At 34.3% G+C, this 144,179-nt stretch overlaps 11 protein-coding genes and 1 long non-coding RNA gene across 13 annotated transcripts; 7 read left to right on the plus strand and 5 right to left on the minus strand.

The window, feature by feature from the left end:
- The first annotated feature begins 3,039 nt into the window (after positions 1 to 3,039).
- On the plus strand, positions 3,040 to 3,883 carry LOC132902163 (uncharacterized). The gene is made up of 2 exons (XR_009657037.1): positions 3,040 to 3,210; positions 3,453 to 3,883. It is a non-coding gene; the product is annotated as an uncharacterized LOC132902163 (long non-coding RNA).
- Positions 3,884 to 4,561: 678 nt separating this feature from the next.
- On the plus strand, positions 4,562 to 8,630 carry LOC132902175 (uncharacterized). Its single transcript, XM_060946261.1, has 4 exons — positions 4,562 to 5,741; positions 5,806 to 6,299; positions 6,596 to 6,599; positions 7,267 to 8,630. The coding sequence occupies exons 1-4, from the start codon at positions 4,562 to 4,564 to the stop codon at positions 8,628 to 8,630; spliced, it is 3,042 nt and encodes a 1,013-aa protein (XP_060802244.1).
- A 34,158-nt stretch (positions 8,631 to 42,788) lies between these two features.
- LOC106136365 (uncharacterized) lies at positions 42,789 to 48,637 on the plus strand. Its single transcript, XM_060946262.1, has 6 exons — positions 42,789 to 42,834; positions 42,943 to 42,981; positions 46,653 to 46,858; positions 47,368 to 47,503; positions 47,927 to 48,060; positions 48,470 to 48,637. The coding sequence occupies exons 1-6, from the start codon at positions 42,789 to 42,791 to the stop codon at positions 48,635 to 48,637; spliced, it is 729 nt and encodes a 242-aa protein (XP_060802245.1).
- A 917-nt stretch (positions 48,638 to 49,554) lies between these two features.
- LOC106136414 (vacuolar protein sorting-associated protein 4) lies at positions 49,555 to 52,852 on the minus strand. Its single transcript, XM_013336962.2, has 2 exons — positions 52,700 to 52,852; positions 49,555 to 52,196 (listed from the first exon to the last, which is right to left on the minus strand). Exon 2 carries the CDS (start codon positions 52,169 to 52,171, stop codon positions 50,846 to 50,848), a length of 1,326 nt encoding a protein of 441 aa, XP_013192416.1. The 5' UTR covers positions 52,172 to 52,196; positions 52,700 to 52,852; the 3' UTR covers positions 49,555 to 50,845.
- A 546-nt stretch (positions 52,853 to 53,398) lies between these two features.
- On the minus strand, positions 53,399 to 57,023 carry LOC106136392 (saccharopine dehydrogenase-like oxidoreductase). Its single transcript, XM_013336924.2, has 7 exons — positions 56,774 to 57,023; positions 55,242 to 55,426; positions 55,034 to 55,163; positions 54,753 to 54,954; positions 54,287 to 54,656; positions 54,076 to 54,167; positions 53,399 to 53,710 (listed from the first exon to the last, which is right to left on the minus strand). Exons 1-7 carry the CDS (start codon positions 56,943 to 56,945, stop codon positions 53,611 to 53,613), a joined length of 1,251 nt encoding a protein of 416 aa, XP_013192378.1. The 5' UTR covers positions 56,946 to 57,023; the 3' UTR covers positions 53,399 to 53,610.
- A 1,702-nt stretch (positions 57,024 to 58,725) lies between these two features.
- Positions 58,726 to 59,670, plus strand: LOC106136385 (putative peptidyl-tRNA hydrolase PTRHD1). Its single transcript, XM_013336917.2, has 2 exons — positions 58,726 to 59,232; positions 59,432 to 59,670. The coding sequence occupies exons 1-2, from the start codon at positions 59,044 to 59,046 to the stop codon at positions 59,633 to 59,635; spliced, it is 393 nt and encodes a 130-aa protein (XP_013192371.2). The 5' UTR covers positions 58,726 to 59,043; the 3' UTR covers positions 59,636 to 59,670.
- Positions 59,671 to 59,955: 285 nt separating this feature from the next.
- LOC106136394 (U6 snRNA-associated Sm-like protein LSm8) lies at positions 59,956 to 60,432 on the minus strand. Its single transcript, XM_013336926.2, has one exon. The coding sequence runs from the start codon at positions 60,292 to 60,294 to the stop codon at positions 60,004 to 60,006; it is 291 nt and encodes a 96-aa protein (XP_013192380.1). The 5' UTR covers positions 60,295 to 60,432; the 3' UTR covers positions 59,956 to 60,003.
- A 939-nt stretch (positions 60,433 to 61,371) lies between these two features.
- On the minus strand, positions 61,372 to 73,565 carry LOC106136379 (probable mitochondrial glutathione transporter SLC25A40). Its single transcript, XM_013336908.2, has 9 exons — positions 73,380 to 73,565; positions 73,129 to 73,286; positions 72,535 to 72,697; positions 70,808 to 70,930; positions 70,318 to 70,416; positions 69,562 to 69,668; positions 69,171 to 69,252; positions 68,724 to 68,931; positions 61,372 to 62,326 (listed from the first exon to the last, which is right to left on the minus strand). The coding sequence occupies exons 1-9, from the start codon at positions 73,468 to 73,470 to the stop codon at positions 62,275 to 62,277; spliced, it is 1,083 nt and encodes a 360-aa protein (XP_013192362.1). The 5' UTR covers positions 73,471 to 73,565; the 3' UTR covers positions 61,372 to 62,274.
- On the minus strand, positions 62,657 to 67,870 carry LOC132902121 (uncharacterized). 2 transcript variants are annotated; one of them, XM_060945997.1, is made up of 3 exons: positions 67,560 to 67,870; positions 66,922 to 67,273; positions 62,657 to 66,100 (listed from the first exon to the last, which is right to left on the minus strand). In XM_060945997.1, the coding sequence occupies exons 2-3, from the start codon at positions 67,265 to 67,267 to the stop codon at positions 63,993 to 63,995; spliced, it is 2,454 nt and encodes an 817-aa protein (XP_060801980.1). In that variant the 5' UTR covers positions 67,268 to 67,273; positions 67,560 to 67,870; the 3' UTR covers positions 62,657 to 63,992. The 2 variants fall into 2 exon arrangements, with proteins under 2 accessions (XP_060801980.1, XP_060801979.1); XM_060945996.1 differs by having other exon boundaries at positions 66,922 to 67,870.
- A 201-nt stretch (positions 73,566 to 73,766) lies between the features above and the next one.
- Positions 73,767 to 92,503, plus strand: LOC106136404 (NADP-dependent malic enzyme). Its single transcript, XM_013336947.2, has 12 exons — positions 73,767 to 74,044; positions 78,229 to 78,403; positions 78,601 to 78,759; positions 80,822 to 81,003; positions 81,706 to 81,886; positions 82,799 to 82,927; positions 83,324 to 83,506; positions 84,967 to 85,189; positions 88,087 to 88,229; positions 88,921 to 89,091; positions 89,408 to 89,531; positions 90,463 to 92,503. The coding sequence occupies exons 1-12, from the start codon at positions 74,016 to 74,018 to the stop codon at positions 90,621 to 90,623; spliced, it is 1,860 nt and encodes a 619-aa protein (XP_013192401.1). The 5' UTR covers positions 73,767 to 74,015; the 3' UTR covers positions 90,624 to 92,503.
- Positions 92,504 to 94,055: 1,552 nt separating this feature from the next.
- Positions 94,056 to 100,955, plus strand: LOC106136380 (NADP-dependent malic enzyme). The gene is made up of 12 exons (XM_060946263.1): positions 94,056 to 94,139; positions 94,572 to 94,730; positions 94,919 to 95,100; positions 96,363 to 96,543; positions 97,016 to 97,144; positions 97,655 to 97,837; positions 98,179 to 98,401; positions 98,663 to 98,805; positions 99,113 to 99,283; positions 100,073 to 100,222; positions 100,471 to 100,697; positions 100,922 to 100,955. The coding sequence occupies exons 1-12, from the start codon at positions 94,056 to 94,058 to the stop codon at positions 100,953 to 100,955; spliced, it is 1,866 nt and encodes a 621-aa protein (XP_060802246.1).
- Positions 100,956 to 140,757: 39,802 nt separating this feature from the next.
- On the plus strand, positions 140,758 to 144,119 carry LOC132902176 (uncharacterized). The gene is made up of 2 exons (XM_060946264.1): positions 140,758 to 142,180; positions 144,004 to 144,119. The coding sequence occupies exons 1-2, from the start codon at positions 140,758 to 140,760 to the stop codon at positions 144,117 to 144,119; spliced, it is 1,539 nt and encodes a 512-aa protein (XP_060802247.1).
- The last annotated feature ends 60 nt before the right edge of the window (positions 144,120 to 144,179 follow it).

Below are 144,179 nucleotides of genomic sequence, written 5' to 3' on the forward strand. Positions count from 1 at the left end.
TCTCTGAACTTCTCTAACTTGGCCTTGGAATCTTGAAGGTATTGAATCTGTCTACTCCGTTATGAAAAAAGACGTGTATATATGACGCCTGCAATTGGCGTGTCGCGTTTGATACGATCGCTGGCGTGGTAACACACCTTCGTACATTAACCGATACCATTTATATGATAAACACAGTTTTCTGTGACAAAATCGCGTGACTTTACAAGGGATTAGTTATTTTTAGACGACGCGAGGTATTTCCAGCATTTAAACGTAGTTCATTTAGACACGGTTTTAAAATTTAAAATCAATTGACATGCAATGTTAGCTTTAATTTCTTTTATAGTATCGTAATTTTGGTAGGGAAACATACATAACTACCTAATTTCCATAACATTGTTCAGGTGCATTTTGTAGAAAAATAATTTTGAAATAAAAAAAATATCAACAAAAACTTTGAACAATCAGGGATCTGGGGATGTTATAAAAAAAATGACAATTTCCCTACATCGATATATCAAATGTTCGTTTTATGTCAACAGCGAAATACACACGAGGCAATGATGCAAAGGCTTTAGGAGATATCGTGGTTCACGCTCCATAAAGCAAACGTATCCACACATATACATCATGTTATAAAATAAACAGAAAGTTGCGTTAAACGGAACGCCAGCGTACATTGTTATGCAGATGCAAAGCTGTGTGAGAGATAAGATTTTTTTGTATTATTTTCTGTTACATTGTTGAAAATTTGGGTATTTATTTTTTTACAGTATTTTAATGTTAATATATTTTTTCTTTGTCAGATTAATCATAATCTTCTTGACGTTGGTCTCGATTGCATCCTTCTTGGGTTTTTTTCATTATCAGTTTTAATTGTATATTGTTATTGGAATTTGGTGGACGTAATAAGCATCTTTGCAGCAAAACGTCTGATTTTCATTTTCTCTTTTTTTGAACTAATAAATAGTTTCTATGGTATAATGTTATCTGAATATCATCAGCATGCCATCAAGCAGAACGTGCCCTTACAGTTTTTGGAAACTATTAGCTCTTTCTACCCAATAGTGATAATTATATGTAGATTTTGTATACATTTAACCCAATAACCGCAGAATAATTACTTTAATATATTGAGTTCGTTGTTATAAAATGTCAGCGCAATTAGGAGCTTGCCCAAGTAATCGTCTCAAGCGCACTTATACAAACAGACATTCAATTGCACAGAAGTGAGGTAATTCAAACAAAATCAGGAAGCATCACTGAATGTTTGGTTTACAAACGACTGGCTCTATTTGTGTTACAAATGTAAGCTGCGTCGCTCTTCGTTACTTCCTCTTAGTAGTTAATGGACTTGATTTAGATACAGAAGATCAAATGGTTTAACATAGGAAGGTATTTGTAATAGCTAACGCTGCCCCAGAATAATGTACCTTGTGTCATTGTCCTAATAACGTCCTAATCCTTGTTGCACTTCTTTCTACTACTATCTATTTAACGGCCTCTGTGGCGCAGCGGTAGTGCGCTTGTCTGTGACACCGGGGGTCCCAGGTTCGAATCCCGGCCAGGGCATGATGAGAAACGAACTTTCTCCGATTGGCCTTGGTCTTGGATGTTTATCTATATAAGTATTTATTATAAAAATATAGTATCGTGGAGTTAGTATCTCGTAATACAAGTCTCGAACTTACTTCGAGGCTAACTCAATCTGCATAATTTGTCCCGTATATATTTATATTTATTTATTATAGCTAAAGAGGAGCCCTTGGTCCTTTTTCAACCACAATCCAAGAGTACTTAGGTAGGTAGGCCCAAAATTAGGCATGTAACAATACCAAGCGATACTTGAAATGTAACCTACTAACTGGTACTTGCCCTGCTGAGTCTACGTACTAAAAATCTCAGTTAAACCTGTTAGAAATAAGTACATTTATATTGGCAACACTGAAGTCTATGATTGACTATTTCTAAGTTATTGTTTGTCTTTGGTCTTTCTTTTCTCAACAAAACCAATTTTCCAATTCGTCGAAATCAAAGTAAATTCCGAGACTCAGTGTATTTTTATTATAAGAAATTTATTCTCGAGTGCAAACCGTTGAAGTTTCCGCACCAAAGCCACCGGAACCTATTACATTCGCGTCTCATTCCACAATTGGCTTCGTCTGAACTTAGTGTCAAGGAGAATCAGAACGCTAAACGGCTAAAGTTTTTCCTAGCAAAAGCGGATAAATCGGCCGAGAATTTCTAGCATTGTGTCCGTATTAGTGAGAATAGACGTTCCCGGCGACAAAAGCTGTTTGTGGCCGGTGGTACAATGATATAGGAGGGATGGATAGCGCCTGAATAGACAAAGGTTGAAAGGAGAGCAATTACTGGAGAGCACTTGATGTGAGAGGCATTGTTGAACTGCCTACTTTTGTTATTGCTAAACTAGGAAATTGTATTAAAGTTTCTTGATATTTTTAAATAAGACACATCCATGGGATCCAAAGATGAATATATCCATACAGCTGAACTTGGCCTTTCAGTCTTTTCAAGACTGCTGGCTCTGTCTACCCCACAAGAGATATAGACGTGATGATATATATATATGAATTCGACGTCGACGCCTTGACAGTTAAGATAATATTGGTGTAACTTTCTGTGTCTAAATTGAAGTGTTAATACAAAAAATAAATTATAATACCTATGTGAGCTCCGATTTGTGATCGGTACGGAAAAAAGCAAACGAACGAACATCTACTTATCAAATACTTGTTATTATAATAGGTCTGTGGAATATTCCTGAATGCAATAACGAAATATGAAGATTCGATCATCGTGCTTAATCGAGCTCTTATGAAGCTATATGGTTTCCAGCAGAGTAATTTAAAACCATTTCAACTCCTCCTGCGATCAATCAAAAATTCATCATTTCCTCAACAGCTGATAATTGACTAAATTGTACTGATTGAGAATATGCTAAAGGAAACCTGTCCGAAAACCTCTCACATATTAAAAAGCGTAGGGGAACGTGGGGTAATGGGAGCGGTCGGGCAATGGGAGCTATGGTGTTTGAGCGGAATGCAGACACATTTGCGCGATCGTTGGTACTCGGCTACTTCCGTCGACAATAGGCAAACTTCGCCTGACGCGCTTGAACCGTTAGTGCCATTCGTTTAGTCACAAGGGACAGTTGTGTGTTTTTCGCTCCACGCTTACAAGAAATTGCCGATTGCCATTATCAAGGTAAGCATGAAAATATAATCTTATTTTAATGTAGTTATGCTTATTATATCGCTAGATTCGTTAACTAACAAGTACAAATAGTTGAATTGTGATTGAGAATACAATTACATAGTTATGTCAATACTTTTCAAAATGGTGGTCAGCGGGTAATGGTAGCCTAGTAAGGCTCTCATTACTCGACATCGATCCCATTGCCCCATTTAGTCAGTTCAGAGATATAAAATGCTTATTTTTTCTTTTAGATGCCACGTACAAGAACTCGGACAACAACAAAAGCTTCTTGGACAGTGGATTCATTAGAAAATGCGGTATTTGTTCGACAGTAGCTACAAAAACTCACCTAAGCTGGGAAGACGTACTGTATTTGCCCAAGAAGAAAAGCCAAACCAAGCGTTTTATTATATTGATAATTGTAATAACTAAATCTCATGCATAGTATACGTTTTGTTATTTTTTTCTTTAATAGTAATTATAATGGCTCCCATTTTCCCTATGAGCGTTAAATGGGCTCTCATTACCCGCATCTGTCGGGTAATAGGAGCGACTGACTTTTTTTAGTAAAACGCTAATTGTACCTTATTTCATGTCTGTACTTGATTATAACTATGATTAAAATGTTCTCTAATAATGAAGGTAAGAGTTTATAATAAAAAAATACAAATATTTCGACTAACGTGATTTTTATTAAAACTTTCCCTTAATAGGCTCCCATTACCCTATTCTCCCCTACAGTATAATTAAATTTTGTTCAAAACAATAGTCCAATTATTTAGGACTATTCTAGTTGTCCTATGCCTCCTCTCCCTAAGGATTTGAGCTAATGCACGTTGGAGTACACGAGACAAAATCACCCGTTTGCAGGCTGCACTGGTCTAATACCTTTATGTGCCGTTTCTAAGGCCTCGTTTACATAGAAATGCATAAATGTTTAAACTCCTTCATACTCGGGTTTTCCAATATATGTATACTCAAACTTTGTTTATTTTGCCTTAGCAAAAAGTATTTTTGTGTATTGTGATAACATAATATCATGAAGTTACATAAATTGACAATGTTATGTGTTACTTAGCTTGATTTTTAAGTAAATTAATAGAAAAATACTCCTCATTTTTCACTGAAGAAATAAGAATGAAGTAGGTAATCAAATATCTTTAACATTATGAAATAACTTCAAGAAAAATAGAAAGAACCTAAATACAACCGAAAAATGCCGCAAAACAACTAGCTTTTTTTGCAACGTCGTGTTCTACCTTCACTATCACTTTAGCGCATTTTCAGTCTCGTCGCGCGCGCGGTTACGCTAACTACTTGTGTACGTGCGATCTCCAGTCTTCCGTGGAAAGAATTCGTGATGGCTAATAAGCTTTTGAAATGTTCAACGTGTAATATTGTAATTAACGAGGTGTTAGCTTTCGTTAGTAATAAAATCGATGTGATGGACGAAGATAGTATCGCTCACATATGTGTCAGTGCTTTTTCCGAAAACGATATTCTAGATGCTAAAAACTTGTTGTTTGAGTCTGTGCCGACGACCAAGAAGAAAAAGCAAAGAAAACGTAACGGAAAAACACTTCGCAATATAGATGATATCATCTGTTTGCTTAAGGAAACGGACCCCGAAGAAATCCCAATCTTTGTAGCTCGTGAGTTGCAAAAGCTGCCCCCTGTACTTTTCGATCACGTAGACGTAACTCGTATTTTAAAAGACCTTCTCAAGATACAACAAGATGTTAACTTAATAAAAAGTAATTATGTCACGTCTGAACAGTTATCTATAGTAAAGGATGATATACAGTATTTGAAACATACACCTTTAATCGAGAACAATAACTGTAACATAAATAATCGTCGAGGTGCTTGTTTAATCGACAGTTTTTCCTATAACAGCGGGCCGATGGGCTTACATCCGCTATGCGAAAACACAATTGTAGATATCAACGACCACCAACACTCAACATCCTCACCTAAATTGGTATACCGAGATATGCAATGTCCCCAAAATCATTCAACAGATCAGGGTAATATTTTAAAACAAACTCAAGTCCGAGATATCCAAGAGGCGGGTAGTCAGCGAGTGCAAATCTGCGACGGAGCGGCCGCTGTGACTCATGCGCGGGCAGAGCCGGTCCCCGCTACTGCGCACAGTATCGAAGCGTGCGATAAGACATCTACCATCGGACTGCGACACACGGTCGGCCAGCCTGACAAAACATTGGTTGAGGATCGTAATGATGATCGTCGGAGACCCATTTTGAGTAATGAGGAATGGACTCTGGTTCAAAAGAAAAGAAGGAGATATAAGTTTGCAGGTATGAGAGGCAAGGCCATGCTCGAACCAGAGGAAAAATTTAAAGCTGCAGATGTGAAAACACCCATATACATATACAATGTGGGCAAGGAAGTTACGGAAAATGATATTTGTGACTACATCAAGAAACGGGCTAACATCAATGTGACAGTGGAGAAAGTAGTTATGAAAGTCTCAAAGGATTATCAATCTTACAAAATATTTGTACCCAAACATCATCTGGGTTCAATTCTAAAAGATGATTTTTGGCCTGAGGGAATAGCATATAGAGAATATATACATTTTAGGCCCAGAAACCGTGATCAGAAATCCTTCAATAATGGGAACAACAAAGCTCGTTAGTTTTAACTGCAAGTGTGTCAGACGGTCACTGGAATGTATACGTCGGCTGTGTAGCACCGCGGACGTTATTGCGTTGCAAGAGACATGGTTGCTGCCTGAGGATATTGCTTTCCTTGATACCATAGATGAGGCATTTTCTTTCACCGGAAAGTCAGCTGTAGACATGTCTGCAGGGATATTAAAGGGAAGACCATACGGGGGTGTCGCCCTGCTCTGGAGAAAAGCAGCTTTTCCGTCGGTTTCGGTTGTGCAGTGTAGAAGTGATCGTATAAGTGCGATAAAAATAATGAATAACAATCGGTCAATATTGATATTTTCAGTTTATATGCCTACGGATTCAAAGGATAATCTTCCGGAATTTACAGACTGTTTGGGTGAAATTTATTCTATTATTGAAAGTTATAACATAGAATCCGCTTATGTACTTGGTGACTTTAACGCGCACCCCAGTGAACTATTTAGTAAAGAATTGCTTAATTTTTGTAATGATCAATCATGGTCGTGTATCGATATGGAGATATTGGGTGAGGATACGTTTACGTTCGTGAGCGACGCGCACGGGTGTCGTCGCTGGCTTGACCACTGTGTAGTCACGAGCGCGGCGCGACCATCCGTGCGGGCCGTCTCTGTACTGTATGGCGTATACCACTCAGATCACCACCCATTGCTTATTGAGTGTAACTTAGATCAAATATGTCAAAAAAGTTTATTCGAAAATAATATGACTAATCGTAGTGGTGTTATATGGGGTGAGCGCAATGATAAACAGATTGAAATGTTTATGAATTTGTGTAACACTAAATTAACTGACATTGATTTTCCCGAGGAATTACGTGTATGTGCGGACAAGGTGTGCAACGATGACAGCCATAAAGTATTATTGAACACATGCTGTTGTTGAACATATTTAAATATAATAAAAATATTATCTGAAGCTGCACTTTGTACACACTTAAATAAGCAAAATAAGCAGAAAGTGGTACCTGGATGGAATAGATATGTAAGTGAGGCCCACAGGAAAGCTCGACTTTGTTTTGAAATGTGGTTATTGAACGGTAAACCAACAACAGGTCAATATTATGTTCAAATGTGTGAATCGCGTAAGATATTCAAAGCTAAATTAAAGTATTGTCAAAATAATGCACAACAGATTAAAATGAACATTATAGCCGAGCATCATAAAAATAAACAATTTGGTAAATTTTGGAAATGTACTAATAAGCTTAGTCCAAAAATGGGTCTTCCTGTGAGTGTAGATGGCTTATGTGATCCGTGTGAAATAGCAAACGCCTTTCGACAACATTTTATGGTTCCGCCATCTTCTGTACCGACCCTGGCGTCCAGGTCGCTCGATGCTGAGACTTGTGATAATAACATTAAATTAAGATTTTCTGCTAAAGAAATAGCTGATGTTATTCGTAAGATGACTAGGGGAAAGTCTCCGGGTCACGATGGTCTCAGCATTGAGCACCTAAAATATGCCGGAGTTCATCTGCCAAGGGTGCTTGCCTTATTTTTTAACTTTTGTCTTTCACATAGTTACCTGCCCGAGGATCTCATGCGTACACTGGTTGTCCCAATAGTCAAAAACAAAACTGGCGATGTTTCGGACCTGTCAAATTACAGGCCTATTTCTCTGGCCACCATTGTGGCTAAAGTACTGGACAGTTTGCTTGATAAACAGCTGGAGAAAAATATTAAATTACACGATGCACAGTTCGGCTTTAGGCCGAAGTTATCAACAGAGAGTGCTATCCTTTGTCTCAAGCAGACTGTCCACTATTATACGGCTAGGAACACGCCAGTGTATGCATGTTATCTAGATTTCTCAAAGGCGTTCGACCTGGTGAATTATGAGGTGCTGTGGGGAAAACTTGATGGGCTTCCTTCAGAAGTAACCTGTTTGCTTAAATACTGGTACAGTAATCAGCAGAATACTGTAAGATGGGCAGGCACTTTTTCTGATGAGTACAGGTTGCAGTGCGGTGTGAGACAGGGCGGACTAAGCTCTCCGCGGCTCTTCAACCTGTACATTAATAGTTTGATTGGGGAACTCACCAGCACCGGTCTCGGTTGCTCCATAGATGGCACTTGCATCAATAATATAAGTTATGCTGATGACATGGTGCTGCTGAGTCCCTCGGTTGGTGCCTTGAGACGCATGTTGTCTATTTGTGAGCGATACGCGTTGACCCATGGACTCAGATATAACGCCAAAAAGAGTGAGTTTATGGTGTTCAAAGCCGGTTCTAAACAGTACAAAGCTCCAGCTGTCACTCTTTGCGGCACTCCACTTCATCAAGTGAGCAGTTTTAAGTATCTGGGTCACTGGATCACCGAGACCATGTCAGACGATGTGGACATCGAGAGGGAACGGAGGGCGCTGTCCGTTCGCTGCAATATGCTTGCTCGTAGATTCGCACGTTGTACTAGTGACGTGAAAATAACACTATTCAAGTCGTATTGCCAGTCGCTGTACACGTGCGGCCTATGGGTGAGGTATGCGCGGAGGGCGTATGGCGCGCTCCGTGTCCAGTACAACAACGGGTTCAGGGCGATGTTGGGGTTGCCGCGGTGGTGCAGCGCATCCGCCATGTTCGCGGAGGCACACACGCAGGACTTTTTCGCTGTGATACGCGCGCGCTGCGCCTCGCTACTCAACCGCCTCCGCCGCTCCACCAACACCATCCTGATCACGTTGTCTGAGCGTTGGGACTCACCTTTTCTGCAGACATGGACGATGTATCACACACTTCGGAATAAGAGGTGAGTGGTGCATCATCTATGTCTATGCTTTCATTTTTAATTTTAATTTAATTTCTACTAACACTAGTTATAAGATAATTTGTATTTACTAACAAAATGGAATACGATTTCTGAGAATAAAAAATGATTTATGATTTATTTATTAATAGTTTTTGGTAGATTTTCTCCTTATTATCGTTTAAAATGTATGATTTTAGTTTCACTTTTTTTTTATGTAGACCATGTACTTTTAGCCACAATTTAGATTTAAGAGATGCTGTAAATCATTTTGTATGTCCGCCGTTTCTTCAACACATTCGCTTCGGAAGCGGTAGTAGATGTAATTACATTTAAGTGTCGTCAATTTATTATACCTTTTATCCAATATTGAAAATAAACCTATAAATAAAATTATAAATTTACAATGACAACACCTAGTGAACGATCATTGGTACCGACTTTTCCATAAACTATATACGAAAATGCTGGCAGGAGCCCGCCTGATGGATTATCGAGATCCTTGGATGGGTGCTTTCAACGTAGGATGATTTTTGGTGCGCTGTGTGGATTGGACCAAATGGATGAGGATTTCGTAAAAGCCGTACCCATTATTCCCAGTTTCACACGCCGAATGGATATTACTCTTGTAATTGAGGATTGTTCCCCTTTTCCGAATAGTGGCGCAGGTGTAGACTTTGGCAACTATTGGGAAGTGCATGCGTATGTTTATACTCTTTTCTGGTAGAGTAGGCACATGTCGATGAGAATAATCCACACTAATAATAGTTTTTTTTTTTTTGTATAATTGTATCGAATTCCTCTTTTAGGAGATGGAGTAGCAATCTGTCACTATTTGAATAGCCTAACGTATCCTTTCAGTCTTGTTAAGACTGCTGCCTTTGTCTACCCCGCAAGGGATATTAACGTAACTATATGGTTTTTTGTAACGTAAAAAACTGCTAGAGAGAGTTAACTCTCACAAAATGTGGCACAGATAGAATAGACCATCGGGAGTAATTTTTTCTGAAATAGCCCACGGGAGCGAATCCTCGCGCAAAAGCAAAAGCTAGTACAGAATAAGGACTGAGCTCAAGTTAAATATTTTTCTCCTTACAAAATACAGAATCTGAATAGTTATTTAAAATAATCTTCAACATAAACATTCCTTACCAATTCTATAAAATGTGCGTAAATCAATTGTCTTAAGTATAATTTGGGGTTCCTTAAACCCCTAATTATTTAATGTCGAATTGGAATTAGAATCTAACTATACAGCGTTGTAAATAATCCCATCAAAATGTACTAAAGGGGAAGAAGACTCGAGCTCGGCCCGTCTCCTTCATTTTATGTTTTTACGCCAATTTGAGAAACAATCCAATTTTAAGGGGTTCTGGAGTATATCCGAATTCACTTTTTTCCACAATAAATTGCGGTTAATGAATTAAATACCACTGTAACTTGAGAAAAAGAAGATCCGCTTTTTAGTTAAAAATACTGAGTGGTGATATGTTTTTCTGTTATATAAGACTTTATCTCTTAACTATACATAAGTATTAAGTTCACCTATTATAATACCTTGAGGGTTAATGATCCGTAAGTTAGGAGCAAAAAAATAATAAGTAATAAATAATAAAGTGCATTAAACGTTTTAAACAAAATAAGACAAATACCATTGATAGGCCAATTTCAGCTATATGACTTTTTATAAAGTCATACACCTGAAATTGGCCTTTCAGTCTTTTCAAGACTGTTAGATTTGTCTACCTCGCAAGGGTTATATACTTTTTGTAGGCAGAGACTCATGACCTAATATGTCATCAGAACGCCTTCGACTATATTAAGACATATTCTCAATGGCCTGCATATTAAATTATCATCATGTAATAAATGACGAGTGAGGGAATAACCACTTTCACTTGTGTAACGTGACCTTCACGGAGGTTCTGCCTTACCCTCTCTTGGATCGTAATAGAGGGAAAACCCCGGGCTCCTTCCAAAACAGGATGCAACGCCTAACGCCTTGAGGATGATGATACAACTGAAAACGCCGAATTGAATGTGACATCCGACATTTTTCGCAAATTGGACGCCGTCGTAATCCAATGACTATAATTACCTATATTCAGGAAATTCTTGTTACAATTCGATAACAGTCCAATTACAGTCCAGTCTGCGTTCGTCCGACATACTATCCAATAAATAATTGGATTAAATTCAGAAGGACGTTATAAAGGAATGTGTCGATAAGAGTTAATATTTTGGTGGCATTATTCCATTAATATTATACTGTCGTTATATTAACAGGTTAAATTTGAACTCATATACATATAAACTTATTATATACAAGATATGTTAAAACAAATAGACTTAAATTGAAATCAAATAATATAGAAATAGGAAATTAGCTTTTTTTAAAAAAAATTATAGTATCTGTTGCAGCATAGATATACGTTAAATATTTAAAAAATTGCACTCGTTATCGCTGATATAAATGCTTATAATACGTAAACAAAGCGTAAAATATCTTAGTCATATTATTGCAATTTTTTATGAACAAAAATATAATATTAAGATTATATTTTTGTTCATAAATACTACATTTATAATGAAATAGGAATTTTGATATAAATTTTTTTCTAGCCAGGCCCCGGAAAAATGACTCGTTAAAAAATATAAATTTCTACATAGTATTAGATAAAATCAGAAACTTTAAGAGAAATATTTAGTTTATTGCTAATTCTGTAACATTAGATCAGTACTCTCCTTTAAGTACAAATGATACCGAACACCACATTCCGTTTTGTTGTCAAATTGACTAACAGTCCAATTTACCCGCGGCGCAGAAACTGAATACTAATTGGGTCCGATGTTCGAGAAATTTCCAAACGAATATAGTTTTATAAAGAGATTTTGTAATTACAAAAAGTAGCAGTCCTTTTATATTTTCCATCTGATCAATTGTATTTTTCAAGGCACATTCTGCAGCCAATATGAACCTGGTATTTCTCTTTTTAGATAAAAATGGCGAATTAAAACCGAAAATTAATTCAATTAACCAACCAGACTTTGAAAATGTTATTGAAATGTCAGGTGTGGAATTAATATATGATACCTATTCAGTTCAATTCAAATCTTTATTGGATATCATATGCTCGTAATGACACACTCGTATGACTCTAGTACTTCCTGGAAATTCCATATATTTGCAGTTACTTTGATACAAATATGCAAATAGCGTTTTCGTGCACCTTACAGTTGCATTGAGCCTTCTTTGCACCAATCGTCAAAGCGAAGCCTTTTTCTCTCATTAACATTTTCCCTCGTTATCCGTGTAGTGATTTGATTCAAAAGAAAGATAGTATAAAGGTTATCTGTTTGTAAATTAAAGTATTATTAATTCTGTGCTAATTTACCCTAACAACAGGACCCCAATTATTTTCGTGTAAGTTGTCGTAGTTAAATTGCGTACATTTTCATAACGACACCAATTTCCGTAATTGTTCATGTGGGCTATTCAGAAGTTTCGAATTTCCCCTAATAACTGCGTTTATTTAGTTGTTAGGGATAATAATCTTGTACACATTATATTTTGTCATTGAAAATTAGGTGTTTTAATTTCAAAAGTAAATCAATGATTATGATTAACTTAATCATAATTATAGAAGCATCGCTCAAAGAACTTATATAACTGTATAATACTCGTATTTTAATATGTTAACATGAAAATTACATGTGCTTGATGATCACATAGCGTGTAGACTTGAATATTAAATGAAAACCTACTTGCTTGATTTCATAAGACGTAATAATACAGTTCAATGCAAATATTGCAACCTTATTCCAGGTGAACGGGTAACTTTACAAAATTCAGTTAGGAAACTTTATCTTCACGTCATAAAAATGGTAAAATATTGCGTTATAATGAGGTTGCAAGAAGTTTCCTCTTAACTTCATCTTGGTAGTGTCTTAAGTTACTTTTGAGTTTTACTGTCTGCTCGACTAACATGATGGACTGTGAAAGATGTTTTGATACTTAGAGATGCTTTCTGATAATGATCTTAGATAGTTAATCAGGATATGTTTTGTTCCGAAAGTGTCATAATAAGAGTATAATCACTATAGCGATTTATGGTTATAAAATAGAGCTTTAAGACTACAGTTTGTCGCGTTAATATTTTATGCGCTTCCAGTCTTACGACCCGCAGTATTATAGGGACTCACGTTCTTGTTTGGGGCCACTATAAAGCAAGCGTGTTATAAGAACATATAAGTATTTTTTTTAATAATTCAGCTGTTACTTCCAGCATGTACAATTATAACATTCTTCTTATACAAATTTCAACCTTCGCCGTTATCAAAAACCATCTTTGATATGTTTCCTCCTAAGACACGCGTGAATAGAAACGTGCGTTCAGAATACCTTTTCAAGACGGTGTAACATTGAATAGGAATTCACGCTGAATGGTGAGGCCTGTTAGAACGAATGGGGAGATAAAAAACATATTCTGTTGCTACAAATAAGGGTGAGAGAGAAAGAAAAGCTGCATGTTCTAAAGCTCGTAGCAGGAAGCTCGCCGTCCGCTACATCCGCCCTGTCTGCTTTTGAAAGCCTTTTAGTTCAATTTAGCGTAAAAAAGAGACCAACCGCCCCATTCCTGTGTTTTATGCCACTTGGGAAATTGCTTTCATCACGACTGTATTGGCAGTAATTTGTGACGATTTATTTGTAAAACATTTTTGCGAGATAATTTATTGGTAGGTACCTTTTTAGGAACACGTTTTTATCTGCCCTGCGGAGATACTATGGGACCGTTTTACTAACTGTATGAGTGAGCTATATCTGATATTCTATAATTTTTTTAAACTTTTTTTTTAATGACGTAATTTGAACTTACATAAGTGATAATTATGAGCATTTAGTAAATTGTATTATTTTCAGTCTTTTTAATGCTTTTGTTGTAAAATTTGGAAAATATGAATAAATTTTATTAAAACATTTAGTTTTCCGTAAAGATCGATTTAGAAAAAGGGGCTTAAAGTTGGGCTTAAAGTATTATTTTCAGTTCACCAGGCTTTATATCCGAATATTACACTTATATTCATTTCACATGTTTCTAACGAAGTTGAATAACCATCCAGAAATTTATTGACCAGCATTGTCACATTCACTTTGGTAATCACATGATTACGTTTGACAAGAAAATGGGACTAGGCGTTCGTAAAGAGCTAATGCGTAGGCCTAATCCCGTAAAATTGGCTAGAGTTTCATAGGATTACGTGCCGGTCAGCGCCCACACAAATACCTTCACATTTGCTACACACAACCCTCGGTATTTTCATAATTTTTGAGTTGTCATCTCAATTTCAGGTGAAATGATTTTAAAAAGTTTTAAATTGTATTGGTTTCCTACAAAGTACGAGAGATTGTAGTAAGTATAAAGAGATAGTCTCTGCCAATCCCTCTGGTAATAACTTGATCTCAGATAATAGAAAATAAAAAAATTACTTAGTTAGTATCTCTATGGTAAAGGCTTTCCGGACGTGTGTGACTTTTAAAATGAAGACTTCAAACGGACTTTCCGTTTGAAGTCTTCATTTTAATTCAAGACGTAAACGACTCATTAATTCATTAATCATGAAAGAAGTATGCAGAGATGGTGGCAAGTGAAAAGATGTGGTTTCTGCCTACTTCTCCGGGAACAAGGATTGATTTTATGTATGAATGTAGTTCATAATTTGTATTGTCCAAAAAGTTGCCACCTTGTATCTTCTTGTGAGCAAGATGTTGGCCAATTACGTCAAGGTCCAATGTGAACAGAAAAAATCTACAAAATAAAAATCTCACACTATGAAAGTTTTGACATGTATAAAGCACATACAAAAGACAATCTAGTCTTAGTACCTACTGTACACCCAAGGCCATGAAAGCAATAAGCACGAAATTTGGCGAATGTGTCCTATATAACAAAGACTACCAATTTACTATGCGAGTCTTTGAAATAAATTTACCGCTTGTTCAAATCTCATATACGAGTAATAATAAGGATATTCTAGCTTACTAGAAATGGCACGTGTATGGAGCCTATATTACCTTTTTTACGCACATTTCTTTTTAACCTGCTTCTATAACTTTTATATGGCGTAAGCGAAATTATATTTCTTTGTAATTGCGTATACATACGCATACACTTACCACTTAATACTTAGAGGATAAACAGAGCCAAAATCACAAGATGTAAGACCACGTTTAGTTCAATGGCTTATTAATGGAATTGAAATTCAGATATAGACAGGATACAATTATGGCGCCGTAGAGTAAAATCCGATACATCACCTTTGTTATTACAACGACAAAATAAAATAAACAAGTGAATCGCAATAGTTATTGAACCATTACGAGTTCAAATTACCTTCTTTTAAAAACAGAACATTTGAATTGGAAATAAGAAAATAATGGGTGCCGTTAGAAATAAAATCAACCGTCGCCCCATTATTCCAGTTGTTTGTGATGTGAACGTGATTGGAGTGAACGAACAAAAGAATATTGTTCAGGGCTAAAGGCGCTTATCCATTAATGTTCAAAGACTTGCGATTTACCAGAAAAACTTGTCATACAAATGTCCCTGTTTCCGCGAAGATCTATGGATTTTTATTTGATACCGAAAATTAATATGAGTGTCTGCTTATTCCCAGAATTTGTAAATTTCCATCAAAATATTCAAAACAGTACTTAATAATAATGTCTTAATGACTATGGACACGCCTAAACTTATGACTAAAGAAAGCTGAATAAGTAAGTAATTAGAGGTAACTCTTATATTTTTGGGTCATACGTCGGTTGTAGAAGAACCTTCATACAGAAATTTCGAAAATATATACTGAAACAAAGAGTAAAATTTAAAATTTGACGCACTCTGAAAATTAACAAATTTTTACCAAAAAAATTCAGTTACAAAAGCTAAACAGGCATCCAATGTTGTTGTGGAGTGATGGCCTTATGAAAATCTGCCCTTGATGAGATTTCTACGAGTATTATTATGATAATAATCGTTACTGTACGGTATTTGCGGATAATAGTTTCCGTGTTCCCTTTATTAAACACAAAGACATGAGGGAAAATTCGGGATAGTGGGTACAGTCGGCGGCAAAAGCTGTCGATCGTCTTCTTTAAGATCGGAACAGTATGATGTAAAGTTCTACATAGTTGCATGCCCAATTTTGTCGTTAACTGTACAAGGAAAATATCAAATATTGGTTTTGTGTCGTGTTGTGAAGTCGTGATGGATGGGAAAGGCAGTCAATTTTCTCCGCCTCATTTATCTGCAGGGCTTCAATTACTATATGTATATTTAGATACTTCTACTGTGTTTTATTTCCCACATGTATTAGACTAAAATAAAACATAGTAAGTTACATAAGTTACATATGGCTTTTTGTATGTAACCTTATTACAACCAAAATATATGATTTATGATGAAAAATTTGAGTAAATATATTGAAATTTTTTGAGTAATGAAAAAATCATCATGCAAACACTGAAGTAAAATTTAGGATATAATGAAGTCATTAACACTGGATACAAATAACAAAATGGGCTATGGTGATATCAGCAATAGCTGTGAAATGATATTTAAGTACTTGAGGCGTAGTTCCATAATGTTTTTGATATGATAAGTCTACAAAAATGTCGGCAAAACTCAAATTTTTAATCCTAACAATAATACTCGAAAAGGCAATTCTGATCAGAATAGTCAGATAAAACGTAGAAAACTTGAAAACAGCATTTGTTTAGACACAAAGACGCTATCTGTAATAGCATCGTTGTTGGCAAAGCTTTAAAATATAAAAAGAATAGAAGCTACTTTAAAAAATTTGGGATATAAGAAGATATAATAAGGAATAGAAAAGGGAATTCTCAGATGGTTTGGTCAAATGGCGAGGTTAAGTTGACTGAGCTAACATGCAAGGCTAGTATGGAAACGTAAAAGAAGACCAAGACGAGCGCGCTTTGAGTCAATTAGAGAGGCCCTACGCTGACGCCAATGGGCAAAAGTCAGGTCAAGAGGACCCAAAACTTACATGAAATGAATTATGAATGAAGAGAAAACAAGAGTATTATGCATTTTAAGATCGTTATAAGCAAAAATATGTAGTCTATGTCTGAAAAACGTAGTAGATATAAAATATATTAACAAACATAAATAAAATTTGTCTTTATCGTTTAGGTTACTCATCTTCTTGAATGAATAGAATGCAAAAAGTTGTCTAAAATGAAACATGGAACATTAAATTATCAAATCGATTTGTGTGATATAATTTAAATTTATTATTCACGTCTTCAAGTTGCAACTTTATTCACACTTTATTTTGGACAAGCTTGGATAACATAAATGTAGTTGTTTTCTATTTCTCTTATCATTGTTATCGGGAAAATGTGAAAATGTTTTCAAACCTGGAAACCTGGCTTATCGGGTTACACCTCGAGAGCAATATACTGAGCACATATGTTTCGTTAGTGTTTCTTATTTTAATTTGTATGTATAGCCTTTATATAATAAACAAAGGGCTATAAGCCCGCTCTTTGTACTGTACTATTGTTTTATATTTGTTTATTATTAAACTATTAAGCATTTACTGACTTTCTTATTATAAAAGAAAATATTGTTATAAAATGTGTCGCAAAATTTAGATTTGATAGGAGAAAGAAAACCATAATAGAATTCAAGGAATGTTGAAGTATTTTTAACCTAAAAAAATATTACTACTTGGTAAACATTATTGATATGCCTTAATTTTTTTAACCAGTATAACCTACTTTTATCTAACGTAATTTAAGTGATAATCGTATTTTCGTCTGTACTTCTGTAGACATATCGTATCTTAAAATTACGTATGCGAAAAACATTTTGAGTGTTTTCAGAAATTAAACCCTAGTAGTAGTTGGCATAATAATCATAATAACTATAAGCTATTAATAGTAAAGTTTAATTGATACTGGGACTTCCAAAGCATCGACGGTCATAATGCTTTTTGTAGTTAACGTTCAAAGTTTAGTTATAAATCTCGCAAGATGTTGCCTTAAGTTTTTGCTAACGGCCCTCTGTACCTTGACCAAACTTCCTCCTACTTCAGAATTCTATTACTTTGGTACGATAAGTTTTTATAAGAAACTATATTATTTACAGTCCTTGATACGTATCGATCAATTATTTACTAGCTTGGCTTATTTTAATGTATTTTCGAATATATGTTCTTACGTAATAAATACTCGTAGATGTCCATATAAATCCATATTATATCCATATAACACTAATTATTATAATTTTTATGATGGATTCTAAGTTCGTCTGCAGAAATTCAGTTAGTCCAATAATTGAGTTTTACTATCTGCGTGAGATGAGAAACAACAGTTACAAATTATGTTTACAACATATCACCAGGTATAAATACTTTTATTTCCTTAGTCTCATTTTACGACATACATGGAAAACCGTTCAATAAATGACTGCGATAATTCACCTTTTTCCACAGCAATCCAGAGCCACGCGATGCATTAAAGTTTGTTTGACAAAATACCCAAAGTACTACCTTTGCTCACGTTTCGTACATGTGCGCTCAGTTTGAGCGGTAAGCAAACTCTCCGTGCAAGTGGTTTGTCAATACAACTGGAGGCTTTTGGTTACACAGCCTTGCAAAATACACGCCTTTGTGGCACTAAGTATCGGTACAGGAGTCAATACAAACATAGAGAGTATTTTTGTATTGGTCTATACGTACGCTATATCACGATGCATTTTACACAAAGTACACATTTTGCACAAATTTTATTCATGGTTATTTGCTTTTGAAAAGCTTTTGCCTGTCAGAACCTTAACGGAACTTCCAACTTTATGTTTTCTTAGTACAAAATCTCACACCCACGCTTCAAACATAATGCACTTGCTTATCAGAACCTCATTTTGTTGACTCGGCTAACTTTATGTTTCCTTTTGATTTTATTAAGCTTTATTAAAGTTTTGCAATGGAAGAAGAGAAAAATCTTTTATTAAGAAATATAATTTATTTGGAACTTTCCATTAAATATAAATTAATGTCAATTTTGTGTTTTTGGTTCGTTTGTAAAGACTTTATTGCATATAAAAAAAATACAATATAATTAATGGACTTAAAAAATTGAAAAATAATCCATATTATTAAACCACTATCTTTATTCTGTATGTGGACTACGACGAAATAAATCACATCTGTTATTGCCCTTTCTATGCAATATAACAACCATCATAAATATGCTATCCCTATAAAACCGTCTGTTTGAATATATTTTTGCTCATGTGGCACTGAGATGAGGGAATTGAATGTCTATTGATACAGATATCAGGTGTTTATTCAGCTTTCTAAGTCCACGCTGAAATACTTAACTCATATGCTTTTGCGAAGTGCTTGCTTTGGATACAGAAAATCAGAGAATTTCTAAGTTTATTTAAGCCCTAAGTTATAAAAACATTTATTTCATCCCCACTTACTCTCTTTATATGACCTGTTAATTTATAAAATTGAAATAGCCATAAGTAAGCCTATATTAAGCATAGCATAGTATTTGGCTTGGCATGTAAACTGAAAAGATCACGAAAAAAAGTTCTAGAACACTTCAAATGATTTCGAAAAAAAATTGCTATAGAATTTTTACATTTTACAGTGGCTATACCTAATAAAAAAATATATAACTGGAATTGTATCTATTCTGCCAGGGAGTGCAATATTTTACAATCACTTTATAAATTTTCTCGGCGATCCCAGACGTACCTCGCAATATCATGGTTAGAAAAAGCAGGCGTCTAGCAGTCGGTCTGTTGGCTTGTTACACGCTGCAATAACTTTAGATGAATAAAACTAAACTTTTCTGGATCCAAGATCTTCGTCGGGAGCCTCTAGAGATTTCGATTTCGATTCAATAGTTTATATCACTCAAAGATAGAGTTGGAACTCTTAAAATGAAATGTATTCGTGATGTATACCAGTATTTGAACTTAAACTTTTTAAACTATTTCGAAACTTGTTTGAGAGCATCAGTTTGTATCAATTTCAGACGAGACATTTGCTTGGTAATCTGGCCCGGGGGTTCAGAATTTGGGCGATGGGCTAGCATCCTGTCACTATCTTAATCTCAATTCTATCATAACAGCTAAACGTGGTCTTTCAGTTTTTTCGGAACAATTGTCGCTGATCTTTATCGCTGAATTAAATGAAAATTCTTCGCCTGAGCTAATGACGTGGTGTATATATTGATTTGGCCACGAATAGCAAACATTTAGTATTTCCACTCAATTAAATTACTCGCTGGGACCGAAACGGCGGGCAGTAGATTTAATCACAAGACATTTGGTTTGGCATCGTGTGTAATTTCCCACGGGCTGCGGCCAACCGCGATTATTTCCTCTCCGAAACAGATGTTGTTTTATTTCGATTATGTTCCATTTTTTACCGTGTCCCTGGAGCAAACAAACTTCGGTGGTTTGTCCTGAAACTGGATTTTCATCATTTTTGCTCAGTAACATAAAAAATAACTTGAAGCAAATTGACTGTACTTTAAAAATAATAATAAGTAGCCATTTTAGGAATTAACATAAATAGGTACATCACGTCTTTATCCTATACGGCGATCATCTAGTCTCCTACGACGTCCAGAAGAATACTTAGTTGTATGGTCCTATACACTTAGAATTATAATACGTACCTACATACATTTCCCTTGCGTGGTAGTCTGCTACCCCGCAAGGCAAATCCCAACAGTCTAGAAAAGGCTGAAAGGCCACGTTCAGCTGTATGATTTTTTATTTAATTCAAAAACTAACATTATATTTTCAAAAACATTAGTACTATTTTCTACTCAACTACGTTGCTCGGGATTAAGCGAGACCTTTTTTATGCTTAAGCATGGTATTATTCTAGGTAACAAATATTATGATAAGAGATATTTTTCTCGACCCAGCTTATGTAAAGCGGGGATCGTAATCGCCTCGGCTTGAGCTCACTTTTTCATAGCAAAGATCAAGTAAATATTGAGTGAGAGCAAAGTGTAGGACTTATTTTTAAACCGAAAGATACCTTTCCTTCTAAAAATAAGTACCTTTACAAAAATATCTTGAATAAGGAGAGCATTGATCGACCCTTCGAGCGTCTCTGTATGAAAGGCAGATAATAACGGTAAGTATATATTGCATATATATAAAACTTGAAAGAAGTACAAGACTGATAATAATGGCAAATACGAGATGTATTTTTATTATTATCAGTCTTATATAGAGTGTTTATTTTTGTATGCAATAAAAACCATGAAAACTCATAGAACCAATGTTACTTGATTTGTTTACCCTTGCAGTCTTTAACTCGTTATACGATATCAATTACCCTGTATACAAAGATAAGTTGATAAACATGAAATATAATGCAGCAGTGATGATAATTACTTACCTACTTGTTGAATAAATTAATAATGCGCAATGCTTGTCAAATATTCTGGTGATTAATATATTCATTTTTTACCTTTATGTTTCAACAATAGCGTAATTTTACTGATCCCCATTAAATTCCAGCTATATATTTCCCATTTGAAGGTTTTATAGGTGTTAATTATTAAAATTTTACCAAATTAGCTATTCCCTGTATAAATGTACGAGATTATGCTTACGTGGAAAATTCTGCTAATTTCCGTTCCCGTAGGAATTTCAGGAAATCCTCTCTTAGTGCAACGCACCACATAAGGAAACTATAAACTAAATTACGAATCATAACCAGCGGTTTGGTATCGCGCTGATGTATCAGTCGATCAATGTCCTCTATAAATAGATTGTAATCGATATAGTTATATATACTACACACTGATATGGATAACAAAAACAGCAGTATCATTATGGAGCAATTCGTTATAATTAACGAAGGAATATACTGACAAAATAGCTTGTTTATCCAACCCCATACGAACGTGATACGAGGTAATCGAATTTCTGCCTACAACAACAAATTATGATTTGCTCAATTATAGCCCACTAATTGAGCCAAACGTGTTGGGAATATTATATGCCATTAATTGTTTGGTTTTAATATGGAAACACGATATTAGAATGTTAATTCGTATCGTTTTTATATAAATATCTCAGTATTAATAATATTTACTTTGTTAACTCGAATTTTATTTGATTTGTGTAGCTTTTTTAACTACATTAACTTGAATATTGATTTGTTTCTCAAATGGACATGCAACATGACACATATCATTTAGTTGTCAGGGCTCTTGAATTGACTCTTTCAGAATAGGAAAAAACACTTTTTTTGTCTAATATCTCTTAGATATATCTTTCAAAAAAGGAATATACAAAAAAGACGTCGAAAAGTCAAACATTTTTAACAACTGCGATTAAGGAAAACATTAGTCAAGGATACATTGTTTACAAGTGAAGAGAAACCCTAACAGAACAATGTATGAGCGGATGTCTGCATGTATGTGTCTACCAGTGTCCCGCTCAATCCCCGTTTCCTGTACTGCTGTAGAATCTCAAAGAAACAAAACGGTCCATAGCCGGATGTGCCTTGATAAGGAAACCGGAAGATCCCGGCTAACGAACATAACAACCAACGACCAGTAAAGGCAGACCCCTCATGCCAAAACATGGAAACCTAGTGAGCCTATAAATGCTCGTGTTCAAAAGGACGGGGAAGGTCGAGTTAAATTAGTTGCTACACATGCTAATGTTCGAGTGTAGGTAATCCTTGTAAGTGAAGTGGAGAAAAACTGCCTTTGATACTTTTTTCAAGTGTACTTGTTAAACATGAAGTTACTTATATGTTAATATATTTTACTTATCGTAATATTATAATTTAGTATTTAATTTAGAACAATTGATTCTTTTGTTTCTAATTTAGGAAAAAAAAATACTCGTATACATCATCAATCATTGCTCAATTTTGTGATGTCCGTTTAAGCTTGCCAATTGCTTGTTTTCATCTGTTACTCTCGTGGCTCGTTGTATGTCTCGGATATAACCCGACAACTATAAAAGTAAAAATAGTAAGTTATTTATTTCGATTTATGTAAGTATAACCCATAACGTTAACACTACTCAGTAACATTTTCATTGCCCAAGCATAAGGGCAAAAAGATTATTTTTCTCCACCAATATGTATGTTGTAAGTGTGCCAAAATAAATCTCTCGAGGTTTTTGCATCTGCGTCGTTTCCACTCCATCTCTTCTGCGACTTTTAGATAAATCATTTAATTTAGTTAACTGATCAGTATCTGACAGATAATATATTAGTCAATTAACCTAGTATCAACCACGAAAATCCAAAGTCTAGACAACAGCGGCGAAATGGAACATAGCTCACACAATGAGCTATCGACGCGAAGCCACTAGAGGCCTACAACTGGCTTTTAGTGGTATAAAAGCGCGGAGAAATTGCTCTTATTGTTTTCCTACATTTCTCGAGCTTCAAATTGTGTTTGAGATAAAAGTTACATTCATATTAGTAGTAAAAATGGACCTTATTATTTACTGTTAATACCCGCTTGTATTCTAAGGTGAGGTGAACATTCAAGCAACTGGGTGTGTTACCAAGAATCAATAATGGCTCAGGTTCCCCTGCAAATGGTGCAGTCAGGTGGGAGTCCCCCAATCTAGGATATATGGTCCAGCACGTACCCCGGGTCTCGGGCCAGTTAATATTTTTTGACATTAACCGGATATTGCGAAAGGGGTTATAAACCTTAGAAATTTCATGTACAAGATACCATCGTAAATAGTGATTTTAACGTAGGCGAGGAAGAACCTAGGTATGCTATTTTTAATTCCGTTTCACTCAAGCGTGGAGAGTATTTTATTTCTACCCACCCACGCCAGGTCGTAGGTCAATGACTCGAGTCTTTGACTCGAATGCTCTTCAAGACGATTCAATAAGTAACCAGCCACCTTTTAAGTTTTTTAATTTTCACTTTATCCCAACTAATATTATAAATGCGTAAGATATTTATTTGTCTGTTTGTTAGCTTCTCACGGGTTATTTACTGAATTAAGGACAAAGGTTACCTTTCATCCCGATAAAGCTATATTTCCCGTGGGATTAGCGACAAACCTGTACTTTTTGTAGGTGGCTATAAATTCGTCGCTTATTGTAGATGGCGCTAAATTTATGCGGGCGAATCTGCGAGTTAAACATAGTTATCGCTAATAGCACGAAAGTATAGTACGTATATAGTTTTAAAAAAGCGACTCTCGTGTATCCTTTAAAAGTGCGGATATAAAAATATCAGAATTTTTAAAATGACAAAAATATATTCTGGTACAAAAAAATCACAATGCAGTACAAAAAAGCTAAAGCATCGGTCACGAGACGAGTGCTACCAACGTGAAGCGACCGACTTCCACCGGCTTTACAAATGTTAAAAGCGCAGAAACCACTCTCCTTGCTTGCTTACAGCGCGCCAGTCTTATTTGAACAGCTGTGTTTTAAGAATGAGTTCCATTGTTAGATACCTACTATATTTTGTTATACGCTGTTGATATTGTAAAGCTTCGAAAAGTCAATAGATTGTTTTACTTTTTGTCAGGTGTAGCATCACCAAGTAGGTCTGACCAACGCGCTAACAACGTAGAGGTCATATATAACCTTAGCATTTAGTAAAAAATATTTATATTTTTTCGATATTTGAGACTGAAATGAGTCCAAATAAGACCTAATCAAGAGAACAGTGGCATACATTTTCTACAATAACAGAAAATGTATGTATTCCAAGTAACATGAATGCAAAAATCCTCATAAAGAAATCCAGTAAGAACGTAATAAACGAAGGTAATGTCTATATCCCTTGCAAAGTAGGCAGAATAGAAAGGCAACGCTCATAGCTTAATGAAAAAATTGAGATTCAAATAGTGTCAGCGTTGTAGACCTACAAGAAAAATTCCAAATTTATTAGCCTTTTATTAAATCACCTTTTTTGTGGGACAATTAATCTTGTCAAATATAAGTATAATACATAATACCCGTTCTTTGTTTATTCCTCTTGCAGATCATATCCCTTGCAGTCACGTCACGGTCGGAGATGCGACAATTTATAAGCTGCGAGTTATTGTCTGCGTTGGCTTCAACGGAACCGTGCCGTGGGGTAATAACGGAATGCATGGGAAACATCAGAACATCATCTTTATATAAATCTCAGAATAAAACATACATATGATCAGATCACACCTTGAGTGTCAGTGGCCGTACCATTAAGGTATAAAAAGACGTGATGCGTAAAGAGCCATAGTTTAGATTTGAACCGAAGTCATGTACCACTTAAAGCTGAAATTCCTCATGAAATATTCCTTAAATGTAACATGGGACAAATCTTGTTAAATATGCATCTTAACACACTTTGTTTATTCCTCTTGCAGATCATATCCCTTGCAGCGCCAACACGGTCGGAGATGTGACAATTTATAAGCTGCGAGTTATTGTCTGCGTTGGCTTCAAAAAAACCGTGGCATGGGATACTAAGGGAATGCATGCGGAATATCAGATAATCATCTTTAAAAAATCTCACAATTAAACATACGTCTAAAGCGTCAGTGGTCGAACCATACCCTTCACTACTGGGAAGATATACTTTCAATTCTTAAGTGTCGGTAACTACACGGTCTTCTTCCGTAACTGTATTATTAACTTTCTGGTACTATTATTTGCTATGGGAAAAGAGATGGTGCATATCATATCAGACGAGCACTGCAACTGACTTTGTATTTCACGATATTAAAATACACAATAATCTCATTTGAAAAATTCCGGTTCATATGTGAATATTATGTTTGTTATGAAAACTCAAATGTAATATTGTTATTTGCCTCTCATGTGCAAGACCATGTTTCATTTTAAGGCAAAGAATATTGAAAGGATGAACCTATGTTGGAATTTTATACACGAACTAATTAGTAATATTGTTAGTACATTTATTTAACAGAAAACGAGATAGATAGATAGAATATCCTTTATTGCACATAAAAATTATAACAATAAATTAATACTAAGCTTATTTTAAGTTAATGTACAAAAGTAAGGTAAATAGTATAAATAAAGAAATTTTATGTTTGGGGTCACGATTCTACACTTCTTCGCCCCTCAGTCTAAGGTGTTTACTAACTTCATTCTATTCATTTTTCGCTATTTATTTTACGCATATTTAAAGGTATTTCAAATTTCGATAGAAACTTCTACGAACATTTCTATTTTATGTGTCCACATTCTCTCAAATCGGATCATAAGAAAGGACCGTGCAGATAATCCTCAGATACCAGCAGGCTTTGAAGACTCTGAGATCTTTCTGTGTTACAGCTAGTCTTAAACTATAAATGTTTCTGATCCTTTTTTGACTTAATCATTAATAAATGCTTTATGGTTCCCTGCAGTTTATAATAGGAGAATATTCAAATCTTTTTCACGGATGTTAAAAATGGCAACTGAGGGTACAAGTAACATGATGTATACCAGCTGCTTTCTTCTCGCGTAGATTGTTATATATGTATATAGACAAAATGATAAAGAAAAAAAAAACCCTCTAGATGTCGGTTTATAATTTGCGTAATAAATGACACAGACAACATTGCAGCATCATTCAAACAACTGTCATATCCACCCTAAAGTTCACTCAAAATGATGATAAGAAACAAACAAGATTCGTAATGAAATATGAACGTTATATGATATGTTTGTGTGCCTATTGTTCCCATTATCTAAGTTCCTCTGTGGCATTATCTCGAAGATGTCTCAAGCCTCAAAATATCACACGGAAATGGGTGTATAATGTGTCCTGGCACATCCATTAGCATGACAACACCACAAATCCTACAGTACTCTAAACGAGCACAAATTATAATACTAACACATGTATAGTTACTCACTTGTATCACTGAATTGAAGGGTGTAAGAACTCAATTTTAGAAAAATCTTGAATCATCTGCACAATGCTTTCCTTAAATATAGTGTGTGTTTAAATTTAGATGCGTCACAGGCAATTTATCTCCAAATTATTTTTTTGTAAACGGCTAGCTATGTCTGGGCTTTTTTTTACCAGTCAACCAAGTGAATGATGTAAAGATAGTACGGAGAAATGTAAAAATTAAAAAAATATATATTTATAGTGAAATTACAAACTTACATAAGTGTCAATTTCTGTCTATATTTTACTGTTTTCTTACTAAATACTTATAATAAAAGCAGTACGAAATTTACACATCTGTAAACTACATATTCTGTGTCACGAGCCTTAATTATTTACCATCTGCCAAGTGCCTGCCTTTGCTAGACAGATGAATGACGCACCCCAGGGTACATTAACTTGATTCCGTATTTTGGTTTTGTTTTAAAACCCCGTGTACACACGTGACAGGAATTAATTGTAAACTGAACGTACGTTCGTATTAACGCAAAATATAACACATTTTCACAGAAGCAAACGATGTGTAATCGAAACGGCGCCGTCATATTATTGTTCTGTACAAATTAAATGATTATAAACGTCAGACATGGTTAGATATGGAGAACATTACCTTTCAATGTGAATCAAGAATTTAAAACCAAGTAAGCTAAGTATTTATTTTTCTTTGAATTAAAATTCGTGTAGACTTTGAAACTGTTTTTGTGTTTATAAAACTATTAAAATAAATCATGATTATTTTAACTTTCACAATGTAGAACTGATCAAGCCACCAACTACACTAATAATAATTGATTCACAACCGAAAGGAACAGCTTAACACGTCCCATAATTACAATGCTAATTGGTATCTTTTACTACTCAATTAAGCTTGAGGTTCTATTCGACCACGCTTCATACATTAGCCAGTACTACTTCTGATTAAATTCCTAGCTCAACTAAAACAAAAACGAGTCCTAGCTTTCAAGGCACTAAAGCCCGTAGACTCGTTTATAGAATTTTGTTCAATCAAGATAAAACATCATAAATTTCGATTAGGCCGTAGACCTTTACAAGCATTTCTCTTTCCTACATCGTAAAGATACTGACATGCGACCGGTCGTTTTCCGTAGAAAAAACAAAACGTTACAAGAAACTTCCAATCATAATACTTTTTGCATTATCTCGTAAAATGCGTACCATTTCGGGGAAGTATAGTTTTGGAAGTGGTAAAACTTTTTCGATAAGTGCCCTGGAATAGCTAAAGTACTATTGCCATTGTTCTAGCCGACCCGATCGCCGACATTATGAGAATGTACGATTTGTCTTGAACATGTATTTCAGTGTTTAATATTGTACGGACATTTTCTTTTGTTATCGGAAAATTCTTCGCTGCGCGGAATTCTTTCGTGGATTTCTGCGATATTTCCTGTACTGGCTGGGATTTTTAATACGTTGGTCTTTGCAAGAACGTCTTACGAAATATCTGAATGTGTGTTATACTTCAGGTGGTAAATATATATTTGTATATTTATTCATATTCTTATGACATCTGTTTACTTACAAAATATTATATCTAACGGTAACGTCTGTGGCCTCGTAATTTTTAATATTACTTATTACTAGCTTATCTTTGCACGGAGACACCTTAAATTTTCAGTATTTTCAGATGAATAAACACATTGCAATAGTGCTGGGATGTAGATAGGGACATTTCAACAAATACGGGCTCATTTGAATGCAACTGCAGACCATATCGTGACAGCCACAGTGAGAGAAACACTACATGGAAACGACACTGGAACATTTGAAGTCTGCAAGCTCTTGTAATACGACACGACGCGACACAATACGAATACATCTCAGGAATATCAAATAGGATGATGAGGAAAGAAATTCCATGATAATCTCTGCGGCCTTGTAGTCATTTTGCCAGATTATCATACAGAAGTTGTGGAGAAAATGGAGATGATTCAGTATCAGGTCAAAATGAAAATGATCTTCTGAAATCATATGTTTTGGAGCTCAATTTCTGTGAATTCATGATATACCTACATTTCATGCAAAATTTGTTATTATACCTGTGTCAAATTATATTGTAGCCAGAAGTCACGCAATGCAAGTATGTTGTAGCATTAGTATGGGATAAATCCAGTGACAATTATTCTGAAGAGTGCTCTGAGGTTGGAAGTAAGTGAAACCTCTTATATATACTTTTTAAATAAAATCACATAGTTAAATAATTTAGCACTTTGTATTCCTAATCAAATCCTCCATAGTGATTTCGAAATTAGTGATCCTTAACATGGTTTTTATATCAATTCAGTGTTTACAAAACTTTCCGGTTAACCGCCGCCTGAGTGACATCAACCCGTCTTGGAGATTTCAATTTTATTTGAATGACGCTTCCTTCGACATCCATATAAACATAGGGAGAGGTGCTATTCTATCGTTCCGGAAATTACATGGCTGGTCTACCATAGTGAAATAAAAAAGTGTTCGGCACTACAAAAGCTTTCTCTATTTTTCTAAAGGAAAAAAATACCAATTATTTTTCCGAGTTGCATGACAGTCAGTTTTATACAATTTTTTGGTTCTAGTGTTTTTTATAGGTAGAATATTTTACAGTGGGTAACATTGTGGTAACTTTATCTAGGTGAGTGAGTGAGAGTACATGAGTTTTTAACGATTTCCCTTTTTGTCGAGAAGTTACATAACTTATGTCTGAGGACTCCGAAACTAGTGTTTGCACCATCATATTGATCAAGTGCACCAGTTTAAATTTTCCCGTGATCTTTAACATACCAACATAAAGGTACTTGCAATTATCACTATACATCTACTTTTAATTTTATTTTATTTTAGATTAATTATTCTATTTTTCTTCATTTTTATTTTTCTTTATTTTCTTAATGCATCAAAAGCCCTACCTTTTCGCTTGAACTAAATGAATTTGCACTTCTCACTTCTAGTTACTCGCATTAGCTTTTAAACAAGAAATAACTATTTGAGTGTTCCAAGCATTTCAGTTAAAATGTACAAAATCTACAATACAAAACAAGACGCTTGTTTCACTAAAATGCAATGCAAAACACGAAGTCGACGGTTGCATTGCAAGTTACAAACTCCAGATAAACCGATCGACGGTGGCGAGCCAATTAACGATGTTGACTTGAACTACGATGTCCGAATCCAATTGTTCCATCAATTTATATTAAGAACTAGCATTCGGGTATACGATACTATATAAAGAAACTATCTTGCGTCTTGTTAGTTATGTAGAACGCTTTGTTAGAAAGAACGAACGCTAGAAAATTTTATAAAAACAAAATATAGGTATTTGCGAATGTATAGAGCAAATTCTTAATTCTACAAAAAAGGAACAACATAAAAACAGCACAAAGGCGGGCTTTCCTTAAATAAGATTTCTTTCCAACCCTTAAATTCCGAGGACAATTTTTAAATTAAGTAGACGAGTAAATTTTTTCTTATATTTATGTTAGATATGTAAAATTTCATGAAAATAAAATACATTTTGAAGTTTTTTCTTCTCAATGTACTCGACTACATGGACAGCTGAATTATGTAATTGAAATTCATAGTAGCATAGTTGTCATAGCTTTTATAAGCTGACAACCTTTGCAACTAAGTATGAACAATCTGGTTTTTGGAATAAAACAAAGGCATTTGAGTAAAATTCTAGTACATACTCGTATACTATGTTAATTCAGCGATATGGGCATTTAGTCAGAAATCTAGAGTAAATAGTGTACAAAATCATATAAGAAAACCGTGCAAAATATTTGTATAAAAATCATTAAAAAAAATTGTAGTTTAAAAATAAAATTTAAAAAAATCTGTAGCGGGAGACAAATGATCCTTGATTTTACATTGACGACGATCAGTAATACTCAGAATTATATAAAGAACAATGAGACGATGTCACAAAGGCTCGAAAAATAATGGTGAAATTGTTACGAGTACCGCAACACTTGAACTCGGAAAAGTCGGACAATACAAAGAGAAAATTTTATTTTTAATTTGTTGGTACCGTAAAAACAGAGAAGAGGACATGTTTATTTAATTAAAATACTTGTGTAAAACTTTATTGTTAAGATTTTTGCTACAAGCCGAATCTTATGCTAAATTTTTGACAAACTCATTTAAAAAATTATATTTATTCGTGCAATCATCTACCTAGTTGATCTTTAGTTACTTTTAACAAGTAACAAATATATTTCGCTTTTTTATTTTTATTTATCTAGCCTCGAACATCAAAAGTCAAATGGAATAAGTGAAGTTATTTTACATTCCTCTGCAGCAAAATAGCTACATAAATATTTCTATGGAAAAAATACGAAACATCTCTTTATTACTATTATCTTCGTATACTTACCGTGACCTCCTCAAACGCCGAAAACGCTAAGAGCCTTTGAGACTGTTTTTATAATATTTTTCCTTTGTCCTCCTCGCCAGTGCCGTCTGTTAAAATATTCCGCCCGTAAAATAATTACCACCATAATTTTTATTCCTCATTTAGCATCGTTTCAATGTGGAAGATAAAAAACGCCAAGTTTAACTCTGTTCGGAGCGGAGGGTTCGGAAACTACGTAATTTAATTATGACTTGGCAGTTTTTACTCGCGTTTTAGGTGGCGTCGTATTGTAGCGCCAACTTGTCATGCGCTTGAATGCAAAAGTGTTGAAATTTGTGGGGTTGAGAATGATTTGTGTTTTAACACTTTTACTAAAATTCACTATCACGTTTTGCATTTAAATATAAACACCTATGCTTACATATTAACACGTCTATATCCCTTACGGGGTAGACAGATCCAACAGGAAAAGCAGTATGTCATAATGATAAGATTGAGATTCAAATAGTGAGAGGTTGTTAGCCCATCGCCTAAAAGAAGAATCCTAAGTTTTTTCGCCTACCCCTTAGCCGCCTAAAAATCAGAAATATGCAAAACCGGCTGATTGTTGGAATTTGATCTTTTAATCTCTTTACTTGGATGTAGAATGCTATTACGCGATTTAAGACTTTCACTCATCTGTAATTATTTTTACAAAATTTGAATAGTGCTAGCTACTCTCTTAAGCGGGCTTCGAACATAAAGGCTAGTAGCTGATGCTGTCGAAAACTGCATATGAAAGAGACAAAAAATAAATAAAATGATAATGAAATAAGCTAAATGGCCTAATGCGGACTTTTAAATGAATCTACCAGCTTCCTCCGACAATAGGGTACCGGACAACTTTTCAGATTGTGTTTAAAAATAATCTTTATTTATTTATATATCCATAAAAAATATTATTTTAAATAAATAAATCATTTGGAGTATTAAAAAACGTCAAAAACATAATTTATTTAAAATTGCCGCGAAAACAGCACTTTACGTCAATTCAGATCGCGTGACGTCATATGTTTAGAAAACAAGCCTTATTACAAGTGATCAGTGCTTGGATAATTTAAGTATTTTCTCGCAGATCTAGAAACATGCAAAACCCATAATAATGTAACCTTTAAAATCATAAAAAAAAACATATGTGAAAATAACTTTGTAAGCAATGAAACTAGTTTTAGGTTATGTTTTCGTTTGTTATTTTTTCAATAATTTCTGTTGTTAAGATAAACAAAAAGAGGTTGAAATACTTACACAAATGTTTTCACATTGCGAAATTCAGCAAAATAAAAGTCGGTATTAGTGGCAAAGAAACTGCCGACCATGAAAATATCAATCTTTTGAGAGATTTCTATTGTCGGCTTTATTAACCTTGTTCCATGATAAAAGCTTGATATAGGCGGCTTCAAGCACTTGCGACAACTTCTGTTATGAGTAAAGTCCTTCAATTCTTAACTAATTACAATTAAATATTTTTAGAAAAATGCTAATAAATCGTAGAATAACTCGAAATAACATACAAAGCAGTGTTGTTTACTTATCACTTCTGAGGTATGACGTCACCCACTGTGATTGGTGTTTGGGTTCTTACGCTGCACAGATAAAAAATATTGGATTTTTGCAACTTTATTTATTGATTTAAAATTATAAATCATTGTTATTTCTTAAAAATCTTTACTAAGTGATGTTCTTGTATAAAAAACTTTATTTTAAAACACAACTTAGATTTTTTTTCGATTACTGTCCGGTACCCTATTGTTTCTCTTATAGACTGATGCTCTACAGGAAGATTCGCTTTTGGAAAATATAAGAGACTTCATTGTCACATCTAGGTATATCTTTAATCGCATATGTAAAGTCTAAGGTCGTTATGCAAGCCTTTATGACTTGTTTAACTTTTAATCGAATTGTGAATTGAAATAGGCAGAATTTGTGTAAGTAAACAATCTGATGAAGACATGGTCTTACTTAAATTTTCGTTTAACAAAATTGAACATAGATAATGGCTTCTCGTAAATTTTGTACAGAACCCCGAAAATTCTTGTTAATTTGAGATAATAATAATTTTGTCTGAATATTTCTGGAACAGGGCTTGGGCATCAGAAATTATTTTATTCCGAATAATTTGCCAAGAGTTCTACTGTTATTTTCCTGTAATTGTTTATTCAAATAGGTACCTACATAGTCTTTTTATTTTAGCATTTTGATAATTTTAACTTCTTACTAACGTTCGACCGCGGCTCCGCCCGTACACGTCAAATCCTAAATTTCTAGACTCAACTTGGGCTGTTCGTTGTCAGTCACTTAGTGATGAAGGACTTTTATAAATATAGAATAGAATATTTCTCATATGCCCCTTCGATCCTCAGAACCTCTTTTATTATGCTCTTTTATTTTTTTTTTCAATAAGACCAATTAAACCGATGCACTGCAAAATGCAACATTACTAAATAATTAGGTTTTATAAACAGACATCTGTCCAGCACTTGTAGAAGTTTTACGTGGAAATGCAAAAAGCATACAGTATCCTGCACCGATGTTTGCTCATTTTGTGCACCCTCTCCTAGATGGCGTTGACTTAAAATACGGAAAATGGTGAAAACTTAAGCAACTTTGGAAAGCAAACGAGAAACAAAATGGTTTACTGTCGTCATTTGTGTCTCTTGCTTGTTTTCAGCTATCACTAGATGGCAACTTAGTTTGAACCTTCTTTCATAAAAAGCGCCTATAAGTTAATGATTCATATATAACGTTGATAACACATATTACACAAAAAATCACGTGATTGTGTTTACCTCAAAATCAAAATAATAGGATAAAATACCTACTAAGTATAAATGTTCATTTTCCACCATGTCCTGGTCGGGATTCGAACGGGGCAAGGGCACTTCCACAGTAACTGCGCCACAAAAATTCAAAGACAAAAATCGAGTCTGATAATTACTAGCAGCAATAAAAAAAAAAACAAACAATATAATTGTGTTATAGTAAACACCATTTGCATACAGTTGTAAGCGTCATAGACAGTCGCAGCCGCAACATTGTTCTTGAATGCAACTTTGATCGAGTTTCAGATTGCTTTGCGACTGCTACTAAGTTTTCTAGGACACTATCTGTTCCGTGAAGCACTTATAAGTTTTATGATTTAATGCCAATTCATCTGTGAATAGCAATTTTACAAATAAATAGAGATTTTTCCATATTGTACCTAATCCCCTGCATGAAATACAAATCACTTTTTGCCCGTCCTACTTATCTAATTTTAAAAAGCCTTAATTATTTTATAAGGATACCTATACCTCACAATTTGAGGTTACATATTAATCTTCGCCATTTCAATGCCTAATTTTTAAAAGGTATTTAAGTATTAACTAGAAGGAAAATCCGACATCAACCTATAGAATTCAAACTTGACTCCGAACGGCTATTCGGTGAACATGTAGTTAAGTAGTACCGCCAAAAACTAAGATCGCGCCACAAGATACCCGAACCTCACTCCATTTGCCGCCTAAAATAACATCATCGCCAGCATACATTCAGTCCTGAGCAAACATGTACACGACGAAGTGCCTAGAGGTAGCTCCCGAAGATTTTCGTCAATCGCCGAAGACAAAACGAGGGGAGGATATAAAAGGGCCGGGCGACACTCGAGCGGTTTTTCATCAGACACACGGCTTTCAGGCCCTCTTTTGAGATCCCGCGCAAGATTAGGCACTAGTTCTCATGGTGTCTCGTTTTAGGGATGCAGTTCAGGTGTGTGATTGTAACGATGAAATAGTAATCTTACGAATTAAAAAGTTTTCTAATGAAAATCAATTGAGGATAGGTATTTTAGGCCTTAAATTGCAGTCAATGAATTTTTAATAGGCCGAGACAAAAAAGAGACGTCTATAATAGAACCTATGTAGACTACAATTACACTTGAAATTACAACTTGACCTATCTAACTACATAGTTAAGGATGCAAAATTAATCACGAAAGCTTTACCAGCCTCGCCTCACGTAGGCTTTGTTTCGGAATTCAAAATAATATATCTAATTATCCCGATTTCTACGAATACACAATTATTTGCGAATTGCATCGAAAATCATCGACTTTTACCATCTCCCACCCCTACCTCGTTATTGCACGTCATCAGTACGTCGGCCCTCGACTCGACACCGCGATGATTCAGCGTTCTCAATCCAAAAGCCTTTTACGATTCCTCTTTCACGAGTCGCGTGAATTCGAGTTCATACTCACGCAGTTTAAACGTGACGTACCTGTGACACTATTCGCGTTTATTCAAAGGCTGGGAGATTTTAAACTCTTTTTGTGCCGTGATTTAGCAGCACGATTTGGCATTCAGTGCGAATTTAGTGTTCGAGTTAACAATTGGTTTTGCTACTACCCATAATGACCCTCGTTACATCACTCACATTGCGTTAACTTGCAGAATATATACCTGGGCTAATCCAAGTTATTCTTCTTAGTTCTTATATTTATAATCCGGGCTATTTTGATGGTAAAAATAATCTATTTAATGATGCCTATTTTAAATGATGACTCTTTTAGATGATATTGCTAAAATATATCAAATTGTTAAAAACCTTAATAAAAATGAACATCAATCAAGAAACACAGAAAATATGAACAATGAAGCACAAAATGATATCAGAGGATTCCAACACGCCACAAAGCGCAACCACGCCATTTAATACATCAATCTTAAAGAACAAAAATCCTTTCATAAAAAGTCAGCTAGTCGAATTTTGAAGTTGTTTTAACGTAAATATATTTTACAAAAGGAAATAACAAATAATCATACTTTTCATTTACTTATTCACGTCCTGAACGACATTTAAAATTAACATGATATTCATCATTTTCTGAATATCACTTAAAATTAACTCGATATTCGTTTTTAACTATGTATTCCCAATCACATGCATCAATGGCCATACGGCTGAATACTCAGATATCTGGTGGGCACCCATTCAATTGAGAACCCGCAAACAAAGAGCGGCGAGTACCGGCGGCATTCTTTTCAAATAGTGTGAGACTTACAGGCTGCCAGTTTAAAAAACGGAGTCGGTCATTAGAACGGGTACTTCACTTGGCTCTTTTAAACTCCGAGTCAAAACGTGATAGAGACTGTCGAGTCTCGAGAAAATAAGTCAATTGTCCTGACGATGAACACTCCAGTGGCCAGTAAGTTATAGGAAAACGGTTGTGGTTTCGCAAAATTATTTTTCGGTCCTGTAACGCATTTATTTATTTTATGTATATGTATGTATGTTATGTATTTTCTCTTATCTTATTTATACACGGCTTTTTTACTTTCGTTATTTAATGTTGTATCTAGCTACAGCTACTATCCCTTAGCTTAAAATGATCCTTTCATAGCTACCTGGTAGACTGGATAAAATCCTTCCTAGGAATAAGTCCGTTGTGCATTATTGTTTTTGTCATACTATGTTTTCTGTAACTCTGTTATGAACAACAAAGTATTTACAAACCAACAACGGATTTTTGAAAGATCGGCCAGGGCATGATGAGAAACGAACTTTCTCTGATTGGCCTGGGTCTTGGATGTTTAACTGTTAATAAAATATAGTATCTTTGAGTTAGTATCTCATAACACAGGTATCGAACTTACTTCGAGGCTAACTCAATCTGTATAATTTGTCCCGTATATTTATTTTTGTAAGCCTTGGTCTACCTTCAGTATTTCAAAAATTTCAAAGTCACCATCGTCCGAACTGTGAGTCACGTAGCCGTCCGGAGCGGGCGGCCGCCGACACCGCCAATTTGTTACGACACCTCACAAAGCACCTCTTTTAATATTATTCCTCTGTGCAGACATGCTCAAATTAAACGCCTCGTATAATTTTCTTCCCATTATGAAAACTTTGAATAATTTGTTGTAGTTGCAAACAAGGGAATATTGTTAATGCTCTTCAAAAATCATTGTAATAGTTATTACACCTACACATTTAGGCAAATGATTTCGTAACCATGATCCGATAATTGCTAGATAACTTTGAAATGTTTGGCAAACCAATAGTTTTAACTACAAAAGCATACACTAATAAAAAGAAAATGATTGTGCTGATCTGAATTTTCTGAATAACAGGTTTCTGTAACCTATTTCAGGCACTCTATCACAATTTTCAAAAAAAATTGTTTGCTATTGTGATCAATAATGAATAAATTATGCATCAGCACAATAATTGTGAGGAGAAAATAAACTGTTATTTTTTTAGTACCGCAAGCAACTTTGGACTAATGCTATCAAAAAAAGATGTGAATTTAAGATTACTTATTAGCTTCTCGTGTAGCACGTACTAGTTGTTATTATGTCCTCGGCTCTACAATTTCACAACGAGCCCTATTTTCTTACTTAAGTACCTAACTAGGTGCACAGCTCTTTGTTTTTTCCACACTTTTCCTCTCAAAACGTAAATTATGTTCTTTATGTGAAGCGAGCACTAGAGTGTTACGAACTCCTTAGAGTGTTCCGAACGCCTTTGTAAAGGACAAACATTTTGTAATCCTACTACTATTATAAAGGCGAAAGTTTGTATGGATGTTTGTTACTCTTTCACGCAAAAACTACTGAACCGATTACCATGAAATTTGGTATGTAGGTAGCTGAAGACCCAGAATAACACATAGGCTACTTTTTATCCCAGAGTTCCCGCGGGATTGATAGGGTTTCCATGCGGACGAAGTCGCGGGCGGCCTCTAGTTTAAAATAAGAAAAATAAATGACGGTCTTTTTTGAGCGTGCATCATCTTTTCTTTACCAGTGCAAATATTTTATTATTTTCAGCTTATTTCCTATAATATTGGCCTAAAAGGAATATAATTGCAATAACAATTATATTCCTTTCCTTTCCTCCAAGTTAGATTATGTCTCTTGCTTGCTTCACCTGGGTATTTAATTACCATAATAATTAATACGGAATATTAATAACAAAAATAATTTGGATTTTATATTTATGAAAACTAAACTATACTTACTATAAAGCGGATAAAAGTTTGAATAGGTATTGGCATTATCTTATTTTTAGGAGAAATATAGGGTTCTTTTATACCAGGAAATTTCAATTTTTTCAGGCAATGCCACAAAGGCAAGAATTTAGTACTTTTATGAGTGCCATGTATGTATCTACTAGAGGTCGCCCACGAATTATTCCCGAGAGAACTCCGGGATAAAGAGTAGCCTATATGTTATTCTGGGTCTTCAGCTACCTACATACAAAATTTCATCGTAATAGGTTCAGTGGTTTTTACGTGAAAGGGTAACAAACATCCATACTAACATCCTGACATACTCACAAACTTTCGCATTTATAATATTAGTAGGATGAACTGATTGCAATTTCATTTCAAATATAGATATACAAATAGTTTTATATAATTTTGTCCAGGTGTAATTGTTATGATCCAAACGCAACTTTCGTTAATTTCGCTACAACTGCGGGTAGGTGTAATATCTGGCTTCCATAACACATGCACCATTAACTCCTGCGCTCACAATACACATCGGATGGAAGTTTGGCAACACTGTTTTACAACCAAATATAAACCGTAACAACCGAGAACACAGCACAAAATTGACATTCCCCTTATGCAACTTTCGAAGTCTTTCGTAATCTAAAAAGTTGTAATTCTCAAAAGTCTAACACATAAAAATCAATTCTAATGATTAAGGAAAAGGCTTGACTTTCATGTAACTAAATTGAGAGCCGATTTATTCTATTTTATGTTGGTCCAAATTGCCGACAGTTAGTTTAACTGTTGCTCGCGGCTTTCTATCTGTGCTATTGTGCTGCCCCCTGATATATTGCTAAGCAGATTAAGGCAAAAAGCTCTTTGTAACAAATTTACGCGATATTACTCTAGCAACATCAACGTAAATATAATTTAGCATTATGAGTTGAGCCCATATATCTTCCCCGTCAGTGCCTTAACCGGGCTCTAAATTCTATGGTTTATACGTAAACTTACGATGGAATGGTCCTATTCTTTTTTGTATTGATGCCGGTAACCAAACGGCACTAGTAAGTATTATACCCTAATGGCAAATACGATTTGGGTTGAAATATATAACCTGCAGTTAAAGTGAGCGGCGCATCAGTTTGCTGTGGTATCTATTCAAGTATTTTGTATGCAACGTTTCATTTATTTGAGGTCCGGTACTCTATATGTTTTTGTGAAGTCAGCCGCGGGAAGCATTAATTTACTAGCTTATACCTGCGGTAAACTCACGTTCTCATTATTTTCAGTCACCTACTTGGAAATTTTCAAAAAAGTTTTCTATATTTGTGCTCGGAAAATTAACATACATACATATAGTCACGTCTACCCTTGTGGGGTAGACAGAGACAGTCTGAAAAAGACAAATAGACCGCATTCAGCTGTGTGGCTTAATAATAGAATTGAGATTCAAAAAGTGACAGATTGCTAGCCAATGGCCTAATAGAAGAATCCCAAGTTTATTAGCCTATCCCTTAGTCACCTTTTACGAAATCCATGGGAAAGAGATGTAGTGGTTCTATTCTTTTTTCGATTGGTGCCGGGAACCAAACAGCACTACCTAATTTCCGGGAACTTTGTTATAATATTGAATTTAGGGTATCAATTTTCATAAATTTACAATGCATTTTATAGCATTGCTATGGATCAAGTTCCAATAAAACGTCTAGTTTTATGTTAAAGTTTACGCGCCATATTTTATAGAATGAAGCACCTGCGGAAAGGATATACAATTTTATATGCCTTTAAAAGGGTATGTTTGTTTTACGAGGTGTAAATGTGCAGATCTATTTTGTTTAATGGTTCTATTAATATTGTCAGTTTATTACAATGAATTACACGAGTTCAATGTATTTTTATGACATCGGTAATGTGTGTGCAATCAGTGTAATAAAAATGGTATTTATATACTAGTAGAGGTCTGCGTACACTTATAACGAGTATAAAAGAGTAATAATACAAGTCCTATATGGCCTAGCGGTTAAGGTATCAAATTTTGGAAAACGCTATTTGCACAAGTTCGAGTCCTACCGCAGCCATTACCAATGGCTCTTCTCGCCACTGCTGCTGCTACTACTGCTATCCGATGGTCCGAGAAAATATATTAAGAGGAAACCTGCACATTGCAACTGGATGTGCAAACATGATCCAAATAAGAAACGTTTTCCTGCATAGGTATTTGTTTACCTTGAGGGAAGCCGAAATGTCACATTTAACCGAGCATCTGGAGTAGGTAAGTAAGGTTTTAACATGAAGTGACTTACCTTTCTGAAACACCAAACCTACATAGAAACATTGTATGATTTAATTTTATTAATAAAAAATATATATAAAGTTAAAAAATAGCTAAATATTAAGGTTAATATCTAGGTATTCTTTAACTTTATATATATTTCTGGTGCGTAGGTACGCACCAGGTAAGTATCCCTTTCACAACTAGTTAAAAAGTAATGTTGCGTGCCCCGACACGTGACGTGTACGTAAACCACAGATTATATAAAACTTTAGTGCCAAACGGCACAAGTTTAATTGAAGGCTTGTTGTTATGGCCCTAGGTCGGCTTTGCGGGTCTTCGTCCCACATGAAGTGGTGATAAATAGTTCATTACTTGTTACTAGATATATCTTGGGTGTAGTTAAATGTACTTACCTAGTTTATAATTGAAAAATACGTTTTACAGGATACATATTTCATCGTTAATTTTCACTAGGTATTATTCGTCAAGTTGAAACAGGTAGTGTATAATATAGTACATTTCTACAGGCATAATTCATCGTAATTATTCGTATTTGCATTTTCACCTTTTAATAAATAAGTCTCTCTGTCTTATACCAATTATAAAAAAAAAGTCTATTTAACACTAACAAAAATACATTAATTAAATATAACAATATAAATTGTTATCCTGTAATATTTTATTATGTACATATATAATGAAATGAATATGTACATAAATAAAATGAAATTACATTAATGGGTCCTGTCGGGCTTTACTTTTTTTAGGGGAAGTAACCTTATTAGTGGTAGGTTACGTAGTCATTATAATAATGATATTTATTTTATACAACAAGACAAAAGTTGTGGTTCATATTTTGTCAAATGGTAACAAAAGTTATTCAACAACTAGTTAGTTCAAAAGGTTACAGCTAATTAAAACAAATTAAAGCAATTAGTTAATGTCACAAAATTGTAGTCAATGATTACAACGAAAATCAGTGTAACCGCATCATTGGCGGTTGTTTTTATGTAAATACATTTCGCGGTGAATGTATAATGCAATCAGTGATGGCACAACAAACATTAAAACTTATGGCGGAATAAAATATACTGATGTAACTAATTTGTACACAACCACATTTTACAGAAACGAGAATAATTATTTATAACTTTAGTATTATTGTCATCCATAAAAGGCGACTAAGGAAACATGCACATTCAACTATGTAAGTGTGTGTGTGTGTAGTGTGACTTTTAAAAAATACTTATTGTAGTGCAAAGTATGTTTAAAGTTTTTCGTTATGCTTGAACTGACCGGATCAAATTCAAAATGTTTATTCATTCATATGGGTCGTTTCAAACATCGCTTAATAATTGTCATATTTTTTGGTTTCAGAACATTGGTTGTTGTCAAATAAATTACTTAAACTAAGTTTACAGCCGCTACCGAAGCGTTAGTGCAAGAGAAGTAGTAACAAACCGCACTGCAGTATTTCCTTTAATAACGTCATTAACGTTAACAAACATGATTTGCTATATAAAGTCGAATATAATACGAAGTCGCTGATAAACAAACTAAGGATATAATTTTTAATAATAAATAGGGAAAATACACGGCAAAATTTCTACGAACATAGTATTAACGGATAATGAAAATTAACTGGCAGTTAAAGTCTGCCTTAATTATATTGGTTAATTATAATTCAGGATAAAAACGAGGTCACTCGATAATTTGTTGATATTACCATATTCTCATTACATCTTACACGAATGGATTTTATTTTGCACTAACTTTTACACACAGCTTTGCCCGCGCGAGTTTAACGCCACCTACAAAACAATACAAGTGTTTCGCAATTCTCACGGGAATTGTAGTTTTTACCAAGATAAAGTCTTTCTCCAGTCTCTTAAATATATATACAACGAAACGCTATAGTAGATAACGCGTGAGAGAGAGGCAACTAATGAACAAACTTACTTTCGAATTTGCAATATTGTTAGAGATTCGATTTTAGTAAAGGCACTCAATATGTTATTAATTAATTGTTATTTATCTTGCTCTGCGCCAACGCCAATCTCCTGTTTGGTTTCCTTCCACCCAAAAGTTGACTGGAAGAGATTGCATTAGCGATGAGTCCGCCTTTGTACCATCGCTATTTAAAGTAAAGTGTTTTATCTATCTATGTTTACCTGTATTCGCCATGTGTTTCCCGTCCCTTTCGAAAAGCACTACTTTATCCCTTACTCGTGGAATTCTTAAAGGGTAACTAAGGTAACAAATAACTAGGGCACTTAACATGAATAAAGCTGAGTTATATATTCTTGGTAAGGTTATGAGAGTAAAATGAGAGTCGGTTGGTATAATTACCGGATTTACCACACCTGTATCACGGACATATGTAGACAGTAGCTGATGTAAGTCCCGTTCGTTCTCACCTGTAGGAAGAGGCCAGGGCGCGCATGTGACGAAGATCCTGGATCCTGGGAAGAGTAGTCAGGTTCTTTTATGAAGCGAGACCCGAAGGTTAAAGAATTGAAATCTGGATAAGGGTCTTGGTTACACATCTATTTGCCTGAATGAGCAGGTTTCCTCACGATGTTTTCCTTCAACTTAAGGACACATGAGTACATTGAAATGAGACGTAGGTTTAATCAGAGAGGCAAACAAAACCACGGGCAGTTATCAATATAATAAGATAAAAATGAAATCGCAAAATTTTTAACACCGTAATATAATAAGTATTCTTAAGCAAAGAAAAAAGTATCTTTCTTCTGGACTTACTTAAAATGTGCAGATATCCGCCGGGATTATGAAGTTCAAAGGAAATTCTCACCAATAAATGGATAGAAAGTTCCAACTAATGCAGCACTTTTCCATTACGAACGCAGCAAAAGACTAATACACTTCTTTTAATTTTTTCTTTAGAAACTTTTTCTTTGAAGATTAAAATATTGTTTTAATTTTTAGTCTTAAAGCTACGAGTATCAAATGACTAGGAATTGGATTTAATATTTTTTAAAAATGTATGTGAGATAGACCAAGAAACACAGCCAAGGCATTATTATTTAATTATTATAAAAATAGGTTTAAATTACGAATATTCCCTTAAAACTTAAATTCAGCTTGATTAAAATTGAGATTCAAATAGTGACAGGTTGCTAGCTCATCACCTAAAAGAAGAGTCTCAAGTTTATAAGCCTTATAAACTTGAGACTTTTCTCTATCCCTTAGTCGCCTTTTACGACATTCATGGAAACGAGAAGGAGTGGTCCTATTATTTTTTAATAGAGCCGGGAACCACACGGCACCAATAAAAAAATTCTATCATCCAACCATCCATCCAGCTGAACGTAGCCTTTCAGTCCTTTCGAGAGTGCTTGATCTCTCTACCCCTTAAGGGATTTTCTGAAGGAAAGTCTGTATTACATACATACATGCATACATATAATCACGTTTATATCCCTTGCGGGGTAGACAGAGCCTACAGTCTTGTAAAGACTGATAGGCCACGTTCAGCTATTTGGCTTTAAGATAGGATTGAGATTAAAATAGTGACATGTTGCTAGCCCATCGCCTAAAAGAATCCCATGTTTATAAGCCTATCCCTTAGTCGCCTTTTACGACATCCATGGGAAAGAGATGGAGTGGTCCTATTCTTTTTTGTATTGGTGCCGGGAACCACACGGCACAAAGTCTGTATGTATTAATTAAAATACAAGACATATATGTCTGTTAGTAGAAAGGTTCTGTCGTCAATTCGCTTATGAATAAATCGTTCTGTCGGCGACTCGTTCGTAGTAGAAAGGTTTTGTCGTTGAACAACTCATAAACCAACCATTCTGTCGGCTGCTCATCCGGCACAGAAACATTTGTCGAAGTTAAGTTTCAGACTCACAAGTATGTACAAAATACTACTATTCGTAACCAGATGGCGGGCACACGTCGCGGTCTCTTGACATAGTTAAGAAAAAGAGGTTAGCTTCTTGAAGTTATTAGACTTTTGTGGCATTCCACACAGCGCGCTGGGTATAATTATTTATGGTTTTAATTGGGAACAGAACAGAACGTTTCACATAATATTTCGCAGTTATTTTTAATATCTGATGTTTCTTAGCTTATAATTTAAATGCTTGAACTAGCTGAATGCATAAGTATATATAACATGTGTTATGTTGGTACCTAATTAAAATACTTATTCATACATAACACTTGACTTTACATGATAATTAATCTGATTTGTGTACCAAATAAATAAATTTCTTTATATCGTAATTGGCTGATTGAAACCTTAGGTGTTTTTATTACATACAAACTTATTATCACTTCTATATCCCTTACAGGGTAGACAGAGCCACCAGTCTTGAAAAAACTGATAGGCCACGTTCAGCTGTTTGGCTTAATGATAGCATTGAGATTCAAATATTGACAGGTGGCTAGCCCATCGCCTAAAAGAAGAATCCCAAGTTTATAAGCCTATCCCTTAGTCGCCTTTTACGAAATCCATGGGAACGAGATGGTCCTATTCTTTTTTTATTGGTGCCGGAAACACACGGTTTTTTTATAATATCGTCCAAAATAACAAAAGACGAAAGACTATCTATTTACCTGTAACACTTTCACGGCTGGGAGAAACGAAAAAAATAGCAACTATTCTATGCAAAATATTCTACAAAGGCAGATACTACAAAATATTTATGATTGTTCCCTAACCATTCATAAATATGGTTTACCTAAAGCCTCTCGCCCCTCCTTCAGACATCTCTATCAATTGTCTTTTCTATCTATGTAGGTATGTACGAATTAAATAAAATAAAAATAAATACAATAAAGTAAATTGACCAAGCTATTACAAAAAAATTATGTTTATCTGCCCAGTCTAAAGATATTACTTACAATCCGTTTCAATTTAAATTATAACATATCAGTAAAATGGACAATCACATTAATAAAAGCGTAGTAAAAATTAAGAAGTTCACGAACTCGTTGCATCGTCTACACAGTATTCGTAGACCCGCTACGAGTCTCGTAGCGGTTTGCGGACGTCGTAGCAACAGTTGCATTCCGATAGCGATACGCTTCGCCCGCACGCTTTATAAGCTACGATAACCTACGTAAAGTTACTTATGAATGGTGATTAATATTCTTTAGATTATTAGTTGTGATCTTAAAAGTGAATGTGAAAATAAGTTTAAAGCTTCAGACACGTTTCTTAGTGATAATTATAAAGGCTTAAATTATGCTTATTACTTTTAATATTTATGTGGTTTAATAATTATTAAATTTACCAATTGTACAATGAGTACAAATTTAATTAAAAAACAATCAATGTAACATGTATTAATTTTAAAAAATATGAAAGCTGCCGTAATTATTTACTACGTCCTCGTATTTACGAAAGGTAATTAAAAATGTTTAATTAATTTTTGCTGAAAGTCCAATACATGCAAATCGGTAACGAGATATCGCTCAAACATGCACAAACTCATTAAACGATTGATTACTTTACATTAAACTAGCTGCGCCCGCGGTTTCGTGTGCATGAGACGTATCGACATTCTGGAAATCCACTCTTAAGGTCCAAAACAAATACTTACTCAACTTTATTACCCCAATTCCGTATTGTTATTATAAAGAAATAAATTTTGTTACTTTGATTGTTTGTATTATCAAATAAGGACTAATCTTCGAAAATAATAAACCGATCATGAAAATCTTTCTCCGTTAAAAAGGTACATAATCTGCGTATGCTCGTAATGTTAGTATGGATATGAATTACGTAATAAAGTTTATTGAAGCCTTTAATACCCACGTTTAAACTGGAATTTCATAACGCTATTATTTGTTTGGTAACTTAAACCACCCACATTACAATTAGTTATAAATAAATCAGTGTATACTATACCTGTGATGGAACAAAGGTCCATAAATCAGTAATTAAGTACTTTGATATTCAGTAATTATTCTATAGAGGTAGACAGCTACCTCTATAGAAAAGAGGTCTGTATATTAGACTTTTATTTCTGTTCATTTTTTTCTTTATTTTTATAATTAACAAACTCTACTAATAATAACTTTATAATGAATGAACTAAAATTATCACATTAACATACTTTGATACCTACCTTTTCACAAAAGCAAAAAAGATCCGCATTACATCCACGGAAAGAGATCTAGTGGTCCTATACTAATCTGCCGTGAACCATACGGCAATTATTAAATTTACTTATTTATTTAAACTTTATTGTACAAATTACAAATTGTCGGACTTAATGCTAGAAGCATTATCTACCAGTCAACCACTGGCTCTAACAGAGAACATGAGGTCAAACTAAATAAATATATTTATACTTACAGAAAATTATACATTCATAAAAACTACAATAAATAAAAAATATACATAAATAAATAGGTGGAGCGATTACCAATATTAGTATAATTAAAAAACATTTCATATTGCAGTGACCATCTGCCTCCGAGTGGTCGGTATAACGGTACCGACTCTTAAGCAACGAGGGGAAACAGCATCCCTCACATGTGACTACGACTTGGAGGGGGGGAAACTGTACTCTGTCAAATGGTACAGGGACAACGAAGAGTTCTACCGGTACATGCCGAAGTTGAGGCCACCGCAGCATGCACATAGACTGGACGGGGTTAAAGTTGATGTGAGTAGGGAGAGGATATTTTCGTTCGTGGCATGTCTAATTCATTATTATGTCTACGCTAAGTTTTTCATTCTTTAAACATTCTAGATTATCGTTAGGTTAAACTTGACGTGTTCTCATTTCTTTAATGACATAAGCCACTGAAGTACATATAAATGATTAACTATGGAGGGGTTTAATGATAAAAACGATCGCAGTCTTCATTCGTTTGTATATCCCGCTAATCACTGGTTTTATGAATAGAATTCACTAAGAATTAGTATGTCATATTCTGCAAAAATACTTCGCTCTATGAATTTTGGAATAAAGAAAAAAAAATGAATTGCGTAAATTTAATTTCAATTCGAAAATTTGTTTTAATATGTTTAGACTCAGTCGCCAAATTACAGCAGAAATAACTCACAAGAACATCTTCTAATAACAAATTTAATAACCGGCTAGCGTTAAAATAAATCTAGCGGCAGTTGGCAGATGCGTTCATAAATTTCATGAATTCTTCACAATTTCAGTTGGAAAAGTCGAGCGCGCGGCGAGTTCATCTCCGAGAGTTAACTCTGAGGTCACGAGGGCTATACCGTTGCGAGGTCTCTGAAGAAGCACCTTCGTTCCACTCAGCACAGGCAGAGGCTTTAATGGAAATATATTGTAAGAATTTTATATCTTTGTTAGAGTCTGAAAGTTATATTAAAATTAGAGGTGACCTTTGGACTGGCACCTTCATTGCACTTGACACAAGCAGAAGTTTTTGAATATAAGATAGATTCTCAGAGTTGACTTTGAGGTCGTGAGACCTGTACCGATGCAGTCTCCGAAGCAGCACCTTCAATCCACTCGGCACGGCAGAAGCGTTTATGGAGATCTATTGTTTGTATTTATTATGTATTCCATCTAATGTAAGAGTTGGTTAAAGATACTGCTGCGAATTTCAATTTAAGATTTGTTTACAATTTAGCAAATTGAAAAAAAATAATTAAGATGATCCCTGAAGGCCGAATGGAGAAAGTATATTGGTTCCATCTTTATTTCGACATTTTTCCAAGTAACCTAATAAAACATACATGATTGCAGATTTACCACGAGAAAATCCAATAATCACCGGTCACAAACGGAAGTATGAGCCAGGAGCACCTCTGGACGTCAACTGCTCGTCACCAAGATCTTTCCCAGCACCACACCTAAAGTGGTACATTGATGGACAAAAGGTAATTTTGTTAAAATATATGAAGATACTTTTGGAAATGTGTGTCTTACTATACCTACGCAAACCGTTTAGTGAATTCTTTTTTAGGATTTTTTTAAAACTTATAATTTAATTGTTAAAAAGAAAAAACAGATATAAAATAGTGATTTGTTGATACTAGGTAATGAATATGAAAATCACTTAATTTTAATTAAGGTCCTGGTAAAGAGTCAGGTCAAAAGTACCCAAAACCGCCGAGCTTGCATGAAGAGAGTTATGAATGTGGATGAAGCGAAGGAAATATGCAGAGATCGTGGCAAGTGGAAAGAGGTAGTCTCTGCCTACCCCTCCGGGAAAGAGGCGTGATTTTATGTATGTATGTATGTATGTAATTTTAATTAATCAAAACTTAATGAAGTTATCATTTTCAGGTCCATGACAGCTCTTGGTTGATAGCGTACGGAGCCAAGCCCGCGCCCCAAGGGCTCTTGGTGACCTCATTAGGGCTTAGGGCTCCGGTCACGAACAGGATGATGCTGCGTTGCGTGGCAACCATCGGTCCGCATAAAAGGGAACACACTGTTGTTATAGGTACATAACAACTTAAATTATAAACCACTAGCTTTAATCACAAGTCAGACAAATGCCTTCACTTGCAGATTAAAAGGAAAATCGAAACTGCGTTGACATCGCGTTAATTTTACATGGAAACGCATTTTAGAGAGCTTCTTGTGTGTACAATTAAGATGGAAAGTTGCAGAATTGTAGCTACTTACACAATTATGTTTTGCATTTATAATAATTAAGAACAACAAAGGGGTCTTACAATCGAACGCCCTATTTGTAAAGATGATTCTTACCTTTGTGTGACCAGTTGCGTTAGGATTGAGAGCATTTGTTTAAATCTGTGGCTTTAATATTGAAGTTGGAACATGATGTACTGCAAATGACTTAATTATTACCCTTGCTTTTGTATATACAAATAAGAAGTTATTTTTGCCTAGCTTTTGAGCGGGGCTCCATACTCCCGTGAGAATTTCCATTACTATGTTACTCCTGAAATCTAGCCAGAAGTCGAGTTTATTCGTGACAAACAAAAAATAACATATTTTCTATTTATAAGTATGGAATAGAGTACTATACCAATAAATATTTTCAATGTTTTTTTTATTTCTCATTTCAGACACTAATTCATCTGGTTGCTCGTGTGTCTTCACATCATTAACACTAATTATTCTATCAAGTTTTTGTAAAATTGTTATCTATAAGATATCGTGATAAGTTAATAATATTTGATTATCTGCTTATGTAAATAAATTTAAATTAACCAAATAGTTTTCATTTGCAACCTTACATTACACCTCCTACTTACAGCAATTATAAAAATAAATAGCCAATTTTCTAAATCACTCCGAATTATATTAACCTAATGGTTGACTGGTAGGATTAAAGTAAGGAGTCCGCCAATTACGCAAATAATATATTTTGTACATGATCAAATTAAGTTAAAAAATCATTTCGCTTTCATAAGTTTTATTAAATGTAAACATAAACAGCTTATTAGACAAAATACATTTACAACTTTAAATTTCAGGCAATCGGTTGGGAATCCACGATAACTACGATTGATCCTATTTCTAAATCTTAAATTCATCATTGTGAATATGAAAAATTACCGATAATTTCGTTTAAGTTTTCGTAACAAAAAAAAATTAACCTAAAAATGCAAAACCAAAATCCGCCATTTTGTATCACAATTTTAAATCACATTAGAAATAGTATTCTCCGTTGTTTTATTTTACAAAATGTGGGATATTACTAATTTATGTAGTGCGTGCTTTATCATTAATACGCAAATTATTGTAATTGGAACCCTGTTAACTACTTTTTGAAGTTTATTATTCTTCCACTAGTTGGACGTATAACAATAGAATGTTATATCCAAAATATCAATGTAATAAAATATAAAGTAGTAATTTTACAATAGTTAATTTTTAAAAGAAAAGTACTATTATAATGAATACTACTATTTTTGTGAATCTTATTACATTATTGTGATTATATTTTCAACACCAAGATCAGAATTTAGGGACATATTTGGGCGATACATGGTTAAATTTTTTTTACATATGGTTACATAGTTACATTACATAGAATTTAACTACCTAATTTATCATTCTCCTTACAATAATATTAACGACAAATTGTATGATCTGAACCATATGAGAAGCCTGATTAAAGTTAATTTTAGTTAAATTGATAGTCAAACATTTTGAATAAAAAAATTGACATTTTCGACATTTATGTTCTAACGCAATGGGCACTATTTAAAAGATATTGTGGTGGTCAAAAGTTTATTGCAAATACATATACCGCTGTCCTATTATGGTCTAAAGTAATATAAAAGATGGTGCCATAAATTAAATGTTAACATACATGAAAAATTAAAAATAATAGATATTACAACTATGTTAATAATAAGGCCAGTGGTATATAAAGAAATTATGCAATTTAAAAATAAAAATTGATTATAATGGCCAGTTACCATTAAGAGTGACAATCAGCTTACCAATATTTTACATATTGGTTGCTTGAAATAAAGGTTGGTTGCGACAATGTCAGCCAATCAATGATAAATAGTGATGAAAGCTCAGATTTGAGTTGGCTATGCATCTTTCACAGACAGCCATAGTCTCACCACAAGACCTATGAATAAATGTTTACAAAACGAATCATAGTTATGCAATAGGAGGCACTGTGCTAAGAAAACAATTTACATAAAATATACTTCAAATTAGAGCTTAAGCTTAACCCTCCTGGCCAAAATCATCCATAAACTTCTTCAGTTTCGTCATGTCGTCATCATTTACAGTTGGCTTGGAGGTTGCCAAAGAACGCAGCATATCAGACATTGTGACTGGTGGTTCACCAAGTTTATCACTTGGTACTTCCATCCACGTCATTTCCAACGCACCTGGATCACCAGGAGAACAGGGGGCTAATAGATCATTTACAATAAGGTCAGGATTTGTTGGGCATCTCCCAGAAACTTTCTTAAAATGTGTGGCTGACTGCACTTTACGTACAGGCTGCATCAATGCTTCACGAACTACAATACTAATATCAGCTCCAGAATAACCCTCAGTTTTTGCTGCAAGAGTTTTAAGATCTTGTTCAGTCAATGTGTGGTATGTGTTACCTAAATGTAACTTAAACATATCCAAACGAGCATGTTCTTCTGGTAGTGCAATGTAAATACGTTTCTCAAATCTCCTCCTTATAGCTGCGTCCAAAACCCATGGTATATTTGTAGCCCCAAGGACAAGGATCCCGTCCATATCATTACCTACACCCTGCATTTGTACAAGAAATTCTGTCTTGATTCTACGAGCTGATTCAGATTCATTATCTGATCGTGAAGAACACAAAGAATCTATTTCATCAATGAAGATTATGCTAGGTTTGTGTTCTCGTGCAAGTTCAAACAAGTTCTTGACCAACTTTTCTGATTCACCAAGCCATTTGGAGACAAGGTTGGATGATGATACAGAAAAGAAGGTGGAGTTGTTGGCCTCAGTTGCAACTGCCTTAGCCAAGTAAGATTTACCAGTACCAGGTGGTCCAAAAAGCAGAATTCCCTTCCATGGTATCCTCTTACCAGTAAACAAATGAGGAAATTTGATTGGTAGGATCACTGCTTCTTTCAATGCTTCTTTAGCAGCTTCCAAGCCAGCAACATCACTCCATTTAACATGAGGCTTTTCGACAACTATAGCACCCTCCAATTGGCCTTGAAGTTTCTTCTTTTCGGGATTGTCAGAATCACTATCGCTGTCACTTTTTTTATCCTCACTCTTCGAGTTTCCTGACTCACCAGCTTTGACTGGCTTTTTCTTTTGGTCTTTCTTCAAATACTCTTTCAATTTCTCAGCTCGGTCAAGATATTGGAGACATTTCGCTCTAATACTTTCCTTGGCCCTCTCCCCTTGTGCTTCATACTTAACTGCATGCAGAAAGTATTCCACACCATGTTCATACAATCTCAATGCTTCCTCATAGTTCTTGTTTTTATCTTCTTCAGTTGCTTTTGTGACAAGATCTATAGCTTTTTGTAAAGTGTTAGAGGATGACATTTTCTCACCAAAGTTGAATTTGCCCCTGAAAATATTATCAAACACCATTTTGAAAAGCACAAACTAACATAAGTATACATTTAACTGGGATATGGCAATGCCTTGTTATTAATAAACAATGTATTACATCTATCTGCATTATAGCAATTATATAATTACTATTAGGGAAGTAAACGTGCCAAAGGGATTTAACAAATCAGAATGAAACTGAATTAAATCCCTTAAAAGTACTTGCAAGGAAAACTGGCAAATGACTCACTCTCATTAGTTATAGCAACTTGAGTACTAGTAGGTAGTGAACTCTTAACTTCAAAAATTACATTATTATGGTATAAACGTTCGGTCCATAAAGCATTTATGTATATAATTAATGTGATTTAACACACAAAACATCTTAATCTACTAGTATTCATGGTAGTTCAATTTCATTTGGTAAAATGACAACTAGCAAATTCTCGATGCAGTCACCATCCAAAATAAAGATTGAAAACAGGTACCAGGGACTTCAAAAGGGAAAGTAAGACTTACCATACACTGAATTATTTTGATGAGGTTTTGGATTTTATTTAATTTTGAGATTTTGATCTAAATCACAGAATTTTCAAGAATATCTTCCTCTAAGCAAATCACTGTTGTCTTGTTGTTACAAACATGAATGACGTGACAATGACGTTTACCATAGACATTTTGGTCAAATGGCAATGGCCATGTTGCCATAAAGATTGCTTAAGTGTGTGACAGACACTCAAGCTATAAATAAAAATGTATAAAAATCATACCGTAATAACCAAGTATTTATGATTTATATAATTTTTATTTTTGCTCAAGCATTACCATCTGAGAAGAACACGTGTTATTTTCCCACAAATTGATCACAATCTATTATAGTGATAAGTTACGTAGACCAAATACGTTATAATCTTTTTTGTTTTTGTCAGATATTACATTATATTCGACGAATTATTGAACTGATATTCGTTTCTACCCAGCTCAACGCAATTTTTTTTTCAGTATCTGTATATTTGTGTTTCCCCTGTCGGCTTCATGGGGGAAAATATATAGAAATTATTTAATTTTGAAAATTTTACAGACTTCGTGTATATCGTAAAATTTTCAATATTTTCAACCGATAATATTATGAGTAAGTGGATTTAACTTGACCTATTATCATCATGGCTACAATAAAACTATTTTTTCGCAATACAAATATTTATTTTATTTGCCTCGTTCACAATAATCAACACAGCTTTATAATTATATTACGTTGGTATGGTAGAGGTAGAAGATGAAATGTTATACAAAATAAAAATCTTGCTTTTAAGTGGTTTCAATGTAAAAACGAAGCAATAACTGACGCTGCTGTCTTTGAGGACGGTTACAGCGCCTACAGCTTGTAGTGGCTTAAAAAGTGGCAAGTTATAAGTACTTAAGTAATAACATCAACTGGATTCAATATCAAACTGCAAGCATTTTAATGTTTTTACTGTCTCTACGATATTGGTGCCATGAAAAGCAGCAGCCGGTGCTATTACACCACCCCTGTAAATTATAGAAAAAACTTATCAAAACGTTATTTTATTATTTGTTATTAATAAAATACGTACATATAAGTAAAAAATATAATTAGGTTATAAGTATAATAAACTAAAATTAAACGATACTAACCGAAATTAAATAGTACTTTTAATCATTATTTTATAACTATTCTATCATTAAGCCAAACAGCCGAACATGGCCTATCAGTCTTTTCACGAAGGAAAGACGTGTCTATGTGTATGTACCTATGTAAAATACATTTAGTATTTTAAAACATACCTACGTATATTTCAAACTGAGAATGTTCTTCTTTCTTTGAATCTTTATATTTAGGATCAGTAATATTATTTATACAATGATTGACTTACTTTGGCATTTTTGATCTCTCTTTTAGAATTGTTAATGCTGATATTATCAACAAGGTTGATGTGGTTTCATATCCGGGATCAGATCCTGTTACCTGAAAATATAGGCCTTCACTTAGATTATATAACTGTTTTACGTGCTCATCAAAACCTCTTTGTATATAACATTTACTTGATGTTAAGTAAAGAAAATAATTATTATTGAGCGCCATACCTTTGCAATCATTTTCTTCTGGATTCCATTTTTGTCCAGTCCCTTGCCAATAAAAGTCATTGTAAAAACAGTTTCACGAGCATTCTTGCTAGAAGGCCCTTTATGAGTAGCATAACCAGCCGAAAAAAGTCTAGGATGTTTAATTAATAAATTTCTGAAACACTTCAATCTTGACATGTAATAATAGGAAAATATCGCTGTTGTGACGACAATAATTTGAAGGAAACAAGGCATTGTGGCGTACATCTTAAAATGGTAAGGCTTAGCACCTTCAGATTTTTGCAGATACCTTTCAGATATGTCAATTACGTCTGCATCGGGTCCCGGGTATGTAAACCAAACTTTACGATTATGCACGTGGAAAAGCGACCTAAAATTGAAAACCTTATTTACTAAATATCTTTTTACTTAACTCAAAGTCAAAATACACTCATGATTACTAATTATTTTTTTTCTAATAACCCACCTCTTTAATTCCTGTGGTTCAGGCTCATAGGGATTTTCCGGAAACAATTCATTCTTCAATTGTGCATGCTCAGGCAGTTTGTGGAAAACATGAATCATTGATTCCCAAGTTCCAGAATTTATGAGGCAGTTGTTTGCCCATGGTACATATGCGCGCAAAGGAATGTCCAGTCTGGTGTAACATTGTACACTTTTTAGAGTGCCTGTAAATTAAATAAGACTTCAACGGGTGAATTGTAAAATTATATATAGTTACCTATAGCTGCAATGCAAAATTCTCACCTTGAAAGTTATTTTCTAAATAAATTAATCCAGATGCAACAGGAATAGAAGAAAACCCGCAGGAAGGTATGATTAACACGTTGGCCTGTTCTGCCGATTTGTTATATTTTTTATAAATATCCAACATGTGCTAGAAAATCAAAAGGCTTGGTTTATTAAAAATAATATATATCTTATGACCGAAATTCTAAACATGTTAATAACTTACATAAAGTTCTGCTGATATATCAACATAGTCTGTAGAATTTTCAATGCACGTCTTTACTATAGGCTCACTAAGTATTGTGTTAGGACCCGTGCAGTTTATGACAATCTTTGTTCGACTTATCACATTTGATAAATCTCCAGAAAGAACGTCACAAATAATAGTCGTAATTTCTGATGTACGAGCTCCTGAAAAAATAATATAAATTTCATAAAGGGTAAGGTTGTAACTTAGCTCGTTTTTAAAGAATTGTTAATCACATTTACATGTGAATTCAAAATTTTTAGTACTTTTAATAATATATTTATGGTAAATCTTTACTTTTTTATTTATTGTTATTTACTTTTATATTATATTAAACACACTCTTGTAAACAGTCATAAGTTTACAAAAAGATCTCAATTCTAATGCATTTTCTAATTTTGCGAGCTTAAAGTGAGACTGTTATCGATGGTAGGTATGCTACACGAAAGAATATATTAGCGACCTGCATAGGTAGCAAAGTGTGCGTTAGAGACAAAATTTCTTATTGGTTTTGTATGTACTTTCTTGTGATAAAAAAAATTAAATAAAAGAGAAAAATTTCAGAAATTCCTGAAACCCTTAATAATATAAATGTTTCTTAAATTAAGTAACATCTAGGTATGCCAAATTTCAAATTATTTTTTTAATGTTCATACAAATATAAATAATTATTCATACAAATTTTTAATTTTTAACCTTCTCCTTTAGCTTTCCCTTTCTACATTAGTATGAATTCCATGAATTAAGATTCTGATCACGCGTATTTACTGTAGAGTCTATCTTACGTAACAAAATAGATTAAAGTGCATGTCAAGTGTGATTTTACGCGGTGCTCATTCACAATAATGATTATGTATGAAGCTAATTAAATAGTAATAAAGACGACTTGCCGCTGGATAAAATACTGGTTTTATTGGTATTAAATGTAATCACGGCATTCTTGTTACTGTCTTTATTGTAAAATGATTGGCTGTTCAGATTAGTTTAAATACGTCAGATTTGATTAAGTATATTTTATGATTTAGATCCTAGGGTCAGTTCAGATCAGTTGTTTAAATACAAAGAGGTTTAAAAATAATTGGTAAAAAATATTGCAGAAAAAAATTTACTAAAAAAAATTGCAAAAAAAATGAGCGTCCATACTTGTCTGTTAGAGAAGTAAAACATAGTGTGTGTTAATTGTTTTTCTTTCCGTTCACATTGTACCTAAAAGTTAATCAAGGGAAAGGGAAACCTGAGATTCCTTATTCTTTAAGGCGATGGGTAACTGTAGCTGACAATCTGAATATCAAATAGCTAAACGTTAGTCTTGAGTCGAAAGTACAAAATTTAAAAGATAAATACAGTGAAACAAATGCTAACCATCCCAATAACAGAATTTCAGGTATGTAAACAACACCATGTCAATATTTTGGTATATAAACTATTATTTCACATTGACATGGACGATAATTGTGACCTTAGATAATAAAAAAGCCATAACATTAATTATAACAATAATTAACACATACCGATGATTTCAAGTTCCTTCATCAAGTCGTTTATTTTTTCTTTCGACCGGCCACATATACCCCATTTTAAATGTGTATAATCCGGTAGTTTACACAACTTCACTAAATTAATTGCAGTATATTTTCCAGTAAAACCAGTAGCACCTAAAATAATAAAATCAAGTCTTTCCATGTTAAAAACCCAAATAAGTAGTACAAAACTCTTTGAAAATGTTGTTCGTCGTAATTTTTCGTCGAATCACCTCTAAATTAAAACATCAAGTGAAGCAAGTTGCGGCATTGGCTTGGAATTTATGCAATATAATGTGTCAGTATAAAGACAACAGAAACAGCCTCGACTCCTAGCCTTGCACACGTGTTGACCTCGAAAACAAGCAGCGAGTACAAGTAACTCTCCAATAATATTAATGGATACATTCACACATATGATGATACAACAACCATGTCGATATCTTACTGAAATACTTATTACCAGCTGTACCACCGCCCGCGACTTCGTTCGCCATATAAATTTCCTTACAACCTCAATACATATATATAATGGCTGACTCCCATCGATCTGACACCCAAAAGGGGCAATCCCTTTAAACCATATTGGAAATTTAACCAGAAAATTTTTAATGTCATTAAAAGTTGCTTATTTAAGTATATTTAGTTAGGGACATGGTTTATAGACACCTCTGTAAATATTTAGAACTTTTGGGCACCTGCGTTTTTGTATAATTTAGGTATTTTCAATATCTCGAATTAAATTAGTAAATGTACAATTTAAGTTTAATATTTCGATTGCGACTGTGATACACACATTTTATTAGTTAAGAAAAAGAAACATAAGGAGATAAATATGAAAAATTATAATAAGATATTGAAATTTTATTCTAGATGCTCTATTTTTTTAGTCTAATTCTATAATATTTAAGTGTTTTTTTCGTTACATATATATATATATATATATCATTTTAAATGCTTCAATTAATTGGTATAATGAATTTAAGAATTTTAATAATATTAAATCCTAATAATTTTTCTTTACTAGACTACTTAGAGGGATGGGGACCCTAACCTTCTGAAGTGATTATAGTAGGAGTAGGTAGTAAGATATAATAAAATAGAATAGATTTATTTTTAAAATTGGATATCACTTATTGACGTCAACATAACTTAAGTCTAATTAAATCTACTACGTAAGAGAAGCGGCGGAACAAACTACACTGCAGCATTATCACCGGATGTAAATTTACAAAATAAAAGATCTCTTAAATCTAAATCGCGGACGAATGCACATTAAAAGAACGTACCTTCTACGTAAGTAAGTGCCAACCTAAAACCGTGACCACACGGGAACTCACACTTAAACTTATGGTCTTTCAGTTTACTTGAGCTTATATCATCTAAACTACGATAAGTTCGATGCCAATAAAACCGATTTTAAATCTTAAAATCCCGGCACCAATACAAAAACGAATAGGAACACTCCATCTCTTTCCCATGGATGTCGTAAAAGGCGATTAAGGGATAGGCTTACAAACTTGGGATTCTTTTTTAGGCAAAGGGCTAGCAACCTGTCAATATTTGAATCTCAATTCTATCATTAAGCCAAACAGCTGAACGTGGCCATTCAGTCTTTTCAGGACTGGTGGATCTGTCTACCCCGCAAGGGATATAGACGTGACCATATGTATGTTAAATCTTAAACCGGTGATATGCGCGTACTTACTCACGTCTTCATAGCTCGTCGAGTTTATTAGCGCGTATGTCACCTAAAGTATGCGTAAGAAAGAACGTTGCCGATCGAACCGGTTTGAAATTCTAACTCCGCGCGCGATTGTTAGCAGAGCCTCTTTCTTTCTTTGTAAAACGCGCGTTGGTCACCCGTTTTTTCTCAGTACTTGTCACTGTCGCTTGGTAGCTATCGCTATCACTGTTATGCTGTCAAAACTTGGAAAATAAAATGTCAGCCAGCAAGGCCATCTGTTTTGTTAACTTTTGTTGTGATGTGACTAAATAAATCCTTGCAAAGAGAATATAACCACTACGTTTTTATATCCTTGTAATTGTATGGTTGCGTAGCGGGTAAGAATAAAAAAGCAAAACTTGCCAATCTAATCTGTCCTAGGTCCTGCACGCTTGAGAGAAAGAGCCTTATTATAAAATATCAAGAAGACCTTTATGGGACTGAACAATACATACTTTACCAGCGTGTAAAAAATTAAAGGATTACCTACATCTCATATTTCTTATGACACAGCTTTTTATGACTTAATGTGACTATGTCTAGTCAAATAGTACAATATGTCCTACTACGAAGTGATTTGCTGAAGGATTTGGGATGGTCTATTGGTGCACTTGTAGCCCAAGCCTGTCATGCTTCCACAGCAGTTTTACATTTGTATAGAGAAGATGAAGACACTATGAAATATCTAGATGACTTGGATAATATGCACAAAGTAGTTCTTGAGGTGAGTTAATAACAATTTATGGCCTACTTACTCATCAGAATTTAAGAACATAATTGCTAACATGTACCTACATTATATTTAGGTAAGTATCAAACAGTTGCAAGTATGGTTTGCACTAGGCAGGTCGCCAACTATTTTATTAAATTTCTTATGATGATTACTTTATAAATTTTACGAACATGCTTGTAATTTTTTACAGGTCCCAAATGAAGATTCCCTCAAAAAGGTAGCCGAGAAATTAAAAGAAAATTCCATAGACCATAAACTTTGGATAGAACAACCTGAAAATATACCTACATGCTTAGCTTTGAAGCCTTACCCTAAGGACCAAGTCAAGAAATATGTAGGAAAATTTAAGTTATACAAAGCTACTTTGAGTAGTCATTCTACTGTATTATCCTAAGTCTGTTAAAATAAAATTTATTTCAACTGCCCATTTGTAGTTAGTTTATTAGGTATAATTCTATTAAACATACTATTTATTGAAGGCCTGTTTTGTACATGTGGATTATGATAATTTCTCTTCCTCATGAATTAGTTTTCTTTCATCCTTAAGTATATTAGTGAGAAATAAATTAGACAATAAAAAAAACAAATTGCAATTTTAAGGCAATCTGTAAACCTGAAAATCTTCACGCTTAGATCTTCTAGAAAAATTAACTTCAGCATTCAAGTTTAACAACACTTCACTTTGTTAAGAACTAGTAGAAAAGAAACAGCCAATTATAAAAATATCCTTATTTATTACATATTCTTATATAGTAGTTTTGGTCAGTGAACAATAGGGCCTAAAGGCTCTGCTTTTATATTGCCTAGATCCAATCTGCTGTCGATTGCTTCATCTATTTGTCCAACGACTGCAATATTATCTCCTCTTATGATGTGAAGTCCAAGAACAACTTGCGCTACTCCAGTTGACGAAGAGAACACTCTTTCATGCGATTCATCTAAAATAATGTTAATTGTTTGGTCGAAACCCTTCAAAGTGCCGATAAAATTTCGACCGTCTGAGGTTATGACGGACACAGTTTGGTTAACATAATTTTCAAGCCCCGAGGCCATAGTTTGTGTGTGTTATTCACAGTTTATTAATAATAAGCACAAAACATTCAATATTAGTCCACTAACTAAAACTGAAAATATAAGTTCTGCTTTGCGTTCCAGTAAGCATTATTTTGTTTGATTGAATTTAATTGATTGTCAAATGTCAAATCCTTGACTGACTTTGACAACTAAAATGACATAACGATTCGCGTTTACTTTTTAATTTTGAAAGTGGTTTGGTAGGTAAACAAATAGTTTTCAGCGCAGCTATGCTACAATAATTTTCCAAAGAGAATGTAATCACTGCTCGTTAAATTACGATTTACAAATTCTTGAAAGTATACTAAGCCCAGTTAAATCCAAGAGTCATGAGGCTTTTAATATCTGTGAGTCTTTTGGTTTTAAACGTTGGCGTGATGGTCACGTCGCCTGTTAAATTTATTACTACAATATATTAATATAGGTGTAGCTGGAGCAATGATTTGGCTCGACCTCGGCTAGGTGTTATGTTTAGGGCTCCGATGATGTTGTGTCGGAGTTTGTATATGTATATGCTCCAATCCGTGAAATCTTCGCTTTGGCGATTTGGACTTTTCGCTGTTTTTGACTGATAGCGTAGCGCAGTCACGGTTGTTGACTTGTGGCGAAGAGATGTCGCCACATTTGTAACAACAATTCGCCATGATCAGCATAATTTAGCAAAAGAGATGTTTTCACTGTTTCTAATTCAATCTTAATTCTATCATTAAGCCAAACAGCTGAACGTGGCCTATCAGTCTTTTTAAGACTGTTGGCTCTATCTACCCCGCAAGGGATATAGACGTGATTATATATATGAGTGTTTAAATATTTGGATATTTTGCGGAAGAGACATAACGACCAGGGGACAACATCAAAAATAATGAGATATTATGCGCATGAGTCTTTTTGGAAATAATTTCGCACCCGCGAATACAAAATCGGTCTAGTAGACTAAATTTGTCACAAGTCAAAAATTATCATCTTTATTGTTTTTTATATTAGAATGGATACATATTATATTAATATGGATTTATTATTCTCAGATTAGGTGCCTTGTTTAATTGAAAATAACAATATTTCCTCTTCGTGTATATTTCATGTTTTCTCTGGAAATATGTACTAGACATTACATTTATATACATTGGTATTCCTACAATGCGAATGATAAATAACATGAATCATATCTTTAAGAGCTTTCACTAGCTAGTCAACTGGAATAAAACATAATAAAACAATAATATAGTTATTTACAAAACAAAATATCTAAAAAAAATATAGATATGACATTTAGTATCAAGTCACTAGAATATTTAAATTGAAAACAGAAATCTTGACTTTAAATATATTAAAATAATGAATTAATGTGAAGATTTACATATAAACACTAATATTGTCAAAATCAATCCCTACTTTTGTTAAGTACTAATCACAGAAATTCATTATTTGTAAAATATATATATCGTATAAAGATCTGCCTCTCATGAATAAATGTTACAAAAAAATATTATGGAATCCTTTAAAATAATTGGTTTTGTTCATAAATAATCATAAATGTATGTTTCATTAACCATCTCAAATAAACATTTGAACCAGAAAGTTATCTCAATCAATGTACAGTCTTCATCAAAACGGATATGTATGTTTGTGAATAGTTATAACATCAAAATCATTCCACTTGTCTCATTACATGGAGGATGATTGAAACACGCAGAGCATGAACCCCAAAATACCAGTTGCTCCAACTTGTTCCTCAAAACATTACAAACATTTCATTTTTCCAAAATTGACTACTACTCAATTGTGTGATATTCTCATAAATTGAGTAGCAGTCACTTTTGATCAACCTCTAGCCTGTCCATAAAAACGAAACAGACTTATTCCCCAAAACACTACAAACATTTAATCTACACAAACTGTAATACAGTTAATTATCACATATTGTACAACGACTCGTCGTCTTGTATTATGGCTATATTTCTAGGAGTAGTCGTTATTGTTAGCGGTGCCCATCAGAACTACTTCTTGATGTCTGTAAAAATAAAAAAATAACGATATTATGCCGCGGTTATTAACGAACGGTACGGCATGTTTTATTTTCTAACTCAGAAGTAAACCAAGAAGGAGATAAAAGAGAAGACAACCCTGTCAATGATTGTGAATAATCCCGCTGAACACGTCCAGTGTAGTTAAATCTTACTACTAGTAGTTATGTACTTATTTATTTTTAATAAATGACCATTTTACCGCATAATCTTACTAAACACTAAAACGCACTTGCGACAAGACTGTATGCGACCGCTTAACTTAAATTTAAGTAAGGTCGATGAGGGCTAAACCGTCATATTTTTTTGCAAGTTCATTTTGACAGACCGTAACTTGTGTTCTTATCTAGATATTTCAGATTTGATTAACGTAATCGATTTAGAATTTTATTGACTATTTGGATTGTTCTATATTAATACTATAAATATGCCTCTTACTTAGTTAAATTACGTTTTAAAAAAATATGTCGATAGACGGTTTTCCCCGCTGACTTGGGGCTAAATCGTCCAGCATCAATTTCTGTCATTTATAAATGGTTATTTTAAAAATAAACCCATGCTTGACAGTCACATGCGAATGCCAAGCGAGTTTCTGCCTTACAGTTCTAGAAATAATAGTTAAATCGACTTTTACAAGCCAAATTATTTTTTTGGGGCTAATCCGTCATATTCCTACCATCAGAAGTAAACAACCTTTTTTAAGATTTTTTATATGAATAATTTCATTGCCATTTTACACAAGGCAATCAAAATAAAACAACTCTTGCAGAAATCAACACTTATATTATCTTTACATATATCTCAAACAATAAATGTTCAAATATTACGTACTTAGTATTCAGTAATCAGTCTTTCAGTTGTAATATTTGGTACGAAAAAAAAAAACAGAATTAAATGATATATTTTTTAGTATTCTGCGTCGTTATAATCATATCATGGAAGAAAACGGTTTGATCACTTGATCATTGAACATATGATCAGTTCTTAATGTGACTTACACATTGAAATACAAAACTTTTTATTGCGATTATTCAGGTTTCAAAAAATTTTTTGCTTAAAATAAAGTATGAAACTGTATCAGAAGATGAATCACAGCTGTAAAGTTATTATATTATATATTTTTGCAACTATGATTGAAATTAAAGATAAACAAAACACAAATATAACTCTAAGAAATGTGAAAAAACTTCAGTCTCAAAAACATAGTAAAGTTATTGTATTTAAATTTCAAAAGTAGGACTTGTTCATAAAAATATCTGTAACTTATAAATTGGCCGTGACACTTATATTATGTTTACATATATCTCAAACAGTAAATGTTCAAATATTACGTACTTAGTATTCAGTAATCAGTCTTTCAGTTGTAATATTTGGTACGAAAAAAAAACAGAATTAAAGGATATACTTCTAACTTATATAATATAATCAGTGTAATGTATTTTTATGTACTATACTACTAAAAAGTCTGTCGACAGGTATTTTTAATACCATTAATACCTAAACTCAACAAATTGTAGACTACTTATAAATGATATCCGCAATAAACAGTTCACAGTTTTAAAACAAGTTAACAAATAACAATCAAAAATAAGGTTTTTACTTGAATTAAATGTTGTATAATATGTAACATTTTCGACTTGAAATATGACGTTACTAAAGAAAGTACACTGCGTCATCTAAATTACTTAGGAAGTATTCATTGTTGTTGTCCGCATCTTGAAATAATTCCACTTTTTTTACTATCGACAGAATTGTTACTTCATCACGATCATTTTTTTTAGGAAATTTGAAGAGAAGCTTTGGTTTTTTTACCGTTTTGAAAAACTTAATTGAATAGATTATGTTTGTTTTGTCACAAGCATCTATAGATTCTATTACTCCTACATAATAAATCCATTTCTTCCCATAGTAACGGACTAAAACATAGTCTTTCACTGTATAGTTTCCTGAAGAAATTTCACCCACCTTTACATTCTCATTTTTATCGGTTGGAGGTTCAATAGCATCGTGATCATTGTTAGTGTTTACAGTATGAGTTCTTTCTATTTCAGTATTTTCTTTTTCAGTGTTTTCTTCTTCACTTTTTCTGTTTTCGTTATCTGCCAATGAAAGTCCATCAATATCATTTAGATCATCATCTGATTCGAAATTCAATATATCGGAGTCGCTGTGACAACTCATAATTCCAGATACACTGGTCGTTGAACTGGTAGATTCTGTTTCATAACTCTTTGTAGGTTTATTTCTATAATATAGTTTGCTGTTCTCTTTGCCACTTTTCTTCTTACTATTGTCTTTACCCTTAATCATGAAAGATGCTGCATATTTATTTGTCCTTGTCTTTTTTTTGTGGATGCCTGATGGGCCAGGTTTTGTCGAAGAGTAATCAACTGCTCCAGCTTTTTTAAGCACGATGTTTGATGTAACTATTATTTTACGGGCATCAGGCGTTTGATTTTGTAAACAGGCAGGCAGATTTTGTTTCCCCGAAAATGGTTGCCTTTCAGCACTATTTTTTGATAGTTGAGTTAACAAGCACACATTGTTAGATATATGTTTTTTATTCTTTTCTAATTTAATGTTTTTTTTTATTTGCTTTTCTCTTTTCAATGTTAACACATCATCGTGAGTGATAACCTCTGCACCTGTTGCAACTCTACTTCGCTTTACTTTTGTTGAGGTGTCACTACGCTTAATTTTTTCCAGTAATAACTCTTCAAATGGGATGTTTGGCTTTTTTATCGCAGCTTGTTCCTTGGTATTGGTAGTGCTTATAGAATTACATTCCTGTACAATTTCAAGCCGCCTATTAGGAGTTTGTGTAATGTTTTTGTTCATCAATGTCAATACTATTGATATTAAGTTTTGTGGTTCATATTTTTTTGGTGCTAACGCAGAACTCTGTTCTTGAAATCGGGCCAATTTCATAGGATCTAACTTTGATTTATCAACTGCTGTAGGATTAAAAGGGTATATCCCGGCTTTACGAAAACCATTCATAAGTATTTGTGGCTCTATGCCGGCCCATACTTCTCCAATAATACGTGAAAACTCTTTTTTTGGCAATTGTACGCCTATATTTAATCTCTGCCACTTCACAAGAACTTTATCCCAACGATCTTTGAAGGACTTCATGACTGAAATGTCTAATGGTTGGAGTATATGGCTTGTATGGGGCGGAAGTTTTAAGATGGTAACATTTGCATCCCTTGCCGCTTCAATAATGTTCAAACCAACGTGGGTTGCGTGGCCATCATAAATTAACAATACGGGGCGCTCAACGCCTATACTCGGTAAAAAAGATTTTTTAAAAAAAGCTTCGAAAACGTCACTCTCCATCCATCCATTTTTGGTGGCAGCATAAGTGGTCCTAGGATATGCATTTGGCGAAGTCCATTCGTCCCAGACATATTTGCCTTTAAAGATGATTAAGGGTGGGATTTTGTCCCCTGCAGCGCTAGCTCCTAGTAAAACTGTGGTATTGTCTTTACCTGGTGTAGATATCGTCCTTGTAGCAGCATGACCTTTGACACCAACGATTTTCGATTTAAGGGGATCCTTGGAAAAGTTGGTTTCATCCACATTCCAAATAGCTCCTGGTTTATCTTGTAAACCTAAAGTTTTAATTGTTTTATTTAACAATTCGTAATACTCGCTCAACACGAAAGGATCAGCTGCTACTTTACGCGCGTATTCCACAGGCTGTGGTTTTTTAATTGACAGATTATTTCTTTCTCGAAAACCAGCTATCCAATCCTTTCCTGCAATGAACACAGAAACATAAATTTTTCACATTTGACATTATCATTTATTTAAATTAAATAAATATATAAGACAAAGCTTGTGTCATTATTCGCATACAAAATCCTTACCGATATTATAAATGCGAAAGTATGTTAGTCTATGTTTTTTACTCTTTCACGCAAAACTACAGAAAGGATTTAAATGAAAGTTATGATAATATAGCTTAAACATAAGAGTAACATATTAGCGATGGTATACTACTCAATATATATAATAAGACAGTAAAAATACCGTGTATGTACATTAAATAATTTTCCAAAAAACTGATGAAGGGTGATCAAAGAAGAGTAGCAGAGCAATAAAACAATTTTTGGAATGTTTGTATGTGTGTCTGGTAGGTCATAACTTCGAAACTACTCAACGGACTTAAACGCGGCTTTAACAGGTGAATTTCATATAATTAGGAGTATTGTCAAAACTTTCTTTCGTCGAATTCGGGTAAGGTAAAAATAAGTTATGCTCAATTGAAAATTAATTTCAAGCACCGTTTCAAAACTTTGAAATGGAGTGCGATGCCGTTCACATTAACGTATTTATCTTACCAATGATATAAATGCAAAACTTTGTGAATGGGTTTGTGTATATGTGTGTATACGTCTGTTCCATTGATATAGTATATCACCTCAAAACGGCTGAAGGATCGGGAATAAATTTGGAACAGATTAAATTATGGTCTGGAATAAGACAGGCTTTTTAAAGCGAAACAAATTTCGTGAGAAAAACTAGTATATAATAAAGATAAAACAAATATCTCAAAACAAAATTAAGAATAGTTTACCTGGCTTTCCATTTTTGAAACAAGTTTGTATATTGTTTTTGGTGACATATTCCGCCACCAAATCGGAAATTTCAGCCCTGGTCAGGCCAAAGCCATATTTTTCCATAATATGGAGACAACTTGCTATGTTATTCTCTATGTCCGGTGATAACGTAGGTCTTTTTCCAAGAGTATTAGAGAGCCTTTTTCTGTGGACGTGGTCCATTATTGTGGTCCTTGGAATGTTATAAATTTGAGCAGCTTTGTACCCAGTTAATGAGCCATTTCTAACAGCATGTACTGCTGCTTGTAAGTCTTCTTTCTTGTACGATCCCCTATCTGTTTTTCTTTTATAATTTCGCACCATATTGATCTGTAGAAAAAAACACTTGTTATGAAATAAGAAAAAAAAAGATATGATATCTGTATACATGAATAATACCGTAATACTGAATGTCTTGAAAAAAAATAATAATAGTAGATCAAAAATATTGACGACGTCTGATAAGGGGCAGAATCGCCATATAACGATTTTGCCCCGTTAATTTTGTACGATTTTTCCCACTATCCATTTTTTAGGTTATACATTTTTTCCTTTGAATAACTCAAAAACAAGTGAGTTTTAATTAAAAGCAACAGAGTATAACATAAGTACTTACCTTTAACAATGCGTTTTGACATCACCTAAACTCTTTAATAGTTAAATTCACTATTTAATCTAAATTTTTTCGTTACCATTTCACACTCGTGCATCGAGTTCTAGAAACGACTAAACTTTCAACAAAGATTACTCCAAAAGCGGACGGTATAACGCCATCTGTCGAACACAGTTCGAACAAATAAAACAGTGCTGATTTATTGACCGGGCTAGAATTAGCATAAATATGTTAGTTTGGCCGCGATCTTACTTAGCCGGTATTGACCCGCGGACGGTTTTGGCCGCACTCACCTTATTTCAAAATATGTAATGAGTTTCAATACATTTTTATTTTGTAAAAGTTTCTGTTACAAAGCAAGGTCTGTGTGTGCATTAATAACTTACTAGAAAACCGGTACATCAAAATGTGAAATTAACATTCGCAAGTACGTTTACTGCGTCAGTTTGGCAAGACTGCTTTAAAAATTTATTATAACTGTTTTTTATTTAAACACCAACACCATTTGCACCAACATATAAAATCTATATAATGTATTTAACTATTAAACGTATAAATATCTTTATTCACCAGTATAATTATAGTTAGTAGGCTAACTAATTTATTGAAATACTATTTACCATTAAACTTTACAAAAATAAAAATTTACCAAAAAAACCATTACACATTACCATACAAAATATTCGAATCAAATACCTCCAAAAGAATAAATTTTGTCTGGGTATTTAGTCATCATCTTTTATTATGTTTATTTCAATGCCTTGTCTGAAATATGATTAAAATGTAAGGAATTTCACAAGAAGAGATTCATTTGTGCAATTATTGAGTAAAACTTTTCCGTTGGTACGTTTACCACGATCCAATGGCTCATGAGCAAAAGGTCCCTTTTTGCAGAATGGCGTTTTGCAGCTTAGGGACATTTCGCCAAAGAGACCTTTTGCGCATGAGCTGATCTTATATGGGTTAGATTTTTCTGCAAGATTGGTCTGCAATTTCAGATGATAGTCGTTTCTTTTAAAAACCCAACTATCTGACTCGTTCAATACAGTATCATGGTTTTATTCATACCCTGAGCACCTAGAGAGGTGAGGATATATCCGGGCCTAGCGCTAGAAGGATGAATAAGAGGTAAATTAAACTTTGGGTATTGCTGTAGTTACTATTTACCTTTGCATATTCTCTTTGTACTTTTGAGAGTTGTATTTCCTAAAGAATTGTTTTCCATATTCAAATGTTGCAATCATTATAGCACAGGCTGGAGCTACTTTGAATATTCGAGGCAATAGACCGGTGAATAAACCTTTGAAACCGTGGTTTTTGTAAATGTTCTTGGCTATGTCTTTCATGTTTGAAGCTCTTTGCTGTACCTTCCCATCTGAAAAGTATTAATAATTTATTATCATTCAAATTGTTTTAAGTAGGATCTTCTGAGCCGTTACACTGGAGTTCTGACATTTTAAATGTTTGTTGTCGCCTGTACAACCTTACACCTCATATAGCTTACTACCAGGCAGATTAGGCCCAATGGCCCAAATATTTTTAATTAAAAAATATGTTAATAGAAAACAAGTGTATGTAGGTACAGACAGAAAATAATCATTTTTTTTTAAATACCTGTATATATTTCCTTTTCACCCAGTTCAATTTGTTGGTGCGTTTTCACTACATCGAAGGGCAAAGTAATGAATGCGGCAACCTGAAAATAAATATGATCAAGTAGATTTAAGAAGCCTAAAATGCAATAAAATAAAATTTCAACAATTGAACAAAATACTTGTATGTCTTGGCGGTGAAACTGTCGCAATGTCCGTAATAAAATTTCTTTAGCTACACTTATGCTAAATTCACTGTAAATTTCTTAGGTTACTTGCTTCGAATATATTTGTGTAGGTTTTGGGTGTGTTTTCCGTTAAATTCATTTTTCATAAGACCCCCACGCGATTTTTCTCCGTTTCTTGATGAATGTTAAGCCTTGAAAATTACAATGAGTAACAACAATACTTACACTACCCGCCACAGAGCCACAGAAGAAGTTGAATAAAAATGAATTCTTTTCCGAATCTGGTCTATTGAATACCCGCTTGGTTGACTCGAACATGGTCCAATACATGCCTGTAATTAAAAACATTTGACATTAATTAATATTAGTAATGGTTGAGTATTAATAAAGGATGGAGCTCGGGAAGCGAGTGAGTTCTACCAATCAACTTGGGGCAAATACACATTTTTTGTATGTATGTTTGTGACGCGATAACTTTCCAATCGCTGGTCTCAAATTTTTTAAAGGTATGCAGAATCTGTCAATAGAATTTCCAGTATCATGCGGCAAAATAATCGGTTTCAGTAGTTGTTGAGATATACACAATATAAAAAACAAAAATTTCGCGTATTCTTAGACATTTCGCGGCGAACGACTAGTTAATGTTAAATGGAGTGATAAGTTTGCTATTAATAAATACTACATGAGAAAATAAATTTCAAATCTATTTGTTGTTTATACTTAGCAAGAGTATATCGAATTTATCTTTATTGTTTTGTAAACTATAGTAAACGTGATGTTGTCCACGTTACGATAATATTGTTATTGTTTTATTATGTTTCCCGTTCAATTTCTAATGTGGCTATTCGATTATCTGTGTACATAAAAGGCGAAGGCGATTGTCATATTAATACATTAGATTTGATATACAGATAATGTACACATGTGTAAGTAAATGAGAATGGTGACGATAAATAAATAAATGGACTTTTATGGACTCACCTGAGAATGGCACATCCCTCAATAGGGTAGACCCTAAACCTCGGAAAAGGCCTCTGTAGCCTTCATACTTTATCACGTTACGTAAAGCCGATGTTATTTCTGGAAAAATAAACACATGCTTTTGAATATTTCATCCGATATTAAAAGTCTTAAAAGCTGATTTCTGATAGTAATCAGCCAAATTAGGCTCAAATCGACAATGTTGTCTAAATGTATAGCCTGAAAAAACTAACAACTTGTAAACTTTGCTGACTAAATCCGTATGCATTTCATAGAGCTTGAAAGATTTAACTAAAGACTTTTTGTAATTTAGTTTAAAATATAATAAATTACTAAAATATTGAAATGGTCACATCCTACAATATATGTAGGTCACTAATGTAAAGTATTCCTAATACTGTATATATATATATATATGTATATTAAACCCATTTCTTTGCCCACAGCTGCAAAATCAAGATTAGTTTATTTTTAGAGAATCATAACATACCTGCATATGTCAATTTTTTAGACTGCATCTTAGTTCGAATTAGCTCTAATGGGCTAACTATAGTAACAGCAGTTATTCGGGCAGTGGCACCAGCAATAAGTGGAATCCATAATGGTTGCGTTGCTGTAAAAAGCACAAGAATATTTTAACAGTTTGTCTTAACTTGTAAATCCCAGCTAATATAACAAATGCGAAAGTAAATTTGGTTTGTTTTTTGTCTCTTGATTGTCCTGAATTGTTGGGTATATAATAATGAGTCGGGAGAAGGACATAGATAATTTTCATCCTGGCAAGTTTTTGCCATAGATCATGTATATAATCGCGTCTTTGGAAAGTCTAAAATCTATACTAATATCCTAAAGCTGAAGAGCTTGTTTGTTTGAACGCGCTAATTTCAGGAACTACTGGTTCGAATTGAAGAATTCTTCTTGCATTGAATAGACCATTTATCGAGGAAGGCTTTAGGCTATATAACATCACGCTGCAACTATTAGGAGCGAAGAAATAAAAGAAAATATGAAAAAAAAACCGGGAAAATTATTCATCTGTGAGGCCTTCAATGATGCCCAAAATAACTAATCCACGCGGACGAAGTCGCGGGCACAGCTAGTAAAATATATATAACTTATTTTAAATAATATAAAAATTAAAATAAAAAAAAGATAAATATTTAAAAATCTCTTTGGCTAGCTATATAAAAAAAAATCATAAAATGGTAATTGAAAATTTCATTGGTCAGCTTATTACATAAACTGGTGGCCTTGAATGTGTCAACTGGCTAAAAATAGATGTTTATGTTTTCCGCACCTCATGTAATCTTTATCAGTTACTATGTTATTTCAGATAAACTTTTTAAGGAAGTTCATCTGCTTGTGGTCTCATGGAGCAGAAAACCATTTTGCTCTGTATTCTAGAATAATACTACTAGGTCTTGTGCCAGCGGTCCGCCCGCGAGTTAGTCGCTTTTTGCGTAACCCAATTTTAGTACAGTTTGAACAGGTTACAAATTGTACACATAAGTGTATTGTTTTACTTAGTATATTTAATTTGTCAGATTACATGGTAGTCTTTTGTAAAAATATCCGGACTAAAGGGGATCTTAGACAGTGCTCTATAATCCAACAAATTCGATAGTTCGACACTGCCCTGCTAATGTTGGTCGGATTACCAGAGGTCCACTGTAATAATAGGAGTTCATATTTGAAAAAAACAAAAAGCTTTGCAAATCAAATATCATTTAAATTGGTCCAGTGGTTTAGATGTGAAAGAGAAACAAACAAACAGACTTTCCCATTTATAATATTAGTAAGGGATATAAATTGAATGCATAATTAATTCATTCTAGATTTATTTATTGTAGGTCTTACTGAAAAACAAGCCTAATTTACATGATGATAAGTCTATATCTCTCTAATTTTTGCACCTTGGCTTATAATGCTTCATGGCTAGGAGTCTGCTTTACATCACAATTATATATAATTATATATATAAAAAATATGCAATATAAACATGTCCTGATCGCTCAAGGGGTAGACAAACCTAACAGTTAGTAAGTGTTGCAAAGACTAAAAGGAATATAGGTAAAAAATATCAGTAAGAATTAAAAATATACAGTAAGGGAAAACATCATGAGGAAACCTGCACATTCAGGCAACGGGATGTGTAACCATGATCATATACAATACCCTGGATAACTGCAGACAAAAAAATAAAAAACACCTACTTACTGGTACTTGTCATGGAATTGTATGTTGTTTTCATCCTATAACGTAATTGTTCATATGAGACAAAATATATAACTGTGCAGGGAAGCGCTAGGATTAGTGTCGGACTAAGTCCAGACCATAAAGCTGGCACACCTTCAATTTTGGCAATTTTGTAGAATGCATCCTGGAATTTTGAAATTGACTACTTTGATGATAAAAGTGTATAACATCATTTATTAGCTCACCTGTTCAACAATCTAGTTCAATACTAATCTGTGTAAGCAAAAACTAGCTGTCTCAAAAATAATTTGTAAATTCAAATTTTTTTAAATTCACTACTTAAAAGTTAGATTTACAGTATAAAATTTATTTAAGTAATGATTAAATTAAAAATGTGCTATAAATAGAAATATTATGTCGTCCATATTTCTAGTATACATCAGACACCAGCTTTATTTTCTTTTCTTTTTTTTTTGGGTGCAATAAAGAGTTTATCTATCTATCAGCTCCCCACAGAAAAAGTGTATTTTTATATATGTAAACTTACTTTGTATCTTGTGTGGAGAAAAAGTTATATATTAAGAAAAAAATATATAAATGAAATTCAGAACTTACCATAGTTCCATGAAAATGTACCCGTCTTGGTATCCATGCAGTGTCTCCACAAGGACATAAATGTTCCATGAGACCATTGCAATACAAATAACATTTATTTGATAAAAGAGCTTTCTGCTGGGCCTGCAATCGTATCTTTACAACATCAAGTGGTGTCACTACAAATACACGTAAAAAAATTAAGGAAATTACATGATTACGAAAGTACATACTGAGAAATTGTGAATTATTTCATAATTTTACAAACTTACTGAACAAGGAGGTTATTAGGGCACCGGTACATGCAGATGCCATTTGTTGAAAGGGAGTTATTCTAAATTGAGGGTCGTCTTCCCGAATCATGGCATTAGATTTTCTGTAAATTTTATTTATCAAATTAGTCGTATTTTCCAACTGTCCAGCCGTGCTCTGTTAGTTTTTTAGTTCTTTTTCGTAGTTATTTGTCAACTGTCAAAACAAGACGTCAAATCAAACTTGTGAATGAATGAATGAAATGATGCATCGTGCTAAAAAGATCGCAATAATGCCGCGGCTACACCAACGGGAATAGGTAATGGTAGAGTAGATACGTAATTAACGCGGTATCTATTCACCATAGCTATTTACATTGACGTTTGCTTCAGTAGTTTACTAAGATTAATTAAATAATTTAAATAAGAGTAAATTTTATTCAAATTTATAATTTTATTTCGAGACGATATCGATGACAGCAGATGGAGTTTCCCATTTATATTCAAAGTTTGTTTATGGTCCGGTCAGTCACATCACTGCCACCTGGATGGAGGGCGTTAATATTTTAACAATTTCTAGAAATTAAATTCATAATAAAATACGCGAAAAGAGTGTGAGTTTGGAAGCAGTTTTGTAGATGAAACATAATATTTAAAATGTTTTCCACAGTTCCCAGGTCGCTGTTGTAAGTACCGTTTAATTTATTTTAGGAGTTTACATAACGTGACAGCTGTTTTTTCCCGATCTATACAAATTTTGATCTTATTTACTAATAAAATGAATAAACTGTATGCATTATTTACTTAATCTAAAAATAAATTTTACCAGCAAGCAAGAGTATCATTTATACGCGTTCCATTCATTTGCTTTACTTTGTAAGCTTAAGTAGAAATTGATAATTTTCCGTCCTCCGTTTTCCATGAAAATTCAGGAAAGTGTTCAAATGGTGATCTGGTTCAAGGTCATATACGATCATTGATTAATTTTTTAGGTTGATAGGTAAAATAATGCATGGATAGAAATTATTAGCAAATATTTGTATGATTTTCTAAAGAAAATTTGTTAGGAATACTTATGGTGTAGGTCTTATGAATTAAAAATAAAAAATAGGTCTCATTTGAATAATGTGGAATAAAGCTAACTAAAATTTACTGGCCAGTTAATAAAACTAAGGAAAATGTACATTTCATTTCTTAGCATGACAATCTGTTAATTTTCTGTTAATAATTCCATATTAATTATATTGAAAAGGTAAAGAATATTATGATATATATGACAAAAAGGACACATTAATGACATTCAAAACAATTAATTCATATTTTTCCTCTAGGAAAAATAAGAGTTTAATACATTGCAGGTTCTTGTTGTGGCTTCATATTCTAGTTTAGTACCTTACTTTTTTTTTAAAGTGAAGGCAATGAAACACTTCCGAAAACTCCGGGAGAGAAAAAATAGGAGAGGAAAATTCTGCTGTCCTTAATTATCATTCATGTAAATAAACAATAGTTTTCACATTACCTAGTTTTCACACAACATTCAGCAACAATTATCATGTAATGTTAGGTGTTTATTTATAGTCTGTCTCTGCGTGTTGGCAATGATGCACTGAATGTAGTACAAAATTATTATGTATGTCCTCCAGTATTATGAAATGACACTAAAATAAATACTAGAAATTCTATTTTTTTGTCCTCCATGGGATAATAATGTAATAAAAACTAAATTCAGTGTGTTATGATGTCTGATTTCATATGCTGCATACGAAATCATTTATTGGTTGGTCTAATTATATTGCAAAGATGCCAATGCTACAAAATGGCAATCTGCCCCTGTACATGACACGCGCGATGTCGTTTCAATAGCGCGATAAACTCTCGCTGTTTTGCGAGCTTTTGGGAATCTGGACAGCAATATTTTATCGCGCGCTAAAATTGTCATGCTATATCATGAGACTTATATAGAATTTAATAAGAGTAAAATACTATAAATAATTTTTTTCTCTCTTGATATGAGTAAAATAGTATCTTTTTGCTCAGTAATAAAAGTCAGCCAATTGCAAAACTAGGCCAGCGTCATTAACAGCATAGGGTGGAAAGTACCAATTAAAATAGTGTAACAATGCACCCAGTTTGCAATATGAAACAACTGGTTAGGTAGGTATTATAACAGAAGATGGGGTAGGTACCAATGAAGGTCGCGGTAACATTAAACTTGACGCGACATTCATATCATTGCAAGTATTGATTTCTTTGCCACAATGGATGGGTAGGTTATTAGGACTATAGGATATCTTTTAAAATTGGTTTTATTATGTTGTTACGTTAAATCCATGGCATATAAGTACCTAACTTACCTACTTAAGCGAAATTTCGTGAAGATGTTTAGCATAGATTTTATGGTTTCAATCGTTCCCTAATTTAAGATATTCATTGCCGAATTGTCATCATATAAGTTACACTGCTGCGTAACGATATTTAGTTAAGTTGAAGATTAAAGTATCCTACCTAAAGTAAGTACCTACTTACTTATATAAAGGTCTCGGTCTAGTTATGGCTGTTTGTCTGACGCCAATCCGTCTTGCGGATTATGCATTCGTTGTTTTTGTTATTGTCCTTAGTCCATCTCCTACGACACTCGATCAAACTTTACACCAAACGGTCAATTTGTCAATCGCTTCTCCGTAATCAATTGTTACGGAAAGTTTTCACGAAAGAGCGAAGCTTTTTTTAATGACGCATGCATCAATGGTGATTACGTACTTATATACCTAACAGTTGATTCTTTTAGTAGTACATAGTTAAATAATATCATCTTAACTGTATGAAGTTTCCTTTTATGTAATTCCTGGCTCATTCTGATATAAGCAGCATCCATACAAGTAGTAAATGTGTCAGTGCTAATGACCTAGTTTTACTTTGGGGCATGTCTAAATTCTATTTGGATTGGGGTAAGCGATAAAGTGGATCTTAGATATGTAACAATATTGCTTGGAATTTTTACAATTGTCGTAAGTAGTATCACATTGTTCTCTGATAAGTTTTGTAATATTTCCAGTCCATGTGCAAAAAAGTAAATAATATAGCAAATAAGAGAATAAGATCTTAAATCAATAATATTATCTGTGTCGTCTTGCGGCTCGGGCGCCGCCCCTCGGCGCAAACTCGTGCCTTTGGCCGTGAAACGTGATGTGATGCCAAGAACACACATGACCGAGGAGTTTGTAGAAATTATTAACGGATCTTACGCCTGTTACTACTCACCACGTTTATGTAGGTACCTACCTGGGAAGTTTCATAATAGCTGCTAATTTTGTCAGATATCGACGTCATTAGGTACTTTTAAATGTAATACTTACTTAATATTAGAATCCTTTGCATGTACTTTACAAGACAACCTTTACCAGGCTCTTTGCTAAATCTTTTTTTTTTTTTTTTGCTCAGACTGTAAAATAGTCTGTGCCTGTTTAACAGGTTTGAAATCGAGGCCAAGAATTCAATCCAGAGTTCCTGTGAGGGGAGAGAGATTTTAAGTTAAGAAAATATAGATTTGATCTCTTAGAGTCGGCAGTTGCACTGAAAGGGACCCCGATTTTTGCAGGAAGATAATTCTCATTGTACCTACCTTCGTAGATAGGTAATGCACATACGTTGATCTGAGACTAGGTGATACCTACAACTCACAATACCTAAGTACATTTCTATGTACAAAATTTTGAAGGTGACTAAGCGGGAAAACTTGGGAACTTGCCTTTTGATATGGTACTAAACCTACCAATAATCAACAAACACCTTTGCTGTCGTCAATTCACTATCTATCAAAATATTGTTCATCAAACAATGAGTTGAATGATCACTCCAGTGAGGGTAAATGACTATCTTATAAAATTTTTCGTCATTAAGCTTTGTAAGACATCATCAAATTTTTTGTTCACGGGTTTTAAGATGTTATTCAATAATTCAGCTGACTAAAGTTGCAAAAATTGAATCAAATAATGACAAGCAGATAAACGATGATTGTAAAAAAAAATTGCGTGCCTGATGCACATCAGTTTTTCAGAAAAATGCCGACTTGATGCAAAACATTTTCGAGATGAACCAGAACAAATTTATTTATTTCAACTGCTGACATTTAATGTGGTTACATAAAAATAATCTACTTATGTCTAAACGTAATTATATATTAGTATTGTATGATAGTCTAATCAATACGCTATAATATGATGGAAATAATATAAAAATAATGTGATGATATACTATAGTTGCTAGGGGATTTCGCTCTGTAAACATATGATAAAAATATATTTAATCTTGTCGACCCATGATAATTGAAAATATTTTGAATAAAGTTATGGTTGTACGTGACAATAGTTAGTAGAAACTATTATGATTATGTGGTAGCATTTGAGTATCTATGGTTTGTGCGTGTGCAAATTTAAAAGACAAACTTACGTATCTCAGTAGTTGTCTCAGATAATATAAATCTGTTAAGCAATAAGATGTAACAATTGTTATTTATCACGAGTGGGATACTTGTATGTTATGTAATTTAATAGATAACTAGTTTATCTTTACCTGTATCAAAATGTTCTAACAATTATGTCTAGATAAAGTAAAAGGTCAAGGATGTCCACTTTTGAAACGAGATATACACGGAAAGCTTAGAGCCCATGTAAATTTGGTCTAAAATTAAGTTTAGAAGATATTATTAATAATAGTATATTAAAACTTAGAAAAAAAATTAACGTCACGATCTAAATGTTAACTTATGAATATTAACAACTGCTAAGACTAAAACGCTGAAAATTTTGTATAAATTGCCCAAATTACTAGTAAACATGGTACTGAAGTTATTTCCGATAATTTGTTTCAGATCTTGTACGAACGTTATAGTCCCGAATCGGGCGCTAGCGTTCGTGCTAACAAAATGTCCGGCGCTGGATAACCCCAGTCTGCAATGTCGGGAATACCACGAGGTCACAGGGAACATTATCTGCTCCAACGTCGTCCGAGGGATCGACCATTTAAGAGATCCCCGCCTAAATAAGGTATTGGGACTTTTATCTAAAAATAAACTCCTATTCAAACGTATTTTTTGATTCGTTAATGTACGGTAATCTAGTGTTAATTGTAATGAGACATGAGCAGCACAGGTTTAACAATGTACGTACCGCACCTAATAAATGTACGTCGCTTTGGTTTATATTTGCATGAAACAACTTTATCAATTTCATTATTTTTGTAGGGTCTAGCATTCACCCTTGAGGAACGCCAAGCCCTCGGCATCCATGGTCTTTTGGCGGCCAAGTTCAAAACGCAAGAGGAACAGCTTGATATCTGCAGAATATCTATCGATAGATATGAGGACAATTTGAACAAATACCTCTATCTCGTCGAGTTACAGGTGACTAACCACGATAAAGGTATAGTTGTCTATTAATATGTTTATTGCTAGTTTATGTTTGGTGTGGAATATTTTTCTGTCAACTGGTTTCGTTTATTTATAGATGTTTATGTAGCTGTCGTACAAGGCGATTTAGGAAATAGACTAGGTATTTCAAGTCTTGTAAAACAAGAATCGGACCATCCTAGGTTTCCAACTTGTCTGAAATACACGTAAAGATGGTCCACATTGGTTATTCTTCTGGCTGTTATGGGAAAATATATTATTTGATAGGACAAAGAATAGGGTTTTTTGAAGTAGAGTAAAAATACCTGAAGATGTTCTGAATAGTTATATTGTTTAGAATGTTACTTCCTTAATTTGGACTAGTGTGCTGCCTTCGTGCAAACTCTAAACGCTTTGTCGTATAGAGGTTTGGCAACAGAATTAGTTTGAGCCGGTTTGAAGCAGTATGCAGTATATCTATAGATTTAACTATGAGCACTATGATTCACAGCTAGCTATGAGTCAAAAGTAAAGACTGGCAATTTTATCTATTGAAATTTATATCGTTAAATCTTCTTATATTCTCTGCCTACCTCTCCGGGAAAGAGGCGTGATTTTATGTATGTATGTATGTATTCTCTAACTTAAACAAAAAAAAAAACGAAGTTTTTGAATTTATTCGTTACAAACATAAGTACAAATCTTTTTTCCTAATAATATTAGTTAGGATGAAGTTTAATGAGCGACTGATACCGGTTGGTCACTTGGCCGTGAAGCTGCATAGCAACGTCCAACATTTTCTTTGGTTCAAAATATAGCGTTTAGCGGTAAGTAGCTTCGACCGAAAGCTATTTTTAAAGTCGCGTGTAATATCTAATGTTTGAAATCTTATGAATATAGGTTATCGATTAGATCGGATGTATGTTTTTAGTTGTAAATCGAATATTTAGCAGACATTTTTATATATGACATTGACCTTTCGCTCCAGTTGTAGACCACACATAACATATAAACTGCTATTCTAATGAATCTGTAGAATAATAAAAACAACTTCACCACGTAACTTCTCAGTGAAGAATAAATCTCATATCAGTTAAACCCAAACTATGAATCTGCGTTTTTCACGCATATAAATTCTCTCTTTTGCGCATTCCTTTAGTGGTTAAGGTTTATAGAGATTTGAATCAAGCAGCGAGAATACATTATGACAAAAATAAGCGAGAATACATTATGACAAAAATAGGCTCTGATGTTACAGATGTATATGAATATCTAGTAAAATCTACTTTTGTTAGTTGGTCACAGCTAGTTTCAGGTAATTCGTCCATTAGATGATTAACTGAAATGCAAGGCCGTGTAAGCGGCAGTTGGAAGTAATTTAATTAATAAGACCCGATGAATGCTTTTTGTTGACTGTGAAAAGACCGCTAGAAATTGTCGTTGCGACTAAAATATTAAAGTTAAAATTAAATGATTAAAATTTATTTTAAAATAAAAACATGATCGGTTTGCTAAAACGTATTCTTAATTGAAATTTACAGCCTTTTAAGAGGCCTTTTGATTTAATATTAATGTGTCGCTAAGCCTTCTTCGCTTTTAAAGAGCCTTCTTTCGAGAACAAATTAAATGGTTTCTGTTAGGTATTTATATATTGTTATCTCAGAGTAGCGGATTGTTTTAGAGTGGTGTTCAACCTCCAGCATATGTTTAAAATCAATATAACATATTATATTTGTAGGTGTTTTGTTGTTTTTCCCGCGTTATGAATATTATGCATTATTTATACGTACACATGTGGACCATTTGATATGTAAAGTGATGGAGAGTTAACCTAATTTAAATGACATAGGCGGACATCGTGCTACTTCATAGAGAGGATAAACTGGACGAATTATTTGGAATAAGTAAAGATTATCCATCATTGCTTTATCGGGTTTATTAGCTCAAACAAATTCAAGGTGTCGGTGTTGAGAATGTCGATACTGATTAAAGAGCTCATGTAGACCAGACCAGGGTTTTATTGGTGAATCTAGGATTCCTAGATCTAGGATTGGTGAGTGATATTGAATTATTGCAGGACAGAAATGAGAAGTTGTTCTTCAGGCTGCTGGCTGAGAATATTGAGAAGTACCTGCCAATCGTATACACTCCAACTGTGGGCCTCGCATGCCAGAGGTTCGGGCTCATCTATAGGAGGCCCAGGGGACTCTTCATTACGATCAATGACAAGGGGCACGTGTTCAACATTCTTAAAAACTGGTGAGTGTTTAAAGTATTTGTTAGTCGCATTCATTCGAACTGTAGGCCTCGCGTGCCAGAGGTTCGGTCTCATCTATAGGAGGCCCAGGGGACTGTTCATTACGATCAATGACAAGAGGCACGTGTTCAACATTCTTAAAAACTGGTGAGTGTTTAAAGTATTTGCCAGTCGCATACATTCGAACTGTAGGCCTCGCGTGCCAGAGGTTCGGTCTCATCTATAGGAGGCCCAGGGGACTGTTCATTACGATCAATGACAAGGGGCATGTGTTTAACATTCTTAAAAATTGGTGAGTGTTTGACAAGTATCTGCCAATCGTATACACTTCAACTGTGGGACTCGCGTGCTAGAGGTGCTCATCTATAGAAGGCCGAGGTGTCTGTTCATTACGATCAATGATAAGGGACATGTGTTCAATATTCTGAACATTCAAAAATTATTGTGTGTTACATAATATGTTTGGAGTACGAATCTATTGAAATTAAAAGAAACAGGTGAGAGAAGGGCTGATTGAGTCGCTTTGGAATTGATATTCAAATATTGACGGGTTGCTAGCCCATCGCCTTTCAAGAATAATCCCAAGTTTATTAGCTTATCCCTTATTCGCCCTTAACAACATCCATGGTAAAGACATGGAATGGTCCCATTCTTTAGTGCCACACGGCAAACATTTTATTACATCCAATTTATTCTCTTACCAGGCCAGAACCAGACGTTCGCGCGATAGTATTCACCGATGGCGAGCGAATCCTAGGTCTGGGCGATCTAGGAGCTTACGGGATGGGTATCCCAGTGGGCAAGCTGTCTTTGTACACCGCGCTAGCAGGAATCAAGCCGCATCAATGTCTACCTATCACCTTAGACGTCGGGACTGACAATCAGGTGAATTAGAACTCTATCATCATCCTCCTAGAGTTAATCACGGTTGCAACGAAGGGGGGTAAACCTGTGGCCACAATCCATGTATGAGTGAGCCAGGTTTTTACATGAAGAGACTCTTGTCTGATTTCCGCAACCGAAGGTACAGGGGAACCTAACCCGTGTGAGGTCATGGTTACACACCTGGTTACCATTGGGTAAGACTGACTCATTGCATCAAGACACATTAGAAACCTGTAAAAGACATTTCACTGAAAGGCATCGCATCATAATCACGTTTCGTTAGAAACTATTTTTAGCAATTCCCACGGGAGCGAAACCCCGAACAAAAGCTGGTTCTAAAAAAAACTCGGGCACGACAACGCGGTACGGCCTTGGCCTTGACTCTGAAACAGAAACACGCTTTTCAGTAGTCAAATTAATTTAGTGATGCCAATAAACGAACACTAAATTTAAAAATAGAACAGTAATAAACGGTCCTTGGCAACGTAATTTTTCTTCAAAAACTTACCTTAAAATTATGTCTTTTTTTTGCTATACTTACCTGTCTCTTTCGTAACAATAGTGAAACGTCATTATTACGTAGTGGAATGTTCCTACTGAATGAAAATATTTTATGCAATGTTCTCTTAAGATTCTAAGTTTATTTCGATGCGACTGTATGTAATTAAGGTTTTCAATTACTGAAAAGGTTGATGATGTTCCTGAAGTGTAGCCAAATAAATAAAATGTTGTACATGCACACCTTAACGGTGTCCTTAAACTAAGTTACTCTGTCAATCTAAACTGACTCTTATATCAAATTTTTAACGTTTACTTTCATTGGTACTGTTAGAATATCCTCTATATAGGGTTGATTACTGTATCAATTTAAAAGTGTACCTTATAACTACCAATCAATGTTTACTTTCGCAGGACCTGTTAGAAGATCCACTGTATATTGGACTGCGGCAGCGACGCGTACGCGGGAAAGAGTATGACGAATTCATCGACGAGTTTATGGAAGCTTGCGTACAGAGATATGGGCAGAACACTTTGTTGCAGGTAAGACTAATATAGGGTACGGTGCGGTAACCACTTGGCCATTGTTTTGAGAATTCGGAATAATCTAAATGAAGCATCTTATTGAATGAATAACTGAAAAAAAAAATACTTTGTGATCCGAACGATCGAGGAAAACTCATTAATACACAATATAATGTCATAGTTACGTGTCCTCGTCCGTAACTGTACTTAAGATATGACTCAAATCATTCTGAGATTTCATTTTATCGATACGATAATAAAGACCTATGACGTAAATATGCGTCGCGCGTAAAATACGACCTATATGATTGTTGCAAGTGATTGATTGCAATGATTTTAAACAATAATTCACATTTATATATTTTTTTTTGAATTGTCCCTAATATATTTATTTAATTTTTTTTCTAATTTCAGTTCGAAGATTTCGCTCTCGCGAACGCTGGTCGCCTGCTCAAAAAGTACCGTAACAAATACTGCACTTTCAACGACGACATCCAGGGAACGGCCAGCGTGGCAGTCGCAGGGTTAATGGCCGCCGTCAGAGTCACCAAGAGGAAGCTCAGCGAGAATATATACCTGTTCCTCGGGGCTGGTTCCGTGAGTTGATACTTAGTATAATTTTAATCAATACCTACTCCATATTTTTTCTATACTTCAAACTTATAATGAAAAGAGAGAAGCATGTATTTTTTGTCGCTAAGATATAAACTTATAAACTTCTAAGATAGACTTAACCAATCAACAGTATTTTCCATCATCATTTAATCTTTTGGAAAAAGGATACATTTTTCTTACAGAATAATTAGATGATTCTAGCATTTTATTAAATTTACCTGGAAAATCTGTACTTTACGCTGTTCTTGGATATTTTAAATGAAATCACTGTGTTCCATGTATTGATATGACCTATAATATGTTAAAGCTTAAAATGTAGGGACCAAACGGTAACTGTGCTGTTATACTTAGCATTTTGTTAATAAATTGCAATAGCAAAAATGGCGCAGTCGTTCGGTTAAAAGAATTCAACGAAACGGAACATCCAGTATACAATTTGAATTTGAATAGAAATAGTTCTTTAAATGCTTTTTTGTACGAAACGTGACTTAACAAAACGTGCAATCGTGATAATAACATTGTATTTACACAATATACAGAAGTAAATCTTCCCAAAGTACCTCATTTGCCTGAAGATACAACAATTAGCGCACACTATGTTTTTGTTTCAGAATGGAAATCGTTCGACCAATTGGGTATTTGTAACTATGTATTTTTGTCCTTGTGAATGTCGAAGCTATGTATCGCAAAGACAAACATATTAGTTGCAAATTGTTATCATAATATATATAAAATAGATGTGCATTTAATAATAAAATACCCAATTTATAGAGCTTAGTAGAAAGACAAAATTAACAGTCCTATGTGTTAGGTTATATGTTCAGTAGATATTTATTAGGCTATTGTGTACTAACGGCTTTGCTGAAGGAAAATAAAAAAAGTCACTAATTATGTTCGTGATTGTTTTGGATAAGTTATCGGCATTAGTCTTATCGGTTTAATTGAATCACTTCTTTCTAAAGCAATCAATACATACGAATATACTATGCATTTACAAAATGCATATACCAGTTAAAACATAAATAAATCACTTCATTATTGTAATTTTGATTATCTAATTAATTGAGACGTAGATTCGAATTTATTTGAAAATTTTCAATTTTATGATCAAGTTATAATTTTTTTTCGAACAATGGAAATTTCTTTATAGACTCGACGTAGCCATAATATACAACATTATAACAAATTATATGCCATTTACACATAATTTATTTTATTTCTCAGTATCCTGATTACACTCTCAGTTTCCTGTGGCTAGATTATCTTTAAATTGCCATAAATCAAAAACTATATAATATTTTGACTGTTCCGCTTAGGATTAACTAAAAGACGCTTTACTTTTGCTATTACAGTGGATTCTGCAATCAGAATGTAAAAAAATGTCGGGCCGCAATTCTTCCTTAGTTTGTAGAACTACCCATATAATATACGCTCCCTTACAGGCAGCCAATGGCATCGCGAACCTCACGGTCGCCGCTATGGTGGCGGACGGCCTGTCGGAGCGCCAGGCGCGGGAGCGCGTGTACATGTTCGACGTGGACGGGCTGCTGTCTACCCGGCGGGAGGGCGGGGTGCCCGAACACGCCAAGAACTTCGGCAAGGATGTGGAGCCGGAGAAAGATTTTGAGGCGTGCGTCGCTAAGATCAAGCCGAGCTGTCTTATTGGTACGTTGAATTTATTCACATATATGTATATATATATATCCCCGTGAGAGATAAAAGAAGTCTTTATTCCTCCCGGGGAAGACAGAGCCAATTGTCTTGAGACTTTAACGCCACGTTCAGCTGTTTGACCGTATGATGGAATTGAGGTTTAAAAAGTGACAGTTGGTAGCCAATCGCCTAAAAGAATAATTTTCAAGTTTATTAATTACACATTTAGTTGCCTAAATATACAGGTTTCCTCGATGTTTTTTTTATACTGTAACACCATTGTTTGGCAACAATATAACTCTGAAAAAGAGGCGTCGGTGTTCGAATCGGTAAGGTGGCGAAAAAATGCGTGTAAATTGAATACTAACCCGATGCTCCTACGTTGAGGGAAAATATCGCGTGGAAGCCTGCGCATTCAGGCAAATTGTAATTATGATCGATCCAATATTATCGTTAGGTTCCTCTGCAAAGGGTGCGGTGGTTAGATGGGAGTCGCTTTGTGTAAAAGCCTGGCTCAACTAATACAGGGTCCATGGTTAAAGGCATACCCCGGGCTCCTCTCCACATTGGTGAGGATACAACCGGGACTATAGCCAGGAGGTAGAAGCAACTCTGACATAGAGTCATAGCATTAGAGCTATTCGAACCCAGTAACTGCTTTTCTACATAGTCGTTTTAACAACTCTGCCGCTTTCGATCGATGTTGTCATTGTGCCGGTGTTTTCCATCACACAAGTGTATACACTTTTATTATCTATATCTTATCAATACTTGTCAACAGCACTTATGTAAATATTACCTATTCGGTATTACGTGTGCATTATAGCAATATACACCACGCGGTCGTTATGATATGATAATGTTCCAATGAAATTGAGGAAATGTTTTTATTTTTTTTAAGAATCACAGGCAAGCCGCGTGGGTAATTGAGATTAGATTAAATAAATCCGATTAATTTATCATAATTTGTATGTTCACGATATGTGATAAATTTATCCTGGTTCTTTAAAGATCTAACGTCATAGATATTGTACGTAATATTCAAGCGAGTACTTTTTGTACACGTTCTATGAAATCTTACTATATTCCATACATACATACATACAAACATATAATCACGTCTATATCCCTTGCGTGGTAGACAGAGCCAACAGTCTTGAAAAGACTGATAGGCCACGTTCAGTTGTTAGGCTTTAACCGATTCATTGCGGATGGCACGCCTGCCGTGCCATTACTTTCTTTTACGTGTGGCGTAGGGCGCGGGAGCCGTGTCATTTTTAAATCGATGATAACTCCTTCAAATTAGGTTTTAGGGAGATCTACCCAGAACAAAATTGTCGCTATTTTTCATCTAAATCAAGGTCGTAGCCTTCGTTTCTGGTAATTGTATGATTTTATTAAAAGCAGGTGTAACCAACCTTTTCAGATGCTTTTTGAAGGCACCCGTCTATTTACTCTTTTTCTTAAAATGTAAAAATCTTATTCCATAGTGCCCTAGTAAACGACTCATAGTATTTTTGGTACTTACATATAAGTTTGATAATTTTTCCTTTGGTAAATTCAGAGAAAAATTGATTACCGCCGAAAGTGGCCACTTTTGGCGGTAATCAATTTCCCTCGGCGGTTTTGAAAGGAAAAAATATGAAACTGCGAAAAATACTATGTGTTATTTACTATGACACTATGGGATTAGATTTTTAAAATATGATACGGAATTTATAGACGAGTGGCGCTAGTTTCGCTGCACTAGTCGTCTTAATGACTTAATGTATCATATGACAACCATACTAGTAGTATTATAAATGCGGAAGTTATCATGCTTGTAATTTTGTGAATTTGGATGTTTGTTCTCAATCACGCTGAAACGGCTGAACTGATTTGGATGAAATTCTGAACGGGAATAGTACAATCAACTTAAGCTTAGACAATGTATAAATTTGAACGCGGGCGAATTGCGGGAAAAAAGCTAGTATTTTTAATAAATATATACCTATTAAGTACTAAATCAAACTTGACAGTTTATCATTACGTAGTGTAAATAAGTTGAAATTTCTTGTGAGCAAAACCAAAACAATAATTACAGAACTAACTTAAAACCTCATTTAGTCAAGCCCACATTCCTATAAAACTATTCAAACCATTAGGACTTAAAAATAAGTTCAAAAGGTTTTGCACACCTTCATTAGAAATGTCACTTACCTTCCATTTTCAAAAATACACTTGTTATGCCACTTATAATCACTTGAAACAACGTTTCTGTATGTTCGCGTTAGATTTCGAATGTCAACTAAAAGTATGTAAGCCTAAAACATGTAAAAACTGGTTGAAATACTGTATTCTTTTCCACATGGCTGAAGACACAGGAGGCGTGTCATGTAATCGTATGGCGCTTGACCCGGCAGCCGTGTCACATAGTTTTTGTTGAACGCCATTAGTAAAAGTTTGCAAAATTAGGCATCGCAATGAATCGGTTAAGATGGAATTGAGATTCAAATAGTGACAGGTTGCTAGCCCATCGCCTAAAAGAAGAATCCCAAGTTTATAAACCTACCCCTTAGTCGCCTTTTACGACATCCATGGGAGAGAGATGGAGTGGTCCTATTCTTTTTTCTATTGGTGCCGGGAACCACACGGCAATGCCGGGAACCACACGGCAATGCCGGGAACCACACTACATTCCATTTATATAATATTTCATATTATTGTGGCGTTGATTGATGTCGCCGCTGTCAAAAAGGCGCTTGTTTAAAATGCGACTACATAACATACATACAATCGTCTGTATTACCAGACTGAATGCAACTATAATTCTCTTAATTCACTTACATTTTAATTTATTCACTTAATTCTCTTAATACAATAACAATTTTTTTAACTCAATCAAGTATAAATAAATGCTTTGTTTCCAGGATGCTCGACCGTGGGAGGTGCTTTCACGCCTGTAGTCCTGCAACAGATGGCAAAGAATACCGAGAGACCAGTGATCTTTGCACTGTCGAACCCAACCAGCAAAGCTGAATGTACCGCGGAAGACGCGTACAACTATACTGAGGTGAGTTGCATTGTTATCGTATATACTTAAATGCCTATACAAGAAAATCGAAGGCAACCATTTGATTCGTTCATTTCTCCGAGTTCGTTAAAAGGTGGTGGAAAGGTGCCCTTTGTGATGTAGTCAGACTCTTAATTATATTAACGTGATGTTTAAAAAAGATCAGTTTAGTGGATAACTTCGTGAAGAATTTAATAAACTCACTCGCGTTTATAAGTTGGGATATGATCTATGAACCGTCACAAGGGCAAACAATTTTTTACGAACACAATTGCTGGCCGTTTGCTGCCTTACCTGTGATGTAATACTATCTCTCATCATTCTTTTAGCGTAAGTCCTGATTGCGTCTTCTCGTGAAGAACCCGGGGTCCGCCTGTAACTAGTTCACAACATACATACATACATATGTTCACGTCTATATCCCTTGCGGGGTAGACAGAGCCAACAGTCTTGAAAGGACTGAATGGCCACGTTCAGCTATTTGGCTTAATGATGGAATTGAGATTCAAATAGTGACAGGTTGCTAGCCCATCGCCTAAAAAAGAATCCCAAGTTTGTAAGCCTATCCCTTAGTCGCCTTTTACGACATCCATGGGAAAGAGATGGAGTGGTCCTATTCTTTTTTGTATTGGTGCCGGGAACCGCACGGCACAAAGTTCACACTAACTAACAAAAATATCCATAATTCCAGGGCCGCTGCGTGTTCGCGTCGGGCTCCCCGTTCCCGCCGGTGGTGTACAACGGCAAGGAGTACCGGACCGGCCAGGGGAACAACTCCTACATCTTCCCAGGCGTCGCCCTCGGCGTTATCGCCACGGCCACACATCATATTCCGGAGACCATGTTCCTGACAGCTGCTAGAGTGAGTATTTTCTTTTTTATGTATTTATTAAGTTATTTACCAATTTATGTACACGGAAAATATACATATGTAGGAATGATAAACATAAGAAAATAGGTTTTTTTTTGCATTGGAAAAATATTTAAAATCTGTCAAACAACTATGCATGAACATGTTTAACAGCCAAGGTGAAGCAACACATTCGTGTTTTACACCTTTTCGTGCTCGTATTGAGGCATTTCTAACTCTATACATATCTAGTGTGAAAATTATGTATTTCACTCTACTCTGTCATAGGTCTCTTACATTATATTAATTTTTAACATAATATTTGCAGACCCTCGCAAACTACGTGAGCGAAGCCGACCTGTCCATCGGTCGCATTTACCCATCCCTGGCGGAACTGAAAGAAGTTTCCGTCGCTATTGCCATCGAGGTTGCTAAGATGGCTTACGATGAAGGTGAGATCAATAAAAATTATATTTACAGGTTCATAAGAGTGAAATCCTAGTGCGAAAGTCAACTTTCCTTTTAGTGGGAAAGTCAAGACCTTAATCCAAGTGGCAAAGTCCGTCCTGATACATACACATAAAATCACGCCTTTTCCCGGAGGAGCAGGCAGTCCAAAATTCCACTTGCCACGATCCCTGCATATTTCTTTCTTGTTTGTTCTGCTCTTCTGATATCTAAGTTAGAATATAGATAAGAGCGGGAAGCATTTTCTAAATAAAAGGTAGTAGTTTCAATGATAACTTTTTCCAACAGGCATTGAAGCTATGTATAGATTACCCTGTCCTTTTGACATTTCGTCTGAAAACGAGCCGGATAAAGACGTAACTAAAAACAAGAGGAATGCCTCAATGTTAGCCTGTAATGCTGATCTTTTACTCTCTTTTATCATAGATACATCCATCTTAATTTATATGCTAAGTCATTAAGATGTAAAGAGTAATTTTTGTAGTTTTTGATGTAATACATATATTCGCTGTAAAAATATCTTGATGAAATTATTAGTATTAGTTATGATCGAATAAGAAATTATTAATCGTAATTTTAATAATAGCATTACCAAAGTGAAGATTTTTATCGATAATTTTTCGACTTTGCCATCTATATAATAGTAGTCAAGTAATTTGTAGTTTTTCTATAACGTTTTAGTACTTTTGTGAAGGCGTATAGATGTCGACCTCAATATTTTTAACTTCATCATTGTTAGTCCCGGTTTTGTCTTCCCTAACATCCTCCCATTTACAACCACGATCTTGAAAGGGGTAAGTCAGGTTTTTACAAAAAGTTAAATCTTGTCAAACTTGAAATTGCCACGACTCAGTATGACATTTCATTAATAAATAAGTGGTTACATTAATCAACATAAACAAACTATACTTCCAGGTCTGGCGTCAGTTTATCCAGAGCCGAAAGACATAGCAAAGCACATCGAGAACCAGATGTACAGCTTCCATTACGAGAGCGCCATGCCCGTGGTGTGGGATTGGAAACCGGAGGAGAAATTCAACGTACGACCCATACAACCCGTACCCAAGAATATCTAAACAGTATTATTATTTATACTTATTTTTTTTTAATTTGAATGACACTGTCTCAACTATGTTCTGTTCATATTGGATTGAGAAAATTTGTCAACATTTTTTTTTATTGTGTGCCAGTGCTTTGCTTTATCTCTGTTTAAAATGTTTTGAAGTTTAAAAACTATGTTCGCTTATTTTTTTAATGCTTGGTTTGTTGACAAATATTTACTGACCAATTTGGCTCAAACAATACATTGAATAAGTTTTGGCCTTTATAACAATGGAGTGTTCAATAATCATGTATTTATTTTACAATAGTATTAGAAAAAGTATTTGAAAAACTTTGTGTTATTATATCATCGATGTTTATTTATTTAATTTCTCATTGTTTTGAGAGGTACAACAATTTTTCGAGGTGAAAATTAAGATCTTTACTAATTAACCGACTTACTATGTAGTTTCGCTGTCATTATAATATATGTTGGTGTGCAAGGTAGTGAGTAGTATAATTGAAGCTTGATATAGTAAATTAATAAATATATACGGGACAAATTACACAGATAGTGTTCAAAGATTGTCTTTTATGTAAATTTGGTGGCCTTTGAATGTGTTTTTTGAATGTCCACTAAATGTCAAGCACACTATGAGAATATTCGGTACAATATTGGTGTGATATTACGTAGAAGTTTAATATTTTTGCCAACCAATGGTTGATTATTTAATATTACGTATTTTTGTTTTAACATTTCGTAACGCAGCTAACATTAAAATAACAGTTTTAAGTTCGCTTCATCATCTCATTTTTTAGTTAGACTAAATGACTTATTATTAATTTTAATTTAATTTGTAAGATAAATGGATTCGTTGAGAACGAACGGTACCTATAAATGTTGTGAGTATTATTTTTAATAATTTACAGTGTGATTTACATGTTTAAGTAACAACTTATGTAAAAATAACTCTAGTCACCACAGCATTATATAAAATAAAATACAATGCAGGTTATATATTTATGCATTTTACATTAATGTTAAGGAAAAAAACACAATAACTCAAAAATAAACATGTTTAGTAATAAATTAGCATGACTAGAAATTAAATCAAATACGGAAAGTTAGTGTCACCATAATATACCTAGATTTTTCTGACATGTTTTGAAGGCATTAAAATTAATACTTAAATGTTATACTGCCGTATATAACTCGACATTACAATAAATCATTTCGTAAATACATATAATTACATTTTGTAAAATCCCTTTACGTACAATACAAATTCATAGCAAAGTGTAAACTTCAGTATTTAGCACCATAGAAGATAATGTTGATAATAAAAAGTGATTCATTTAGGGCAGATTGCCTCAAATGTTACGATTAACTTTTAACTTATTCATATTTATGTCTTAAATATAAGTATAAAAAACTTAAAAATGTTGAAGACAACCTAAATTATTCTGGATTCGAAAATCAGAATTAGATGTTAAAGTTTGAATATGTTAGCAGGTCGTGATTCTGAAAGGATTTTTGCTGAGCGAAAAACTTTTAATACGTTTGTTCATTTATGAGGCAGTAAGTACGTAGTTTACATACAATGAATAAAACCTTATATCATTTTAGTAAGGTTTAAAATTCAACATAATGTGTTACCACGATCAAAGTGTTAGGTTTCCCTGTCAACAGGGTCATGGAAGTCAGACAGGAGTCTGAGCCAAGCTCTATTATAAAAGCCATGATATTGCGTACTAATACTGCTGTATGAAGTTAATGTTTCTCAGTTTTATTTATTTTAATTAACGAAGTATCTCGTATTGATACGAAGTGATTTGTGTTGCTGTGACAATGTGTATTTTAATTATGGGTTACTATAACCAAATTGTAAAAATGAAGTATGCGTTCTCCTCATACCTGTTTTTTTCATAATTATTTGGCTGGCGCTCCTTACATCAAAGTAAAGAATGAGTATTTTTAAGCTTACACTTTTAATTTAGACATGACATTGTTGATATTACATTTTAATGGAATGTTTATTCGATAAATTATAAAATATGAGTAAAATTTTGCATGCGATCTATACATGTCGTACAAAAATACTTGTACTTTAAGCGCCAGATTTGTTGTCAATTATCATGCAATATGTTTCTGATGTTTTGACATAAAATGGTGTTATTTATTTTAACAGTTAAGTTAATTGGTTCCCCTACAACTGCAAATCTGCTTCTAGGTGTAAAGAAGTTGTATGTTTAGTTAGATGAATTGTTACATGAATTATAGATGTTACTAATTAAACATGTTCCAAACATGATTGTGGTTTTATTTATACAATCTTATTCATCATTGGTCTCCACTAGCACTACATAGTATAAAGCAAAGTCGCTTCCCGTGTCTGTCCTTGTATGTATGTATGCTTAGATCTTTCAAACTACGCAACGGATTTTGATGCAGTTTTTTTGAAATGTATACCTCGTAGTAACATTATAAATCTTCCTCTTATATCATAGAGCAATTAAATTAAATATCGAACGAAGTGGCAGAAGAAGATATGGTTTTCGAGTGTATCTACTAGTTGTTGCTCGCGATTTCTTTCGCCATAAAAACTCACAATCACGAGACATAAAAGCTGACCCCCGGTGTGGGGGCGGGTAGATTTTTCGTATACCTGTTTTTAAGTTTAATCAAGTCACATTTGAGTTATGAAAACCGTTATAAAATCAACAATAGTTTTCGCGTGTGATGCGAACGCAAACGTACAGACAGAAATTATATAAATCACATTATTGGCTTCTATTGGACTTATAAATAATCCTATATCGATTTTATGCTTATATCTTTCAAGTAAATTAATATATATTTATATTTGGGTTAGTTGGGTTCGCCTCGAAGTAAGTTCGTGACTTGTGGTACGAGATACTATATACCTACTTAATGTATTTTGAAATAAATTCTCTTTTGTATGCATGATGTTGACATCTGTCGTATGTTATCACTAATAATTTTGTATTGCAATGTTAATTTTACTAAATTGATACTTTTGCACATGTTTTAGAAGATGTTTTCTGTATTTAGTAAAACTATTTTGTAAGTACCTAATTATGTTTACCACTTAAGCATAACTTGGGGTTTATAATAAAGGTCTTTCCCATGGAATCATGGTTATCGTCAACTAATAAGTCCACATCAGATAACCCTCCCGAAGTTTTTCTCCTTGATCAATTGTAATTCCCTGCAACCAAAGGTCATGATGAAGTTATTCCCGTCGCATTTTCAGAGCTGCACGTCTGTGCGATACGAGACATTAATTCACGACAGGCAGGCAGTTTTAGGCCTTTAATTTCTATGGAATACTTCGTTTAGAAGTATTACTAATTCGATTTTTTTTTGTAGACATTCACGTAAAGCATGTCACAGAAAAGTTCCTCTCGGTATAACTGCAATTTGGGAATTGAGCAAGGCCTTAGAAATGCATGACGCACCAAAAAGCGGCAATTTGATTGCAAACCTGATAAGAGGTTTGGATCACATTAGGGATCCACAATTGAACAAGGTATATTTTATCTGATGTTTCTTATATTATCTTTGCTTTTTGTTACGGAAAAATTTCATTCAATTTAATTACACATACTTATTTGAGGAGGATTAAGATAAATTTTCTGTTTAGAAGGTAAGAGATACCTACATATATGATAGACTAAATTTGTGCGCGGTGCTTCGCCCTCGTGAGATTTTCCAGAGAGTGGCTAATTCCTGTCCTCCAAATTTCATAACAATCTGCTGTCCAGAAGTTTTTGTAATTTTTTCATTGCAAAAAATAATAGATACAAAAATCGTCATTTTTATAATATTAGGTAGTACGAATATGCGCGGGATGATGAAGGACCTAAAGATTTTGAAATGCCTCCGAATTTCAACACACATAGGTGTACATATTTATGGAATGTTGCAACTTAGATATGCTTAAATTTTATTTTATTCCTAGGGCCTCGCGTTCACCTTACACGAGCGTCAAGCCTTAGGCCTGCAAGGTCTGTTAGCGGCTAAAGTTACTACTTTGGAGCAGCAAGTATCCATTATGACAATTTCCTTAGACAGATATTTGGATGACTTGAACAAATATATGTTCTTGGTTGAGTTAAGGGTGAGATACTTATATGTAAACTAGATAAAACACTTCATTGCACCATAAGAGTAAAACATACAATATAAATATAAAGAAAATTAAACATTTTTGTATCCATGGCTTTTGTACCTATGTGCGATATTTTTTTATTCTTGATATTTTATACAATTTATTACATAACAAATCAAATGAAATGCTTGTTTTAGGATACCAATGAGAAGCTATACTTTAATCTTTTAGCAAGTGACATTGAGAAGTATCTTCCAATAGTTTACACGCCTACAGTGGGTTTGGCCTGTCAGAAATTTGGTATAACGTATAAAAGACCTCGAGGATTGTTTATAACAATACATGATAGGGGACATGTCTATAATATTATGAAGAATTGGTTAGTTAATCATTTATTAATTCCCAGTCTATGTTCATATATGTTGCACATAATCTGTGCTGGTTGACCACGGTTTGTTGAGTGCATGTGTCCTTGGTAGATTGGCACATGTGTGCATAAGTTCTTGGAGCTTAGCATTATAACGGTGGGACGAGTCGTTGCTTTGCATTTTAGCTTATGTTGGAGAAACTACGTCAAAACTGGTAACTCGGTCGTTGTTATTACTTGGCAGGTGATCGATCATTAGAGTTTGTTAAAGCCGCATGGCTTAATCAGTAGAATACTACAAAGATAGTATGCCAAAATGATTCGTGTCGGACAATTTATAAATTTTAAATTTGTTTTTTTGATAACTTGTGGGTATCTTGTTAATTCATTTTAAATCAATACATACATACATACATACATAAAATCACGCCTCTTTCCCGGAGGGGTAGGCAGAGACTACCTCTTTCCACTTGCCACGATCTCTGCATACTTCTTTCGCTTCGTCCACATTCATAACTCTCTTCATACAAGCTCGGCGGTTTCGGGTACTTTTGACCTGACCCTTTACCAGGACGTCCTTAATTTGATCAAGATACGTTCGTCTAGGTCTTCCCACTCCGACCTTTCCCTCCACACTCTCCTTGTATATCTGCTTAGTCAACCTGCTTTCATTCATCCTCTCCACATGACCGAACCATCTTAACATACCCTTTTCTATTCCTGTAACTACATCTTCTTTCACATCACAACATTCCCTTATCACGCTGTTCCTTATCCTGTCACTCAATTTCACACCCATCATACTCCTTAACGCTCTCATTTCCACTGCATTTATTCTGCTTTCATGCTTCTTTTGCCATACCCAACTTTCACTCCCATACATTAATGTCGGGACCAACACGCCCCTGTGCACAGCCAGTCGAGCCTTTTTGGATAGTTTCTGACTGCTCATAAAGGCATGCAAAGCTCCATTCACCATGTTCCCCGCGTTCACTCTCCTTTCAATATCACTATCATACTTGCCATCTGATGTAAACTTTGATCCTAGATATACAAACTCTTTCACTTGCTCCACTTTTTCTCCTCCAATCAAAATATTACATGCTGTCATTTCTTTCTCCATTTCAAAAACCAGTGTTTTAGTTTTACTTACGTTCACTTTCATTCCTTTCTCTTTTAAAGCTTCATGCATACAGTTTACCATCTCCTGTAACTCCTCCGCTGATGATATAAATGATGAATAAAGGTAATGATATTAATTTTTAATTTAATAGGCCTGAAAATGACGTGCGAGCGATAGTATTCACGGACGGGGAACGTATCCTAGGTCTAGGCGATCTCGGAGCTTATGGCATGGGAATTTCTGTGGGCAAGTTGGCGTTGTACACAGCACTGGCGGGAATTCCCCCGCATCAGTGCTTACCTATCATGCTTGACGTGGGAACTAATAATAAGGTGCGTAAGAGTTTGCGTGTAGGTACTTAGTCGCCTGCAGATTAATCTCTTTTAGGCTTGTGTATATAAATGATAATATAGGCTATAAGCCAAATGTTGAGGAAAAAATAATACTTACAATGGCAGTCTTACGAAGAATTCGTGGTAATCGTTTTGTTTGGTATTTTACTTGGTTTTTCCTGGAAATAAGATATATTGAGAATATATATGTCGCTCTCTAGTTGTTAACTTACCTTTATAAAAAAAATAACACATTAATCACACATAAATTAAAATGTTACATTTAAAATATTAGATAGAATCTAGATAGTATAGATATAAAAGTCAGAAAGAAGCACCCCAACCACAAAGCTTCCGGGTGCAATTAGGAACACATGAAGATGAGAGACTAAAAGATAGGACGAGAGATAGTAGAGACAACTACGTTTTTTTTTATATTCATTTAAACATGACCAAGCCTTTTGATTTCTAGAGTCTCCTCGAAGACCCACTTTACATTGGTTTGAGGCAAAACCGAGTTAGAGGTGAAGAATACGCTGAACTACTTGACGAGTTTATGAATGCATGTGTCATGAGGTACGGGCGTAACACGCTTTTGCAAGTGAGTATTACAGGGTTGCCTCGGTAGCATGACAGGCGGGATGACGTTTTTATCGCGCGAAAAACGATCGCTGTTTCGCTTTTTATTATGACATGAAACGGGAAAGCGATAGTTGATCGGGCGATAAAAACGTCGCCGCGCATGGCATGCTACGGGGACTGTTTCCACTCCTTATAAGTAGATATTTAAAAGTACTTATATCTAGTGATTTTTCAAGACAACATGCCAATAATGTTTTGGTTTTCGAGTAAAATGCTATAATAGGATGATTAGATAAGGATTTGCAAGTCATTTTTAGAAGAATTTATTTTTTCAATTGCAATTTTACTTCAATGTTTGAATGCAAAATTTGTTTGTTTCCTGATTTTATTGAAATGTCTTTTGTAAACCAATTTAAACATAAAAAATAATCACTGTAAAAATACTTTTCCCGTGGAATAAACGTCTATATGACCGATATAATTCTAGCAAATTTATCTTCCTCATATTAAGAGAGAAATATTTTTTCAGTTCGAAGATTTCGCCCTGGAAAATGCCGGTCCACTACTTGAAAGGTACAAGAATAAATACTGCACTTTCAACGACGATATTCAAGGAACAGCCAGCGTAGTGGTGTCGGGTTTGCTGGCAGCACGAAGAATCACGAAGAAAAAAATGAGCGAAAACATCACCATTTTTCTTGGAGCCGGCTCGGTGAATATAATCAACATTATAATATTTGCGTGTTTACATTGTTAAGATCTATACAATATAGTAAAATTATAACTGACCGATGTCTATACTTAATATTTAATTTCTTGGAAAAAATCTTTATATGACTGACAAAAATTTGACTTTAAGAATTTTAATTCCTTTGTATGTTTGAACTCGCATCACGGCAATACTATTGCTCCCAATTTGAATGCTGTCATCTCAGATGTGTTCCGCTTGTTCCAACTTCGATTTCGTTTTACGACGTACGAAGTCGTGGGCAGCAGGTAATTAATGGATCAAGTACTTTTTATTGTTAACAATAATATTGATTCGTTTCGTAGGCAGCTACTGGCATAGCACACTTAATGGTAGCTGCTATGGTAGACGAGGGTGTGTCGGAAAAAGAGGCTCAAGGGAAAATCTTCATGCATGATGTTGAAGGATTACTTACCTCAAAGCGGCCAGGGGGCGTGCCAGCGCACGCAACCGCTTTCGGTAAAGATTTGGAGCCCGAAAAGAGTTTTGAAGCAGTGGTGACCAAACTGAAGGCTACATGTATTATTGGTAAGTTTTTTTTTGTTTTCGGCCAGTCATGCTTGATTTTGAATAAAGAAACTTCTTTTCTACTATTTGCCACGCTCAAGAAATTTCCGTGAGAAAAGAACTTAACCTATGTTAGTTCTGAAGGTTTTTACTATCTGTGTATCGAATATTATAAATTTAGTTACAAAACAAACTACAAATATTCTATATCTCTTCATAATGTGAGTATGGGTGTAAAGTTTGGAAAAACAAAATTGACATGTAACAAAAATTATGATTTAGGATGCTCGACTGTTGGAGGGTTGTTTACGCCGGCCATATTGAAACAAATGGCGAAAAATGCTGAAAGACCTATAGTCTTCGCTCTTTCGAATCCGACGAGCAAAGCCGAGTGCACAGCACAAGCCGCATATGATAATACTGAGGTAAGTCAAATTATTACACATATAATTTTATAGAACTCAGTACTTTAACTCAGGAATAACGCAAATTCACCTTTTAGTTAATTTCGCTAGGAAATGCCGAATTTTATTTTGGTTTTTTAAATCAGTACTTTTGACTATGATTTTGTCAAAAAAAAGGTAGACACTCAGTCTGATGCTATTGTAATGGTAAACAAAACTGTATTTAAATTAGTGATCAACAATTTCTATGATAACCAGCGCCATATAACATAAAACCGGTACAAACCCCTAAATGGGGGGTTAAAATAACTTGATATTTTTCACTCAGGGTCGATGTATATTCGCGTCTGGATCTCCTTTCCCTCCAGTGCAGTATGGTGGCAAGGAATACAAGACAGGCCAGGGGAACAACTCCTACATCTTCCCTGGGGTAGCCCTGGGCGTGATCGCCTGCTGTTGTCATACCGTCACCGATTCTATGTTTTTGGTTGCTGCCAGGGTAAGTTATGTACATAGAAAATTAACCTTTTTTGCAAGTTGAAAAATCACAATGGATAATTTGTTTTTTTCATAAAAATTACTTAAATAATATCTAATCATGAAATTGCGAAAATATTAACGTTTACAATGTGTCATTTGTAGGTAAATGATTCTCAGAAATTTACACGGGAACGTAATTAGTGGTTTATTTCGTTTCACGCGGATTGAACCTAGGGCGTAGGTACGCTAGTTGATTGAGTTGATTGATGATACAATTTATACTTAGGTAACGGGCGTGGACAATAAAAGAGAAGCTTGTTGCTTTTCATCAAACGTATGAAGTTTTCGCTTACATATGATACCTACCTTTTTTTGTTATCGAAGGGAAAATCTTGTTGACGGACGACCCCCCGAGTCTTCACCTGGGAGAGTGTGGGACTCCTGGCATCTAGTTAACAGCCTAGACGCTGAAATCCCTCTGTGCGCCCTTCTAGTTATAGTTTTTTTTTTTATATGCAAATGTGTTTTGTTGGCAAAAGACATAGATATGATAAGTCTATTTCAGCGTCTAGGCTGTTAACTAGATAGTTAACAGCCTAGACGCTGAAATCCCTCTGTGCGCCCTTCTAGTTATAGTTTTTTTTTTATATGCAAATGTGTTTTGTTGGCAAAAGACATAGATATGATAAGTCTTCTAAATTTAATTGTCGGAAGATAAGCGGTGATGGGTATCTAGTTATAGTTAACCTAACCAACTTCTAGCTATAATTAACCTGACCATGTTTATAATTAATTATATTGAATTTAGACCCTGGCTGAACTGGTTAAAGAGCAGGACCTGGAGATCGGTCGTATTTATCCGCCTTTGAAGGAAGTCAAAGATGTGTCGTTGGACATAGCTGTTGAAGTGGCAGAGCACGCCTTCTCAAAAGTTAAGCGGTGTTTTCTGGTTTTGCTTGTAGATAATTTTTCTGCTTTCTTTCAACCTTTTGCTTTTATGTGTCACCACTTATGTACAATCCATCGGTAGGTCTTGTTAGGCCAAACCACTGAAAATTGAATAGAAGGTATTACTAAGTGACTTCAACACAACTTATGATTAAGTCTACTACCGCTACGAAAGCGCAATTGAGAAGAATGAACTGTTTATTTAAAAAATATTGATGATCTTTTAAATCAACGTTAAAAGAACATTTACGGTATCAGATATTCAAATTATTCTCAGAAGATAGGGTAGCTAGGAATTTATTAAGTAATTTTTCCACCACAGATCTAGCCACAGTCCATCCTAAGCCTCCAGATTTGAAGTCCTTTATACAGAAACATATTTATTCTTTAAAGTATGAAAGTATATTGCCGAAATTCTTCGACTATCCGGAGATAGAACCGCCGTTGCCCGTAAAGTCTTACGATGAAATTGCTAAGGGATTTGTGTAAGTATACAAAGTTCTCAAAGTCTATTGACGCGGTACGACTTAATGCGATGGGAACAAACGTATGAAATTGTATGAAGCAGTCCACATCCACACAACACAACGTATACGCGCAACTTTGCGATAAATTTGCATCGCGTTATGTCCCACGTGCCTTTAGATTATAAAGAGTACTTATTGTACGTAAAAGAATTACTAATGTCAAAATTTTTCTTTGATTACAGGGCCAAACCCAAGGCGAAAGTACCAAAATCGTAGAGACTTACTATTGCTTAAAGCATTTTATTTTTTAAGATTTAAACGATTAGTAATAACATCAATATTTACATCACTCGTAAGTATCGTAGCCTTTTTTTGTTAGGTATCTAAATGTGCCGTGGTAAGTCTAAGCGAGGGTCAACAAAAAAAAATGCTTAAACTTAGTACCTAGTGAGATGAAAAATTGCATTGGCTGTTCGTTCGATTTTAGCCTGGTATTTCCCTGTTTATATCATAAGAGACGACTAAGGAAATGAAGTTTTCGTCTAGTCCAAAAATAATGATCCAAGCTGGTTTAAGTTGTTAAAAGATCAGACTAGTACCGATCGTGTAATTATCTGAATTACTTATCCTAGATCTTGGTCAATGATGGACCCTTGTCTCCTAAAGATGTTCCTAGTGGTGACGCAACTGGTTCAAACGCCAGGAGGTTGTTGCAGATTGAGATATTCGAGATAGACCCTGAATATAAGATCAGATATATTCAAGAACTTAGAAAATCAGCCCTCGTAGTATGGCAAGCGCGTCGCCGTTTTTATCGCGCGAAAAACTACCTCTGTCCACTTTTTATTATTATGACGTGAAACGGGACAGCGATAGCTTTTCGCGCGATGAAAACGGCGTCGCACGCGGTATTCTGCGGCGGCTGATGCCAAAGATTCTGATTACAATGTCTTGGGCTCGGCATAAATTGACTGTAATAAGGATTATTTTAAAACATTTCTTTCCAAATTTCTTATACCTTATATGTCAATTACTGTGGCTTCAATGATATAGTGGCTTGTATGTTGAAGGTATTATTTTGAGGAGGATGATTGATTAGGTCGACCGTAGTAACTAGGATGCATCTGGAATGGTCCAAAATCACCTGATTACAAAATCTACCAAAAGTTCAGCTGTGTGTAATACTTACTCTATATTTATTTCAGGTTTATATGTTACTGGTACACTTGACAGCCTCGGTAGTGTATTTTTGAGTATTTTTACCTACGTTTTGCTAGATACATCTGGTTTATAAGTAATTTATTGTAAAATTATTTAAGTGACAGTCTCTTTAATAAATTTTGATTTGCCATTCACTTCTGTCTCGGCTACTTGTTTTTATTTTTACTTGCGACTTCGTCCGCGTGATTGATTTTCGCAATAAATGTATGTGTATGTCCTTCCTCAGGGTCAACTCTATCTCTGTACCGGATTTCATGAAAATTGCTTCAGTTTATGCGTGAAAGCGTAACAGACAGACAAACAGACATATTTAATTTCGCATTTGCAATATTAGTAGGGAAGTAGGCATTCATTTACGCATTTAAATCATGGGCAGAAAGTAATAAACAACATTGAAAAGTTCTATACTTAAACTGACAAAACAGATTTGGTTATAGACTTTTTCGTTTGCCGTATTCTGCACATTCGCGCAACTAAATAAATTTCCTACACTGCGTTTTCCGTGGAAAAGTTCTGTTTGTGCTCAATTAAAACAATTATTGCAGTTTCGTTTGAGTTTTTGTGAGTACTATTTCCATTTATGACTATTTCCATGTTGTTTCCAATTTGTGTATGAGACTTATTTTGGCTCTAACGTCTGCTTTATTCTCATTAAATAAAGTAATTTGCAGTTAGAATTCGCTTTCCAAATTAAGGTTTTACTAGTAAACTTAGAATGCACCCTAGTCTTTAACAAATATCTTATTCATCAAAACAGAAAATTTATTTATCATTTTTTTTTATCAGATCATCCAACTTTATTCTTATCAGTGAGTGTCTTGTGACTATGGGCTCTGTCTTCCCCGTCAGGCATAAAGAAGAGGCTCGTGTGTGACCACTGAAGTAATATTTTGCTGCCCATATCATCATCACCAACATCATATTAGCCGTAGGTCGTCCACTGCTGAACACAGGCCTCCCCCAATGAACTCCACCTCTCTCTTATGGTACAGTTACACATGCTAGTTAGTAGCATGAAAGCATGCTACTTTTGAGCAATTGCTACTTAGTGGTACGTGGGTCGAAACATTGCTAATAATGAACATGCTAGTTTCGAGTTTGCTCGAAAATCGACGGTCGTGCGATTATTGGGCATGCTACCTGCAGCGCGGGTGGAAGACCAGCGTGCTTATAGCGTGTGTGAACAGGTTTGCTTATATCTAGCAAATGTAGACAAGTGCAGAGCATGCTCGAAACAAGTATGCTAATGAGCATACTAAAAAGCATGCTACTAACTAGCATGTGTTACTGTACCTTTATGGAGGCGACCTGCATCCAACGTTTCTCCGCGAACTTCACCAGCCTTCATCGGTCCATCGTCCGTCGCTGTTTCCAGTACGTGGTCTCCATTCGAGAATTTTTAAATTTCTATAAGCAAGCTGGTATAAATCATTGAAATTCTTATAGTATTTGACCTTCTTTTGAAATTAAGATCTTTCCACTTGCGACGATTCCTACTTAATTCTTTTGTTTCTGCCATATTCATAAATATTTTCAAACAAGCTCTTCGATTTAGGGTACTTTTGACCAAAACGTCCCCGATTTGATCAAAGTAGGTACGTTCTTCTTGTTCCTAGTAGCAGGAAAAGTGCACCTCAAAAATAATATCGCTATGCAGACTGGCTATTAATTTACAAGGCACGTGCCGCTAGAACTAACATAACATGCAAATATTCGCTAAATATGAGAATGCAAACTACGGGCGGCGGAATTATGTTGCAACGCGTTAAAAATACAAAGTGCCTGGAACTTCACCAGTAGACATTTTATGAAGTTTTCCGTTTTTATGTATGTGGGATTCACTCCTTTGTGAAGGTAAGATTAGTTCTAGAATCATGCTATGAACACATTTTAATTTCCGGATGTATATAATAAAAAAGTTTGGTCATGATGGAAAACTTTGGCCTGGTTCCTGATTTGGTCTTGGATGTTCTTCTAATTAATATAATTATTATAAAATATATTATCACTTAATTTATCTCATATCAAAATTCTGAAATAAACTTTGAGGCTTACTCCATCTGTGTAAATTGCCCCGTATATATTAATTCATTTATTTTATGACATTATTGTATGAAATACACGCTTATAACGCTGTTTTACTAAGCCTCATAGGCGTATCCACCTTTTAGATACTTAGATGTTATAAATAAGGCACCCTTTCTTTCAGCGTAGGTGGAAAATATAACGTTCTTATCTAAAGGTGAGAAGAGTATATTGCGCAGTGGACTTAAGTAGATTAGAACTTCAAGCTTCAATATCATGTTATTATGGAAGATATATAAAGGGGATAAGTTAATTTTATAACGTTTGATTTCAAGACATGGGTAAAACTCCTTTTAACCTCCTCACCGCTCTCGAGAGGAACCCGGGGTACGGCATTGACCATGGATCCTGGATTGGCTGAATTTATACACGAAGCGACCCCTATCTGTCTGCAAAGTTTGCAGGAGAACCTAAATGGTATTGTATCATGGTTACACATTCAGTTGTCTGAATGCCTCTTTAAGATATTTTGATCATAGGTAAGTATTCAAACTAATGTAAATAACTTTCTAAACGACCGAGACGGAATTTAACCGTATTAATAAATTTAAAGTAACAATAAAAATCTGTGGTATTTTCTGATACCTATATCCAGTTTTTGAATTTTTTACACACAAAATCAAGCCACTGATTCCAACTTGAATAGAATACATTGATATTGCAAACTTCCATATATCACGCATCAATATTCCTCGTAACTTTTGAATGCGATCGACTTTGAATTGTTCCGTTGTTTTTCTGTAACTTTGAATCAATGGTTATTGCTGCAAGGAAAATATTTTGAAGCTTTATTTTCCCCAGCTTTTATTAGTTCCCAGAATAATAACTATTTTTCTAGAGATAAAAATAAAATATTCTAAGCGAAAAGTTATACTTTTAATATGAAAAATCATATCGATTGTTTGAAATAAATTTCGCGTTTTAATAAACTAAGAAAAGATTTATTAAGGGGCAGAATAATAAGTCCCGGGTTGTACCTAACCGAGTAGCGTCTATATCTTATCCTGAAAATATGCTTATTCACACCCTATTACATTATTATTTATTTCAACTCCACTATCGTAGCAAGATATGATCGCTGCATAATAAGCTAAAACTAAAACAAACAAAAGACGAACACACTGATTACGTTAACCATTACAATTGCTGGTACCGCATTCCAAATCACCTAAAACTAAACAGACGATCAAAACGAATGCCTCCTATCGGGAGGGGTTACTAGAGAGTACTTATTTGCTTGGAAAACCAAAGTCCACGTGAACAAACAATCTAAGTACCTATTCCCTTTTCTATTCCTGTCACAATAACTTCTTGCAATTCACAGTATTAACTTATTACACTGTTACTTTATCTGTCACATAAATCGACACTGATCATACTCCTAAAATCTTTCATTTTCGCCGCGTTTGAACGCTTAAAGTCCTTTAGTAACGGTTAATTTTAACTCAGGTTCCAACTCAGTACTATCTATGACAAATTCTCAAATAAACTGCTCATTAACAACATCCTGACTACATTTACCATTACAACTCCAGTGCCGCAGCAGGATATGACCGGCGCATAATGGCGATGCAAAATAACCTAAAACTCGCTCATGACTACGTGAACTGCAATTATTTCGCACTAATTCCCGCTCTCACGCCATCGCTGTGTGGACTGCTTGTTTGCAATTTAGTTTAACAAACGGCTGAAAGGGGGTCTTATAACTGGGCCCGTAATTGTGTGTAGTGGTTCCTGGCAATATTTGTGATGTGATGTGTCTATGTACATTCTCAGGTAGAGAGACATACAAACATACATACATATGGTCACGTCTTTATCCCTTGCGGGGTAGACAGAGCCAACAGTCTTGGAAAGACTGAATGGCCACGTTCAGCTATTGTGACAGGTTGCTAACCCATCGCCTAAAAAAGAATCCCAAGTTTGTAAGTACCCCTTTGTCGCCTTTTACGACATCCATGGGAAAGAGATGGAGTGGTTCTATTCTTTACCACACGGCACGACATAACTTATAAAAACATAAGCGACTGTAATAAGATTTTTTATTTAAAAATTTATCACTTAAACATGAATTGATGATTTAATTTGTGGTTTTCATAATATATTTTCTATTTTATTTTAGTGAATTATGGAGGAAATTCAATAACATATTCTGTATAAAACAAAGGCTTTTGTGACTGAAGAGTGTCTTGTTGTTGTTTTAAATTACGTCTGTTTTCCAGAGGTATAGGCAACTACAAGTTATTTTTATCCATATGCCGAAATTAATGCATACTTCCACTTTTTGACTACCTTCAGCACTTTCATTAAAGATTGTCGATTTAGAGTACTTGACCTGATTAGAACGTGCCAAATATGATCAAGGTACCTTCGAACTGGTCATTTCTACGAATATTCCCATTGTCGCAAAAGAGAAGTACCCACAATACATTATTTAATCAACTAACATGTTTCTGAACAAAACGATGCATCCTGAAATCCTCTAACACAAGAACAATGTGGACATGTGAGCTTAGCTTTCAGCTCGAGTGAATACCGAGAAATGTGCAGTTAACTGTTTTGTTAAGAGCTGCCAACGGCAGGTACTGGAAAAACTCGTAAAGCAGGCGTTGTCTCTAATGGTATTATAAAAAGCACCTCCTCGTCAATCGAAAACCCTTTGAAAAATCCTTCCACTGTAATTTTTTTTTTGTACAATGATTATTGTATTAGTTATTGGCGCTACCCATAAAATACTTAACTATATTTTTGAGCCTTTGGGGGTTTCTACCTTGTTTAACTCATAAAGGTTTAAAATGTTTTAAATAAGATCTATTTCTGAACAAAACTAAGTTCTTGATTTTTGTCTTGAGTCTGTACCACGTTTACAGGTGGTTATTCGAGATAAATGGATAATACGACCAAGTCAAACTTCCACACGTTTCTATTAACCAATATCTCACGCTATCGCAACTCGACTGAGCTGTGTATAAACGAAAGTGAATGAAACAACCCTTCATCTGCGAAGTTCCGAGATATCGCTCAGAACAAACCACTTGTAACTTTATTCATCACAACTGACAAAACAATACGCGATCCGGTGTGTTCTCATTATCTTATTCCCTTGGAGTTTAACGGACAAGCGGGAACAAAAATGAGGAATTGAAATTATTGACATAAAAATAAACGTTCCTTCAAAATAACTAGTATCAGTTCTTACGCACGTAAGTACGTAGACGAAATTAATATTAATTAATTTAGTAATAGTTTTCATAAATAAAGACGAAATGTCTTTGAAGAGAATGAGACGGCTATTTTTACAGAATGATTTTACTTTTTCGTGTAAAAAAGGTCGTACAGGAGTTTTACTTATTTTTTATTCAATATACGATAAAGCATTTGTCTTCCATTTCATCTGATGGCAGGTGATGATGATGACGAAGATGCATCGCGCTACACTTGGTGGGGGAACTGCCGTGCCGTGCCCCCAGGTATAAGGGTTAAATTTTTTCCTTTTGAGCTACATAATTCAAAGAACATACCTAATTAGGAAAAGTTCGTATGCCATGAGTTCATATGGCTTCGGAGAATTTAATAAAAAAATTCCTTCTTCAAACAAAAAGTCGTCAAGATAATTGCCAATTTAAATATTCGGAACCCATTCATTGAAGTCTCTCGCAATTTAATTTCACGCAAAAAAAATTTGTGTTATTACGAGAATAGCAGCAATTTGGATATCATTTGCTTTGCCTATTGTTTTTTAAAACAAAAAACAATAATTCAAAGGTATACTTTTTGAAGCTTGAAAAAATAAAGCGTTATTTGTTTGATACGTCTGTCTCTGTATTTTTGATATTATTTTTAAACTTACCCCCTCTAAATAGTGGATTCTCCCGTGAAGGATAAAAAAATAGTTTTGATTTAAATAATACTGATTATCTTACCTGCTTTTTTAAAGTTGCAATTTAGAATTTAAACCATTTATAAACAGTTATCTTAATAACTTGTATAAACTTAAGAAATTTAAACTTAATAACGTTTTGAGAACTTTAATAATGCAAATTCAAACACCGTTTAAAAAATGGCCCATTCAATTACAAAATCCATGCAAACTGAAGTGGCTTGAACCACTTTTAACCGCTTATAACTGGTAACAAGCAGTTCTTTGTAAGGCAAGCAGCTAATTTTATATTAATTAGAGCAGCGCTCCCGGTGCGTGACACGGAGCGACGGAGGCACACGAAAATGAAAATCAACAGAACAGTGACCCTGCTTGTAAAATAAAGTAAGTACAGAAATACACAATATCGCAGTATTAGTGATTGCATTCGCGTTGCATTATACTATAATAAATTTTACAGGTAATAACGCGCATGTAAGTCGCTCGGTGACCGCGGATCATTGTAACATGATTCGAAACGTCCGTGATATAATAAAGGTACGTTTAATACCTGTAATATTTAAAAATAGTATCGCGATATTTATCGCTTATGTTTGTATGAAACCTGCACATTCAGACAACTGAATAACACATTCACTACGGGTAAGGTTTTTTTAGAAATCGTCTACCACTATGTACATTGTTTAATTTATACTTAGCTGAAATATAAACGAAGGTCCGGTCTGCTCAGGTCACGCCATCAACTTAGTTTAACTATTATTTCATGAACATTTTTTAGAATATGCACGAAATTGTGGCCGTATATGTTTTTTAAATGAAACTCACTGTAACTAAGTAACTTCTTAATTACCACAAGCTCAATATAGTTAAATAATCACATACTCGTAATTCGATATATACGAAAAATAACACAACTTGAACTTTCCCCAAATAAAGTTCGAAACTTAAGTACATTGGAAAAAATAAATAAGAATGGCTGACCCAAAGACGTAAAAGATTGTATTCTGTGCTTGCAACTAACTTCTAAGCCAAATGTATGTCTCTTGGAAATTCTATAATTTATATTTGGCGGACTTGGGATACGCCTATGAGCGATCCAGGATTGCCCAAGTTAGCAAATTGTAATAATAAATAACAATAAACCGAATGTCGTCTGATCCCTGTGACCCTACTAAAAAGTAACTTGACCAACAACTTTTGTTGTAATTAAATATTCTATAATTTTTCTAATAATTTACAATATTAACATAGCTTTGGTCGTCGTTCGTTAGTAATTCTATTGTTTAAAGAAGTTGATCAATTTCTTATTATGCGTAAGTGCTAAGTGTAGGTACACGTAAATTTAATATTTCTTTTATTTCATTTTATTTATGGTAATATAATAAGTAGACAATTATGGAAGTTAAACCAAGTTTTGATATTAGTTGGGTTACTATGAACGTGGTCTCCATAAACCATAATCTATGTACATAAAATATTACATATGATGTGGTAATCGAATCAACTTATATTATTGATTGTAAGTAAACATTAATGAAATTAAGTTAACGAAAGCATATCTAGCAACGTCTTTACATTTTCAATTTAAATCAATCTTTTTGGAAAGTAATCGTTACATAAATTTCCTACCATTAACCCTTCATTGCATTCCCCAAAGGAAAACTAACCGCTCAAAGACCTACAATCAGGTGGTCGAAACGACCGCGAGCTTCGGTCAGTTAGTCGTAGTCGCTACGAGCGGTCGGACGCCTACGCCGTAGCAGCTACGAGCTACAAGCATCGCGCTACGAACTTAGTTCGAATTATTAAAAGTTAATCGGATTTATTGAATAGATTATTTAGTTTGTTATGATAAATTAGATAAGTATTTAGGTTTGATTGTGAAATTAGAAACAATAGTAAGTTAGTAGTGAGTAGTGCACACGGCAACCTATTTAAATGCTTCGTTATAAAGCGGAGGTAAGTAATGACTTTTATTTTTAGTGATGTAGTAGTACTGACTAATTGCCCAGCTACGAGTTATGAAATAATCAAGCAGTTGTAATTGTTCCGTGATTATTCGTTTGTAATGGAGGTCAATCATTATTTTACCATGAAACAATATCGGTGAACTTGCTATTAGAGATATTAAAAATTAATAAATGCGAGTTCTAAACTGCTATTACATTTGGATAATGGTGATAGAACCGTATGATACTCTCTAATAGGTCTTAAACTAAAGCAATCACTTAGTTTTGAAAGTGCTGACCGAATATTTTCTTGTTCTGCTTTTTAAATTATTACGTTTTTCTCCCCAATTAAAAAAAAATTGGTACATACCATAAAGTTTCAGTCATATCTGACTATGGCATCTGAGTATCCAAACTAAAAAATCGGTTTTAAAGACTTATTTTATTAAGTAACCTATTTTTGTCGAGTTATATAATATTAATTTCAAAATTATGTGGGAGATAGCCAAAAGTATAATTTTTTTCATTTATCTTTGCTTCCACTGCGATGACATTGTTTTCCTTATAAAATATACGAATAAATGTCTTTTGGATCGAATTATTCCCAAAGGAGCAATAAAAAAAAACTGGTGGCTGATGAACATCGATCATAAATTTATAGAGAGAAAGTTGAAGTGTTTTTATCTAACCTAATTCTTCCCTATCAATAAATATAACTAAAACTTTTACATTACTGAATGTCTAACAAACAAGTACAGCTGAACATATAAGGAAGTTAAAATTAGTAGTAGTTCCCAAAGAAGTATATATAGAGGAACTAAGAGAGAAATTTGGCCAAAGTTCCACGGGAACAAAAATATGTAGGTATACATAAATAATAAACAAATTAATAAATCACTGGCCACCAGATTCACCGACAATTGTCGAAAGAGCTAATTGAGGTATCTCGTAACCGGCGGGCTGGATATTATCTAGCTCAGAGAATCAGCACTGCCATTCAAAATGGAATTGCTGCCAGCCTTTCGGGCTCACACCTGAAGGTGGATACTATGCAAAGACTGTAACAATTTGGCAATTTAATATAAGTTTTTAATCATAATTTTTTATAAGTAGTTTTAGTTTGGAATCACTTTGTGCATATTTTTTCAAATTATACCCGAATCTTTATCCTAATAAATAAATACCTATATACGGGAAAATTTACACAGATTGAGTTCTGATTTACACAGATTGATTTCAAAATTACACAGATTGAGTTAACCTCTAAGTTAGTTCGAAACTTGTCTTACGAGAGACTAATTCAACAATTTCAAGTAATTTTTGTTTAATGCGGGTAGGACAAAGCTAATACCTTATTTACACGCCTGAGTACTTTGTATAATCTAATTAGTTGTGTTTTTATTATGTGAGCGTCACGCTTCTACCCTAATCAAATATGAAAACGCCATGCATAAATTATACCGTACCTATATGCGGTTCAAGTCATGTATGATATAAAACTTGATTTTATATGAGAGTTGTTGTTATGGAGATGGCTAATTGTAATGTTTTTGGCTTATACTTCACAAATGTCAAAAATTATATGGTTTATATATTTTTAATTTTTAACCATTTAACTACATGTTTAACTTTTATCTATATGTATAACACTTATATTATTGTCATCTACTTCTAACTAATTCTACAAATAATCACGTCTATATCCCTTGCGGGGAAGGCAGAGCCAACAGTCTTGAAAAAACTGATAGGCCTTGTTTATCTGTTTGGCTTAATGATAGAATTGTGATTCAAATAGTGACAGGTTGCTAGCCTATCACCTAAAAGAAGATTCCCAAGTTTATAAGCTATCCCTTATTCTATCCCTTAGTCTAGTTTTTTTATCTAGTATATATAATAGTATTTATATCAAGAATGTCTGGAATGGATGGTCAAGGCAAAGGTGTCCTAAATTGGGGACACGCTTGCATAACATAGTGATGACTATAAATAAAGGAAAAGAAGTATGCAGGTATTATGGCAAGTGGAAAGATGTAGTCTCAATTTACCCCTCTGGAACGGGGCCGTTTGTGATTTTATCTATGTAGAGTATGTACTCTGAACGTTGCCTGTCAGTCTTTCAAGACTGCTGGCTCTGTCTTCCCCGCAAAGGTATATAGACCTGATTATATGAATGAATGAATGAGTATGTACGCACATAAATAATCTCAAGTAAAAAAACGGTTGTAGGTCCTTTTCATGTAATCCGAAAGCACAAAGCAACTTTGGGATTAAGCGAATTCCAAAGATGTTTCCTTCAGAAACTTCGCTGATCTTTTAAACTATGAGGGTTTCTTTTTAATTAAGTTTCCTCATTATGAACACGGAAATTAAGTTTATCGAGCCGAGTTTTTGGCGAAAGAGTTCATGATAATTGCCCTCTTCCCGTGATCAGCCTTGATTTTCTTCGGTTTAATTTCACCATTTTGTGAGCCAATTAATTTCTGAAAGATTTGGTGATTTGCATGCCAAAGTTCAACTTGTTTTGAGAATTAATTTAATAAGAACATAAGTACCAACATAACCATGATCACTCCTCTTTTCTGGAGGGGTGAGAAGAGACTCCTCATCTTTCAACTTCCCATGATCTTGGCAGACTTCTTTGGCTTCATAAATTTACATAATTTTTTTGTCAATTCATTAAAAAAAGAAAGAAAATTAATTTATTAAGACTATCACATCAGTGTAGACAAAAGAATTAGAACATCAGAATCTACAAAAAATACTGTATACCTATTTTTTAAAGATATTATAGTCGGAATTTCTGAATTTTTTAAACTATCCCGTATAATCCGTTTATATGGTTACGCTGTTGATAGAAATCAGTTTTAAATTATCACTACAGTCCCCCTTTTTTCTCTGTCTGTATGTATACTCTTATCTCGGAAAGTTGTTGACGAATTTTGTTCCTGTTTTATATGTTGGAAAGAGGATTTTCTGAGGAAGGTTAACACCTATAAATGCCACCCATGCGAAGCCGGGGCGGGTCGTTGTATACATAAAAGAAAGTAGTATTTGAAACTTATAAACTTTACTGTATGTACAATACCAAGACTATCTTACTGTAGCTAGTTCATCGATTTTCCTTAAAAATAGACACACAAGAAAGGTAACTATGTATTTCTAATAGACCAAATCGTCGACAGAAAATGTTTCGCCGTAATAAATCATGGTGCACAATCAATGTCTACTTCAAAGGAAGAAGGTGTGGTATTATTGTGATATGTTGTTATTTTCTTCCAATTTTTCATATTCTTTTTAAAAATTATACACGTTGCATCACGTTTTTCTCTCTAGCAGGGTAGACAGTAATAAGAAAGTTGGTATTTAGATATTTTGACCGGTTGCTAGTGCATCGCCTATTAATGATTCTGTTATATCGCCTTAATATTAGACTTTAATATACCTACGCGAAAAGAAAGGTAAATAGTTGTTACACACAATTTTTTTCGTAATATGACCATGGTAATTACTATTGATAATAAAATTGTTACACATCAAAATTATAATAATGTCTAAAGGAACACCCTGTTTCTTAAGTTACAGAATTACGTACATACATATGGTCACGTCTATATCCCTTGCGGGGTAGACAGAGTAAACAGTCTTGAAAAGATTGTCAGGCCACGTTCAGCTGTATGAAATTGAAATTTAAATATTGACAGGTTGCTAGCCCATCGTCTAACAGAAGAATCCCGAGTTAATCGACGTTACCTTAAGTCGCCTTATACGACATTCATGGGATGATATGTAGTTGTCCTATTATATAAAAGTGCTGGGAACCACACGGCCTTTACAGAATTTATTTCTTTTACACACAAATGAAGCATGTAGGGCGCAAGTTTAGTACAAATACTTACCTATATATTATAACCACCTAAGGCTTATCAGATATGAAAAGTGAACCCGCCCTTTAATAACTTAGGGCTTATTTATATAATCGGCTTAATACATCAACCTTTTTCAGTTTTTTGTCTCATTTGCACCCTCCCTAGGGAGAAGCGTGAGAGACCAAGATGCAAGAGTGGGGGAAATCAGGTAATTAAATTGCTGTTTGAGCGCGCGATCATGTTAATAGAAGAACCTAAGTAGGATGGAAGTCGGAATCAATACTTATCCATAATTAATATTTATTTAATATTATGAATAAAACGTCTGTCTGTTATACTTTTATTAAATTGCTGGATCGATTTTGATGAAATATTGTACGAATATCCAAGGTCAAAATGCAAAATTTACATATTTAGAGATTCCTGCGGGTGTGATATAAGCCCTGGGAAAATAACTTAGTGAGTTATAATTGGTTTAAATCTGAACGACAACTCAAAACATACTCATAGTCTCTGCCTACCCTTCCGGGAACAAGGCGTGTGTTTAGGTTTGTATGTATGTAACCTCAAACATTACAACAGTATCGAGAAATGTAGTAGTAAGACAGCGGAACGTAGCTACAAGATAATTTTCACTAGCTTTATTCCATTTCACTATCCCGCTTAAAGATCACTACATTCTCTCTACTAGTGTTCACTCAGATAAGTGCATAGCATGTGCTGTCTGCGGATGGCATACTTTTATAACAAATCAAGTGACGTGAGGCGTAACGTGTAAGATAGACCAGCATAGAAGCTAAAGAATGAATTTTAATACGTTACAACATATAAACTTGTTTTTATAATCTTGGGATTCTTTAAGGCGATGGGCTAACAATCTGTCACTATTTGAATCACAATTCTATCATTAAGCCTAATAGCTGAACGTGGCATAGTGGCGTGGCAAGGGATACAAACGTCGTTTTATGTATGTATATATGTACACAATAGCTACGTTACAAATAAAGGAGATTTGACCTTTTGAGTGGCTTTATATTAAGTCTAGATAAGCTCTATTTGGTGCGATATTTAAGTGAATGAAAAAAGCAAAAATGTTTTTTTCCGAGAACTATTCTATTTTAAGCAAGATTACTCTAAAGAACGAAACGTCGTAGTTCGAGTAAAAAAATACACATTTATTTCCCTAAAGGTGAAATCATAACATTTTTTTCACCATGAGAGCATCGGTGCGAATTCAAAATAATGTATAGGTTACTCAGAAATGAGTTGAGTTGTGAAAAGAGTTGTTAAGGCTGTACATTTGTCATATAAAAGTACTAGCTATTGTGCGTGGCTTAACCGTTTGTAAATTGACGATGAAATATCTATGTATGTGTAAAATTTTATGATAATTGGCCAAGTAGAAAAGTGTGAAGAGAAGACAAACAAACACACTTGCATATTTATAATACTAGTATGGATTAGATATGGATATCAAGTTCGTTTTAGTACGAAAATATTTTATTGAACAAAAAAGAGCTACTTACATAAAAAATAACAAATACCGCTCAAAGGTATCGTAGAAAATGTAGAGGTAGAAAAATCACAAGGTTTATTGTACTGTTAAAAAATTTATTTACTAAATTGTCTATTGTCTATTACTAAATTGTCGACCAAATAATCTTTTTACATTTCGTAAGAGCAAATGCTTTTCGAAATATGATTAAAAAACGTTTTATTGAGATTTTTTTTTCTATAACACCTACATATTTGTCATTGTTTTTACGGAAGTTTGCATAATTTAATTGTATTTTAACATTATTGAAACGTGAATATAGTCGTGGATATAGAACATTTTACCTGTTACTATCTGTAAAAGCTTGCCAATCGAGGCGTAAAACATACATATATTTTATGGGGAGCTCTCAACGGCCTTCATCTAAATATATAAAATTCGCCAATGCGTGTCGAAACACGAGCAATAAGGGTAACGAATATACCCAAATCAATAACAGACATATTATTACGCCTATCCCCCGTGGCGTAGGCAGAGATTACATATTTCCAGTTCCCACGATCCTTGTACACTTCTTCCACTTCATCCACATTCATAACTGTTCACGCAAGGTAGAAGTTTAAGGTAATTTTGATCTGAACTTTCGCCAAGATGTCCCCAAATTGATCAGGGTCTTATAATATTTCAATTTCTATGATGATGTATGTACTCTAACATTTATTAATTTCACCACTTTGCCGAGTGAGTATCATGTAATATGTATCATAATAACCGAGAAGCAAAAGTTATTAATTACGCTGGTGATTTTAATTTCTTTGTAAAAAAAGTATATTCATTAAGAAAGTAGCTATCTTTTAGAAATTTTTCACGTGTAAAATAGCTACATTCATAAATATTCGCTCAAGACATACTGCCTCGTGTATCACAGACGCAAGAAATACGTTCACATTTCTAGCCAAGTTGGGTATAATTACCGCTCATTACTTGATAAAGTGAAAGTGTTTAGGCACATTTAGTGGTCGGAGACTTGCGTGAATTTCTTGTGCGTAGACACTTGGTTTCATATTAATAGAACAATAATATACTCGTCTTTATAAGTCTAATACAATTATGAGCATGACATAGAGGTTGTCTATCCGCTAGACATATAATATGTTTGTGCTGTGTAACACCACACAAAATAATGTATCCATATTTCTGTTAAGTTAATAACAAATAATTGTTTTTGTGAACATTGATATTATTATATAGCGAATATACCTAGATGTTTAAACCAACCGTTGGAGATATAATCGGGAATCACTCTATCACATCACTACATAGTTTATAGCAAAGTCGCTTCCCGCGTCTGTCCTTCGGTTTGTATGTATGCATGCTTAGATCTTTAAAACTACACGACGGATTATGATGCAGTTTATTAGATAAAGTGATTCAAGAGGGAGGTTTACATGAATAAATGCAAAGCCGGGAGGGGTCGGTAATACTTTGATAAGAAGAAGAGAAATTATTAGTTGAAAATAAGAAAGAAGCAATTCTTTACTTACACTATTAAAAATATTTAACCTGAAATTATCATTAGTTACTTATGCTAGTAGGACCTTAAAGATAGAAAACATCCAAGATTACTTATTTAGAGGTCATAAAAGTCATGTGTTAGCTGTGCTCGTGACGGGAATTCGAATAGCATGTGTTACATTACTTTGTTACCTACATTTTTCTCTATTAGGATTTGCTATTTCTTATGGCTTCGCAAAGTCTACTTACATTCTGAACGATTATCTTTGTAGTGAATAGGTTTTAACACTTTTTTAATTAAGAACTAAATACCTTACAAGTGGACAAGTGGATATCCAAAATAATTTATGAAAATAAAAATATTGTTGCACATGCTAACAGGACATTGTTTGCTGACAGAGTATTTCTAGTAGAAAGAAACACTATCCTGCTTGCAAACTCAAAAGAAAGCTATACTCACTAGTCTGGGGCACTAACATTTACTTCAAAAAGCATACAACAATGAAATTATGATATTTCTGATATATTTTGAAATTTACGAAGACAATGACGCCGGTCGTTGTGGCATATCATTTCAAATTATCGGTAAATGAAGAGATCTTAATTATAAAACCACTCATTCCCTACAATAACAAAATGCAAATTGACTCAAGAGAACTTTGTATTTTTGAGAATATTTATGAAACTTTTTGAAAAGTTATAGTAATTGGTATGTTTTGCCCTACTGTATAAATATTTAAACCACCAAAATTACTTAGGTAATTGATCGCTTGACATAACTTTATTATGTTTTTTGAGATTTTTAATCTTCTCATGCATTAATAGGAGAGGCAAACTCCATTACCGTTAAGACCAGGTACAAAAACTCTGAACCAAGCTTATTAAGAGTGTAGAAGTTTGTAAGACGGGTCGAGTCTTAGCTTAGGTTAGCTGCCAATTACAGCGGTTTATAAGAAGAGAGGGAAGAGGTACATTTTTATACTATTTTTTGCCTTGAGCTTTGCTCTCGTGGGAAGATCCTAAATCTTTCTTAAGTCTGCGCTACCACAAATATCTGTTTGTTGCTAAAACAGACGAATTCACTGGATTCTTACACTTTCACAACTTTCCCGCTGGACAATACGATTTTGATAAAATTTTGTATATATTTACTTATTGTCGCAAGTGAAACAAAGGCTACTTTTTCTGGAAATTACCCATAAATTTGTTTTAAACAACAAACGTTTGTTTCAATTATATAATTTAACAAGCTTCAATGTAATATAATTGTAATGCATGTCCTATAAATGGGTCTCCTATAAATAGAGTCTATTTAATAATCGCATATTTATATAAAGCAAAACATACATAGGATTCACTTATGCCAGCCAGCATAAATATCGTTTTATCTTGCATTTGCTATTCTCCGAGCGTCAAAGAAAATGTTCTTATGCATTTGGCACATGTCGTCTGTCTTATGTTTGTTTAAAGCACTGCTCTTTGACTGTATTGTGCCGGTGCCAAACTGAGAGATTGACTGAATTGTTTGATGATTATTCGTATGGTATTATGTTTTCTGGTCTGCGAGCGAACAAAACACATACTTGTGCCATCTGCTTCTCTTCCGGCGTAGATGGCAAAACCTCGAGAAAGGATTATTAACTTCGGATTTTTCAATTAGGCGATTGAATAGCAAATTTCATTATTAATATATCTATCTAGATATTCACTCACGCAGGTTGATACTATGCATGGACTGTATCATCACTATATAGTATAAAACAAAGTCGCTATTTTAGTCTGTTTGTCTGTATGCTTAAATCTTTAAAATTACGGATTTTGATGTGGTGTTTTGTAACAGGTAGAGTGATTCAAGAGGAAGGTTTTTATGTATAATAACATTTATAATTTTGCACCCGTGCGAAGCCGGGGCGGGTCGCTAGTTATTTATAAATTTGTTATTCTTTGATGGAAGTGCCCTCGCCAAGACAAGCGACGACAAGCGAAGCGCAAGATTACTACTTACCTACCTTTTCTAGAAAGGTATCGTCGTTTTTATGGACCCTCATTATTATTTAGAATTATTATTATTTATCTTTTTTAGCTGAAGTTTAAGTTTATATTAGTTTTTACGATAAATTATCCATTGATAAAAGAAATAAACTTTTCTAGATATTAAGCTAAACGTGACTACTTTGTTGACCCTGTGAGTTGTATGTGTGCAAGTCTAAGAATATTTGTGAAATCGAATGAGAATCACAAATTGGGACGTGTATCATAAAATTGTGGTTAGGTATTATCCGATAAAACTGCGGACAAAATCGAAATAGCTTCACATCGACATGTCAGAGGAAAGTGGTTCCTAACCACTATCGTGACTTCTGCTAAAGCTTTTATAGCTCTTTGGCCGGACTATAATCTTTTTTTCAACCGCAGGACCGTGGAGAACAAATGTCGACACGAATATTTTCTTTTTGTACTTTTCGATTTAATCAATTTTTATTTTTATTCAGTTGAAATATTTGCAATATTTATTTGATCTTGACCTGATTACAAATGAATGAATTTTGTTGAGTATGATTGTATCAATAAAATTGTCACAGCGATTGGGAAACACAATTCAACAAATTAAGAGCAAGAAAATAAAGATAAAAATGTGAGCAAAAAGAATCTTTCAGCCGAATTTTATTCGCATGCCGACTTTTTCGGCACCTTTGTAGTTCACAGATCTTATACTAAAGGACCTTAGAAATAAAATAAGTAGAAGTATCATGATTATGAACTATGATAAGCAAATATCGATCATATTAAAATATATATCTTCCCATGGATGACGTAAAAGACTCCTTAGTCTTTTAACTTTTAGCCTAAAAGAAAGCCTTCTTCTTTTAGGCGACGGGTTAACAACCTGTCACTGTATGAATCTCAATTCTATCATGCCTGCAGTAATGTACTATATTTTATTAATGTAAATCCATAGTCTCTGCCTACCCCTCTGTGATGTTATATGCGTATGTTTGTAAGTACCTTAAGTACATTTTTTTCCATTCGATATAGTAATTACACAGCCGAGCAGTACCGAAACAAAATAAAGAATGCGCGTTCAAATAAATGGGATCCGGCCTGAATTTCTTTGATTAATGGGACTTACTAAGCAAATGAGGGTTTGAAAGGTATGTTCTATTGAACGAATAAAAGCTATTTGCATGATAATGAAAACAATGAGGGCCCGAGTTTTGTTTGCTGTACTAGACAGTTAATTTAGATTTTAAACACATTTGGCAGTCATTGAAAAGTAACTTGGGTCGATTTACTACTTTGCGAATGGTGAATGGTATTTAAAAAAAAATCAGATATATTTCTTTTTTTTTCAATTCAACCAAAATATTGCCTATGGTGATATCGAAATTAATATTTCTTATTTACTTAAACAAACATCAAAATATAGGTTTTACATTTAATAAAACTTTTTTATTATAGACACTGAATTATTATTTTACTGATTATTACTTCTCAAACGATTCACAAGAACTGATTAGCGAATTCAAATATTTAGAACTCATAGCAACGGCTTACCCTTTTTAAGAAATATGCTTCAGTTGTTGTGACGTCTGTCTTCTTAAAGAGTAATTAGTCATGAAGAAAAAACCCAAAAATATTTTCATTAAAAGCGACGTTTTTGGTGATCAAAATGAGATTAAAACATCAAAAGGCCTTTAAGAAGTCGAGGCATGTCTGAATTGGGATTTAAAGGACTTCGTTGAAATAGTTCGAGGACTTTCAACGTATGTCGTACAAAGTTCTTCAGATCTTTCTACGGCGGGAAATGACATCGGTTAGATTCCCCTTGACATTTACATGACTTGTTTTTCTATTGAATAATTCCATATACGCGAATAATATTAAAAATAGAATGTTTTTATTTTTATGTTGAAGAATTTTTTATAAGATACGCATTAAAATAGACAGGAACAAACGCACTATTATAATTTTACTACTAAAGTGTCTACGTCAAATTTAGAAGGGTGTATATAAAGTCTCAGGGAATTCTGTGCTTACACGTCAAATTTTTAACTCCAACTATCTTTGTACTAGGCAAATAACTCATGTATTATATACCTCATAACTGAATATTGATAAATTAATTGATAAAATATGACAGCTCCATCTTCTTCCCATGGATGTTGTAAAAGGCGACTAAGGGAGAAACTTGAGAAGCTTCTTTTGGGCGACGGGCTTGCAACCTATCACAATATCTGAATCTCATTCTATCATTAAGCTAAAGAGCTGAACTTGGCCTATCAGTATTTTCAAGATTGTTGGCCCTGTCTACCCCGAAAGGGGTATAGACTTGTAGGTATTTATATATATATATGTATGAATTTATAGGCGCGTCTGGGTAGAAACTTCCAATGAAATGTTCACAATTTATCACTATCTTACAAATCGTGTTCTCGATAAAAGCCTACTCTGAATTTAATACAAAAATCCCAATTCAGTGCGTACGTGCTGACAAATTGACCTTTATTGGCTTTAAGGATCTTCTCAGGAAGAGAGATAGAAATCACGTTTATTTGTTGCCACCATATCACTTGCAAGTACACGTACGAGAGATGGTTCGTGGAAACGGGTTACATATTGATAAGTTTTACGCTATATCAGGCGTATTCTGATTTTAGCTTTACTTTTAAATAAATAAGCTTTGGTATTAAGTAACCCTATTAAGGCGTATACAACAACTCGTGATCGAAAATATAGCTTGATGTTCAATGCAAGAGCACGCTAGTTGTCAGTAGTCGTCACTGGCAGTTATATTTAGCAGTTATTTGCAACGTTATGCAATACACGACTAAGTTCAGTATACTAATGTTAGCAAAGGGTATGTTTGCATTACTTGTTATATAAGAATCCCTTGCCAAATACTTTCAAAGGTGTACTTCTGCCGTTGTATTATTGGCGTAAATAAATAACCCTTTTATATTTATACACCCCATCTTATATTTGTAGATAAATAATAACTTGATAAAAATTCAACAAACATTAACATAATATGGCGGGTGTATTATTCCACACGCACACGAGTATATATTATGCGGACTAATGAGTTAACAAGTTGGTTAAAAGCTGCCAGTAACAGTTTTATAAACTAGGTGAAATATTATTTTGAATCCCTAGTTGTTTTACTGATATGGCTCATTATGTAACTCTCATGGCAAGGCATAAGAATACATTTGACCATGATCTCGTCATCCCGTAGACCAAATAGAAGTCCAACAGCATGTTGTGTCATCAAGGCAGCCTCAGCAGACGAAATGCCCTCGTCGTTGCCGCCTCACCCCATCACCGTTTTGCAGTATAGGGCGATTTTCGGTATTGCCAAGCTAACTAAGTGTTGCCAACACACACATATTTTTATCAGTATACAATATAAACCGCACTATGCCGCAAACTAAGCGTGGAGGCGGCGTTATGTACTGTTTGTGATAAATGCCTCTAGACCCAAATTATGTAAATTTCAAAATACCCTATTGCTAGCCAACTAAAAACCCATTACTACCCTTCAGTATAATTAAGTACATAAATATCTGGCTGTTAACATAGTTTAGGAAGGTTTAGGAGGCTATTTTGCATAAATCAATTTGTATAGAATAATCTCAACAGCCGAAGTTTGCCTTTTGTTAAATGAAAATTAAAATTGATTTATGAATTTATTCAATCAAATCACACCGCCCGGGCCAGTTTTAATGGCTTACTCCTAACTTTTAGTTTTGTTTGAATACCAACAGAATTGGAGTACATTCGCTATTTTGATCCCCACCTAAAAGTATGTAGTATGCTGAAATCTGAATGTATGTGGCGTGGTGTAAGTTTCTGCTTCCCAGTGTAGACTTGTTGAATACCATGTCTTTAATGCTGAATATGTCCAATATTATTTATTACATATAAATAAATATATGAGTAGGTACATAACAACGCCACTGTCCCGGAGGAGTAGGCAGAGATAACATCTTTGTACTTGCCACGATCCTTGCATATTTCATTCGTCGGTCATAAATAAAAATTTTCAAACGAAATATTAACAAAGTTGCGCACCTGATTGTACAAGCATTTCACACACGTTCGCACCTCGATAATGTCTGAAAGAACTCCTTTTCATTCGCCATGTAAGGGTAATGTAAATTTCCAATATCAATTTGCGAAAGTAACATTGACACGTCGGGCGTTCCCGGAAGTATGCTTGAAAGGCAATTTAGAATCCATTAATAATGTCCCGTCACGCGACCAGCATAGATCCTGGGTACCCACAATTATGTTGAAAATCAAGTACTTTAATCTTCATTGTAATAGGTTTTTGAACGAGCACTTTTCTTGACATCTTTGTGAATTTCCGCGGTGGATGGTAAATGCGGCCTATCGTCGAAAGTTAACTTGTAGAGCTCCCAATAAAAACAGTGTAAACACCGTAGAAAAATGTATGGTTGACGCTTATACTCGTATTATAGTGATAGAAAAATGGCTGACTGGATTCTGGCATAGCTGCTGGATAGATAATGTGTAAAAGTTTATGAGAGAGTTTTTATAAAAGTAAGACGTTTTGCGTTTCATAGATTCATATTTTTTACGTGGAACTTTAATTTTTTAAAGTAAGTAACAGGTTTTATGAAAAAAGAATTAATTGATGAAATATTTATTTTTAAGCCAAACAGCTGAATGTGGCTTATCAGTCTTATCAAGATTGTTGGCTCTGTCTACCCCGCAAGGGATATAGACGTGATTATATGTATGTATGTCTTTTTATTTCATAAAAGTTTGTGTATCTACTTGCTTGTCTATGGAATGCTCTTCCTGTCGATATCAGGAAAGCCCAGACTATTAATAGTTTCAAAAATCTCGTTAGGTCTCATTATCTTTCTACTCTATCCTAAGTATATGTTATTATTATGTATTTATATGTATTTATGCGTATTTGTATGTATTTATATGTATTATATATAGATATATATTCTGTATGTATTTTATTACGTTCAAACATTTATTCATCTTGCTCTGCGCCAAAGCCGATCTCCTGTTTGGTTTCCTTCCACCCAAAGGTTGACTGGAAGAGATTGCTTTAGCGATAAGTCCGCCTTTGTACCATCTATATCTGCTTTGTGTTGTTTTGTATGTTTTCTCTTATGGTGCAATAAAGAGTTTTATCTATCTATCTATCTATCTTGTTAAAAAAGGTATGACAAAAATGTATGTGAAAATTCGTCGCACCTGACGCAAATGTCGTTCACTACTTTTTGGAAAACTGTGTTTCTGTGTTTCTGTGAATTCCACAGGATTGTTTAATCAAAAAGTTTTATTTTTTTAATCAAAACCGAATGTTTACGGTGACTTGTACGTCAGGCAAAAATTCTGAAAATTTTTCTGTTCATAAAGTTTTCTTTTGTGTCATTTGCAGACATAGGGGTTTGATCTAAATAAAGAGAAGAGAAATAATAATTTTTAACCGACTGCGAAAGAAGGACGGTTAATTTTTTCGAGTTTGTGTATTTTTTGTTTAATATGAAAATTCACCATTAAGTACCTAATATATTGTTCGCTGCTTAGGCTTAATTCACTTTGTTTGTCTTATGTAAACTTCATAACCTTATGTTACGAGCCAAGTACTTTCGATATTATGTTATGAATGAATACAAAAGTTATCGACAACAGTCTGTCGCTAGGAGATGAAGTAGAAATCTAAATAACCACAAATGCAAATAAATATTACACACATTGAGTTAGCCTTGAAGTAAGTTCAGGATTTGCTTTACGAGATACAAACTAAACGGTACTATATTTTATAAAAAAATACTTAAATAGATAAACATCTAAGACCTATGGCACTACAATCTTTCGGTAAAACATGCCGATCATGGGAAGAGTGCGCTGCTCATACGTTTGTTCTGTACCAACGCACCGACCTAAATCAATCAGAGAAAGTCCCTTTTTCATCATGCCATGGCCGTAATTCAAACTCGGTACCTACTGTGTCACAGACAAGCATACTATCGCCGCGACACTGAGTCCGTCTATCTATACTGATATTATAAAGCTGAAGAGTTTGTTTGTATGTTTGTTTAAACGCGCTAATCTCAGGAACTACTGGTTCGAATTGAAACATTATTTTTATGTTGCATAGACCATTTAACGAGGAATGCTTTAGGCTATATAAAATCACGCTGCAACTATTAGGAGTTAAGAAATAATGGAAAATGTGAAAATAAAAACTTATGATGCCCAAAATAACTATTCCATGCGGACGAAGTCGCGGGCACAGCTAGTCAAATAATAAAAATATTGACTATTTTATGACACATAAGAACAAGAAATGTCTGAAATGGTGCCAACGACTTTTATACCCAATTTAACCTCAGGGTCTGTCCTTTGAAGATCAGATTAACCTTCTGGTATGCACGTGACATGCATGCTGGCTGTAGGACGATTGAATTAAGGAAATAACAGAGCCATGTAGACCTAAGCTTTGAGCATAAAGGAAATCATTGGGTCACACGCGACCGATGTAGAATAACAATGTTGGTGTTTATGAGAAAATTGTCGATAAAATTTGCCTTTTCTTGCGGCGGGAGAATTGGATATATTTTTTTATCTACCAAAGAATAGATTATGTTTGTATGTTTATATGTTTTTGTCTTTGTTTGACAGAACGAAAAAATAAGATTATCTTGATTGCACTTCCAAGAGCTGGTTCTGAAAACTCAGAAGATATTTATGTTTTTTTTTTAATTATTAAAAAGCATTTAAGGGAAGGTTAACAAATTTGAGATACTTTTTGTAAGCGATGGGCTAGCAACCTTTCCCTATTTGAATCTCAATTCCATTATTTAGCCATGCAGCTGAACGTGGCCTTTCACTCTTTTCAAGACTGTTGGCTCCGTCTTCCCCGCAAGGAATAAAGAGGTGTATGAATTATAATGCTTATTGTAGTTTTATATAATGAAATATACATATGTATGTACGAAGCACTTAATGTAAAGTAAGTAGTACCAAGTATTTTAATTTAATTTCTAGTAAGCACAAAATCAAACATTTATACAGTTCTGCAAACTCCCTCACGTTCCGATATCGGTGTCAACTGTGACGTCATGCAAATCGCCGGAGGACAGCAAGTGCCGGCGCTACAACGCGGACACGTGACGTGATAGCAACCTATTCATTTGTATTGCAGAATATCGCGTTCAGTTATTACTATTAGCTGTTAACTGTACTAACGATCGGTATACTAGATTTCCAAAGTAATAATTGCGTTAGCGAGTATCACTTTAAACCTTCTTTTTTATCATCACGAAGATTGATCACACAACGCACTATTTCCATAAATTCATACCATACAAACACATAATTATGTCTTTATTCAACAGTCTTGAAAAGACTGAAAGGCCACGGGTCCAACTCTCTCTTATAAAAAAAAACATTGGGCAAAACGACAGATCAAATATAGGAACAGGGTAACGGAGAATATTCATATCTATGAGAGAGACAGTCACTCGGCGGACGTAGTAGGAGGGCGTATTTTTCCGTATTGTCATTATTAATAACTGATTCAAAAATGAATGATTGATTGAAAAAAGTGTATTTTTGCCCTTTAGTCGTTCCCTTCTATTGTCCTTTAGTTGCCTACGATAGTCTTAAAAAAGGGAGATGTGGTTCTATTATAAGCTCACAAAAACTGCACAGTTTCAAATCTATTTGAACTAATGTCAGCGAACTAATTTTCGGATTTGATTATGTGTTGTTTGCGCGCTAAGAGTTAATGAAATTGTTGCCCATTAAAATTGTTATTAATATTTCAAAATGCAACTGGTATGTGGATATGATCAATAGAAATTTTAGTACCAATAACTATTTAAAGTTATGTACATTAGTTTGAATCTTACTCTTACGGTAAAGAAAAAACTCGTGAGTCATCTTGCACATTCAGGCAACTGGTCGTATAACCATCATCTAATACTGGTTAAGGCTCAAAAATGAGTTGAATATGGTAATGTAACGAAACTAGAAGAAGAAAAGCCTAGGATTTACGCTTTGAAAGGGTAAGCAACATTAATTATTTAAGTAATATTTATAAAGAAATTGAAATTGATGGCATAGGAATAGCATACTCTACAAAAATTACAGGCTTTGTTATACAGACCGTTCACACAAATTGCTCAAGGAACATTTTAAAGGAAAACTCAATCGAGTACAAGTTTGAATGCAAGCAAGTTTGTTTGTCCCGTTTTCATTCTACACACAACATAGTGACAAGTAAAGTATTCGAAATTCGTGTTTGAGCATTGGTTCAAAGTTGTTTTATATTAAAAGAATACTTGTGCAAGTGTTACTTTTGCCTTGAAAAGCGGAGAAATATTTTGTAATTGATGTTTGCAAAATTGATTTTCACTCTTCGATGCATCATATTACTAAAGAGAAAACTCTTTATAGTATTTTGAGATTTTTGTTACACAAGTATGCCATAGGAGATATGTGTAGGTATATTAAAGAGTAGTTTTTTACTACAACACTTAATTTATTCATTCCTCTTGGTGTGCAAAAGAAGTATTTGTCCGCCGCTGCCAATGACAATATCTTTCGCGTATTTCATATCGCGATTTAGTCTTTTGGAGCGTAGTAAGGTGTCGTTTTCAAAATAGAACTACGATAATAAAAGTACATTCAAACTAACAATTTGAAACAACAGTAAAAATACTGGATAGCAGGACTAAGATAGGGAAGACATAAAGATATCTGGGCTCGTGTTTGTTTACAAGGGTCTATTTACATTCAAGTTGGACAATCTGCGATGACTAAGGCAATCTACTCTTTGTTTACGGGTCTTGGGGCATCGGCGTCCTAAATAAACATTCGTGTCTTAGCTGTGCTAATCTCACTTACCTGCAGCCACAAAATGATCTGTCCTTAAAATTAGAGGTCCAGGTTAGGTATTCTTATCAGATACTAAAAAGAGTATGCCCGCGGCTATTTTTGCTTATTTTCGTTCCTGTGGGAATAACGGGAATCTACATGCCAAATTTCAAACCCAACAGTTTGGGCTGTGCATTGATGTGTCAGTCAATTAGTCAGTCAGTGTCCTGTATAGAGCAGCTGGTGAATCTTGATAATATAGTTCAGCGGGGCTAGCATGGTATGCGCGACAACGTATTAATCGTGCGATAAACAAACGCTGTCCCGTTTCACGTCATAATAAAAAGCGAAACAGCGATAGTTTATCGCGTGATGTAAAATAGCGTCGCGCGTGCAATGCTGGCCCCGCTGATTTTGCCGGTATGATCGCAGGTTTATTTTTGAAAAGCTTAAATAACAAGTTTAATAAAATTTTATAAAAAAGTTATTAATGTTTTATTAAAAGAATCATACATACATACATAAAATCACGCCTCTTTCCCGGAGGGGTAGGCAGAGACTACCTCTTAAAAGAATCATACTTAATACAAAGTAAACATACACTCTCAATTTGTTTTAAAACCAAGACCTTCAGCTCGTACGTTAAAACTAAGAAGGAAGTTGTCATAAATTTAGTATAGAATCATAAAACTTGGGCACCTTTTATTTGACAAAGCCACAAGTGAATTTTTCATTTCCCTGGCTTCTGGCTTAGCTCAGATTGCATTATTCAGGATTAATCTTCCAGGGGTATGTTTGCATTAAACTCTGCAATAATCTCGGAATATACGGGCAAAACTTGGAAAAGTAAAAACGATCTACTTACAAGAAAAAATTTTCAATATTATGAGACCCTCATTGTTTAAGAGTCATATTGAAGGATTTTATTTCTTCGTGAACTTTTCCTAATAATAAACGTCTTTGAATATTTCGGCCGCCTCTTGAATGTTTGTAATCTGACCAGGAAGGACACGACTTAAAATTAAAGAAATCATAGATGGGATATTCCCTAATAGACTCTGTTATTTATTTCATAATAAGCATATACAGAGCATAATAAAAAAAGGGCATAGACTACCGTAGAAAAAAAAACTACTTTTGATATGGCCAATCAAAATAGTAGTGAGAATAATATATAGAACATTGATTATTTTGATTGTTGTGGCGTTTTTGCTCTGTGGTTATTTTGCGTCAGCGTCATCGAATTATGGAATTTTTATGGCTTCCAATCGAACGCGCGTATTCTAGTTTTCATTTTATTTGGGTCACACGATAAGTATGATAATATTGCTATTTCAGGACCAGTATCAATGCCCTCTGAATTTGAGATTTACTTAATTTCGTTTTGATAATTTTTTACATCTCGTTCTATCGTATCAATGATTTTTTTCTTCGGCACATATTTTGACAACTTGAAACGTTTATGATTTTTACAAAGATATAGTTACGTCTATATCCCTTGCAGGGTTGACAGAGTCGAACTCTAACGCGGCCACAATGCGGTAACTCGAGTCGAACGCGGCCAACAACCTCGAAAAGACTGATAGGCCGCGTTCAGCTGCCTGGCTTCATGATGGAATTGAGATTCAAATAGTGACAGGTTGCTAGTCCATCGCTTTCAAGAGGAATCCTAAGTTTATAAACCTCTCCCTTAGTAGCCTTTCATGACATCTCTGGTAAAAATATGGAATGTTCTTTTCTAAAGTGCTGAAAATCAAGGGGCACTTTACAATTTTTTTTCTTCTAAATTCAGTTAGATAAAACAGATCTGAGAAAAATATAACCAAAAATTGAACCCGTTAACAGTGTTTATTGCTTGCGTTATTTATAGTTCGTTCATTGCAATGCAAACGGCAATAACATTTGCAGTGTTCATTCAAAGTGATAGACTTACACAGTATAATAGTATTTTGGTATTATCCTCATGAGTGTTTGGTATTTAATGAAGCCAAACTGGAATTCCAATTTGGGTCCACATCGTTTGAAAATAATTATCCGTTCACTCATCTGTTTAAGCTATGCCTGAAAATCGATGACAGGCAAGGCTGAGTGTTTCGGAATTAGGTTCACGCTAGAAAGTCGTAATTGAATGAAAGGCTTTTAACAATGCAAATTTTGTTCAATTAGACTAAGATACAGTTTAAATAAACCATTATATAGCTAAGCAGGCATGACCGTTAAACGAGAAGTTTAGATTAATAAAACAATGACACAGAACTTCAAAGAGAAGTCGTATTTTCCTGCTCTATTACCAATTTCTAATCTTTACCAATTTCTAAATCCTTTGGTTGTGTTCCTCTACAATTCCTAGGTAATACATACCAAATATCATAAACGTCATGCTCCATGTTGCTTCTTGGTATATATTTCTATTCTAAGTTTGGATAATTGTGAAATTGCCGTTGTTAAAGAAAATGGCGCAGTGCAGTTTGTTACCGTTTCGACGCCGACGACCGACGCTTTGGAAGTAGCAATAAACTTAGTTTTAAGTAATTTATTTCACATCAACCAATGTTGTGAAAAGAAACAAATGTCAATTTTTAAGTAAGTTATATGAAGTATCTCATAATAATGAATAAAATTTTTGAATTTGAATTTGAATATGACGATGACGATGATTGCCATTGTGATAATTCCAAATAAATACGCAAACCAAACATTTTCTTTACTCTATTGTAATAAAGACACCAACAACGTGACGACTGTCTCGAAAATTACATTCACAAGAATCCTATTGAATACTTAAATTTCAATCGCCCAGACATGTGGTTGTACACACAAACTCATAAACTACTACCTGTGGCAATGGCAACATTGCTTGTTATTTATTCACCAATAATGTCAGGCAGGCAATAACTGTGCGCAGTTGTTAATCTTCTTAATGAAATTTCGAACTCAATTTTGGGTGGCGGAAGAGTGTTATTTGTGACAAACTTTAACTAAAACTACACACATAGATATAGTCACCGCCACATCTCTTGCGGGGTATACAGAGCCAACAGTTTTGAAAAAACTGAAAGATTACGTTCAGATGTATAGATTTATGATGGAATTGAGATTCAAATAGTGACAGGTTGCTAGCCCATCCTCTACAAGAGCAATCCCAGGAATCCCATTAACAAGCCTATCTCTTAAAAAAGAAAGTTTATTTTACATGCCATCTTTACAAGAAAAGATAAGGTTTCAAATATGCCTAGGGTTAATTTACTAATATTTGAAAAATCGTCTAAATTCAATTATTACACCAATGAATTCGATACTAGCTGTTTTTAGGATAAGCTTGTTAAAAATTTACATTATTTTCATTCCTTTCTGAAAATTTACAAACATTCTTAACTCTATAAGATTAAAGACACTTACGTCGTTATAACTATTTGTATGATTTTCTTATGATTTCGATTATGCATTGATATCTTTTTTATGTTAGCCATTGTTATATCTATTTCTTGAGCTAGTCTGATCCGGAGAAACGAAACTTTCTACTTGGAAGTTAGATTCCTTACCCTAATTTTAAACAATCCCAAGTATATTCCCAAGTTTTCCAAGCTTGCCCTGATTAAGCTTGTAGTATAAAATATCCGAAGAATAGAAATACAGTTCTCTACATGGAAGGCTTTGTCATTCTTATTGAAACATTTCAAGCTTTTGTAATTGTTTGTTCAGTTTCAATTGACTATTATTTGTCTATCTCACTTTAAAAATGATCGTGAAAAGAGTGTATTAGAAGGCGTTGAATGATTTGTTTTGCATTTTATATAACTGTTTTTATCTTGATCTGTTTTCTTCTGGCGTTAGTCCCAGTTTCATTTTCACCACTCTGAAGAGGAGTCCGGTGTTCATCATTGTCCATGGATTCTGGAGTGGGTGAGTCAGGTTCTTACACGAAGCAACTCTCATCTGACCTCCGCAACCTTAGCAGAGGAACTTAACCCGTATTGGATCACGGTTACACATCCAGTTGCCCGAATGTGCAGGTTTCCTCACGATGTTCTCCCTCACCGTAAGAGCATCGATTAGTATTCAAACATATAACTTCAAAAATAGTCATTGGTAGGTAAGTAGTAAGGTAGGATTTGAACATGTGCTTTAATCTGCATCACCCATTATTATCCGGGCATTTTACCAATTCGACCACCGACTCTTTCTCACATTTGCCTTCATATGTTCGTAGTCTATTCCAAGACTACTATTTGACTTCGACGTCGACGTCTATTTTTTTCAGCAAATTGCATGCGGCTTTGTCTCTTCGCCGTGGGATATTTTATGTTTAGGACCTATAAGCCGGGTTCACAGGCTTAATGTGTCGCTAAGCATACGATGGGTCGGCTAATCGCCAGTGAGCAGTCACCGATTAGTTTCACAATCCTCTGTTCCAGCTGAAGGCATTTGAAATAATATTTTTTAATACAAGGAATTTTTAATTGTATTTTTCTAAATGATATACTATTTCATATCATCGCATGCACACTTGTTAATTGAAAAAAAAAAGAATTAAGATGCCACTTTCCGGTTTATAATATAAATGCAGATTTTGATGTTCAAACGATTCACTAATATTGTAAGGCATAGTACTCTGTAGCATTCCTAACAATCTTGAATCTTCTTGAGATTCGAGATTATGCCATACCACAAACTATCTCTACTTTTTTGTTATAAAGTTAATTATAAAATCAGTAGTATAGATTATTAAATCCACATTTAAGTGTAGACATCAGAATGGCCAATATGGAACTACTTCCTTTGAAGCAGTTAAAATAATAGATTTACGCAAAAGGGAGTATTAATAACTTTTTGTGACATAGAAATATCTAAATCTACCCTAAAATACGTCTATGTATGATCGAATCCCCAACCAGTGCATGTTCGCTAACGTACAACGCACATAATTCACCGGAAAACCTACTCGACTGGGAATTCAACGTTGTTTTACCATTCACCGTGAATACAATAATAACGGGTTAATGTTGCAGTAATGACCTTATATAGCTTTCGGATAAATGTGAGCCTTTGAAATGAAATTTCAGACAATGGTTATGCAAATGTAAGATAGAATAAACAATTTAGTTTGACGGAATACGAAATCACATTGGAAGTAAATAATATGAAATGTAGATCAACCCTAAGATTTTCTATATGCCTAAAAGGATTTAATGCTGTAGTTATAGTCGTAGGAGGCAATTATAGAACAATGCTGCAAAAGCACTTAAGTGCAATAATCTTCAAAACAATTTTGTTGATTTAACAAAATCAATCCATTTTAAAACTGCATATTTTTCAATGGAATGATACACCATTAACTTATCACTCATCATGACTTGTGGTTTTAAAAACCCTGCAAAAAATTCATCAAGTTTCGAAAACGGAAGTATTTACATTACAAATATACTTAATCGGATAAGAATCTAAACCGAATCTCTTGCATTACCCGACACGATTTAATCCGGCACGAATTTCGACGAAACGAAACTCCCGTTCCGGATCTCGCTATAGATGTTTACAGATTCGGTTACAAGTTGACATTTTGCCTGAGCGAGGGATTCGTACTAAGCGTATATTGGATATGGTGATATATGCCTTTGAGATGATGGTAGACAAAACATGGAGATCTTAAGAGTTAGAGGTCAATCAAAGAAGAGAGACATATTTTTTTAAATTATTTCTAGTTTACATCCAAGTTAAGGAATGATCTGGCAAAGCTTTGTTACTCCAGAATATTAATAAAAAGTTACTTCTTTAATTACCCTTTATTAGTTTCATAAAACACTCATACAAAAATATGAAGTGGTGCTATCATACTGTGCTAACCTGAGATTTAATTGTGTACCGTTAGTAGTTTAAAGGGTTCTCATAAATACAAATATTTTGATTAACTTTCACATAAAATAAACTTGTTACAAATCAGTATTCGTCGTAAAACAGACAGTTCAGCAGTTTCCTTGTTTTCTTACTTCCTTATTCAACAGCGCTAATTTCAGTTTTACAAGTGATATAGATATTTGAACTACTAAGCAAGGACAAGAAAAAATAATATTTATTAACCGAAGGCCTTTGAACCGTAATCCAATTAGCTTTTCCATTAATCAACATTACACCAGCATTAAGTCAAGCATATGCATTGCTTAATTGAATTCAAATAAAGCCATTTGCGGGTGCAAATGGATGCTGCGGTGCTCGGGCGTAAATCATGTTGACTAAACCTGGTGACAACTTGAGATATATTTGAGCTTGGGGAACCCAAAGTTAATCTATAAATCTATGATTCACTGCTTAGAATTTCCCTTTTCGAAACAGAGACCAATGTAAATGAGGAAGACTAAGAAGACGAACTTGTGTGATTATATAGGAAGCAGAGTGACTCTGTGGAGAATAACATAAAAGCAGTGTATACTTTACTTAGTATATTCATTCATAGAAGTTATCATGTCTATATTGCGGAGTAGACAGAGCCAACAGTCTCGGAAAGAAATTCAGCTATATAGCTTTATGATGGTATTGAGATTCAAGTAGTGACTGGTTGCTAGCTTAAGTTTATGAGCCTTTCTTTTTTATTAAATCAATGGGAATGACATGGATTGGTTTTACTCTAAGCTGTCAGGAACCACACGGCACTTAAAATATTAAAAGTCAATAGCAAGCAATAGATAACGAGCTTAATTTTTTTAAATCACACAATGCCAATGACAAAATAACTAAGACAAGAAAGGGCAAACTTTAAACTAAGTGCCAAAACTATCACGATGGGAAGAAACAAAAAATAAAAGATTACAATCCATTTGGCAGAGAGCTCAGAGCCGAATGAGAATGGGAAGCAGCGGGCTCGTTAAAACAAAAGGCTAGACTGGCTAATTGAGAAGAAAACGTATTAATGAACTTGATACAGCTTACAATTTCTGCATTAGTGTGTTACTCTTTTAGTTTTGTGTGATTCGGAATAAAGATGATTTAAAGTATATATGTACATTGAAACATACGAGTACATAAAATCACATTTATATCCCTTGCGGGATATTCCCACGACCACGTTCAGTTGTTTGCTTTATTGATAGAATTGATATTCAAATAGTGACAGGTTACAAACCCATCGCTATTCTTGCTATCCTATTAATATCCCTTAATGGCCTTTTACGACATCCAGGGGAAAGAGATGGAGTGGTCAAATTCTTTCCTTTTGGTGTCGGGAACCACACGGCACTGATGTATATTTAAACGAAAAAAAGGATAAAAGTATCGGCAAGATTAGTCTGAATTCTACAGGGAGACAAAATCTGATATTTTGATAGTTGTTGTATAACTTTTTATTTCTTTTTTTAACGAATGTCGATGCATTTGACGTGGTTGCTTGTAATTAACTAATAGAAGTATAATAAGGTTTTTAGAAAAAAAATTATGTAAAATCGATAAAAAGATAAGAGTAGAAAAGACTCACATTTCCAAAGCGAAAAATATTTGAACTACGAGCACTCTGGTTATGTTTCAAAGCAGGAAAACGATTTCAAATCAATAAAATTATAACAAGGGTCAAATTTCGTGAATTTTTTTGACGGAATAGGTACTATTTCTTGGGAATATAATTGTTTTTAATAGAACATAAAGAATGAAGTTTCCTAACGAAACCACTTTTAAATAAGCAAACGTCAGAAAAATACTTGGAGTAAATGAAGCAAGCTGCCAATTGAAATAACTTTAACTCATAGTTCAACGTTTAGTCATTCAAGCTAACCTCAGTTAACACGCGAAAAAAGACCATAAGCGGGAGGTCTAATTACGAACAATGGTTATATATACATACATACATATGGTCACGTCTATATCCCTTGTGGGGTAGACAGAGCCAACAGTCTTGAAAAGCCTGATGGGCCACGCTCAGCTTTTTGGCTTAATGATAGAATTGAGATTCAAATAGTGACAAGTTGCTAGCCCATCGCCTAAAAGAAGAATCCCAAGTTTGTAAGCCTATCCCTTAGTCGCCTTTTACGACATCCGTGGGAAAGAGATGGAGTGGTCCTATTCTTTTTTGTACTGGTGCCGGGAACCACAAGACACGAACAATGGTTCATCGCCCAAATTTCTTTGTAAGATAGAATAAGATACAGGCTCTAATACAGCCTACTTTACTTCTATTGCAGCAGTTATTCCAATGAAGACGGTAATAAATGCCCGTTAGCATGTTCACTTAGGCTAATTAACTTGGGATACTTCTTGTAGGTAATGGGCTAGCAACCTGTCACTGTTTAAATCCATTACATCTTGCCATACAGCTAAGCGTGGCCTTTCAGTCTTATTAAGATTTAGGGCTCTGTCTACCCCGCGGATACGGATAAGGACGTGATTTTATGTATGGATCTTGGCCAGATGATCGTTGTAAGTCAGAATAGTATTCACGTTGTAACCTTACCTAACTATACTATTGCAGGAGTTATACTAATATGGGCAGTAATAAAGGACATTTACTATGCACATAGCTTACAATAATCTCACGTGCGACGTTACTTCCTACTAAGTCAGTTAGGTAACTAAGCGCTATACATATTCATATAATTTTATCTGCATTTTCAAAGGGGAGATACATTGATGTTTGGGTTATTATAGGTAACGTGGAGAAAGTTCTCAATTCGACTGTTTCTATTTTACTTTTGTTTGTTATGCGATTACTTGATTAATTTTAATAATTTTATTGTTTAAAAAAATACACTCCAGAGGTGTTCGTATCTGATGACCGTAAATATACTCGTATTAAACAGACGGAACTCTTCATATTCATAATACAATACTAGTATGTTGATTTATTACGATTATTAGGATTTATTGTATATTCATACATGGAATTTCAGATTGATTGTAATATTTTGTAAATTTCTGGGGAGCGAGTCCCAGTGTCCTATTTGTGCAATGTTTTTGCTGATTGTACGTGTGAGGAGCAGTCTTCCCGGCGACCCCAATTTGAATAGTTCTTTCTTCATTTCCATCGTACCGTTATTTTGCTTTGTCTCATGTCTCATTTTTCTTAAAGCAGCTGTGTATTTAGAACTAATTTATGGAAACTTTTTAAGTGAAATAATATAACTTCACTGTAAGTACAGCTTCAGTATTGTTTTATGGTAGTGATCATAATACCTCAGTTTCAGTCTCAGTAGGCCTCCATCAAATATCTCCACATTGACTTAGAAGAAGCCTGCATTCAACTGTATGCAATAGAATAAAGGTCGTTGGAAACACTAGAGGGTAAATGATTGGATTAATATTGAGAAAATCTTTTTTTTTATTATGTTGTGTTAGACTCCTGCGATACAAGCTTTGCTTAGTGCAGGGTCCATAGAGTAAACTAGTGTATAGTGTTCATATTTTTGGTTATCACAACTATTTTGTAATTTTATATCTGTGGATAAAATAAATTTATTTTATTTTATTTTTTCCTTTAAGTAGATTTAATGTGATAGGTAAGTCATTAAATAAGTTTGTAGGTTACTTTAATTTTCAACTTAACTTAAACAAACATATATACGTACATACATATGGTCACGTCTATATCCCTTGCGGGGTAGACAGAGCCAACAGTCTTGAAAAGACTGAATGGCCACGTTCAGCTATTTGGCTTAATGATAGAATTGAGATTCAAATAGTAACAGGTTGCTAGCCCATCGCCTAGAAAAGAATCCCAAGTTTGTAAGCCTATCCCTTAGTCGCCTTTTACGACATCCATGGGTAAGAGATGGAGTGATCCTATTCTTTTTTGTATTGGTGCCGGGAACCACACGGCACTTAACTTAAAACTTTAAAATAAGACGGTTTATGTAGTACTTTATTTGTTTGGATAATTCCTACACTCGTTTATTCTAGAGTACTTTTTTAATAATAAAAATGTTTGCATTAAGCGAATGCTAGTGCAAATATAAAGTCTTTAGAATTGGCGAAGTTGAATCGGGCACTTATTTAGCTGAAAACTGTGTCAGTCAAATCGCGATCTCGTAGAAAGCATTCAATTTGAATAGCAAAACCTATATTTAAATATAAATTTTTTTGTCTACTGGCTTTAATCTCTGTTACATCCTCACCTCGGATATGCGCCTTTTAACCCTGGATTGTTTTTGCTTTTTGGTTTTATTTTTGATGCAACTTATTCTTAACGGTTCCCAGGAAATTAAACGGCATAATTTAACGTTTTATAAGATCAAGAAATAACATGTAGTCATAAACATAACCTGCGATATAAACGTCATACCGTCAGAATTAACTGTCACCTCATTCTAGCAATAAAGCCGGGCACGCTTTTAATTTCTGCTGGTATTTAGACCAATGTGAGGGGGCTTTATGACGTCAGCGCGCAGCCTTAATTGTAGACCCAGTCGCTGCAAATCTATTGTTCAATTTGCCTGTTGTGCGATATTTATTTTATTGAAATGAGTTTTTGTTATTTAAGATGTCATTAGAGAAGACTTTCTAATGTTTTCCTAATGTGTAAAAATTAAATGTTTTTTTTTTCTTTTTCAGGTAATGATTTCCAGCCAACTAATAGCAAACCAGTTTGAGGTATAAGCAACGTAACATTTTGAAGATTCTTAAAACGACTTTAACATAGATACAGCTAACAATCAAGGATTCAATAAACACATGTTCTTCTTTTTTATTATATAATTTATTAGAAAAGTTTCTAAAAATAATATATATGTTATGTTACGACTTAGGGAAAGGCTAATAAACTTGGGATTCTTCTTATAAACGATGGGCTAGTAACATGTCACTATTTGAATCTCAATTCCATCATTCAGCCTTATAGCTGAACGTGGCTTTAAAGTCTTTTCATGACTGTTGGCTCTGTCTACCCCGCAAGAGATAAAGATATGTATGACCTGGTGGTCTGTTTGGATGATATTTTGCTTTTTAAAAACTCACAGACGACCAACTTTGGGAACTGGCACTACTACGCCGCGACTATATCTCCACTTGACAATACAAAGTTTACAATTGTGTGTCCCAAGCTATAACACGTCCCACTTTGTACGATTGTGTGTCTGTTTCCAATCGATGTTGTGGTCGGAATAGATTTTAGTGCGGTGCACATTTTTTCATTGATGACTTCAGTTGCAACCACTTTGCTGAGGCAATCAGTGTTCTGCTACTTTCGACTAGTTTAGCCATTAGTGTTTTGGGAGACAATTCTACGATTTCGCTTTTAAATTAATCCTAAAATAAATATTTTAAGTTGTAATCACCACCTCAATAGTGACTAGGTATATACCAAATTTTAATTTTTTAAGGCACTGCTGTTTTGCTTTGAAGGGTCAGTACTCTTATTTTCATATTATATTTCACGCCAAGTTTAAATTCTAGTAATCTGTTGTGAAATAACTTACCCTGAAAAAAAAGTCTAAAACGCATATTTACCTACATACCGCTGTATCTATTGGTCTATAATGTGTCTGTGAAATATCCTACTTTTTTGCTTTTTCTTACAAAAATGGTCTAGTTTTCTTTTTACATGTTCTCATAATGAGATTATGAGACAACTTATGTTCAGACCGACCTTCAGAATGAATAATTTTTCGTCAGAACTATTTTCAATAGAAAATTTGTGCTAAAATGTCTATGTCGCATTGAACTATGTTTACTGATTTGAATAGGCACTGATTTAACACATTTACATATTTCAGATGCCGAGCAAAGGAAAAACACTTGTCTGATTCGTACACCATTTTTCATTCACAAATTTTCTACATGCTGAAATTCATAAATGTATGTATTGTGATAACAAAAATTGTGTTAAATGTATGTTTTTGATATAAAAGAATGCTCATTAGAAATTATTGCATAAAATATGATTCTTCTTTTAAACGAAAGGCTAGCAACCTGTCTCCCTAAATCTCACTATTATATTAAAACCAGACTTGCCTTTGTGTATTTAATGGTTCTACCCCATAACGTTTACATTATATATTTTGCCGTTACTGTTTTATTTTACTTAAAAAATCTTCTTTTTGACTATAACGTGAAGATATTAATTTTACCAACCGCTTGATTGGCATTAAGGCTATTAGCCGCTACAGGGGCACTTAGTTAACCGGCAAAAGAAATGATAATTATTTGAATAATGCAACGAGCAAAGCATCAAAGAATATAAATATTCAAGAATACGATGTTCATTTTTGCCATCTTTTTTAAAGCTATTGTGAGAGAACAAAGCAGGAGAAAGAATTTTCATATTTAACGGTCTGTAGTATGGAATTTTGTACCTGAGTTAAATGAAATATTTTTTGGATGTACTTATTAAACTCGTGACGTAATGAAAGCGTTTCAATATTAATTTAGTCTTTATAACAAAAGCTTGTTGTCTTTGACGAGCTCAAAACTCCTTGCAAAATGTATGGAATCGTACTCAAGTTCCATTTTAACTCAATACTAGTCTGTATTGGAATAATTTTATTAGTATCGGTCTTGATTTCCTTTCGGAAGAAGTTTCAATACCTTGTTCAATCGAGTTAGACGTACTAAGAACCTCTAAGTCCTAAAGTGACATGATTGGTTTTGCATCCGCCACTAAAGAAAGTTAGTTTGATTTATGAGCTATATGTTACTGTCTGAAACCTTTTCATAGACTTTAAGTAGTTGAAAATATTCTATTAAACGTTATCTATTATAATCGTCTCCATGTTTGGTCGGTTTTTATATCATAATTTTATATAAATTCGAAACAATAAACTTATATTTAACTATTATATTATTAATATACATGAGACGCTTACTGAACCACGCAAAATCATGTTAATAAAAACGATTTAAGTAAAATAAAAAACGATGTTTCTATCTTAATTTCCTTTCAGTATTTTCGAGACTGTTGCCTCTGTTTACCCCGTGTGGGATAATTATGTGAATATATGTATGTTTTTACATAATTTAATTTTAGTCCTGTTGAAGTAAACATTATGTGGAAAGTTCGTTTATGTACCAATTGTTTAGTTTTAGGAAATATATGAAACAAAAAGACAACAAGCTTTTGTTATAAAGACTAAATTAATATTGAAACGCTTTCATTACGTCACGAGTTTAATAAGTACATCCAAAAAATATTTCATTTAACTCAGGTACAAAATTCCATACTACAGACCGTTAAATATGAAAATTCTTTCTCCTGCTTTGTTCTCTCACAATAGCTTTAAAAAAGATGGCAAAAATGAACATCGTATTCTGTGAGAAGTTGACTGATTTAGTTAAAGGCAGAGGCATAATCAAAGGTCGCCTCACAAGACTAACAACCTTTATTAATAGCATAACTCGAGATCAATTAAATAGTCAAAAATGCATTGATTTAAAACTGCGTATGCAAGGCGCAGCCAGCTTACTTACTGAATTTAATAATATTCAAACAATGATTGAGAAGATAGTGATAGACTCTGATTTAGATTGCCAATTAAATCAACGAGATTTATTTGAGGATAGCTATTATAGTGCCTTGTCACGAGCTGAATACTTACTTAACCGAGCCGAAGTCTCTGATGGCTCCAGTGTGTGTCATAGTAAAATAAAATCAATTAAATTACCTGTCATATCTATGCCTACATTCGATGGTTCATATGAGCATTGGCTCGAGTTTCGAGATACATTTATGTCTTTAGTTCATAATTCTAATGAAATTAGCGATATTCAAAAATTTCATTACCTAAAATCCTCATTAAAGGGCAGTGCGGAGTTGGTTATAGATTCTGTGGAGTTCTCAGCCAGCAATTATACTATAGCATGGGAATTACTTCTCAATAGATACAATAATAGCAGTATGTTAATACACAACCATGTTAAGGCCTTATTTACCATTCAGAAATTAACTAAGGAGTCGTACCACATGCTCAGGCGCCTAATTGATACAATACTTAAGAATTTAAGAGCTTTAAAAATGCTTGGTGAACCCACTGAGCACTGGGATACACTGGTCATATTCATAGTCACTTCTAAATTAGATGAAACTACTGAACGCGAGTGGGAGCAATATAAGTGTACTATTCGTAAACACAATGAAACTAAATCATCACTAAAGGTGGATGATCTACTCACCTTTCTCAGGGACCGTGCTGAGATGTTGGAAACATTGCAAGCCTCTCATAGTAAGATTAATCTTGATTCCAAAAAACAAACTACACATAAGGCTCAATGCAATGTCTCCACCAAGTCACAACAAAGTCGCACTACCTATAAGAAGCCATGTTTAATGTGTTACAATGATCATGCACTGTATTCCTGTCCAAAGTTTTTGGATGCTAATATAGACACTAAACTACACTTTATAGCTACCAACAAGTTGTGTGAGAACTGTTTACGCTCTGGACATACGTTAGAAACATGTAAGTTTGGTCCGTGTCGAAAATGTAATAGAAAACATAATACGCTAATTCATAGTGACACGTCTAATGACGCTCAAGTAATGACGCTTCATTCAAATTGCAATAATCGTGAGCCGAGAGATGTACCGACCGCGCCCGCGACCCCCGCGGTCCCCGCGGTCGACGTCCCCATGCATCGGTCTAGCACGGCACAGGTAAACAAGCCGCACATAGATAACACTCGCTATACGTTCAATAATCAATCAGTTAAAAGTATAAATTCTGTTTTATTATCGACTGCTATGATTGAAATAGCGGATAATCACAATAATTATCATATTGCACGCTGTCTTCTCGATTCAGGAAGTCAACTTTGTTTTTTGTCTAAGGATTTATGTACAAAACTTAATGTTACTTTAATACAGTCCACTTGTGAAATACGAGGAATAGGTAACTCGGTTACAAACTCAACACAGATCTGTGATGTTGAAATAAGTTACGCGAAGCCTTTTTATATAAATACATACGTAGTACCTGCCGTGACGTGTTTTTTAACCAACGCATGCGTTAGGTCTTTGGTGTTTAGCAGAGTTGAATAAAACCTTTTCCTATGAATGTCTTAGAATGCGACTAAAGAATTGATGCGCTGACTACTGCATCGAAAATATAAAGATGTCGAACAGCATAATAATATGATGTGACTTTAGAGGACTTTGAACTTTTCACCTGATTACTGAAAATGCGATCGGAAACACGCTCTTGAAGAGTGTTACTTGAATACCTGGAAAATACCCACTAACAACCTGAAAATACTTGAATACCCGCGGCTATCGAAACAACCTTTTTGACATTTCTTTATTAGTAAAATAAAACGATTTTCTAAGTTGATTAGTCTATCTTCCAGTAATTAGTGAACGTACTTAATAGGAACCTCACGAACAAACTACTTTCATAAGGCCATATAAAAATACAAAATTTATAAGAAAAAAAAAATGTTTTACTCGAGCGAAACCACGAGAAAATCTAAATATTGTAAGTACTTCTATTATCTGGTTGCATCAAGGCAAATGACACGAGACACATACCTCACGAATGTAGGGCGACGTAAGTGAAAAAGACGAAATCTTTAGTTATATTTCCCGACGTGGGAAAGTTTCAGGGTAAAAACAACATAAAGTTTGATAAGATTGTAACAGTGTCCGTTGTTTTTAGGGTTTCGTATCTGAAAGGTAAAAACGGAACCCCAACACTAGGCCTTCGCTGTCTGTCTGTCTCTCACCAGGCTGTATGTCATAAACAGTAATTGTCTTCGCCAATTATTTATGTATTTTCTAAACATATTTTTTTTATAAACGCAATACTGCATACACGCACTCTTTCACGAATTCAAATTCAAATTCAAAATTTTTATTCATTATTATAGGATACTTCATATCGCTTAATAATTGTCAAAACGTATGGTTTAACAACGTTGGTTGACGTCAAATAAATTACTTAAAACTAAGTTTATTGCCGCTTCCAAGGCGTCAGTGCAGAAGAAGCGGTAACAAACTAACGAACGCACTCAATCCTATTCCTGTCTCACTCCCACTCCTAAAATGTAAAAAAAAAAATTAAAATCTTGCCCATCGTCTCCGCCGCGCAACCGCAACGCTCGCTTGTGAAAAATCTCAAAATTGGGTAAATTTCCGATATAGACGCAAAATTCTATCAAATACGCATCCCGGGGTTGGTCTGTGAAGTGCAATGATTTGTGTTTCCTGAAACCTACCCTATGGATCGTGGAAGACACCGGCGCTGGACGAGAGCTCGAGTTACGAGCTATAAGGTACCATGTCCATATTCCACCGCGAGACCAGTAATATCTAGAAGCTGATTTTTTTTTACAACAAATTCTACATTGTAAAAAAATATGAATGTTTTTTTCTCAATATTAATAACTGAAAAAAACTTACTTAAAATTTACTTGTATACCTATAACCATTCAAAATACAGAAATAAACAACAATAAAGTAACTAGATTTAAAAAATATGACGGCGCGTCCAAAGATATCGTTCATTTCGTACATTCAATACTAACTGTCAAGCGTTGACAGTTGACGTAACACCGAACACTGGGGAGGCGGCCATCTTGATCGGGGCATTGTCGATTGGACAGTTGAAGAGGCAACACGTTGCGCGCGCGCCCCACGTGTTCGGTGGAACGTCTTGATTTTTCATTGTTCGCATAAAGCAATTTAACTTGTGATTAATAATTGTAGAATTAATAAAG

The sequence above is a fragment of the Amyelois transitella genome, chromosome 10 (genome assembly GCF_032362555.1).
Source record: "Amyelois transitella isolate CPQ chromosome 10, ilAmyTran1.1, whole genome shotgun sequence".
Classification (NCBI taxonomy): Eukaryota; Metazoa; Arthropoda; class Insecta; order Lepidoptera; family Pyralidae; genus Amyelois; species Amyelois transitella.

Excerpts from the sequence above, each read along its gene's own strand:
- LOC106136392 (XM_013336924.2), bottom strand. The coding sequence starts at position 56,945 with ATGGAAAGACTTGATTTTATTATTTTAGGTGCTACTGGTTTTACTGGA. Across the intron at positions 55,427-56,773 it reads GAAGGAACTTGAAATCATCG|GAGCTCGTACATCAGAAATT; the intron begins GTATGTGTTAAT and ends TTATTTTTTCAG. Across the intron at positions 54,657-54,752 it reads GAACCACAGGAATTAAAGAG|GTCGCTTTTCCACGTGCATA; the intron begins GTGGGTTATTAG and ends TTTCAATTTTAG.
- LOC132902121 (XM_060945996.1), bottom strand. The coding sequence starts at position 67,333 with ATGTATACAGATATCATATCTTTTTTTTTCTTATTTCATAACAAGTGT. Across the intron at positions 66,101-66,921 it reads TTTCAAAAATGGAAAGCCAG|GAAAGGATTGGATAGCTGGT; the intron begins GTAAACTATTCT and ends TGTTCATTGCAG.
- LOC106136394 (XM_013336926.2), bottom strand. The coding sequence starts at position 60,294 with ATGGCCTCGGGGCTTGAAAATTATGTTAACCAAACTGTGTCCGTCATA.
- LOC106136404 (XM_013336947.2), top strand. The coding sequence starts at position 74,016 with ATGTTTTCCACAGTTCCCAGGTCGCTGTT. Across the intron at positions 78,404-78,600 it reads GAGATCCCCGCCTAAATAAG|GGTCTAGCATTCACCCTTGA; the intron begins GTATTGGGACTT and ends TTATTTTTGTAG. Across the intron at positions 81,887-82,798 it reads ACGTCGGGACTGACAATCAG|GACCTGTTAGAAGATCCACT; the intron begins GTGAATTAGAAC and ends TTACTTTCGCAG.
- LOC106136385 (XM_013336917.2), top strand. The coding sequence starts at position 59,044 with ATGTCTAGTCAAATAGTACAATATGTCCTACTACGAAGTGATTTGCTG. Across the intron at positions 59,233-59,431 it reads TGCACAAAGTAGTTCTTGAG|GTCCCAAATGAAGATTCCCT; the intron begins GTGAGTTAATAA and ends AATTTTTTACAG.
- LOC106136414 (XM_013336962.2), bottom strand. The coding sequence starts at position 52,171 with ATGTCATCCTCTAACACTTTACAAAAAGCTATAGATCTTGTCACAAAA.
- LOC132902175 (XM_060946261.1), top strand. The coding sequence starts at position 4,562 with ATGGCTAATAAGCTTTTGAAATGTTCAACGTGTAATATTGTAATTAAC. Across the intron at positions 5,742-5,805 it reads TGTACCCAAACATCATCTGG|GCCCAGAAACCGTGATCAGA; the intron begins GTTCAATTCTAA and ends TATACATTTTAG.
- LOC106136380 (XM_060946263.1), top strand. The coding sequence starts at position 94,056 with ATGCATGACGCACCAAAAAGCGGCAATTTGATTGCAAACCTGATAAGA. Across the intron at positions 97,145-97,654 it reads GGCGTAACACGCTTTTGCAA|TTCGAAGATTTCGCCCTGGA; the intron begins GTGAGTATTACA and ends ATATTTTTTCAG. Across the intron at positions 100,223-100,470 it reads GGTGTTTTCTGGTTTTGCTT|ATATTCAAATTATTCTCAGA; the intron begins GTAGATAATTTT and ends TTACGGTATCAG.
- LOC106136365 (XM_060946262.1), top strand. The coding sequence starts at position 42,789 with ATGTTTTCCTTCAACTTAAGGACACATGAGTACATTGAAATGAGAC. Across the intron at positions 42,835-42,942 it reads TGAGTACATTGAAATGAGAC|CAAAGAAAAAAGTATCTTTC; the intron begins GTAGGTTTAATC and ends AGTATTCTTAAG. Across the intron at positions 47,504-47,926 it reads GGCTTTAATGGAAATATATT|ATTTACCACGAGAAAATCCA; the intron begins GTAAGAATTTTA and ends ACATGATTGCAG.
- LOC132902176 (XM_060946264.1), top strand. The coding sequence starts at position 140,758 with ATGGCAAAAATGAACATCGTATTCTGTGAGAAGTTGACTGATTTAGTT. Across the intron at positions 142,181-144,003 it reads CAATAATCAATCAGTTAAAA|TTGACGTAACACCGAACACT; the intron begins GTATAAATTCTG and ends AAGCGTTGACAG.
- LOC106136379 (XM_013336908.2), bottom strand. The coding sequence starts at position 73,470 with ATGATTCGGGAAGACGACCCTCAATTTAGAATAACTCCCTTTCAACAA. Across the intron at positions 72,698-73,128 it reads TACATTTTCATGGAACTATG|GATGCATTCTACAAAATTGC; the intron begins GTAAGTTCTGAA and ends TCAAAATTCCAG. Across the intron at positions 69,253-69,561 it reads GTGGCTCTGTGGCGGGTAGT|GTTGCCGCATTCATTACTTT; the intron begins GTAAGTATTGTT and ends ATTTATTTTCAG.